Below are 144,179 nucleotides of genomic sequence, written 5' to 3' on the forward strand. Positions count from 1 at the left end.
TTTTTGTCAAAGTTTTATTTATAAATAAAAGTGCTAGATTAGGTATTAGGCAATTACGAGTTTATTTATGATCTTTGATTAGAACATATCGCGAGATTAAAACTTTCATGTACTTAATCTCTCATATTGACAACGAGCTGTGCCCGCGACCTTGTACGAGTTTGTATTTAACAAAAAAAATATTATTGTAGCCAAGTTACTCCTTATTATATCAGCTATCCCCCTGTGAAAGTCTCGTCAAAATCGGTCAGCCATTCCGGAGATACCCTGAACAAACAGACAGAAACAAAAATTGTAAAATATGTTTTTTATGTACCGTGTATACATACATATGCATTGAGTAAAAAAAAATCATTACGTGTATAGTTAAAAGTAAGCAATTGAAATATGACATCAAAAAGTTACAGTTACAAATGAAGTCACAATCAATAATTAGAAGTGATGCTTCAATAGCCAATAATTATTTCAATTTACAGAAATAAATTTACTTTGATTTTAAATTATTTTTACGAAGCACACTTATGTCGCAAGCATACTACACAGACTCGACACTGACATTCGTTTCATTTGCTTTGAATAATTATAATTGATCTAAACTCGAAACGTATTCCAGTAGATTTTAAACATATTTTATGCGATAATACTTCTTTAATTTTTTTAGGATTTCAATGTGCTATTTACCTTTTCTTATGGTTTAAGTGGCAATCTGTACGTAAACCATAGCTCTTTTTAAATAATCCTGGTATATGGAACAAAAAAGAAGGTACTGTATAGAAACGTATTATTACCTGATTAATTCCTATTAATCGAGAGAGATAGAGAAGATTTAAAGAGAATGATATATTCAAACATTACATTATCCTCTGGGGGATAATAATCTGTGTAAAACGAAATTTCAGCGCATCTATTCAGGACCTAAACTTTTCAAGTCGCGAGGTAGAGGTTATCGATAACGATTCTCCAACGACTATTACCTTCCTCTAAGAATCTTCTTATTTTTGCAACTTATGTGTCTGGGTATACGAGCATCTAATGACATTTATTAAAAAAAACCCTTTGTCGCCAAATTATAAATTAAATAATACAATTGTAAACGCTTCATGTACTTAGACGATTTTAATATTCCCTTCACACAATTGGCTGTAAATAGACCTATCACAAATAAAAAGGGAAATAGGGATTAAACTACATCGATACTAGAGCTTGTTTTCGTACTATATTCATTAAAAATTATCTCATAACATATTTTTGTAATGAGATATCCTCTACACTATGTACTTTAACATGGGAGGATAATTATGATCCACTTCTGTTAATTAATGTACCTTCCTTCCTTCTTAATCGTTATCTAATGAACCTCGTATAAAACTGAAATTTCATTAACTCAATTTTGATAAAATAAACGATTTTTTAATTTTGATTCAAATGCTTTCTGGATGAACTCTTGAACAACGCAAATATCTTAATGAAAGCATTTTGAAAATCGTAAATTTAACGTTACTAAATAAGTACATGATTTTTGTCACAATTGGTACAGCAAACCTTGTACAAAAATCTAGAAAAGGTTGCCTAAGGTTGCCAGATGGAATAATATTCTCTCGCTCACTCAAGAAACATCCTAATACAGTTTTCATGAAGCAAAGAAATCCATACTCTTTCTTTGTAGTCTTCTTTTTGTAATGATTTATAATTGATTGCTATAATTGATTGATTGATTTTTGCAATATTTGATTTATAAATAAATAAATATAAATTTGTATTATTTATATATAACGTGTGATAATAAGACAGACGGAGATACTGATCTCTAATACAAGTATAGATTGTAAACATTATTGGATTGTATGTAGATGATAACTATTATTTAAAATATACAAATTAAGAGTCGCATTCAGATTTATTGTTCAGAAAATTACACTACCTGAGCTTAATCAATAATTCTTCGAGCACCGTGCTACATGTGTGTTTTTCCTTGAAGTGTGTTGTAATTAAACCCATTCTTCAATAGAGAATTAACGGACACTTATTATTATATTTATATACTTGCCTCTTTATGACATGACTTCCTTCCTATATTGTAAGTGACAACAGAGATCTAAGCATATTACATTCAACGTTCTTTGTTTACTTAAACGACAAACCAAGTGGCAAAGGAGTTGATTCAACGTTGAATTGCAAACAAATTTATATCTTCGGCGACGGAGGCGAGGTCCCAAATTCATTATGCCCCGATTCAATAATGTTCTGCCTCCTAACGACATCCTAAGCTGAGGCCGGTCCCACAGGATCCGAGAACGGGCGTATAGTCTAAACCCCTTATTGAGCTACTATTTTCCAACTGAGTCTCAGTACTCCCATTCAATATTTATTGGCACTAACGCTGACAAGTCACATACTCATAATCACACTATTAATTGTATCGTTAGTCTATTGGCTAATATTAAAGACAGTAGACCCAAAGGTAATTTAAATGAGCCAGTAATTTAAAAAATATATAGTATAATTAATTTCTGTAATAATAGTTACGCCTTTGGTTGTGTAACTTATTTTTATAATTGAGGTTGAAAATAATTATGTGTTTAAATTTGGAACGGTAGATTAATTTTTTTGTGGCTTTATGGTCATATATGTTCGTGGAATAAATCAAAGTGTTATTATGCAATAAATAGTTTTATACGTATTTATAAAAATGTATCTGAACCTGGTACATAATTTAAGTACACGTTATCTTAATTCGGAACCATACGAGCTGCTTTTTGTTGACCATTATCCATTAGCAGCACACGTGTTGCTGTTTGGCGAAACTTCGTTATCGTCCGATTCGCACTCGTTCGTTTGAAAGGAAAGAAAAAGTGATCCATTTACGACGTGCTCCGTGTGTCTTTTGTTCCTTTTTTGTTTTTGTCCGATCTAATACTTTCAATGATTATCGTTTTTGTATTCTGCGAAAAGTTATTGCGTTCTTTCTTTGTATGCTTTATCTAATATAAATTGATTTGATTAATCGTAAATAAACATTGTTGTAGGTAAAAATAGAACTGCCGAGTAATTGTTGTTTTTTGTATGGTGTATGTTGGCGGAGCATATGGCATCTGATGGTTAGTGATCACTACCGCTCATAGACAATGATGCTATAAGAAATATAAACCATTCCTTACATCACTAATGTGCCGATAACCTTAGGAACTAAGAAGTTAGGTCCCTTGCACTTACAGTTATACTGGCTTACTTACCCTTCAAACTGGAATCCAATACTATTGTTTGGTGGTAAATATCTGATGAGTAGGTGGTACGTATACGTACGGGCTTTCTCAAAGCCCTACCACCAATTATAATACTGTAATTTTATCATCGTAAAAAAGCCATTAATTTTTACTTTTATTCTTTATGTTCATCAAAACGCAACATAGCAATTTTATTTTAATACGTTATTATAAGGTTAAAGCAAACAGATATTACGTTTTTCGTATTGTTCCCCATTCTTCAAATATTAATTTTTCAGTAAAATAAACCTATAAATTTATGTAACTCCAACATTCAACTGTTTTAATGATATAATTCTATTTAAAAATATTCTATTTATCTTAATAAATTTTTTATCGATCGATCTAAGTCAAATGCAAGTCAGACAGGTTATAGAAAATAAAGGTCTAGATTTTTTGCATTGCAACTACATACAGTATTAGTTATTAGTACTGCAAGTTAATTTTTAATATAGCGTCCGAGAGAATATTAAATGGAAGTGCTTTAAGGTTTTAATATTCTTTATTTTATAGAAATTGATGCTAATATTATAAAGGTATAAGATTTGTTTCTTTGTATATTCTTTATTTGTTTTAAAACACTAATGATAATATACTAAAAAAACAATTGACTAATAGGTAAATTACAAACAAAAAATAAAAGCTTACAATATCATCTAGTCTTAGAGGTAGTATACTACTATATATCTCTTATATAGTAGTATACTACATGTTACTTGTATAATAGTCACTTATGTTATTAATATTAGATAGATATATATTTTTTGTGTGATGTCATACTTTTAACAGTCATTACGTAATATAGTGATAATATATATCAAACAAAACGTTCAGTTTAACAAAAAGTACATTTATAAACAATTTCGCGGTGCCTTTCAAATAAATCCAACATAAATCTTACAAACAACGGGGTGTTTCATGTGATTGGAAACCAGGTGCATATGGGAAAAGTTCAAAGGAGGGCCTTCAAACGTAACGACTACTTCACGACTACTGTTCTATTGTATCATATAATCATTTTATATTTTTATATATTTTTAGCTGCTTGGAATAACTCGTATTCTAACTAAATTCATGTATAATAATTGACATTAAAATTTAACTTAAATAAGGCTTCATAATTTTGGCACCAAATTTAGATTCAGAATTGCAGTTTACAAGAAAATTAAAACTGTCATTGATTTCGAAATTTCTAAAAAACCTTTTTAATAAACTTGCACTTTTGTGGTAAACCCAATCGTATCCATTGAGTAATCATCAAAAGATAGATTTAAGAATTAATTTTTTTAGAATTAATAATTAATTGAATAAAAATGATATCTTAAATTATGTTTAAAATAGTGACCTATAAAAGTCCCTCCCGAACATCTGCTACTCTAGGTCTCGGGATATGTTCCAGATCAGCGAAACCTTTTCGTGCTTAGATAAAATTTACCGATGCTTAAAATATTTTATATCATAAAAAACGAAATATTATTACTTTGACATTTAAATTGGTATTATATATCGTTTATATCATCAACATTTTGATAACAAATAGATATTTATAATTACATTTTATTAAATAACTTTATTAAATACAATACCTTATAATCAACTTACATACATGCTTATTTATTTATAGTTTCACCAATTAAATCAGATTACGCAAATAGTGAAGAATGTTCATGAATAAGATTACAGGTATTTAATTTCTAGAACAGATACAGCAGTTACAGCCGCACCAAATATCACACAATATCAGATAAGAATATGAAACTAACACAATTGGGTGATCACTGACATTTTAAACCAGTTCAATAGTGTTGTAAGAGAATTTAATATAAAAGTGCCTTCCTATCGACACAGATGCTGTATTTTAAGAGATCGTTTTCAACTATTTTTAAAATACAGCCAAGTTTGAGAGATAAGACTATATTTTCAATAGCCGTGTTATCGTCACCGACAACGAATATTGTCAAGCTTAAACTTTGTTAGGCTATAAACGTTGTGTAACTAAATTAAATTTTTAAAAATTTAGTTTAATATAAAAATAGGGAAAATTCTAGAGAAATCTCGGAGAAGTCAACAGCATATAATTGAATAAATGATTCTATAGATTTAAAGTAAGCTAAATTGGTCAGGGCTCCAGAGAGAGGAACTTCCTCACAATACGAGCCGTGCCGAGGAGTACTGCCTTCTGCATCAGGCCCTTGACCCAGCTACCTAACGAGAGCCTCTTAAGGTGTTGGTCGAGGCTCTTGGCCATTAGGCCATTCGCTGAAACAACTATCGGCACAATAACTGCTGTATCCACATCCCACATGTCGACAACCTCGTGATCTAAGTCAAGATATTTTATTTGTTTATCTTTCTCAGCCTTCACGAGATTCTCGTCATGAGGGATGGTGACGTCAACAATTATCGTGCGGCGCTCTGACCGATCTATCACCACTATATCAGGCTTGTTGGCGACAACAGTCCTGTCAGTGATTATAGATCGGTCCCAGTAAAGTGTGATATGACCATTCTCGAGAACTGGGTCGGGCACATACCTATAGTATAGTACCTCTGTTACCACAAGACCGTATCGAAGTGCAAGTTGTTGATGGATAATCTTGGCCACTTGATTATGTCTGTACAAATACTCTCCGTTAGCAAGACGAGAACAACCGGAAATAATATGTCTAAGGGATTCGCCCGGAGTGTGACACGCCCGACATATGTCCACCGTGCCATCCCTCACAATATACTTCCGGTAATTGTTCGTCATGATAACTTCGTCCATAATCGCACAGACAAAACCTTCGGTTTCACCAAATAGGTTACCGAACCGTAGCCAAGATACGGACGCCATAAAGTCCACATCGGGTCCATGAAGGGCCCGATAGAAGCGTCCGTGTAACTCCTTGCTCTTCCATACCTCCTTGCGGTTCTCAGTACTTAGTACTACAGGCTTGCGCCAGTTCTCTTTGCCTAAGGAGAGCGGAGTTAGCCCCTTGTCCATTATAACTACATCTCGGTGCATATCCAAGTCAGTGTGGAGGAAATACTCCCTGAGTTTGTATACCTCACGGTTATGTAGGGTCTTGGCATTTAAAAAGCCACGGCCACCATATCTCCGTGGGATATACAATCTCATCACCGAAGACCGAGGATGATGCATTCGATATGCAGTCAGCAGGACACGGACTCTCCTATCCAAGGCGTCTAGTTCTTTTTGACTCCACTTGAGTATGCCGAAAGAGTACATCAAGACCGGCATGACCCAACCATTGAAGGCGCGAACCTTATTGCCACCTGATAAAAGACTTTTGAGTACTTTTTTCAGGCGACCAAAGAAACGCTCCTGCAATGATTGTTTCATGTCGGTCACATTGATGCCTAACGCTTCCGACATACCCAAGTATTTGTATGATTCGTTTGCGGACAGTGATTTAAAGTTTATGGAATCTGAAAGTTGTAATCCGTCAGATTCCATAATCTCTCCTCGCTTTACATGCATTTGTCAACTCCAAATTCCATTCTTATAGAATTACTAAAAGTTTCTGTTACCTTTAGTAACTCCACCAGTTGTGAATCTGAAGGTGCAAAGAGCTTTAAGTCATCCATGTAAAGTAGGTGGGATATTACTTTACCTCCTCTCCGCAAACGATAGCCTAGCCTTGAACCCTCCAACAGAGTACTTAGAGGGTTCAAGGCTAAACAAAACCACAGTGGACTCAAACTATCGCCCTGGAATATTCCCCGCTCAATCCTTATTGGTTCGTCATCACCATAATCGTTCGGCATCCTGGATAGCGAAGAACTGTCCGCCATTGCCTCATACATGATCTCAAGAAAGTGCATAGAGTTGTATCCAATTTATACAACTCCAGCACCCTTAAGAGCCATGTATGCGACACGGAATCATAGGCCTTCTTGTAATCTATCCAGCATGTCGACAGACTCTTTCGAAAACGACGAACCTGTTGGCTAATGGTCATATCAATGAGGAGTAGCTCCTTAGTGCCTCGTGATCCACCCCCACATTCATTCTGAGAGACAGACAAAATACTATTATTCTGTATGTGACTATTAATCTTATCTCTCAGAATGGAGGTAAGGAGCTTATAGACCGTCGGTAAACAAGTAATCGGTCTATATTTTTTAGGATCCGTTGCACTACCTGACTTATGGAGCAGGTGGGTGACTCCGGTGGTAAGGAACTGTGGAAGCGACCCAGACTCTAGAGCTGACTGGAACTGAAATGCCAAGCATTCATGCGAGCTGCGCAGCCATTTTAGCCAGAAGCTATGCAGTCCGTCCGGTCCCGGAGACTTCCAGTTGGGAACAGAGCGAACTGCGGCGGCTACATCTTCAAAAGCGATGGAAATTTTTCCCATCACTTCCAAAGGCTCGCACGCTTGCCTGACCTCCAGCATCCAATCACCTTCAATATGGTCGACGGGCACCGACCAGATGTTGCGCCAAAATGTATTCGTGGCATCATCATCTGGGCGACACCCATCGCTCACACCCTTGTCGAGTCGCTCCCATGTTCTGTTCACCCACCTTTGATCGCTCTGGAATTTGCGATTCAAGTAATAACGGTCCACTCGCCGCCTGTACCGACGAATGCGGCTTGCCCATGCATAAACTTTTTGTTTAAGGAAGTCAATACGCTCCACCACATGGGATGGATACTCTTGCGGACCGATACCAGTCCCCAAGAATGCCCGCCCCACGAAACGCATTACACGTGGACGCGTATTCCCTTCCTTAAAACAATATAGTTTTCCAATGAGCACTCTGGTTTCACTAATTCGCTTCTCAATCCTGCTCTGCCAGGCCGGTGCAGCAGCCTTTGGTCGTGTAGCTCGTTCGGTGTCTTCAAATGTAACACCGGCTACACGACATGCTGCAACAGCCGCACAAAACAGAATTGAGTGCGTATCCTCGAGATTTTCACTGCTCTCAAAATAATCTGCGAGCAGTGAATCCAAAGTGCACACTAGGTCCCTATTCCGTTTAGTCATGGGCAAACGTGGCAACCGTGGCCTAAGCTCGGCGGGAGTGTTACGATACTCCCGAATCGCATCCCCCAGTGCGCTCCTCAATTGATCACTGTACTTACTTGTTGTAATAGCCATGTCACCACCGTCCTCATCATCATGTTCTGGGCCCTGTGGTATTGCAGGAAGTGGTTCCTCAACCTCGGGCGTTGACGCCCCGGAAGTTACACCGCTATTACACGTTTCTGAGCGAATCCGATCAAGCACGGTGTCACTCAGCCTGTTGTTACGCAGAATGACCCGCACCTGATCCGACAGTCGTTGAGCCGAGACGTTGATAGCCGGTTCAAGCGCCTGAAACAGAGAGAGCATCCTAACACGGTACGCTGTGAGGTTAGTTCCCCTCTCTGTAGCCCCATAGTATGCGCGCATGACATTTTCATTAATGGATTGTGTCCATCGCATGCGCTGCACACCACCACCGGAAGCGGGGACCCTGTTCGAGACCGGTTGGCCTCTGGCTCCCAAGCCCGTCGGTGGCCGGCATCTCTCCGCTCCACGTACAGGCGTTGGCGACGTCGGCGGGGAGAAGTACTCGTCGCTCGAGCTCGACGCAGCTGCAGACACCAGACTACTTCCTTGTGCGGAATCCTGTGCCTGCGAAGCGGAGCTGAGCGGCGGGTCCGGGGATGGATAATTGTGCGCTCGTTTTCTGGCTCTTGTCAACATTTTTCTGGGGTTTTATACATTATTTATTTTAGTTTGACAGTGTCACTTTCATTTTCGGTGGAATTGTTATTATATGTATATTTGTTCATTTTTGTAGGATTTTGTTGTTGTATTTTATTATTAATGGTCTAAAAATATATGTTTACACTCTTTTAGATTATTATAGATATTTTTAAATTAATTTATTTATATAATTTTATGACAGCCCATTTTTTTTCATGTTGACGTATTAGTTGGTTGCCAGTTTATAATAATTATTATTATTACTAAAATCAAATATTCGTTTATCACAATGATATTAAATATAAAACACCACCACTTACCACTATATGGAAATGTTAATTAAACCAAGAATAATCGGCAAGAAGGTCAATGGTTACTTTTATCCACCAACTCATTTTCAAACTAATTAAATACAATGAAATTTTTATGTATCTTAAAATACAATTCATATATTTTAATAATTTTTTAAAAATTATGAATTGGCAATGTGGCTCTAACTCCAATCGAATCTGAAGTAAAAGTGCGAATTTAGGTGACGCTCTACTGTTTCAGTTTAAGTTCAATCAAGCAAATGTCTGGTTAAAAAAATAAAAATATCAAATCCGAAAAGATTTCAACTTTTATGAACCGATCAATAAATATGTTTTATGACAATTGTTTTTGATTTTCTTCACACATCTAATGGGGCGCTTTAACATCTTTATAATTAAGAAATATGCAATACAGTTTTACTAGGAAATTAACGCGTACCGTAATATTTAATCACCAAATCGAATATTCAGCACATTGTAACGCCCCGCCATATGCCAAGCCAAACCAAGCCAAAGCTATACCATAACAGTTAGAGCTGGAACTGCCTGTGACTATTAGTAACGTTCCATCTGACTATTGAATGGGAGGAATTGAATGAACGGATCGGCCGTTCATTTCGTAACGTCATTCGCTAGTTTATTCAAGAGATACCGTTGCCCATGGCAACAAGAATACCGGAGACAAAAAAAGGAGTGTCGCCCATGGCAACAGCGTTTGGATATTACTGAGTTAGAGAAAATATAAGATATATAACGTATTAGTTCTATTCATTTCAATTTAATGATTTGCTAGTCGATAATTTCATACCCTTTAGATTGGCGCTTGCTAGTGACGGTCGTTTATTAAAGTTTTAAAAGTACATAATCAATATTTTAAAAACATTCCTAATAAATCATATTAAGGAGCAGCCTAATAGATTATACTTTTGTTACAAATTTATTAAATATTTAAGTAATTTTTATCATGATTTGTCTTAAATTTTCGCGATTATTACACATTTAAATAAAACTAATTATAACGGATTTTAATCGCGTATATTAATTATTCGTGTAGACAGTGTTCGTGGTCACGGGTAGTCTACCCGTGACCACGAACACTGTAAAGTGCTCGAAACGTCGGGATGTTTAAAAAATAATTAATATACGCGATTAAAATCCGTTATAATTAGTTTTATTTAAATTTAACAATGATTGTTGTGTACACAGATTTATAACACCATATACATGAATATTATATTTATAGTTTGTATAGAAATATATTATCTGTGTAGTTATGCATCTGTCATCTCGAGTGACACGCGACGCAAAAGCGCGGGAAAATAAGATATATAAAAATGACGAAGACTGAGAAGACAGCGTGTGTGCACAGCGAACTGATATTTTAATAAAATATTTGTATGTATATTTAGTATAATTGGTAAATTACCTTACATGTGGACATTACAATGCTAATTGATAAATAATAAGTATGATTTAATAAAAGAGAATGTTATGTTGAATTAAATAACTCTAAATTATTTCAACCCTTGATATGTTATTCAATTTGACAAATCTCACGAGTATTTAAACATACCGCTAAACTCTAAGCTAATTAAATTTTCTCCAGAGGTTTCACGTTAGAAAGAGATTTTACGCGCTAATTAGGCAAATCTAACAAAAGTTATTAATATGTATATTATATTTAATATTCTTTAAATATTAAATTATTCATGCATATCTTTACTATTGGTAGCACATGCAGGCCACTGAACAATTATGAAAAAAAACAATAACATCAAATATAATTGTAAACGAATCTCGAGGATGATTTTTAGTTTTATTTGAGAAGCTTAAGTAAATAACTATTTATTAGAATTTTTCAAATATAGTTATTTTTTGTATAAATATACAAGAGAATATAATTTATAATAAGAATATAATATCTAGGGTAAAAAAGTGGAATTTATTTTGCCGGTTTTTTTTAGGTCTTAGATTTCCATACGGTAATAATGTACATTTTTTACTAATGTAGTTTCGCAAATAAATAAAAATGAAGGATTGTATGTTTGTCCTTTATGGGTACCTAATTATTATTTATTATATTATTAACCTTGTACGCGTTTGAATTTAACAAAAAATATATATTACTGTAGCCTAAGTTACTACTTTTTACATCAGTTATCTGCCGGCAAAAAGTGAAGGTCCCGTCAAAATCGGTCCAGCCTTTCCAGAGATTATCCGGAACAAACAGACAGACAGACAAAAATTGTAAAAATGTTATTTTGATATATGTACCGCGTATACATACATATGCATTGAATAAAAAAGGAGTATTTTAATATTAAAAACAGACACTCCAATTTTATTATATAGATAAGAGAATTTAGTAAATCGAGAGAATCGAATTTTAAGGTTGAATACTGCTGAGACGAGCAAAGCTATATAACGACCGTAAAGAAGATAATGATTGTATACGGTCCACGGTACACATAAGCCCCAGCAGCCTATTTTTATTTCGTCGAAGCGGTGGATAATGGACGCTTTTATGCAAATGCAGCATCCGCACTGCATCATAACTCCCGAGTGCGGGAGGAGCAAAGAAACCAAATAAATACCAATCAATATTTTACAAAGGTGCACCATAAAATAGTTTATGTTGCTCGGTGGTAGGGCTTTGTGGAAAAACCATAGAGGTACCATCCACCCATTACTTATCTGTCGCAAAACATACTTCATTGTACTGGTACATGGAACATGACATTTTAGTTGCCAAAGTTGGTGGCAATTTTAGGATTCTTATAGTTTCATACAACACCAATGTCTATGAACACTGACGGCCACATATTCACATATCCCATTTATTCCATCCCATCCCATTCCATCCTAATCTACTTATATTAAAATAAATAAAACTATTAAAATAATGACGACGTCTATAGTATTTCAAATAATATTGAAGAATTGTTCACATTGGTTGATAAGGTAAAAAAGAATACACATGAAGTGAAACTTACGTCAGCCCTACCCACCTGAATAACATTTCATGGCCTTATTTATTATTCCGGTTGTCATACCAGCCTTGAAAGTTTACAAAGTGAAAAAACCCATATTCATACATAATATCTTTATTTCGCTTTACTCGATTACGGTAATTTTATATTCGTTGTCAATAATAAAGTTTTGTTCTCGAGTCTTCAATTGGATCAAAATAAGTCTAAATAAAAAAGTAATATAACAATTCATATTCGTAAAAAACACGAACAAACACAGAAAGGAACACGTGAACTTCGCGCTCGCAATCTCCGATTAAAGTCACATTTACTATCTATTAGGCCGTCCCCGTCAAAATTTATTGAAAGTTAATTTTGTTCACTAAGTTGAAAATAAATTAATGATTATGACGTCTCGTGTTGGAAACGGCAGTATATAAAGTGACAGTGTCTTTGATTGTAACTTTCGTTTAAGAGTCAACTTTAATTGGCACTTAAACAAATTCATTAATTACTGATTAAAATCTATTTATCGCTTTTTACTGTTCCTTTAAAGGAATAAATTTCAACTTTAATTAAGAAAGAGTAAGTATTGTTGTAACAATGTACGAATAGGTAGAGGAGACAAACAACCTATTTTTCAGGTTGTTAGCATAAGTCATGTCAATACTGGTTAATATTTGACAATGTCTATGGACACTGGTAATCACTTATTAAAGTGATTACTAATGTCCTGATATTTGAATCAATTTCGAGTCAACAGAAAAGTATACATACACTTTAAAGAAACATTCCTCGTTTATAATTCTTTTGTTAGGGAAAACCGTGCCATAATTCTTTAAGCTAAAAAACGACTCGGCTTTATACTATGTACAGATTAAACCTTAAATATGGGTCCCAAATTTTGTCCAAGGACCAAAGTTATCGACATAGTTCAAAGGATTAGTAAGTTGAAATGACAGGGTGCTGGCATAAATGTCGCAGAACTACCTTTGAAGTAAATCTGTTCTATAGATCACGCCTATAGTTGCGTATTGTAGGTGGAGTGTCGAGGTAGGAAAAGTTGCCAGCAGCGGCTGAAAATTGAAAGCTGTAGATTGAGCCATTCGAGAAGCCTATGTCCAGCTGTGGATGACTACATAAATGTAAGTTGATGATGAAATTTTCAAATGATTTTTATGGCAATCATATCTTATATCAGGGCATCAATTGCAAAGCTACGAAATTACTTCCTGATTTGTCGTTGCTAGTGATAAAACAGCTGAATATACAAATATGCTTACTTAAAGTAATTTATTAATTATACAATACAATATTCTCTAACCGAAAAGGCACCGAAATGATCATTTGTGCTCAGCGAGCGGAGTTCACGACTGCGGCAGACAATAGATCAACTGCCAAAACCAACGGTACGAACCGCGGATATTACCGTGAGACATTTAATTTTCTACGTGAAAGGATAAGGCAAGTACAATTTCCCGAGCATCCTGGAGCGGGGCGCCTCAAATTGTGTTACAGCTCAACTAAAACAGGAGCGCACCGACGAAGGTCGTGACTGCGCAGCGGCGACTATAACTGAATTACCCGCCGATTGTACGTAATATTCAAGGATATTTTCAATCGAATGTATAGAAAAATTTAATATTAATAATGGCTATTACATACTTGCATTATTTCCAACATTCCATACGATTACGATTTGTCATTCTAATTTTAATCTGAATGTATTAATTTAAACACTCAATATAAATAATTCTGATGGAAATAAAGTTTAATTAAGTTTACTTTACAAATATGTTACACATTTTATAAAAATGAGAATATAAGTATAATACATAATTTAAAACTGTATTTCACAGTATTAAATAATAAAATATTACTAAATTATGTCAGTGGCGCATCTTGTAATACAATAATCTGCAGCAAGCTTGACTTGCGTGGAACTAGATATCTCAGACCGGATGCATCCGGATTCCCGGAATAAGCCCGCTACGTTTCCGCATTTAAATTGCTGGAATCTATTATAAAGTGAGACTTTTGTGTATTAAGTTTATCTCAACTAAATTAAAAATAGGCAAGTGGCAGGCTTTTGTAGTAATCAATGATGTTTTTAATATAATAAGTAATGTATTTAGTGGTAAGATGTTAACCACGTGTACAGTTAAAAATGTATGAGTCATATTGCTAGAACTTATAAATTGGAAGCCTTATAATTCTAAGCCAGGAGCTTGTGTGAAACGTGATTATCCTGTTTACTATGGTATTTTATTTTTAAAAGCAAATCAAATTAAAATTATAGTTTAAAAAAATCTATTTTTTTATGATGTTCTTTATAAATAAAAACATATTTATTGATAAGATGACGTATAATGTATATTTCTCTTCTACGCGTTGCCTGTACCTTTCATCCGATGGCAAAAAGGCTTGCTGAGTTATTCAGCGTATGTCGGTTAACTTTCCTGGCTCAAAAAAAAGTTGTTTTTGTTCTTCAGCCGAAGCCGAAAAGCACGAATTCATTATATAAATAAAATTTAGTATAAAATATACTTCTGAGTATTTATATCTAATCTTACCACCGAGAAAATCAAAAACACTAAACAAATCACATTTCAAATGATTCGATTGAATGTTTTATGACAAGTATAATGCCGTATTCTGTCTTAAAGCACTTATCCCTTTGAGTAGTGGTGCAAAAACTTCATTAAAAGTATAACGCCTCCCCTTATTGCCTCCATTTGTGATAGTAGGGCTGTTTCATTTTTAGCTCAGAAAATCGGAATTGCGATTGAACGGGAAAATGCTGCCAGCATTCTTGCCAACATTCCACGCGGTTATGATTTATACAGTACTTATTTTTAATTCATATTCGTCTATATTGAAGCACTTAAGGTTATTAAGTCATAAGACTATGAAAAATAAAGGTTGACAATTTTTTTTGAAAAGAATATAATAAAGTCGAAAATTAAATATAAAATTTAATGTAATGGTTTTGAAATACGAATAAGTATATAGTTATTTCATAACATATAATAATTAGCTACGTCCTTCAATGAAACGAGTTATTCCCTTAAAAACAAACCATTGAGTAGTATTTAGTTGCGCTTGATTTTTTTCAAAACATTTAATGTTTGTTTATGCTGATGAAGCTAAATGCCAATCCAAATTAAACCGTGAAGTTTTGACGTAAAGTGAACAGAACACACCTATTTTCACAATAAACTTGTTACGTTGTTTTAAACCTTCTCGCTGTCCTATTTCAAAGACTTGTTCTTTTTGTTGCCCGAACAAAGAATGTTCTTCGTAACTTCGCCATAACATCGGCATCTCATTATAATTTCTAGTCTACTACATCCACAAAAACATTTTCGCGATCAAGGATTAATTTTTATTTTGTATTCCTTTGTTTTATATAATTATTTTGTTTCTTAAAAGTAGTGAAAAAATTAAAGATTAAAGCTCAAAAGGGTCAAAGCTCTTCTTTTGAGAAGATAGTTTGGCACCTTGATCGCTTGCACCGATGCTGATTGGCCAATACACATTTCGGAGTTTTATACGACATGTGCAGGTTTCCTCACAAAGTTTTCCCAGATAATTGAGTAAGAGATGAATTATGCAAAAAAATTGTAAGTAAGGTTTTAGTTATATTAGTGTTGTAACCAATGGGCCAACCCGATTTTATTCTCGATGTACATTTGTATTTTCTTATTGAAAAAGTACAATGAAAAACCTGTAAACTTAAAATCAATGATAGGCGAACGTAGCTGGATTTAATCGAAGTAATCCGAACGATCATTACATGCTCATAACAGATATTAAGAGCCTCATACGGTCATTTATAGTAGGTTTATTGGAGTAACTCGAAGTTCGGATTTCGAATCTTGACTCAGAAAAATGAAAAGGTTTTATGGTTTTTTTTTTAAAAAATTAACAACAGTTTATCAAGTTTTGGAATTTGGCAGTAAGCAGTAAGTCTCGGAAACCAAGTAAAGCCGTAAATACTCTCCAGATTTGTCGTAATCCGACAGTAAGTCGAATTTTAGTCAAACTCACATTTTTTTAAAATGTCATTGATTGCTTGAACGACAGCATTTTTGTAATTTAGTCAAAGTCACAAGGACACACAGCCCGATGCTTACACCAAAATACATGAAATTTTATCAAGAGATAAACAAGATACATAAAAACATTTAAGAACTTTACAATGTAACAAAAATAACTTCAAATACTTTGTTCTCTTTGTGGGAAAATTGTAAAAAACTTATTGATATTGTAATGTATTTAAAAATATTAAGAAAATGTCGCCGCGAATAAATAACACGATACGTCATAGCACTATAGTATGGCTACAATGCAATGGTTCCGGTAATCAAGGAATGTGTATATATATGAAAACCGATGCTTTGGTTGAGCGTAGTCTAAATTTTTTTAAATAATGGCCCGCATCACTCTGTTCTTGTTTATTTTCGCTATAATTGTAGTTAGTGTATTGTGTGATGATGGTAATAAAACAACGGCCAGTCCTGTATCAACGACTTTGCCACCAACTACTACAGAAAAACCTAATGTAAGTGCTACGTTGAATCAAAATCAAAAGCAAACTATTCTTTAATCAAGTAAGCTTATAAAACACTTTTGAATTGTCGTGTTACTATGTTGAATTAAATGTAAAGTTACTACTGGTTCGGAAATAAGATTCTACCGAGAAGAACCGACAAGACACTCAGTAGTTAATTCTTTCCAGTATTTTAATTATACAGTATGTCAGTAAAGTAAAAGTAATATTTTGCTTATCTTGCCTATCAACCAATAAATACTATATCTACGCTTACGACCTCCGTGGTCGAGTGGCGTGTACACCGGTTTTCATGGGTACGCTACTCTGAGGTCCCGGGTTCAAATCCCGGCCGAGTCGATGTAGATTACCATTAGTTTTCTATGTTGTCTTGGGTCTGGGTGCTTGTGGTACCGTTGTTACTTCTGATTTCCATAACACAAGTGCTTCATGTATGTAGCATACATTGGGATCAGAATAATGTATGTGATGTTGTCTCATATTTATTTATTTATTTATTATTATGCTTTTTATCTTTAAAATAATCTTGTGTTGAATAATATGCCTTATTTATCAATGTTTTGTTGTTTATTTAGTTATTCACGTAACAATAAAATCGTTTATGTGATTTTGTTTCGAATAGATTTATTTATATAATGTGCATTTTTATTGTTGTTTAGCACTGTTTAAAAGATGCACGATAAATAAACAAATGTTCGTCTGATCGAGATGAAACTTTGTACCATCGTTATAAGAATTATTGAAATTAAGACCTTTAATACAAATATTAATTAAAATTAGTATCAATACTTAGATAAAACTTTGTGACTACTAGTTTAACACACACATTGTGATGCCGTGTCTTATAAAATTATAAAATATATAAGCAATAATATAATTTGACTAAATAATTTAATTTTTCTAATATACTTTCTTAAAAAAAAATTTCTTACAGGTTTTGAAAGAGCTATGGGAAGCAGCAACTGATATACCGAAGGGAATTATGGAAACGTGTTTTGACGTAAGTGAAAACATTTTATATGTACTATATTACAAAATACATTTGTATATTAGAAAAAAAAACAATAGCAAAGTTGCCAATGAGTTATTAAACGGATTATTAAAATCTAGGATACGGTAAATATACATTAATAATTTACTTTGTAGATTGATAATTTTTTTGCAATATATATGTAGGTATATACTCTAGTGCCAATGCATTGCCACTTTATAACGTATGTTACTGACATATATAATACTATATCTACCACACACTACGGTGCTCCAGTGGCAATAAAATAAATAATTAAATTTCTAATTCGAGGAAGTTTCTCTAATAATAGTAAAATTTACTCGCCATTTGTAAGCACGTTAAACTGTCAGCCTGGTCTACATTGATAGTTAAATCTTGATGGGACAATTATAATTTCGTATAAAATAATTTAAAATACATTAATCTGCATTTATAAATTAGTTACGTAATCTTAACTTCACTAATTGTCTTGATAAGATCGTTGCTCTGTATATTTGACAAGTTTCTCAAGAAATTCTCAGTACGAGATAAAATATTGACAATAATGGGCACTTATCTTTCAACTATCATAGTAAGAGAATAGATTGATTGTGATGGATTTGAGATTTTCAAGCAGGCTTATAATTTTATCAGAGCGACTTTATTCGATCTTTGCAAACACATATATTTTTATATACAATTATATTAAATATCTTTATAAGCACAAAAAAAAATCTCATCGTATAATCTTATTATTTTAAAACGTTTTTTTTTTCTTTCTTATAACAATATGATTACATTACACTCCTGTAAATTTTTGTTATGTTGAATATATTTTAATAATCTTTTTTTATTTCAGACGTCTAAAGCAATTTTGAGCTTATTTTCATAACAACGGACGGACGGAAAAGTAACAACATGTGAAATGAAGAAATGCATCCAATTAATCAATTTAATTCTAAAGAGTTTATATAACCATTGTTATATAATATGTCACTGTAATGTAATTGATGTTTAATTCATGAAATAAATATAATGATGTACTAAATTTGTTCAAAATCATTTAGTGTTATTAATTTATAATAGATTAACAAACATTATATACCTACAAATGATTTTAATACATAGCGATCGCTATGTAGCGAATAAGGTCGCTAAAATTGTACGCCTCTTCTATTTAGGCTGGATTTATTTATTTTCACTGTGTTGTGTACTATAAAGTAATCAAAGTAGTGAGACTGATTTGTTATATATTTATGTAAAGGTAAAGTCCAAAGGTAGACGAATATATGGCTTGACAGACAGCATTCACTGCCGCTCGTAAATATTGCTATACGAAATATGTACGAAATATTCAACCATTTGTTATACCGTTAATACGTCACTAACAATGGAAACAAAAATGTCACGTGACTATAATTACACTGCCTTATTAAATCGGCGCTACCCAGATTGTCTTAAAGAGTAGTAAAATATTACAAAGGAAATAATAACCAACAAAAGCTAAGCTAACGTTTACATGCTCAAAAACATTTTTGAAACACCAATACATTTATTTGATATTTATTATAATGAATATTTATAATGATGAAATATAATGAATATGAATATATTGATATTTACCTTCTATTTGCATTAAGCTTTTAATAAAAAATGCTACGATATGCAGGCTTAGCTTTAATTTAATGGATACAAAGTCCTTTATTGTGAGTTGGGTTGCCTAACCAGTTAGCCATTAACGAGTTTAAGACTATTAATAATATCAATGTTAACATAACAATTCAAAGACGCCAAAGTTATAAAAAAATACCTATGAAAATGCTCCAGAGCTGACTATAAGACAATGCTATTATAACAATGCCATGGCGAAAGACTTTAGCGAGTTGTTAGTTTAAAAGAGCAAACTAGATGTTAGTAGTGCATAGTAAATATGGCTAGCATCAACTCGACTCTGCTGGTAGTGACATTGTTTGCTGTGACTGTAATTTGTTTAGACAACGATACCGCTGGTGCTTCAGATGCTGCACCGAAGGAACCGAAACCAAGTGGCGTAAGTAACTCGTTAATATGACATTTAGTCTGAAGTAAACTTCCTTTAAGAATATCTAAATATATATTTAAGTATATTTGAGAGGTGAATTTTCACATAATATTTCATAAACAGTCACGATTGTCTAATATTTTGTGCATTTAATTATACGATATTCAATTTCAAATAATGTAATAGTACGATTTGATAAAGTTTAAAGAATATTTTCAGGCATTGGCCAGTCTCGGGAGAATGATCGTTGATGTTCCCCTGGGTATCGTTGAAGCGTTTAAAGACGTGAGCATTTTATTCTTTTTAATAAACCTACTTGTTTAGACGAAAATAATTATGTATTCAAAACAAAAATCATTCATGTAGCTTAAGCAAAAAATAGTAACATATTACTATATGAAGTTATGTACATACCTTCGCAAGGAGAAACATGAACTTTTTTTTGAAATCCGATGATTTGCGCTTATCTACCTTCGTTAATATTATAAATGTGAAAGTAACTCTGTCTGTCTATCTGTCTGTCGCTCTTTCACGATCAAACCGCAGAACCTAATTTCATGACAATGAAATTAAAAAATGAAAATTTCACAACAACAACAACAGCCTGTAAATTCCCACTACTGGGAAGCTCTTCTCTCCCTTTGAGGAGAATGTTTGGAACATATTCCACCAGGCTGTTCCAATGCCCCGCATTCGTCGTGGAATACATATGTGGCAGAATTTCTATGAAATTTGGCACATGCTGGTTTCCTCACGATGTTTTCCTTCACCGCTGAGCACGAGATGAATTATAAATAGAAATTAAGTACATGAATCAGCGGTTCTTGCCTGGGTTTGAACCCGCAATTATCGGTTAAGATGCACGCGTTCTAACCACTGGGCCATCTCGACTCCAATACCTTAAAACTCAAGCGAAGCGGCGAGCGACTACTAATCAGTTATAAGTTGGTTTAATAATCTTACAAACAATATTTACCATTAAACTTTCAACTTTAATTCCATTTTAGTATTAAGTAGTTAAATATACAAATTAATTATTTTCAGGGCGCCGAAGTAATCGAGAGTGTTGTTCTCGCGATAGTGCGTGGTATTTTCACCTAAATATCCAATCTAACTTTGGCGGAAGTTCAAAATGCAGCAGGCTCGACAGTACTCAATATAAAGTTTAATAACATAAATCAAGCAATGAGTTCATAACTTATACAACGATTTTAGTGTATTTCTGTTAAATACATTTTAATTAATTATATGTATTTTCATTTTATTATTTAAAATGACTCGTTTGTTTCAATTTGTCCACTAAATAAAGTAAGACTCAATTGCTCAAACTTTAAACGAAATAACTCTTCACGAGACCTCATTGGGAAAATATTTTTCGATTCATTTGCTCTATCATTTGATATTTTTCGACTAAATGCTCCATTTGCTAGAAGTAAATGTCATAAGTTCTTCCGACACATACGGAGCAGCTTTCCTTACGATATTTTATTTGCCATTGAATGCGATAAATTATAAATAGTAAAGTATAATATTTAAAAAAAAATCTTTCATTATCATTTGCGAGTTAGATATGATTTACGTCTGGATTTTTTTTACAAGTTTATTTGAGTTTTCAATATAAAAAGTATAGTCACTCATTATATTAGAATGTGTGAAAGTGTAAAAAATTAAACGTTTGTTAATATCCCATTTATTTATTATAATCGAGTTTATGGCATCTATATTTTAAAAATATTTTTATCAATAAATCAACAAAAATATATTATTATATCAACACGAAGCACATTACGAATAATGTAACATTAAAACATAGACGTATTACAGAACACACGTACAAAAACCTGCAGATATATGTCCCACAATTACATAAAATTTTGAGAATTCTAACTTTTATTAAAAAATCATTTCATATGTATAACGAGGCAATTCATTTTTAATAAATAATGAAACATTCATAGTAATAAACAAACTTGTCTGTCAAGTTAAAAAATATTAAAATATTATAATATACATATAATATCTTATTTTAACGATTTTACGATAAGATTTCCTTTATCTCGTAGAAAATCACAGTCACGAAAATTGTTAAGGGAATGATGGAGATAAAAACATATTTAGCTTATACAATAAGTAATCTATTTACAAAATGTTTCAATGGTGGGCTCAACAAAGAAAATACTGGCTCTACATAAGCTTAATAAATTAAATCTATATAATATTATACACTAAGAGTACCAACATTTCATTATCATATTTTATCCAGCGTCTCTCTATATCAAAATATCACACAACTTACGTTCACTTACGACCTTACCTTAATTGTTAACAACGATTGACTTAAAATAACGCATGAAATGAGATGAAATGAAAACCGAATCAAAAAGTATCATAATGCAAATGTAATTACTGAGATTTCTAACGCTACTAAACTAACACATATTTAATCAAAATTAGCAGGAGATCAAGATTTTTTTCCAGTTATCTAACGAGAGTAACGGGTAGCGTCGGAGGTCATCATGCGTTACAGGATCATCTACTTGACTAGACCGTTGACATTGATGTAATTATTGGAGACGTTCGTCGGCTTCTTCTCATCGACGTCGAACGTGATGTACGTGGGGTTGGTGACGGCGCGGTCGGGCTGCGAGTTCCTGAAGTTGTACCGCTTGGTCTCGAACACGTCGTCGGCCTCCTCGTCGATGCGGCACATGTTGAGGTACGGGGCCGCGCCGTCGCCGTCCGACTCGGAGCGGCCGAGCGCCAGCATCGGCGTCAGCTCGGAGCGCTGCGGCGCCTCCCCCCCGCGCGCGTTCAGCTTGCGAGCGTCGAACTCGAAGCGCGCGCCCGCCCCCCGCGCGCCCGCGCCCCCCGCGCCCCGCGACGCCGGGCTCATCTGCAGGTAGCCCTCGTCGTCTGCGAGCGCGTTGCAATACAATGCGGGATCACACGCGTTACAATACAATGCGGAGTATGATCACATTTATAACACGATGAAAATAAACTTAAAACATCATGCAACACAATGATGTTGTAGTAAACAGATATGTTATTAACGCGCAAAAAGTGAAGAATAGAAAACGTCCCAATTGGGACGTTTGCCTTTAGTCGTTTTACGTTGTAAAACGTAGTAGTATAATTACGTGGTAATACGTTTTGTGTAATTAAAATATCTAGTTATTCCTTTTACTTATTGTTTTTATCAAGCTATCCTTTTTACTTTTAACGAAATATAAAAATTAACTAAAATAAACGGTCCCCGGCGCGGCACACTTTTTTCTGTTGTTTAGTATGGATATAACATATCTGTTTATTAGAATATCATTGATGCAACATAAATACATGTAGACTGGTGCACACAACTGGAAGACAACAATCAAAATGTTTATTTACCGATTATAACCAATACTCATGTTAGCTAACTAATTTAGAGTGTTAATGTTATGTGCACATCTCGTTAGTAAGGCGACGGGAAGTCTCATGCTGTTTTATAACACATATTCATTACCGTACAGGATTCAGTTGTGTGATCAAAATGGTGTATTTTCTATTCCGTCTGACAAAAGGAAAATACGCTTATATGACAAAATATTAAGAAAAATATATTCATATATTCTATATTTCCAACACATAAATATATTCTATCGTTGATGGGATATAGGTTATTTTTTACATACAATATTTTAACGTTAATAGATAAGTGTGAATAAATACTTTACAATATCATACTTTATTAACTAACGGTATGTTATGATTTATTTAGTTATGAGGCACCTTTTTTTTACTATACTTTTAGTTTATGGTTATGATAAGAGAATAAAAAAATATATTTTCATACTTTTCTAACATTAGGTGTAAAGCAATTAAATCGTTTTCAAATTAATAAACTTAACGATCACTATATTTTAATACTTCACAGAGCTATTATATTGTTATATTATTTATCGCAGTTCACACAGTGCCGAGTGATACAACTCGCGTGCCTCGTAAAGCACGTAAAGCTCTTGTTCCACCGAGTTGGATTACTATCTCATTGTAATATGAGAGCAGGGGAAGAAGTAATTCATCTCTATTGAATACTGCCTAGTTGAAAATGCATGGGCGTGTTGACGGACATCGATCAGAGAACATAACCAACCATGGACCAATAAATGGGATCAGGAAGCGCTTGCGTACCGTGCTGCAGGAATAAGTAATTCATCTCTATTGACTACTACCTAAGTTGATATTATATTGTATGGCCGCGTTGAGGGACATCGGTCAGAGAACATAAGGGAGCAATAAATGTTAATAATATGGATGTCGTCAGCGGGATGTGATGTGGTGCGCGTACCGAAGGTAGCAATAAATGTTAATAATATGGATGTTGTTAACGGGATGTGATGTGGTGCGCGTACCGAAGGTAGCAATAAATGTTAATAATATGGATGTCGTCAGCGGGATGTGATGTGGTGCGCGTACCGAAGGTAGCAATAAATGTTAATAATATGGATGTCGTCAGCGGGATGTGACGTGGGAGCGCTTACGTACCGTGCTGCAGCGTGGGCGTGGGCGGGAAGAAGCTGTGCGCGTGGTTGACGTAGTGGTGCGGGCTCGGCGTCACCATGTTGTTGTAGTCGGGCGCGCACACCATCGCCAGGTAGTCCTCCTGCCCCTCCGCCTTCACGTTCAAATCCATGTACGCCGAGTTCAGATCCACGTAGTGCTACGACAAAACAATTAAACTAACATTCCCTATATATGTATCGGCGGCCATTTTTATGTGGATCTAAGATGTTTACAGTCCTAACAATTTATGTTAAATAAAACTAATTATAACGGATGAATCGCGTATATTAAATTATTTTTATTTTTAAACATCCCTACGTTTCGAGCACTTTGCAGTGTTCGTGGTCACGGGTAGACGGGTAGACGTGGTCTAAAATAATTTAATATACGCGATTCATCCGTTATAATTAGTTTTATTTAAATGTGTAATAATCGCGAAAATTTAAGACAACATTAATTTATGTTAAATAATTGCGTTTCGCTTTTGCTAATAAACTGTAACTACAAGATAACATTTTCTGAAGAAATCACTGAAATTGAATTTAATTTCATAAATATTTTCTCGATGGACATTAGTCTTACATTCCGCACGTTATCCTCGAGGAACGATCCGAGGATCTCCTGCAGCTGGCTGAAGTTGGGCCGCGCGGTTGGCTTCTGTTGCCAGCAGCGCAGCATCACGTCGTACAGCTTGCTGTCCGCGTACTGCGGCTTGTCGAGGCGGTGCCTGCGCACAGACCAGTGCACATTCATTGACTACTTTTTTATTTCATCATCATCATCATCATCATCATCATCATGCGTACGGACCAGTGCACTACGTCATTGACAAGTTTTTTTATTGGAAACACTTTTTTATTTCATCATCATCATCATCATCAGCCCGTTTTTTGTCCACTGCTGGACATAGGCCTCTCCAAGTGGACGCCACTGTGGTCTTTGTGGTCGGAGAAAGAGATGCCAGTAGCTTTTTTATTTATTACAATTAATAGTGGAAGTCTGACTTCCACTATTGATAACTGTGCTTCCGAAATTAATTCCCCACCAATAAAAGTTTTTACAATAAATTCTTAAGATTATTTTATTTACTTTAAATTAATCCAAGTCGGGATTGCTGAAGTGTGTTGTTATCCGTATGTATATGTAAGTATCCGTGTATGTGTGCGTGTAAGTTTGAACAACAATTATGATATGGATTGAGTATGTATCTTACATATCTATTTGAAAGTTTTATTTACTAAAGATTATTTCAAGATTGTTAATATGTTATGTATTCTTACCTATAGTTTAACTGTTTTAACCATATTTTGATTTTATCATTTTATATAATATAAGCATGTTATTAAACAAGAAAATAATAATAATACAAGTTATCCCATTACAAAACACGATCGAAAAGAGAAAGTATCTCTTAGAAAAAAATACACGAGTTCTAAATTAGTTGATACTTATTTCAAAACGGATAATAACCGGTTTATTTAGAATCCGTCGCGTCCACCAACTGGGTCACTCCGCTTTAAAAGTATTAAGCGAGTTAGTGAAGTTACAAGTTCTTATAATGATGTACACATTGAGCATATTTTATGTTCAATGTCGCAAACGGCTATGATTCAATAGCAAGATTGATTACAATGCTTTGGCGTAAGTGTTTTTAATGCTTATATAATAAAAGTTTTTAGTTTACACATTATATTTAACACATTATTAGTTTTATTAAAACTTTTATCATAATTCACGTTTCGTTTCCGAAGAATATGTATAATAGACAAAATTATAACAGTTGTAAGATGAGAATACATTTGTGGATTTTTTATTTACAATTAATAAAACCTCAATAAATTGACACTTCAAATTAATTAATTTGTAGTTTAAAAAATAACAATCGACCTGATCTGGAAAGTTATGAAAATCGAATCCAAACAAGATATACCTACTAAGACCTTCTGTGGAAGATTTGAAAGTATCAAGGACATAAAAATCGTTTGGTGCAATAGTTTCTTTTTTTTATAAGCTTCATACAAAATTATAAAGAAACGCATTTAAATTCGAGACTAGTCGCTAAACTTGTATGGAAATATATTAGTTACTTTAGTTTGTATTTTATTTTCAGATATCGTATCATTCGTTAGTAATACAGTGAAATCTGGTTAAGTGGGATAAGGGAGGAACCTCTATTATTGAGAACTCCAACGAGGTACCGGCACGTTTTCATTAAATCACCTCTATTCATGGGACTTTTTGAATTCAGTTAAATGAGATGTGAATTGTAAGACTTTATCGATGTTTACCTCTATAATTGAGACTCTTTAACTCAATGACCTGTATAAATGAGACAAACTTTACACAAGTATTTCGAAATGTCAAATATTGATAATTCTAGCAATCACGTGCAAACAAACATCACCGATTATTTTAAATCATAAACTTTACCGTATTGTTTCTTTTTGACGCAACACATTTAGTATGTACATTCATACCTAAATTAAATTCATAAGACCAGAAATACACATTTTTATTAACATTTCGACCTCTGTAAGTGAGACAACTATAATTTTAAACCTGCTTAATTGGAAACCCTTAATAATTGGTACATATGTCTCGGTCCCTTGAGATCCCAATTAACCAGGTTTCACTGTATATCGTAAATAGTTAATAAATGACGTTTCGTATATTTTTTGCTAAAATTATTATAAGTAAACTGAGAATTACCCAGTCGAGGTGGCCCAGTGGTTAGATCGCGTGCATCTTAACCGATGATTGCGGGTTCAAACCCAGGCAAGCACCGCTGATTCATGTGCTTAATTTGTCTTTATAATTCATCTCGTGCTCAACGGTGAAGGAAAACATCGTGAGGAAACCTGCATGTGACAAATTTCACAGAAATTCTGCCACATGTGTATTCCACCAACCCGCATTGGAACAGCGTGGTGGAATATGTTCCAAACCTTCTCCTCAAAAAGGAGAGGAGGCCTTTAGCCCAGCAGTGGGAATTTACAGGCTGTTGTTGAGAATTACCCATCCGACAGCCACTGGACAAGGCTCGTCGGGCTGACATTCGGGTAAGGAGTTTTGGCGAGAGAGAAGAGCTCCCACAGCACGATGCCGAACGACCACACGTCGGACTGCGTGGAGAATATCCGGTCGGTCATGCACTCGATGGCCAACCACTTCACCGGCAGCGGACTCTGAGAAACAAACGAACGTCGCCTTCAATAACAATCCCTCATGAAATCTACTCTATTTAGAGTATGTTATGTAAGATCATATTACTCTAGTAAGTATTAACATGTACGCTTATGCGAGTAGCGTTTAAACTTTGATAAATCATAACTAGTATTAATTATAGATAAAAACCGAGATATATTAGATAAATAGATAGATAAAGTCTTTATTTGGATCACACCACATGAGTAAAAATAAGAAGAGAAAAAAGAAATGACAAAAGTAACACAGAATTTAAGTTAATTTATGACGTAGAAAGAAAAATAAATAACATAAACAAAAAAAAAATAACCAACTTACAAAAATATTTACAGAAATATTTTGCATCTAATTTTATTTAATCTATATCTATTAAATATAATTAGACGTAATTTAAGAATTGCATTATTATGGTAACACAAAGAAAAAAAAAATAACAAAAATGAACTGTAAGGTGTGGCATCCAAAATGGACAATCTCTCAGTTGAAGCTGGCATAATATTAACCCAGCACTGATTTTCAAAGGCCTCCATGTGACGGTGACGGACGGCCATGTAAACGTGACAAAGAGTAATATTAAATATTAAAGTGGTAGATTGATTAACAACTTATTATAGCTTAAAACTAAAGTCGTTATCTGAAATACATATACGTTATAAAAAATAGGAGATTAAATCCGATATACAAATTAAAAAGTTGACATTAGGCGATATTTTTGATAACTAATATGACTCCGATTCACGAGTATTATTAAAACTTAAATTATTATATTACTCAAACTCAAATAACTTAATTCGATATAGAAGTATTACACTTTCTTATTGATGGTCAATTGATGGACCACCGGTTCGGAAAAGAAAATACCCTGACCTGAGAAGAACCGGCGATAGAAACTCAGCGGGTTTGAACACAAAAACCTTCATCATGAATTACTGTATCTATTTAAAAAAAAGTAAGCTAGTTTTAAAGATCTAAGCATACATAGGGACAGACAAGACTACAGAAAAATGCTTTGATTTATACTACATAGTAATAATACCACAATGTGTTAGCAAGAGAGCTCTTGACAACTTTTACGTAAACTAAAATCGTTCTCTTATAAAACATCATCCTCATCCTCATCCTCCTGCCCTTATCCCAATTTTATTCGGGGTCGGCGCAGCATGTCTTCTCCTTCCATACTTCTCTGTCAGACGTCATCTCACAAGTAACATTCTTTCTAGCCATATCGTCTTTCACACAGTCCATCCATCGTTTCCTTGGTCGTCCTCTACTTCTATATCCGTCTACATCCATGCTCAAAGCCTTCCTCACAATGTGTTCCTCATTCCTCCGCATTACATGCCCATACCATGATAGCCGCGCTCTCTTGTAAAACGTGGTTAAAATATATGAACTACTCAGCTGACTAATGATTAAAAGTCTCTCTAAAATGAATGAAGAACGCAGTTCGTTTTAAAAACGAGATTAATGGCTGAGTCGCTCTATAATACGAGCTTTAGTGCGCACACGGAAGAGCAGTGTTACCTGCGGCCGGCAGCGATAAAGCCGAGAAATAAAACGGTGGGAGATCATTTACAAACTAAATCCTCTATTCCGAATGAACGATTTAAATAAGACAGTTTCACTAAAGATACTGATCTTTGGAAATTAGGTTAAGGAACTTTAAAAGTTATCGTGACTTTGTGATTTGGATAACTAGTTTCTTTAACCGGTTCTTCTCGATAGAATCTAATTTCCGAACCGGTAGAACACTTAATTGTTATATGACGATTCAAAAGTGCTTGTAAAAACCTACTTGAATAAAGCTTATTTTGATTTTGATTTTAGCGAAAATATGAGAAACCAATTCGAACGCTTCTGAAAAGTCAACGACTAATGCATGAATTTTAAATTTTTAGCTAACATGCCTTAAAAATATACAGTAATATGGTATATATTTACATTCTCTTGCTTCTTGTATTCGTCGTTTTTATAAATGCTTCTCGCTAGACCGAAGTCGCATATTTTAACTATATTGTCTTCAGCTAACAAAATGTTTCTTGCTGCCAAGTCTCCATGCAATACCTGAAAAGTTTAAATAAATATAACTGTTAATGTTATTGATGTAAATAAAACCCACAATACTTTATCCCTAAATATTTGATTAAAATCTATACTTTCGAATGAAAATTACGAAGCTAAAGTTACAATAAATATTAAATGTATACTATCATTTAGAATCAAGTTTTTTGTAATTAATAAAAATATTTAACAAATTGACCGTTACATAATATTATTATAATCATAAAATGTAATGTAATATTATAAAATGATAAACAACAGTACGCAGTATTGTTGTGTTCCGGTTGGAAGGGTGAGTGAGCCAGTGTAACTACAGGCATAAGGGAGATAACATCGTAGTTCCTAAGATTGGTGGCGCATTGACGATGTAAGGAATAGTTAATATTTCTTACAGCGTCATTGTCTATGGGTGATGGTGACCACTTACCATCAAGTGGCCCATATGCTCGTCCGCCAACCTATTCCATAAAAAAAAAATTTAAAAATCTGTAACATATAACTCCATAAATCCTTTAATTCTATATCTTAAAAGTATATTATATTTTCTTTGACAAGACACATCAATTAATATATGTAAATATTACAAAAGGGTCAAGCAAATAATATCGACAGTACTTTCATTACTCAATGCGATTATCGTGTTAGCCAGAAAGTCAATACAAATTCCTTAATTCGATGTAAAAACAAACTAACTAACTGATAGTCAAATTAAACACAAACAGCAAGAAAAACAATTTATAATGTGAATAATATCTGGAAATAGCTGAGACATATACTTATCTTTGAAGCGTTAATACAATAAAAAGCGTTAATATATAAATACGCGTAAATATAATAATAAGCGTTATATAAGAATTTTTTCCACAGGATAATATAACATATATTTCTATTACCTTTCTGTTGGCCAAATATTCCATGCCTCTTGCGATCTGGAAGGCCCACGCTAGCAGATCTCTCGAAGTCAGCGGTCGCGGGTTCCGTCCTTCAAAGCTGTAGTCGCTCTCGTAATTCGATCTCCATTCCGGTTGAACATAACCCGTCTCTGATACTGGAAATTATACAGACAAGACATACATATTAATAATTACAAACTAAAATTAATCATTTTTGTAACCTTTAAATCTATTTTTGAAGCATAATCAGACAACAATACTAGACGTCAATGTCAGGGCTCTAATATTACTCATAGATGACAAGTCAACATACTGGTCAATGAATCGGCCTTTGACCAAAATACCGCAACAAAAAATTAGGTAAAGCTTAGCGCTAAAAAACAATTAGTAGTTTAATTAGATTAAGAACAGGCTTGAACGTTTAAGGTATGTATGTTTGTAATTCATACATTACTAGATTATAATTATCGAGCAATTTTCCTATAAAAAATAGCATATGAATCCATAACAAACTATAACAATGACCATACTAAAAATAATAAATTCTATGCGATAATTTTGAATTGAATGATTGAATGATCAAAGAATAAACGAAGCACGACACACAACAATTAATTGATTGTAAACGTAATTGGTGCAAATATATACATTAATACTCGTTTATGTAATACATATGTATAAGTACTTGTTTAACGTAAAAGAACTGTCGAAAAAAGGTATCAGGATATCAAATTTAATATTATTGTTTGTATTTACGAACATATGACAACTAGCCAAGGCAGACCTTAGGCTATACACTCTCTTGAGTTATAAGAAGAAATTATATTTTATGTAAGTAGTTACAAATACATTTTAGTTTTGACCATTGAACTTGGCACCCATTCTCACTCCTTTTGTCTTTTAAGTCAACAACCAAGGCTTTTATCATAATATTGGACTTAGCTCTCATTTCACATTCATGTTTTAATGGGATATAAAATCTCAAAAATAATGTATTTTACGCCTACTAAGTTACGAATGATATGCATTTTTATGTTATTTTTTGTGTATGAAATGCCACATTAATAAGTATCAATGAACTTGCCAACAAATAATGCAACAATTAGTGGAACTCATCTGATGACGTAAACGAACGCATTTAATGCCAACAGTAACATTTTACAAACGTATGAATACAGCTGTGTGGGTAAAGTAAAAGGCAGAATTCGATATTTAAAATTCGAATATTAAGCGCACCAATTACGAATACATTATTTACCTCGAACAAACTCCACGTGATGGTTAGTGTTATCTGTGTACAAATTTAGAAAGTATCGATAAATACGTTCCGAAGTATAGTACGACACAAAGTAGATGTAACATCGGAAAATGCAATGGAATGAAAATAAAACCGATTACTGCCGATTTACACAACCAATAGAAATAGCTCCGTATCGCGCCATTCGTCGCTATTCGTCGCTATATAATCACACGTCAGAGAAAGCAAGAGCAAGCAATCGACGCGTCAAATTGACGAATATATTAGGTTATATGATATTACAAGTTATTACGTTTGTGCAAAGATCATATTGGCATGAGAAATAAATATTGATAATTTGGGATAGCGTACTCAATTCGGATGTGATCGGTTTTACGAATTTGGCCGATGCGACATCTAAGTTGTGTCGTACTATAACTACTTAGTGATTATTAGAATACAGGCCATATCTGTGTGAGCCCAGCCTAAATATTGAATCCGTATTACTCAGAATAATTAATCATTATAAACAATTCGTTAAGGAAAATATATAAGAGAGTATTGAACGTTCTATTTTAATTTATATTATAATTTTATTTATTTATACGTTCGTTCATTCAAATAGGTCACGTGGCTTTTAGTAAATTATTGAAGTAATTACCTTTTCTGCCGGACCTATTTGTATTGGCGGTGTTTACAAACGTGTGATCCGTTTCTTGAGTGTGATTGGAACCGAAATAGTCCGACTGCATACTGAAATGATAAAATATATAAACTCAGTAACGTATAGAATTCATTCTTTGAAAAGTATCTAAATTAATAAACTTTACAATCTTTAATTATGCTGTTTGCCCACGCAATGTAATTATACGTTTTAAAGTTTAAAGTTGAGCAAAGATGGCCCAGTGGTTAGAACGCTTGCATCTTAACCGATGATTGCGGGTTCAAACCCAGGCAAGCACCGCTGATTCATGTGCTTAATTTGTCTTTATAATTCATCTCATGCTCGGCGGTGAAGGAAAACATCGTGAGGAAACCTGCATGTGACAAATTTCATAGAAATTCTGCCACATGTGTATTCCACCAACCCGCATTGGAACAGCGTGGTGGAATATGTTCCAAACCTTCTCCTTAAAGGGAGAGGAGACCTTTAGCCCAGCAGTGGGAATTTACAGGCTGTTGTTGTTGTTGTTTTAAAGTTTACCCGCTGCTTCCTGTACTGTACGAAAACGCTCTGTTTTCTCTACCGAGATTCTTCTCCTTATTGTCCGTGAGCTGGTCTATGAATACTTCTCGATGCTTCTGCATATAATTGTGTATGTTGCCAAACTTACAGTATTCCACGATTACAATCAATTCCCCTGTAACACAAACAAACACGTCACTCAGCTATTAACGCGCCGCTATAAAAATAGAACGGCCGGTAAAGGCGTGTGCACACTCAATCACGCTTTAAATAAATATTATGCAAAACGAAAAATGTTATCTGACGATTACACCATTAACATTCGTTTCATTGTCAAGGCGCTTCCAACCGGAACGATAGTTATTTTGTGTGGGTACTGTGCACTCGAAATAACAGTAAAATAAAAGTTACTCAGCCCTGACGTACAATCTATCTAAAACCAAAAAATAATATAAACTAAATAAATCTAAATAATATTATTTTGATCGTCTTAACATAATGAAAACCAATACAAAGAATGGCTCCTAAATTCTCACTTCTTAGTATTTAGATGCTTTTTTTTTTCATAAATTGAAGAATAAAAGAAACATTGCAAACTTAACGATGACAATGATATTTATAATTTGTTAATAATAAAAATAATTATTCACATACTCTAAAAAAAAACAATTGATTTCGGTTCCATGAGAATGGTTTATATCGACGGCCGTTTTGATAGTCTCGTCGTTTAACTAAATTAATGACAATAACTGTTGCGAACAAAAGTTTGTTTTTGATTTATCTGTTCCAGCTGTCGCGGCCCGTCGCGTCGTAATGTTTTACGATATAAAACATGTACAAGAAACTAATTTATAAAGCCAAAATATATTTTGCAATAATTACATTGGTATCTCAACATATGTATGTTGATATTCGCGACGGTTGAACTGTAAGTAAATTCAATATTATAATACTGTAAGAGTTGTTTAAGCTTACACGATTTTTTTAAATTCAGACATGGGTGGACACGGGTTGTCATATTTACATCTTAAAGGAAAAATCTTTGTACATATTATAAATATTGTTCCGTTTCAATTGTAACCTATAGAATACCTGTAATTTATAGATATATGCTACGTAATTACATAAAAAAAATCTCGCCATCAGTACCGCAAACTTTTTTTGCTTTTTTCGCTTTTTTTCGCTTTTTCGCTCGCTACAAATGTATATGACAACACTTACTTTTCCCAACATTTTTCGTGCAGGCGCCAAGCAAATTCACGATGTTGACGTGTTTACCAAGATGTACCATGATCTTCAATTCCGAAGCCAGAGCCTTAATGTACATGTTGTCAGCGGTCTTCTTGACCATCTTGACGGCGACCGGCGTGGTCTCCTCTGCATTGATGATGCCCCGCGCCTCAGCCTTGTACACGACGCCAAACGCACCGGCGCCTAATTGCTTGCCTGAATTAAAACCAAATATGTTTTTTTGGTAGTTTATCAGTTAAATAAAACTAGTTATACCGGATTTGAATCGCGTATATTAATTATTTTTGGCATCCCGACGTTTCGAGCACTTTACAGCGTTCGTGGTCACTGGTAGACTGTCTACCTCTTTTGCACGTCGGGATGCCAAAAATAATTAATATACGCGATTCAAATCCGGTATAACTAGTTTTATTTAAATGTGTAATAATCGCGAAAATTTAAGACAGTTTATCAGTTACTTTTTCATATATTATCGCTCGTCTTCTATTTATTGAGGATCTTCCAAATGTAACGAAATGACTGAAAATCTGTATATGAATACGAGACCATCTTATAAAATACTTTAAATGTATACTAGCTCAACAATTTTAACAGGTGTTTAAAAAAAAAATTGAAATTTGAAATTATAGGTATAAACAAAAAAAAATTGCAAATGTATGTAAACCGTAATTATAAGTGAGTGAAGTATATAAGTGATTAAACTGGACTTAACATTAAACTGACGTTTCTAAATTTAATCGATAAAGAAGCCGTTTTAAAATTTTCATCATCATAAATTATTATTAATAACTTATAGTCATGTATGCAAACCATGTATAATGCAATGTTATTAAAATAATTGAGCTGAGATGGCCCAGTGGTTAGAACGCGTGCATCTTAACCGATGATTGCGGGTTCAAACCCAGGCAAGCACCACTATATATATGTGCTTAATTGTGTTTATAATTCATCTCGTGCTCGGCGGTGAAGGAAAACATCGTGAGGAAACCTGCATGTGTCTAATTTCATCGAAATTCTGTCACATGTGCATTCCACCAACCCGCATTGGAACAGCGTGGTGGAATATGTTCCAATCTCTCTCCTTAATGGAAGAAGAGGGCCTTATCACAGCAGTGGGAAATTTACAGGCTGTTACTTTACTTTACTTTACTTTACTATAATAATTATCATCAATCGACATCTTAATCAGACGATTATAGTTTCATAGATTTTAGATAGTACAAAAATATTACCCAATATAAGCTTATCAGCTGGATATTCAAATCTCTCATCATACGGTAGCAGTTCCGCTTGTTCGTCAATACCGAGATCTGGATTAAGCGATCTCGTCACCCCCTCTTTGAAATACAGCAATCCAGCCGCAGCTAACTCTTTCCTAAACTGTTTCTCTTTACGGATCTTCCACACGAGATATATAATTAACAAAACTAGACAGAATAATATCACTCCAATTATACTGAGATATACGGCAGATTTAAACGGTGATTTCTCTGAAAATGTTACAAGAATTAAACATAAATAATACATAATTCAAGTAGTATGTGAGTAGACAACAAATATTTTACCTTTTATAATCAGATTGTAAGACCTTTGCTTCGTAATGTCAGCGCTTTTAGCCTCGCATTCGTATTTGTTATAATCGTCAATCGTTTGTTTTATATAAATAGTCGAGTTAACAGTTGTGTAATTTAAATAGTCCACGAATATATCTATGTTACTATCATTCTGCAATACATCGCCGTTCTATGGAAAAGTAACATATTTATCAATTATTTTATTTGTTCACAGTTATCATTCAATGTTTAAATATAAGTCGAGATGGTCCAGTGGTTAGAACGCGTGCATCTTAACCGATGATTGCGGGTTCAAACCCAGGCAAGCACCGCTGATTCATGGGCTTAATTTTTCTTTGTAATTCATCTCGTACTCAGCGGTGAAGGAAAACATTGTGAGGAAACCTGCATGTGACAAATTTCATAGAAATTCTGCCACATGTGTATTCCACCAACCCGCATTGGAACAGCGTGGTGGAATATGTTCCAAACCTCCTCCTCAAAAGGGAGAGGAGGCCTTTAGCCCAGCAGTGGAAATTTACAGGCTGTTGTTGTTGTTGTTTAAATATTAAACGTGAATAAAACAGTTTTGATGTTTAACTTATTGTACACCGAATAAATGAGTGAGTTTATTATATACAATAAAATTAAAAATTAAATTATTTATTTCTTACTCGACGCCATGTTATAACGGGTGGTGGAACAGCATCAGCTTGGCAAGACAGCATTACGGGCAGGTATGGATTTACTTCTTGATCTACATCCTTCTCTGGCGCTGTTATTACTGGCAGACGAGTTGCTGAAAGTAATATGCTTTAATGTTGTCTTAAATTTTCGCGATTATTACACATTTAAATAAAACTAGTTATAACGGATTTTAATCGCGTATATTAATTATTTTGGATATCCCGATAGACATAGACATACTATTACTATTAGGTAGTCTACCCGTGACCACGAACGCTGTAAAGTGCTCGAAACGTCGGGATGTCCAAAATAATTAATATACGCGATTAAAATCCGTTATAACTAGTTTTATTTAATATGCTTTATGTTGCAACAAAAGGCTTATTCCATTAAATCTTATTTCGACTTGTACTTGATTTGGTAATTTTATGGAAGACGGAGGAGACACAAATTTCACGATGTATTTGATTTCATGATGTCTTTGGGTATTATAGCATTCATATCAAGATTGACTTAATAGTATCTAAGATTTTCTGTTTTTGCACTTATTAGGACAATCTCCATTTTTTTTTTATAGACAACATCACATACATTACTCTGATCCCAATGTAAGTAGCTGAAGCACTTGTGTTATGGAAATCAGAAGTAACGACGGCACAAACACCCAGACCCAGGATAACATAGAAAACTAATGGTAATCTAAATCGACTCGGTCGGGAATCGAACCCGGGACCTCAGAGTGGCGTACCCATGAAAACCGGTGTACACACAACTCGACCACGGAGGTCGCCATCAATAAAATTTAAATTTAAATAATTTTTGACCAATACTAACATTACATATAAAACAAAATCAATAAAGGGCAATATATTTAACAAACCTGCAACCGTGAAGAAAACCGTTTGACTTTCACTAGAACTGTCATTTTTTTCTCCAATACAAGTGTAGTTGCCTTCATCTTCAATCGATATATTTTGTATTTCCAATATCGCAATCAATGAGAAAGGAGACGTTCTTACTGTCACTACAATGTATGTAACATTTTTATTTTGTAAATAGTTAACCGTATTAAATCAATTTTAATATATTAAATTATTAATCTAATTAGTATAAAGCATATTTGATTCCATCGTAGTATTTGCAGCAACAAAATCATGGAGTTTTGCAGACCAATATTATTTAATTTGATTGAACCTACCGGTATCTACCCTCGACCTGTTATCATCTCGTATCCATCTGACGTTGATAAAGTTATACTTTGAAGCGTAACACGCCATCCTCACTCGCTGCCCCTCGGGAAACCACGCCTTGTCGGCATTCTTCACTCCGAATCCGCCGGATACCTCATACACTAGAAGATTCCTGACAGCAGAATCATTCCCTATCGCATTGTATGCATGACATATTATGCTTCCTGACGTCTGTACTGGTATTTTGACGAGAGAGGACACCCTAATTATTGACTCTACGTCAGTATCGGTAGCCTGCAAAAGAATTTAAAAATTATGTACCTTATTTTTACACTTTGTTCAAAGCTAGAGTCGAGATGACCCAGTGGTTAGAACGCGTTCATTTTGACCGATGATTGCGGGTTCAAGTCAAGACAAGCACCATTAAATTTTAAATGTTGTATTTATAATACATCTCGTGCTCGGCGATGACGGAAAACATCGCGAGGAAAGCTGCATGTGTCTAATTTCACAGAAATTCTGCCACATGTGTTTTCCCACAACCCGCATTGGAATTAAATATAAGTCGAGATGGCCCAGTGGTTAGAATGCGTACATCTTAACCGATAATTGCGGGTTCAAACCCAGGCAAGCACCGCTGATTCATGTGCTTAATTTATCTTTATAATTCATCTCGTGCTCTGCGGTGAAGGAAAACATCGTGAGGAAACCTGCATGTGACAAATTTCATAGAAATTCTGCCACATGTGTATTCCACCAACCCGCATTGGAACAGCTTGGTGGAATATGTTCCAAACCTTCACCTTTTCCTCAAAAGGGAGAGGAGGCCTTTAGCCCAGCAGTGGGAATTTTCAGGCTGTTGTTGTTTTGTTGTTGTTTGTTGCATTGGAACAGCGTGGTTGAATATGTTCCAAACCTACTCCTCAAAGGGAGAGGACAACTTAGCAAACAACAACAATATCCTGTAAGTACAGGCTGTTGTTGTATATTATAAATACACTTTGTTCAAAGCTAACATGCGCGACGTGATAAGATACCTCGTAAGAATTTTCCTCGCCGGTCTCGTTGATGAACACCCACTTTATTCTTGGCAAGGGATACCCCATAGCCTCACACTTAAGCGTTGCTATTGAACCTAACAAATACTTTTTGTCGACTTCTGGTCCGAATTCAACAACAGGAGAAGCTAAAAATAAAACTCTTGAGATTAATTGAATATCTGTGTTTAACCTTTCATTTCAAACCTGACCCTAACCTCATAGTGATACGGTACCTTTTACTCTGATGTCATATGTTAAATTAGACGTTTCGTATTCATTGCTGGCGACCATTGTATAGTTTCCAGTATCTTCAATAGTCAAGGGATCTATATTGAGATAAACAGAATCATATCTCTTGGCAATTTTATATTTTTCTTCGTCTTCCGGCAAGTCTTTACCGTCTCGCAAACTAAGAATAATAACATAACAATTTAGTTTTCATTTGCTTATATAAATTCAATAATCTTATAATAAAAATATCATCTTCAATGTTACGAGTACATTATTTCCTGGTTACTTACAAGGCAAAACTAGCTGGAGGATATGCGTCCACGATAAATTGCAAGCGAATTGTTTCTTGCATAGTTTCGATTAAATCAAGATTTCTTAGAGCTGATTTCAATTTAACATAACCTTTTTTACCTATAAAATAATTTATAGAATTAATAATCGTAACAAAATAAATGAATTATAGGTAAGTACGCTATGGATATATATATATACTTTTAATTACATACAGATTGTTGTAGTTACAATATGTTTTGTATACTATTACATGTCGTCCTTGATCCTTAACAAAAATATCGGTACAAGTCTGCAATGTAATGTCTGTATAGTATAAACTCCTTTCACACCTCTACTCAAACACCTCTACTCAACAGGAATTCTTAGTCTTATGAGTGATTCATAGTAAAAATTAAATTCACGTCCGTGTTCGTCATTTATCGAGAAACACTCGACATATTTGTAGTTCACTTTCAAATCATCGAGCGGGATGGCTCAGTGACTAAAACTGGGGCATTTTAAGCAGTGATTGCGGTTACAATCGCAGGTAATCACCACTGAATTACCATGTGCTTATTAATTTGTTTATAATTCATCTCGTGCTTGGCGGTCAAGGAAAACACCGTAAAGAAATATGCATGCGTCTCTTTTCAATTCTACACCAAATGTATACCGCAGTAGAGCGGCTTGGTAAGAGTACCAAAAATCTAATGCTCAAAGGAGAAGCTTAACCCCGCAGTGGGATATGTACAAGCTATTCTTTACTTTTCCATCATCATAAAGTGCGCGCACCGTTCAATAATAATAATTACAATATCGATAGCGGCTCTACATCTTTTAGCATGTTTTACTCACCTTTATATATTTTTACAACTCTCGCTACACGATTATCGATAGGATTTGTACATTTGCATGTATAGTTCCCGGCGTCGTTTATCGTTGCATTCATTATGGTAATACTATTGTATAAAATTTCGCCTGTTATATTATGTTCATTTGACTCAATTCCAATACTCTCCTTTAAAAATATAAATAAAGAAATTATTAATTAGTAATGAAACAAACTATAAATCCATATCCTTTAATATTTTCTAAATTAACTTATACTTATTTTCATGCCTGATTCTTTACTTAAATAAAACTTAAATACATACGATAAATATGTATGTTACATAATGAGTAAGTTCATGACTAACCTCTGATGGTTCTGGCCGTGGAATATTCCATGTTAATTTGACAGCCGAATTAGTTGTGTATAATACTGTGCAGTTGAGGGTAAAAGTTTCACCCTCCAAGAAATACCTTGAATTCATTATAATCTTTGGCGTCGGAGGTACCACGTTTTTATCTTGAAAAAAAGGCAGAAAAATTAATGTCAGTCTAATTTACAATTTTTTTTTTTATTTTAATAAATACTTTAAATATTTTAGGGTTATTAATTTATTGGAAAACAAAACAAATTACTTCGAAAATATCTAAAAAGTCATTGAAGTGCTATTAAAAAATACTGCACGTATTACGTTTTTAATTTTAGAATAATATTAGAGACATTAATATTTTAATTGATTTTATTTGAATGAAATTAATATTATCATAATTCTTAACAGTGTCAATACTTTTCATAATAACAGAATACAAAAACAAGCGCGATATTCCACAAAACTAAAAAATAAGCAGAGTGCTCAAGAGAAAATAAATATAACGTAAGTAAGACATGTATCCTGTAACTGTAAGTTCAAAGCAACAATCGATTATCAAACTGAAAAAATAATTGTAAAATAAAAAGAATATCATTATACTTTTTAATCTACCGCTTTATAGAAGTCGAACTTTTAAAATAAATATAAATTTAAAAAAATAAAAATTTCGAATCGAAAATCAAACTACCCATTCATTTATCTCTATCTGTATCTTTCTCGTATCTTCTTCATTACAAGATATATATATTTATAGCCCAACATACACTTTATCATATTATGTTTGATCTTTAATCACGAACTTAATAATACTGATTAGAATATGCAGTTTGTTTCGAATATATAATAAGAGCTGAATCGGTCTTCAATTTAACATTTATCAGTAATAATTAAAGTTATTTGTTAATTGGTTGCACGTATTCTACAGTTTACCGCTTATTTGACAACCATTCAAACAAGCTGCAAATATTTTCCCTCTCCCATAGAGTGAAGTAATGGCTCCCAGTTATTTCATTTTACAGATATATATTTTATAGAGTAATAGAAAAATATTTTCATTATTGATACCAAACAAAAAATAAATTAATTAAATCGTGCAGTATTTGATGAAATAGCATCCGAAAATAACGCGTTCCATACTTTTTACTTTTTCTAAAATAAATGTGCAGCACTTACACAAAACTATATAAGTGCCTACTTTCTAAATGAAAACGGTCACATTATAATATTAAAAAAATTGTCGTTAGTTACTTGTAATACATAAAAGGTCTATGTATTTATTTATAATAATCGTTGATTTATTTTCTTCTAAAAATAAGTTAGTATACTACTACATGCTTAATTTTTATTGTACCAATTTTTAAAATTTTATTTATTTAAAATTCATAATGGCTGTTATTGTTTATACTATAAATTAATACTGATTTGCGATTGGAATTAAGAAAAAATGTTTAATGCCGTTTCTTAGTTTTGCGTATTTTTCTACTTACATTTGCATTTAGAAACAACAAAGCACTGTTTACTCGTATACTCAAAACGTGCCAAGATAAACAATGTTGCTATGAATGGCATATCTTAAATAAACTAAAATTTATCCTCCTACACTGTTCGTTCGCCATTGTTCGATCTTAAATCTATATTAATATACTAGTGCAAAACGGGTCAATAAAAATACAAAACGTGTTATTAATGAAACAAAATTAATACAATAACAAAAAATGTTAAATTATTATAAGTTAGTAAATTAGTCTTAATTATATTAAGTGAGTGCACAAAGATCATACAGAGCACCACACCAAGTAAGAAAAGAAAAAAAAAGTACAAGCAGCAAGCCGATATACGCAAAGGATTAACTTTGGTTTAACACTGAATGTAATAACCATCACACCACGCTACCTCGTTACGTGACATCAAGATATCAGCACTATCTACTTACAAATTGTATATTTCGTTTCATTTGCTTTTCCTTGGTGTCCTTCGCATAAGTATTTACGCGACTTACGCGATTTCACTAAAAATCCAATCTTTGGAGAGTATTTTGAAATTTCTGGTGTCTTGTTACTCTGCTGCTATTGTCAATATTACCAAATAAATAATGTGTTGTTAGTAGGAACATAATTACCTCAAAATTATGTTTTTCAATTTTTTTATTTAACTCCATATTTTTAATAAGGTTCATAATACTATTGTTTCGTTTTTTTTTTAATAAATTAACGTTAAGAAAATTGAAAAACATTATTTTACTACGTTCATTGCAAAAAAAAATGTAAACGTATGCGTCATAAAAATAATTGTTATTTAAAAATAATTAAATATTTTTTTCCAGTGAACGCAGCATATATACGTTAAGATAAAATCACACATCATCTAATCACCTACATTTATTTACAAAAACGTAGCTTCGATCCGTTAAGCCTCGTCTCTCAAAGACACAAGTGAAAATAGATAATGTAACATCCAAGAGATTGTTATCGAAGGTGAACCCGATTTTGGGGCTAAAATTGTACACTCTGTATTCATTGTCTGCAAATTCCTGAATATTAAGAATGTTGTTATGAAATTATCTCAAGCAATCAATTATTCGAAGTTACATGCCTTAGTTACTTTAGGTCTCGCAGCATCAAGCGTTAGTTTTATTCGAAAGCCTTTAATGAGACAACGTCAGTTTTAACATGCATTTTTTATCGTTTTATCTTTTCCGTTATAATAATCATCGATTTTCGTATTCGAATCAAAACAGTGATCATTGCCCCATTTCACATTTATGTTATGACTTGTTAAGTACATAAATTAGATTTTACGAACCATGCATGTGTAATTTGTAAGCTATTTGTTTTGTAGGTTTTATAAGTCAGACATAATATCTGTCTAAAGCAATTAATGTATTGTTTTGTTAAAGTTGTTTATATATTTTAGTAGTTATTATATACATACCCCTAACAACGTAACGTTAACGTCGGGTGTTGTAGGTCTACATTCGACTAAAATAGTGGTGTCATTTCTCGTTATTACGACCTCCCTCATAGGCGCTAGTAAGCTATTCGTTTCTAAAAGTACCACAAGTCAGCGTTTATTATTAATGAACATGATTTCATATATAACTAATTGTTAAAAGGCAAAAAAATAGATCTCACCATCAACGTAGATGTAAATATATGAAATGTTGTTCGTATTTATAGGTTCCTCCATTATATTTTTTAAAAAATCAGTTTCGTTCAGTGATTTATTGAAACAAGCGTAATAACCGACGGTAAATTTATCAACGTTGTATAAATCGAGCGCGGACTCAAATGCGTTCAGATCATCGGGACTCGATACGTCTCTTAATACCATTTCAAAAGACCCTGTTTTCTCTTCCCCAATTTCTTGTTGCTTTATTTGTACCGGATGATTCCATTTACAATATATTGTGAAGTTTTGGCCCTCTTTTAAAATTATTTCATTTTTATTGGGTATTATTTTCGGACCACTCATTTCGTTATCTGAAACCACAATTAAGACTTTTCTTATTTCTATTTATTCATCATAGATCGCTAGACAAAATCTACTACTTATAAATTTGGAAATAGTTTTATAGACTACTTAAAAGTAACACACTGTAACTTATTTTCATAAAATCTTAATAAAAAACTGATGGCTGATTAATGTACAAACACATACATAGATACATAACCAGTAATGCCCTGCTAAATGTCACTCAATAATGCAACCGCACCTACGCTTCTAAAATGAAAAGAAAATGAGCGCTTCATGGAAAAATTCTCACAGCCAATTTGTCAACGTAACATGTAACATCATCCATCGGTAATGTTAACCAAGTAGTTAATCATGTAGGGAAGACAAACATTAACAACCTTGGCGAGAGTTAGTTTAGTGTTACAACGTACCGATGGCGGGGAATATAAGTAACGAATTGAAGTATGACGGAGGAACATTGGAACAAATAAGCCTATCATGCTAATGGTACATGTAACATAAGACGAGGTACCGCAATGTATTGAAAACTCTATTAATTAGCTCGTGTTCGGGGTGTGACAAACAAAGGTGCGGTCAGCATTCGGTAAATTAATCCTACCAACAAGATGGCGAGTGAACCACTCTGTCGCTAGCTGATAACAATTGATTATATCAAACTTTGGAAAAGGAATTACTCAATTAATTGATTAGGATCCCGCGGACTAACTTGTTAATGTTTTAGGTATTGCAGAGAAATAACGTGACCTATTCATCAAACTTAATATTTTTAATACGGTTTTACCTACAATATATAAATAAGATAATATAAATATATAAAAACGACTGCAATTAACAGGACAAATATATCTTAAATTAAATTTGTTTGCATCTTATATCCTAATTAAACTTTTAGGTAACAAAAAATACTAACTATACATAATAGATAAATAAAAGTGATTCGATATTTTTGTCCCTCTTACGTTATTACTTAATCATTTTTTTAAATATCAATTGATAATTATATCCGAACGTACTAGATCAAATTCTAAAGCGTAAAAGATAATAATGTTTATTTACATAACGCATTTAAAATTATGTATAATTGATATTGAAAAGGTTTAATACTGAGTCAATTTACCGGGAAGTGAGTAAGTAGTAACTGAATGCTATTGTACAGCTTATATCGTATATCACCATGAAACTATCGAAACCGATTTCGAAATCATATGTCACATTATTTGGAAACAAAGGCCACGATAAGCATTCATTGTTGACGAGAAAATGGGAATTTCCGTTTTTGTTTTTTTTTTAATTAGTATGCTATACGCCATTGAAAAATATAAAAAAGCCGATTAAAGACGTAAGTACTACTTCTAAACCAAATTTAGCTAACACATATAGATGTAATCACTGCGCGCTCACTTTAAATTGTCCTTAAATTTTAATAATAGTATAATCTATTGTCTATATATATTTTGCGGTCTTTATTCTTACACTAATTATCTCACACACATTATGAAAACTTGTAAGCACGAGAGTCACTCATACTAATGCACGCCGATAAAATCTAACGTAGTGGGGCGCGCCTTCGTTACTGAATAGATCTCTAACAAAATGCCTCCGATTGCACCTCAAATTTCTAAATTAAGATTCAGAAGTTTGTTTATCTCTGTACCGTGTGGTTCGCGGACAGATTATTTGTTTCTTTATAATAATTTATTTTAAACCTACAAGTTGCGTCAAGAAGCAAAGTGTTTTTCAAACTTTAATTTTTACAATAAGCTTAAAAACAACTGGCGCTTCATTTTGTAAGAGTTATCTATCATTGAAATTCAAAAATAAATTTCATATTGATACTTTACTCGTTAGGTATTATATTTTTAGACATTTTTGTAATGATAACTAAGTAATACTTAGGTGTTACTTAGTTATCATTACAAAAATGTAGTTTATGTAATAAATGTTGAAAATATTTATGTATGTATAATTCTTTATCTTTTTACTAATAAAAAGATAAAGAATTATACATACATAAATATTTTCGAAAAACATCCCACCCAGGTAGTACTTATTTAGGGAAATTCGCGTAATAAAATATTCGAAAACATAACTATCTGCAAAAGAGATCTTTGCGTAACACGCTATGTTTGTAAAGTCGTGTTGCTATTCTAAAAATATATGAAGCATATATTTTGGCAGTTTATCTTTGACTTTATCACCCATCAAAAGACATCAAGTAGAAACGATTATTTCTTGTTGCTAACAAGACTCTCGCCGAGTTAGCAAAAATATAACCACTTCATAATTCTGTCTTTTTAATAGGAAGTTAATATAGTAATATAAATCCATTGTATATAAAAGATATATATTATGTGTATATATGTGCGAAATATTATTGAAAAATCTGAATGAATTGAACTAGAAAATGAAATACCTAAGTTATTTATTTAAAAATCTGCAAATTTATACGTTCGTTTTAGACTTGTCTCAGTATAATAAAACTATTGTATACAACTGTCGCCGGATGTCCCCTTTAAGATATCAGAATATACATCCTGTAACTAAAATAATTGTGGAATGAGGCATTTCCTTCTATTACAAGCAATGAAGCAAAAACGTACACAAATTTTCGTTTTAGAAACCTATCCAATGGTCAACGTAAATCGTGATATTTATTACATTACATGTTTTAGAAGTCCAAAATTCTAGACATTGTCTATAACAGAAGCGCAAACACAATCTTAATATGTCTTTTTGTCTATATACACAATGCACGGATACCTAGTGTGAATGAAACAACGTTGAAACTAAATTTTAAATTATCACAATATGACAAGTTATTTACCCTCATAGACTACGAGTTAAGGTAAACAAACAACTTTGACCTAGAACACGACATCATTGGTCAAGGTCTAGAATAATCTATCATTTGCCTTTTTGAACTGTTCGAAACTAAAATAAGTCAATATTTTTTTTTTATGTTATAGGTTGGCGCCTGGCGGACGAGCATATGGGCCACCTGATGGTAAGTGGTCACCATCACCCATAGACAATGACGCTGTAAGAAATATAAACTATTCCTTACATCGTCAATGCGCCACCAACCTTGGGAACTAAGATGTTATGTCCCTTGTGCCTGTAGTTACACTGGCTCACTCACCCTTCAAACCGGAACACAACAATACTGCGTACTGTTGTTTGGCGGTAGAATAATTGATGAGTGGGTGGTACCTACCCAGACGGACTTGCACAAAGCCCTACCACCAAGTAAAATTTGGTGTTTTATGATAATAAATATATTATATGTGTTGTGTTTTATATAGTAGTTACTGCCCAATCTCGTGGAACATCTAAGATTTAACATTATTATTTAGGTTTGACAGTCACACAGTCAACATCTAGAATTTTTTGTAAATTTCAATTTAAAAGATACAATTAAAGATGTATAAGTAATAAAATATTTTTAATTATGATATATAAATGTGTACGAATATATATCATTTTTAAACAAGTAATTTATTATTTGACATAATACAAACACTATGTGTATGTACAAAATATTCGCTCATAATTCAAGTCATTCAGTCAAGGTTTTGTTTCTGTGTTCATTTCGCAATTTATCTTAATAATGTGAATAAATACTACCAGGAATTTTTGCAAGAAGCGATCGTGCATCTTTAACCAGCTCTACGTACTGCATACACCTCACCACTTTTTTTATTTTATGCTAATTTAGTAATGTCGTAAATACTAAGCTATTAAAACTTAAATATTGTGTTATGAAAATAAACGTATACTACTTGTAATTATAATGTATAGATAGTATATATTTATGAACGTGCATGTATTCTTATCTCATTGGACGTATAATATATTTAATCATATTATAATTATTCAATATTTTCTTAGTATTGTCGTAGTGCTTACTTTGAGTCCTATTCGCGAAAATTAGTAGAGATCGCTATTTAGCGATAAGACCTTGATACATCTTAACCTAGCCATAGTAATAATTTTTTTATTTTTTAATATGGTGTACAATAAAGTATATTTATATTTGTTTTGTCTGGGATATCTAAATCATATGACTTTTTCTCGTATAAAATTTTAGTAGTTCTTATTTAAGAAATAACTCAAAACTTAGTAATTAATCTAGATTTACTACATCATTTAAGTTACATATATTAATTTTTGCAATTCAATATACTATAATATATAATAACTACGAGAAAATTATTCAAATATTATAAAAATACTTACAATGTTGGTCTCTTGATTTTATTGTACAACTTAAGTCTGTCTTGAAATGATAAGGTTAATTACAATTCAAATATGATATACTGCATACTAACAAATAAAATTATATATAATAGGAATTACTATATCATAATAAACCAAAAGGTCTTATCGCTAAAACAGTGGTAGAATACAGGATATGTAATAAAATCATTAAGAATACATGCGTATTTAAATGAACACGTTAATATACATACAATAATAACCAAAGACAAATAATAAAATTCAAACCTAAATATGAAACCAAAAAATTCAATACCCCTTGAACAATTGAGCAACCGCAGTTACACAAAAAACTAAATAACAGACTTTTATATTGTATGGGCTGAAAATGGTTGTGTATAAAACGAAGAAAAATGGGAAGTTGTTATAAATGGGTTTATATCAAATTAATTAATCTTAATAAAAGCCTCATATATTAAAGCAATTGTTGAAACTTGACTCTAACGATAGTGTTTAAATAAACAGTATAAAAACAAACGATTAGAGAAACATGAGCATCCTACGGGTTTCCCAATCGAGCTTTATTAAGATGAGAGAGTCATGTGGTTATATCTTTTGTGAGGTCGAAGTCACAGTTATCAAATGTAAGCAGAACTGAGGAGGTAAACGCAATCATACTACATATGTAACTGCATAATACTAGTAATAAAATTTTGTAGCAATTAGTAACAATTTACGTTTCATTTAAATTAAATAAAACAAGTTTGCTTACTTTATATTTTCGCGACTTCCAAAACAATTCCATATCATAAAAAATCATAAGTTCCTCACTTTGGCACAATGTACTGAATACCAGTATAATTTAAATAACGGATAGCTAAATAAACTATAGATAGTCTACACGATAAATTTATTTGCAACTGTCAATGATACAATAACCTGGCTAAAGCTGAGAGAATCATTTCAATTTCAAATTATAATAGAGATTCAATTGTTTATTGAATGTTTAGTTTGTCTCAAAAAAAAAGTCCACTATATCAAACTTTCACATATCTGATGACTGATAAAGCCAAATGTTGTATATTGTATACAAATTTACTCGTATAGTTATATAAAGATATCATGTTTATAACTGAAGATTATTTTATAAAAATATAATACGATTATTCGTGTCTGAGCTGCAGACATTATGTATCAAGTTCCATGTTTTATTTCTTAAACAATACATTGTGTGACACATTCTGGTACAGGCAGTCATTTTTCATATTTTTATTACAAAATTATTCAATGTATTCCTGAAAACGTCCGCACAGACTCTATTACGTAGTTGATAGTGGATCATAAGATCAAACTATTTAAGCTATAACTAAGTGCAATAATAAAAACAAAACTACAATATGTTTTTCACTCCTTTGATATTTGTATGCAAACAAAGTACTTTTGGCCTTCACTACTATTTATGTCCTAAGTAACAATTTCAACTAAGATTTATTTTAATATATTATTTAAGTACAAGATAAGAACCCATTTTGCCTTTTTATTACATGTAACGATAAAATTTACCTTACTATTGAAAAACTTTTTTTTATTACAAGATTTTAATTAACGTTTTGTTAGTATGCAGGGCTCAATAATTACTACTGAATATTAAACCAAGTCCAACCAAGCAATACTGTTAAATTTTGCACAAACTGTTGGAGCCGCTGACGGTTACATAATAAAATGGTCTGCTTAGTTTTGTCTGTTTAGATTCGTAAACATTATTTTTATGAAGGGTTTATTTTTTTTTTAAGCTAAGTTCTTTACTGCTCTCTATACCATTTGGCGAAAATCTTTTATCATTATTGTGTATAATATGTGCAAATGTAAACTCGTGTATGTTTATATATAGACATACTAGTTTCCAACGGCAGCTTAGGATCACTGTCACAGAATAACTGCAGTAGAAACGTGGGGCTTTCAAGTCACGCCATGATTATTATAACCCTACCTACATTTTTAAAATTTTTATTTTATGTGAATATTTGTGTCAAACGGTGTAAATTTCATTATTAGTGTCTGTTATATAATAATATGCCACACAACATTTTCAATTTTTTTTATTTACGTTATATTCGTAACCGTAAAGTGTATACTTTATGTACTTCGAGTTTCTGATATGTTAAATAATATAAAATATTTCAATATGTAGCTACATAATATATCATATAATAATTACATTTATTTATACGTACATACATACATACATAATTTCATAATCGGAATGTTCCAGACTCAACTTTATATTGTGTTTCCTTTAACTCTCTATAACTACAACGAGGTAAAAAAATAAAAATATTTTTACTCATAAATATCCTTGTCATTTAATTATATATACTTATATTTTTAATTCAAGTAATAAGTTTTATACAATAGGTACTTCAAGTAGTAACTTCAAATGACTTATATTATATGTTGCACTAAATTTAATTATGTTTTTGAGGTACTTAGCTAACGACAGCTAATCATTTATCTATTTTTTTGTTTTAAATTTAATTTGTAGGAAACATATTGGATAATATTTTGGAATAAAAGTTGCCCTTGCAGATTTTTGACCTAGGCTCAAAAAGCGTGTTATATCGATGGTTTAGCTTATCAAAAAAATCTGATAATCATCGTTACATTATTTCGAATGAATTATATAATAAATTAGAACGTAAATATTAACCCTTCGAATGCCAAAGGTTTATTGTACGACCTTGTTGTACTTGACACGATAGAAAAAAAAATACATTTCGATTACAACAATAAAACACGAGGATATTAACCGTATATGACAAGTTCAAATCTGGACAAGCGTTAGTGACCTTTTAATTGCTTTAGTCGTGTTACAATTAATGTCGTACTTAGAGGCTAAGAAAAACATGTTCCGCCAATATCCTCTAGTGATGTAATCTGGAATAAAGGATAAACCATTGTCTCAAATGTAAAAAAACCTTTTGTTGATTACTTATCTATAATTTACTTTTAAATCACTCTTTACGACTTTTACTGTTATAAAATTATAAATATATCATGTCTGACGTCACATCGTCTTCTATTTATGTTTAGAAAAAATATAAAAACATTTTCAATAAAATCATTCTTTTCGGTTCAGAGTATTGTTGAATACAGAATCTCAATACCTTTTTACAGTATCAAATAAAAAAGGGAATGATTAATGATATCATATTTTGTGATTAAATACCTAAATTATATGTCCTATAACAATTTAGCTGGTATAGTTAAGAATTTTTATTTAAGATGTTTTCCGATTTATCAATAAATGCTAATTGATATGCTATAATGCTTAATTATTTATAAAAGATAAAATATAAAGGGAACTAAAAAAAATCGTTTTCAAAATTATATTAAAATACTTTATTCTAAATTTATTAAAACCAACATATAGAATTCGATCTTGACAATTTTTGCCTTGTTTAATGATAATATTTAATTTGAACATTGACTTGGATACGACCTTGAAACGGTCACCGCTTTTAATAGCAAAAACAGAGACAAAATCGTTGATACAATTGCGTACTAAAGACTTGATGAAAATAATCATGTATTGTTATAAAATAAGTCTGCGGCTATTTATATAAGTAGGAAGGTATAGCAGCTTTAATTTAAAGACTGCAGACAACGTTAAATATATAAATATCTTGGGTATAAAGCCTGTTTATCGCAGTTTGTTCTGTATATTTGTTCTAAGAATACTTAACTAATAAGTAGACACAAAAGCATAACTTTTCTTAATTGCAGTGCATAATCTTTTTTGATCTAAGTAACTATGACTCATTGTGTTTTGACTAATTCGCCTTTACACAAGATGCTGTGATTTTATGAGTCACGGATACAAAGCCCTTACTGTAAAACGAAGAGACAAATCAGTTCCGACTCAGACGAATACGATTCCTATGAGTCAACTTCATTCAATATTGTATATAGGTAGTACGATAGTAGTATTAATCCAGTCGTATTTATCAATAACAATATATTTATTATGCTCTGCTGATACAATATCCAATACTACAATACCATCTACTTTTTGAGGGACTTTTATACAATTTGAGGTTTTAAAAAATATTGTGTTAAACAATTATATTTAGAAACCTATAAAAAAAATAATTTTAAATTTCTGTATTTGATATGCTTGTATAAACAACATTAACTATAAAGTAACAAAAAACACTGACCATGTTTACTAATTTTTCGATAAAATAGTCGATTTAAAATGCTATTAGCTGTCTAATTTTATTATATTTACATAAATTAGATGACAATAAAAATAATTTAAACTTTCGACTAAGTGGCGTCGCATCAAAACAAACAAAATTAAGTTGGTAGCGCTCTCCGAGATGTGATTGGCTTCGATTAGGATGTATTAGTATTTTTTTTATCAGAATTTCTTATCTGTGCACAATTTGTTAACACAATTGCATAGCATCATTACATACTTACAAGCTCTCCATAATTCCATATGTTTTCTGTAAAGCAAAGCGGCGCTGACCGCTTACATTCCTTACTAAGTAATATATTACATTGTTATTGTTGTAACGTTAAATCTACTACTAAGCATTAATTTTGAAATTAGTCAAAAAATTATATGCAAGATGTTGCCGAAAGTATAGTGACAAGTTATTATTGGCATTGCTCATACATTATTCAAGACATTTTATATTAAAAGAGTCCAAGCCGCTTCAATGTTCGTTCAATCTATTAGCAATATCTTTATCTCGCATTAAAGAACAATCTATTGTAATAATAGCTTTGTGATGGATTCTAAAAATGCTATTATTATATAAATTTCAATGCTTTATACATTACCCCCACAGACGATACTAATGGCCTTTCGTCATTATTATTTTTTTCACCGCTAAGTGAATTATACGCTTGTGCCTTATAGACACAACTAAAGACCATAAAAAATAAACGCAAAAAGTCATCACAAAACAAAAACGCAAGTTCATATCAACGGAACACGATAATGTAAGATTAATAAGTTGTATTACAAGTCAAGGAAAATTTATTTATATTAAAGGTCCACGTGAAACATATTGGAACAATTTCCTATATCCCGTCATACTTTAACAAGCTTACTTTAAAATTAAGTCACGTTTATGCAAACATTATTCAATAACAATTGAAACGGCTTTGGATTTTATACTAATAACAGAAGTGCAGCAAGAACTTATACAAATCCTTAGTTAGAGTAGTGACATGTTTCCATGAATAGTTAGAATTATTTCATACAGTTAATCCAAAAGGTTAAGATAAGTGCTCAAACCTGGTCCTGTGGAGTTGCTAAATGACTTAACATTCGGGCATGTTACTATTATTCCAACAGCAACTGTTAATAACTGCCAGCTCCGGATAAATATCATTTTGTCAATTTTCTTATAAATACCAAAGTAAAATTTTAAACGTATGCATTGGCTCCCATGCGTATGTTATTATAAAAACCGTATTCCAATCGTACGGAACCGATTCGACGGGCTTATTTTAGTTAAGTATCCAATCTATCGCAGTTCGAAAACAGACATCCTCATCTCATTCACAGCCGATGAAAACACTTAAAAACTTTAGAATCACTGAGTCACTTCTCGTTAAACTGCGCTGTAAATATTAAAAATATAAATTCACATTTTGAAACTTATGCTGACACTTTTCGAATTTGTTTGCAGTATGGTAACATATTAAAGCTTGATATAATTAGGTCACAGTAAAAGTATAAACTATTGTTGAACGCGGCACGTGGCGAGTGAATCGGCAACGCGGGCAACTCGCGGCGTCTACTCCGACGGAATGTACGAACTACAATCGTCCAAACACACACGACCATGCCCCGGCCACGGCGCGCCCGCGTCCGTCACGACTCCTAGCCAGTCGCCATCAGACGAAGATAAAACCATATCGGTCACCACACAACGAAACGAGACAAAACTACCAATATTTGAATATTTATCAAACACATTTTCACACTATACCGTATATCGGCGTCAGTTGTATGCATATACCAACTACTACACTAAAACAAAATGCCTAATTTGATGGTTAATGGCGACTACTCTTGCTTAATTCAGTTTTGTGCATACGAAAAATTAAAGCGATTATTCTGCGTTGATAAACGTAATTTAGAAAATACATTTCTCCAGGTTCATAGCATAAAAAGTGGCATAAAATATATTTATTACTTTTTTATTTTGTAAATAAACGTATCACGTACAAAAAATGGGAAAATCTTATATTTTTAACTTTCAAATTGGAACCTTTTGAAATTCCTATATCATCAAATTGAAACTACATTGATTTAATGTACAATAATAAGATCGCCTTCGAAGATTAATCGCTTTAGGAAAACTACCTACGAAACATCTTAATCAAAGTTTAATCATCGTTCCTCTCCAATAATCACCGATTATGATGTCGAGTGTCATTCTAAAATTAAATTATTTTTGGATAAACATCAGCTTACTAGAAAGTATTGTAAATTTTGAGCATATCTTTCCTTTTCTTATCTTCTATCTTTTATTTAGGGAAGATGTTTTCATAGAATTATTTTTAACAATCTATTATAATAAATAATTATATCTAAAATGCAAAGATATTCGACTTATATTATTAAAATTATACAAATTTAGTTTCATTCAAATACTTTTACGATAATCACAAACGTACATAAGTCTGATTTCCTCTATTAGGTACATAAAATTTTTTTCATGCAGATTATTTATCTTCGTTACTAACTAAAACTTACTTTCAAAGAAAAATCTGGCGTTTAATTTCTTTAAATAATTGTTTACTTGATGTAATTGTTTCCTAACTAAAAACGAACTCATGACTCAAAAAACTATATCAGTAATAATTACTACTTCTCTTATTTTTTATATTTTGCTTTCATAAATTTACTTTTAACCTATACAAAATAGGTATTAAAGCCTGTTGTTTCTTTTGTGTTTTTATCAATTACAAATTGCAATTTGTAACTTATGCATAAACCGCTGCTCATGTTTTTGCCAAAAATATCTAAATTTTGAAAAGTATACAAGGGGCAGGAATCTTTAATCAAAATGAGTCTTAGTCACTTGAAATAAAAAGTTATTATTATTATTTAATTTTAAATGCAACAAAAAATGTAGTAAAACAAAAACAAAATACACGTCGAAATAAATATAATGTAATAATAATCATGGTCCTATACTATATATTTTTTCATTGCACTAAAATTGAAAATGATGATATCTTGGAGAGCATTCTACTATATTAAATGTATAAAAATATAATAGCATAAACTATATTAAATGTCACAAATTAACTTAAATTTTTATCCGAATTAACTTTTAAAAATAGCTTATACAAATATCTAATAGTCAACCGACTTCAAAAAGGAGGAGATTATCAATTCGTCTGTACTTTTTTTTATGTTTGTTACCTCATAACTTTTCACTGGGTGGACCGATTTTGATATTTTTTTTTGTTTGAAAGGTAGTGCTTCCCGTGAGTTCCCATTTTAATTTTATCCTGATCCGAGGATGATATCCCTATGAAAACGATATAAGTCTTAAATTTGCATTATGTATGTGCGCGATAAATAGGTGAATAGGTATCTCAAAATTGTGCCAACCAATTTAATGATTCTTTTTTTATTATAAACGATATACTTCAAGGGTAGTTTGATGTCGAGATGGCCCAGTGGTTAGAACGCGTGCTTCTTAACCGATGATTGCGGGTTCAAACCCAGGCAAGCACCGCTGATTCATGTGCTTAATTTGTCTTTATAATTCATCTCGTGCTCAGCGGTGAAGGAAAACATCGTGAGGAAACCTGCATGTGACAAATTTCATAGAAATTCTGCCACATGTGTATTCCACCAACCCGCGTTGGAACAGCGAGGTGGGATATGTTCCAAACCTTCTTCTCTGAGGGAGAGGAGGCCTTTAGCCCAGCAGTGGGAATTTACAGGTTGTTGTTGTTGTTGTTGTAGTTTGGTGAAAGTTTGGTAAGGTTCTGATCATAGGATCCATGACAAAGACAAAAAAAACGGAAGGGAACGGAACAATTCTGAGGAGCACGTGAGCGATCCTTGGCCGAATCTTTTATTTATATGTTATTTGGATATTTGAGTCACCTTCCGTAACGTGGTTATGTTCATGTAATTGTCATAGTCGAATATTATAATCAACTAGCGACCCGCCCCGACATCGCACAGGTGAAATACTGATACTAAATATACTACAGAATTTGTTTATTAACGATATAATATTGCAAACTTCTAAAATTACCAGTGTTTCTTTACTATATTGTTCATGTATTATATACACAAACTTGAACCACACTATTTATTAAAAGCAACTGCATCAAAATCCGTTGCGCAGATTTAAAGATATAGAGAAAGAGAAAGCGACTTTGTTTTATACTATGTAGTGATGGAACTCCTAAACGGCTTACAGTTAGGGTGCGATTTGGGGCAGAAATTCTTACTGTCTTTCATCAAATTTTGTGTATATGATGTTATGCCATATGATGTAAGACATATATTAGCTATTTTGCAAAGTTTTTTTACTGAGGTCGAGTACAGCTCTTTCGAGGGTGGTACCTTGTAGTTTATGCCGAATGACGTATTAAAGCCGCATTTTCGAAGGCCTATTTTTGCTTTATTCGAAAGTTTCTTTTGAAATGGTCCCAAAGTAGTTTCTAATAATAATAAACGACACGCTTAATCTATCCATATTATGAAAAATAGTTAGTTTAAATCAGCTTCACTTGAAATAAAAAAAAAAAATTAAACAAAACGAAAAACCGACTTCAAACAAAACACTATTTTAAACAAATGCACTAAAAGTAAATAAAATAATTGCATATTTAACAGTTTTTTTAGAGTCCTCTAGTCCTTTTTTTAGTCTAGGTAAAACGAAATGAAAAATATTAGACTACTTAATTTACGATTATATAATATACTTATAATTATTGCTATAGCAATAATTATAAGTATATTAATTAATTATTGCTATAGCAATAATTATAAGTATATTATATAATCGTAATCGGCTGACACCGACTCCAAATATATTTGGAGTCGGTGTCAGCCAGCGTCAGGTTAGTGTATAAAATCATTTATTGGATACACCTTCACTAAAAAGTTGAGTAGTCTATATGAAATAAGCGCATAAAAATAATAGTAAAAAAGTCATGGATATCCAATTATTTGCTAAATAAAACAGGTTATCTTTAGCGAATCGCATAATAATTTCAAATACATTATTTGATATCTGGTTTTCGATATGAATACGCTAGTTTACTATTGAAATGCTAAAAGTAGAGAGTTCTTTAAATAACATCTCATAAAAAGATACACCGGTACTTGAAGCTTGATCACAGGTCAACCTAACTGGTCTATACTCTGATGACCCAGAAACTATCACTTACTTAGCTCAGAGACTGTCGCGCCGTCCATAAGACAAAATACCACCGTATATTCCAGGTACTTCCGATATCGCGTGATGTACACATAAGAAATGTAAGTGCAAATTTGTTATGATATTTGTTGTGAAAAGTTTTCTAACTTATACCTATAATCCATATTATTGACATAAAAATTAAGAAAGTGTATTGATATATATGGCAGAAGTAAGGCTATGAATTTTATACGTTTTACTGCCGTATTATAACCAAAGTAATAAAACTTAACAAGGACTAACGCTACGTTACACAACGCTCGATATAATTTAAAATTACAATACAAGGACAAAGCCGTCGTTAAATTTCAAGGTCAAAAACCCTAAATGTGCGTAAATAAAAAAATATTTCAGTAAAAATCTTAATCAAATATAAAATCATTGTTATTGTTATTTTATTACCAGTAAGTAAATAACGCATTTTGATAATACAATAATTATCAACACATGCATATTTTAAAAAATATATACAAATATTACGTTCCACTGTTTGTGGACATGCAAATTGGTCGTTAGTTGTAATAGAATTGAGTCCAATATCATTAATATTCGTTTTAATACAACTCCGACGATTATAACATCAAATAATAAATTAATTGAATGAATCAGTAAGATATGATATCGATGGTGATTGCATTTATAAGAACCGTGATGATTACATTTCTATTATTTCTTATTATTTTGGGAAAATCAAACAATCGCAAAATATTTCAAATAACTTATTACTTCACTTGCCAATAAGTTCCTAATGAAACCGTATTAATGTCGCTCGGTCGTAAACAACCAAAAATAACTCTGAATCGTTGAATCGTTATTTTCAGTTTAAGAGATCATAATCAATCAAACTATAATTTCTAGACTCAACAGTTTAAGAACTTCATTGAAATCTCTCTTGATTAAAACGCTCTTATCTACTAATAGATACTGTAATGCCTCTTAAGATGACATTAGTCGTAATAATTTATAAATTGAGATAAGATGCCTTATTTAATATCAAACGTGCGTAGCAATTTCATTTTAAATTTACACTAATATATTTTCCGTGCTCAAATGAATGCAAGATATCATAGTGATCGGCTGAACCTAGTTTGACAGTATGTACGAGTATATCCTCTGCGAAAGCAAATATGTATCATGTTGATTGGTCAGCATCAAAACAGTATCGAAGTCTATTATTGTCAAACAGATATATCAATATCTATTTATTACATATGATAAAACGTCACAGCTATTGGAATATTATTATGATAATTTTGTACATATTTATAACGTTTTAAGAAAAAAACCATGGATATGTGATAATTAATCATATATATCTGTTCTGTAGATAAAATAATATGGATATTTCTATGAAAATAAATCAGAGATAAAGCTTTTAGACATTCATGAAATTCGATTATAAGGCAAGATTCTTAATTGTCTATGCGAATTCAGCGAATTGCTGTCTTTATACCAAAATAAAGAAACACAATTATATTTTCGTTTTGACTAATAAAAGTAATGTTACCTTTTTAAAAAAAAAAGTTATAATAAATATTTAGATCGGTAAATCAATGTTATAGGTCAAGACTACGTAAGAGTGTAATCAATGTAAATACCAAGTTCCTTACCTCATCTACAAACGATTTCTCAGACACTTTACTAATTGCAAATAATGAGTTGACTGTATACAAGAAATGTATTTTTAAAAAATGTACGAATATATCCATATATACACTTTTATAACTAGTAACGAAATATAATATATCAAAAAAACTGTCGCAACAAAAATAAATCCCAATTTAAATAAATCCAAATTCTGAATATTTTGAAGTCAATCGAATCGGAGATACAAGGGTTATTAATAAAAAAAATATTAATAATTGTAAGCGTAGCTTACAAAACGCTCATTATTTTAACGGCACGTAAAACATTTTGCACCATAATTAAATTGCAAGGGTAATGAATTTACGTTCCCCGAGAGAATATTATAAACAGCCGAGCTCATGGCGAGTGAAATGTGGAGCAAATGAATTAAAATTTACTTATGAGTATTAGTTTTGCCATAACAACAATTCAAGGAAAACAGAAACAAATGTTTATGTAAAAATAAAAGGTAGAGAGTAAGTAGCCTTTATACATCTTCGTAAACAATAACATTGTTTCAGGTGCTACACAATCGATATAATAGATATTACAGCTGTTCGTCTATTCGTGATATTCTATAGTTTTAAATAATTGGTTGTCTCCCATAAATAGCTCTTTTCACAACGACAGTAGAGCTTGAAAAATAGCGCGTCCAACAGACAGAAATATTTGATATATGTATTTGATTATTTAAGATAGACTTTGTTTCGGTTTTGTTCATTAAAATGAGTTAAAATATATAAATATTGTCTCGTAAGGATAACAATTTTTTTTTTAAATACCACATCCCCATTATTAACTCTACATATTGCAGAAAAATTATTTTATTGATTTCTATGTAAAAAGGACTATAGATATAACCGCACGTTTTTTTATCGTTAGATAGTGCAATCAGAAATAAATACACTACGTAGACAACTTGATACCACATCTCACAAATTGTCCTATCACGGGATCTCTGTTTGAATTGCGATAATGATAACGATAAGTGATAATGGTTGGGATTTATAATTATTTTTTAGTCTAAAAATACTGTTTAAATATTAAAATATTTAACTAAAATTACCCATTTACCTTACAAGATTTTTATTATCTTATAAAAAACTAACATTTATTCATAAACATCATTAAATATTCAAAATAGTTTTCTTTTTAAATAATATTACAAAGAATTAATAATCGGAATTCAAAAATCATCATACAAAATAGATGCATTGCACTCACTAACCAATAAAGTATCACGATTCACGATCATGCTGTTATCCATTGAAAAACCCCCATGGTATCTCATAACACCAGCTCGATTACCAAATTCTCGTAATATCACCAGTTAGCATGAGTGTGCAAAGTTTGGAAATGATTTATGTTGTCAGTAAGACTTATCATAAAAAAATTATTAAAATTAGTTACTCAGTTACAGGCTAACCTTGTAACGTAAGCTTTTACGAAAAATAACAACAATAAATTGTTGTTGCAATGTCAACATCGCAGTGATAAAAATCTAAAATAACAAAGAGGGCATACAAAGATACGCAAACCAACAACGACTTCAAAATAAATAAAAAAGTATATTTAGTCTTGAAATATCATTGGCATTGTTTGCGCGCACGTGCCTTTGGTGTTTTGTACGACGGCGGTGCCGTGACGCGTCTTGCAGGTTAGCGTAACGTTTGTATCCAAACGTGACACGAGTTAAAGACCCTAATTGCGTATATACCTTTTTATTAAAAAAAGGCAAATCTATCCAGTGCTACCAACGTCATCTTCCAAAATATTAAATAAAAAAGTTGCGACCCCCGTACCAATAATTTTAATTCTATCGCATTTAGCATTGAAACAGGAGAAACACTGATGAATGATTAATGTGAGGGCAGTAAGCAAACCTGATGTTAAATGGTCACCACTGCCTATTAGCGGCGTTAGAAATATTTGCAACACAACAGCCTGTAAATTTTCTACAGCTCGGCTAAGACCTTGTCCCTCTTTGAGGAAAAAGTTTGGAACATATTCCACCACGCTATTCTAATGCGGGTTAGTGGAATTCACATGTGACAAAATATCTATAAAATTAGATACATGTCGGTTTCCTCACGATGTTTTCCTATGAATGATTAAGCCAGCAATCTTGGGAACTAAGATTTATATCTCACTAGTGTCTGGTATGGTTCACATGCTCACTCTCATTTCAAATCTCACGCAAATTTTGAAAACAGACTTAGTGGTACTATACTTTTTAATTCGCGATTACTTTATATATTACTATACCTACCTCAAATCGATGGTGCAAATAACTTTCTGACATTTTGTGCTCGTGTTATGCAAGGAGTGAAAAGTTCGTTCTTAAAGAATGACTCAATTCAATTATCGTCATTTTTGATTTAACCTTCATCGGTTTACTTTTAATAAAATAAGCTAAACATAATTTTACTAAGTATTTATATAATATGCACTCAACTGATAATAGAGTTACATAAACTAAGCATGGAAATCACTCTTGTACTTTATAATGCAATTGTTGCGTCTTGTTATGTTTTAATTAGGTCCATCCGGATTTAAAGCTATTACGACTAACTGAGACAGATGATGTGTACTGGCTTTATCTTGTAGGAGGCAGTTAAGCTTAACTAAAATTTTGTTACACGATAAATGGCAGCTCTTGTTAAAAATGTCCTTTATAATTTGTCCGTCTTTCGCAAATATCAAAATAATGAATTATATGTAGAATCTTCTGCATCAAATTTTGACTACGGTTGGTTATCTCAAAACTGTGGCCGACAACTAGTCAACTACGATGGAAATATTGAAACCCACACTATCAATTGGAACCCGACGGCGCAAGATCGAATGCAGAACTGATCCTGCAACAACAATATTCGACAACTATACATGTGCCCCGAGGTTTGTTTTTGACCATCTAGACAATTACATTAATGAACTATGCTATTATGGTTATAATTTGAATGAATTGAAATACTTTAACTAAGAATATCAATTCAAAAGATCTTCTTTGTAGCGGGTGAAATTTTATAGTGACTTTTCGAGAGTTTTAATTACACCTATTGCAATATTTCAAACCGTTTATTACTTAAATGGATGGACACAGGACTCCATAAACTACTTGCACAAACTAAAATTTATATAAACAACTCTGCAAATCATGCAAATCATGCTAGAAGCATTTTACCGTTAATTCTTGTTTCTCTCTAAAACACTGCAAAGACTATATATTTATTGGTATGTTGCGTACACATTCTGTTTGAAATATATTTATGTAAATATTGATAATACTTGTTAACATTCCTATACCTATGCTCGATTCTCGTTACTTTAATCTACTTAGACTAACACAACATTACCGCAATTAAATCAGGTATGTATATGTGTGGCACATTGAACATTAATTCCACAAATTGGTCTAAATGACAATTGCTACGCTGGGGTATTGTAGACGTTTGACAACCTTGACCTGTCGCGTGTTTCTGTTTAAATGTCACAAGCTCTAGTATTTTATTGAATTTTCCGTGTGAAAAATGTTTTACTTACAAAACGATAGAGTTGAATAACTTTATGTTATATAAATTACGTTCCGTAACAAAGACGATTTCAAATTTCTTTGTGTTTTGTGATAATAGAAGTCTTGAATAACGAAGTTAAAAATGTTTTAACCACCTCAGTGGCCGAGTAGTACGTACATCGGTTTCAATGGGTATGCCACTCCCTCCCTTTTTTTTATAATGACTAGAATATAAAAGGTGAAATCAAAATTAATAACGCAATATTTTAAATTATCAAAAAAACACGAGTTATAAAAATAAATCGCGAGAAATTATATTGGCAATACGCACGTAATGCAACGATTTAATGTATCTTGCAATAATATGCGCAGAGGTGATGTCATCAGGTGGCCCATATTATAATTACCACGTCATTGCCAATGTTGGCTATAACAACCTATATAAAAATAATATTAAGTCTCTGATTGCTCTAAGCTATACCTTATTTCTTACAGAGGAAAAAACACATTTGTTTCTTAAATGATCTGTGATTAATTGTTTTAGTTTTTACTATAGATATAAAGTGCAAAGTTTATATATTTTATGTCTTTATCATAGTCATTTAACGACCTTGTTCCGACTTACAGTGTGCGATTTATGGCTGATGGTAAAATCAATCTAAACTAGACGCCACACACGCAGATTACAGATACATAAATATTTACTGTTTTCTCAATTTATAGCGACGTGATTCCATTCATATAATGGAAATGTACAAGTTACGATAATGTATACATTTGATCTATAACATTTTTAAATATTAGGTATATTGTCTGCTTGTTAGTGATATTGAATACTTTTTAAATTAAAAAAAAAACTTTGATAATGTATCTTATTTGTAGTTTTTTCATTAGGGAGCTAATGAATATACTAAGTATATATAATTAAATATATATTACGATAAAATTAAATACAGTTAGATTATATCTACCTTGCCAAATATTAAACTGTTCAAAGATTGTGAACGTTTGTTCAATGTAGAATAAAATAGGTTTTATTCAATATACAGTTAGGCTAGATTAGCGATTTTATAATTTCACTTCAAATTTACCTCGGTAGAATATAAAGTACCGAATAATAATGCGTTAAATTGTAAGCATTAACAATTTTACGGTTACATAATACATCGCAAAATTTTTGCTACATTGATTGATTAAAAATAAGGGAAATAATAAAAATGTTTGTTATCTAGAGCTGTTACAAATCTTACATTGTACATTTATACTCGTATCACTACAAATATTAAGAGCCATGAAAAGTATCGAACCGATACGAAAGTATATTCTGTCTTCGGTAAATATTAGAGACACAACTTATAATCAAATAATGAAGAACTATTCTCTTAATAAAATAATGTATGATATTCATTCATTTATTTATAGATATATTTTCGAAATATTATCGGTATATTAACAAAATATTGAGTAAAAGTAGGAAATAATTGTTGTATGGTGGTAAAATTACAGGCGTTTACAATATAAATTTAAGATAAGAAAAAAATGAACACTACATTCCTACAAAAAATATATCTTTGAAATAAAAACAAAAATATGAACGACAATATGAAAGAACATCAACAATCACATGAAATAAAAATACTACAAAACTCAATATACAAATTTCGCTTATTTTGATATATTCATATAAATTGCTATATTTAATATAAATTGCTTGGTTTAAATAATTTATTAATTAATCAAAAATAGTTCTAACTTCGAATTTATATCAATATAAATTAATCACCAAATCGTACATATTGAAGTAATTTACTTGTTGTATATACTTACTCAGTTTAGCTTACAAATCCAATTAAAACACAAATATCACTTATAACAAATTACAAGTTGCACCAGTATCGACATTATAGTCCGCGCCCGAAAAGAAAAATTAATGGCGGTTTAATTCAGTTTCGCGCGCTTTTGTTTTTTTTTTAATTTTATTATTTAATCTGTTCTAGCCAGTTGTACGGATAAAGGAATCTCCTAAAAGTTTTATATGTGTATGGCAATATATTTTAATAGATCGAAAAACTTTTTTTTTTTAATATTCTAATGTCTACGTCCGTCGGTTTTTATCGTAATTAAATGAGAACCGCATATCAATTAAAAAACAGAAAGGATATAGTAAACATAAACAAAGTTTTTTTATAATATGCATTGCCCTAAGCAACCTCCTTTCAGAAATACTTAATATGGCAAAGATTTTAAAATTAGAAGATTTTTTACACGCAAGACGACATTTTTTTACTATCATACTGTACAATATCATACCTGTATATTTTTATTCATTTTAAATATAACTTTTGCTATACTGTACTGTAGATGACTTTAAAATGAGAGAACCTTTTATGATTCCGCAATATCGGTGAATAAATTTATTAGCAATATAATATTGATCTAAAGTTCGAGCAAGTAAATGTTGAGCCATGTTGAATGTCGTCACAACATATTCTTGTAGGGGACCAACCTTCATTTTATGGGGTGGTGTGCGCCACAAGGTATTACGTCAATGAGTTAACCAGGGTGTCGCCGTCAGCAAATTAAACTACAAATTCGAAGTATTACAATGTTAGCTTCAAACAATCACAATAAGTAAATTCAACCTTATACCGCCATAAAATTAGATGTTGAATGCTTTAACAAATTATATAATTTATCGGCCATTTGTTATAAGTGTTAGTTCAAGAATTAACTTTAGGAACAATCACTTTTAGGAAATTGATCGCACGGTCAACAACTCGTGTTTCAATGTACGTCATATAGAGGCCATTTATGAAAATAGTCTATCGACAAGGTACATCCAAACTTCCCTGGTATTCAGGTACTCATTTTTTTGAAACATATAATTATTTATATTTATAAATTTGTGCGTACCTATATGTGAACAAATACGTTAATATATTTATGAGCGTTTGCTAAATTACGCGTAACTTGATTACAAGTGATCTTTGCCTCTTAAACTAATTTCATGCGATGCTAAATTGTATAATGAACAATAAAATAATCTTCAGATGTGAAATATTTATTAGTGAGCCATGAGGGATTTGTGAAAGATCTTCTTACTCTTTATAATTGGTAAGGTTACGGAATCATGTCGATAAGCGCATCCCCCAATTATTTTGGTTTGTCAAATAATATAAAACTATATAATACACAGTGACATTAGGATATTTCACAAATTTTAGTAATTACAAATTATATTCTTAAGATATATATTTTTATTAAAGATAAAAATACAATTCTAATTACAAAATACTATTTAGGCAAAAGTTACTATGTCAATAAAAACCTAATGAAATAATATTGCCAAAATTACTGGCAATTTAGATTGTATGTTCACGCGATTCTCGTTATTTGTCAGACGCGCTGTAGTATCGAGACAACTTCATCAGGCGTCCCATTCTACTTTGTCTTCTAGTCTACTCAAGTAAGAGTGTTAATACGTTCTCGGATGTAATATCTTAGTGCAAACACAATTCATCAAGACGTATCGCTTACTTCGGTGTTTCAAATATCAATTTACACAATAATTTAATATTGACCTTTTATATTTATAGTAAAGCAAGTAAAGTAGTCCTCTTCTCTAGCAGTGAAAGTTTAGAATTAGTTAGAGTTCCACCATGCTTATTCATTTTGTTGTAAAGTAAAGTAAAAGTAAAGTAACGGTCTGGTAAATTTACCACTGCTGTCCAAGGCCTCCTCTCTCATTAAGGAGAGGGTTTGGAACATATTCCACCACGCTGTTTCAATGCGGGTTGGTGGAATGCACATGTGGCTGAATTTCGATGAAATTTCCTCTTCGATGAGGTTTCCTCACGATGTTTTCCTTCACCGCCGAGCACGAGACGAATTATAAACACAAATTAAGCACATATATGTATAGTGGTGCTTGCTTGGGTTTGAACACGAAATCATCGGTTAAGATGCACGCGTTCTAACCACTGGGCCATCTCATCTCATATCTCATCTTCATTTTGTTGGCGGATACATGATATAAATATGTCAGATTTAGGTACGTCGAACTCGTAAAGATTTCCTTAGACAAAAATTAATCATATGTAGTTCAGTGGCTGGGTTTGAACACTAATAATAAATAACGGTACGAATTAGTTGTTCTAGCCCACGGGAGATCTCAATTTTAAATTAAATAATCAGAATATAATATCATAAACAAAGAAGAAGTATGAAATTAATTTAATTTTAATTAGATTATTATTAACATGTAGTAGCATGAAGAATTATTTGATTAATAATAATAATACAATAATATTATTTGCCGTATAAAATTATAGTAATTGGAGGGAAGTTCACAACTTTGGATTACAAATGACGTCTCAACTGTCTTTCGTATTCAACGTATTCAGTTGTTTTAGTACTTTCTTCTAATTCTAAAAAGGCAAAGGAGTTCTCTACTCCACCTCTTTTTTATTATGTTTATATATGGCTGATTTATTAAATATTATGTCGCTTACAAAATCAATAATAATAATGACACTATATGATATTATTTTGGTGATGAATTAATACACGTGTAAATTATTTTAATACCACTTTCAAAGGTCAAAGGTCAACTCGATTGTTGTATTATTTTTTAATCTGTCGTGGTAGCAATATCATTTAATATGAAAACGAATATAATATATTTAATAAACAATTATGTATTTTTTTCTTTATTGTTTGTGTACCGGATTTCCGATCAAAATTCTAGGTGAATGAACTAAATGATAGATAAAAATTAAATAATGTAATAAACATACAGGTTTATATTTTATATAGTTTTATTCTAGCGTTGTTTTAAAACACTGTTTTTATTAAATAGAATGATCGCTGTCTTTAGGTCATTGTTACTTTTTGTGTTAACTTTTTTTCTTCCTATAACCTTTGAACTCTATATCACTTCTTCTGTTTTAAATAACATACTCGCATCAATACAAATCATTATAATTTTATGTAATATATAATAATCCTTTAAATATATTCATGTAGCGAGAAGGATTTCCTTTTATTAGAAATAAAATTGATTACAGATTAAACGTTGTAGTAATTTAATACTTCTAAGTGTTACGCTCAATATCTCTTACTTATAGTTCTAAAATCAAATTATTACTATATACCTGGACATGATTTTGAAATTTAAACTCAGCTGATGCTGCTTCACCTACAAAAATTAAGTCAAAAGACTTCGGTTTTAAGAATTTACTCGACTACATTTTTCTCCTGAATTTCCATAAAAAAGAGTGATAAATGGCAAAAGTTCTGACACAAAAATTGCCGAAAACTTCCATTAATTTGGTTCATTTCATTTTAAAAAAATGATTTAACCTGAACGATAATTTGATACATATTAACATAATATCATATCACCATACTTGGGGAAAAGATTTAAATTAAATTAAATCTAAAGCATTATAAAGACACGAATCTAAAACAAGTGATAGTTTGTATACAATTCATACACGGTAGAAGTGAAACTTAAAATATATGTCGTCGATTACGAATAATTATTAACTCAAATGATTTTGTTGTATCTGTGAAGTGTGAACGCCGTGACATAAAGAGTCACGTGATCGGAATCGTTTGAAGGTACAACTGCCACATTCTATTAATTTTTTTTGAGAGCGACGAGTTGGAAGCTAAATATTATTAAAAGGAGAGATACAGTTCGGGCCTTCCAAACGGGACCGTTGGTTCACGCAACTGTGATAATTTCTGCTAAAATGATATACCTACTTTATAATTTGTTGCTGTATATGTTACAATAATTATCATAATTGTCATAATGTATCTTTATAATAAATTGCCTGAGAACTACGCCTGAACCCTGTACCAGAATATCCTACTGATGACGAGCCTGCCACTAATCTATCGCAGCCGCCGTCATATATATTTTTTCGTATATATTTGTAGTGACGCAATTTCGTTTCGTCTACTTTAAAATCGCAACAATTCTTTAGAAGCTTCACTGCAGGAAGAACTTTTACGTTTCTAAGATTAATTTTTCATATTATTCTATTCTTATCCAGTCATGTTCGCTAAACAATTGAAGTCATATAAAAAGTCTTTGCATTATTTTCTTTATCATCTCTCTGATAGTCCCGTGACAATGCTCTCCAACTGCGTGGGCGCAACAATGTGGTTCACTGCCCACTTATCCAATGGCCATGCTATTAAATATCCGTTTCAAACAAAACTCGGGCTCAATTTATCGCACAAAAACATCCGCCTGTCCCATTATGGAAAAATACAAAGATAAAAACAATAGAGGTCTACCTAAATTTAATATATTTAATATTAATATTTTAACTTTTACTTTGTTCTTTTTTTTTGCAACCTAGTTACTGAAATTCCTTATTTAGCAGATAATTATACATCAACAGCACATGTCATTTCGTCGAGAATTTACAGACTAATAAATTATATCTGTTACAATTTTTATAGTATGTATTAAAGTATGGCTTTCTATTTTATTATTATATACTTTAATATTGCTTAAATATAATTTGACGATAGGAATCGCCATTTTATTTATAAAGTTTACTTTGTAACTGTTAGCGCTGAACCATAATAAAACTTAGATAATATAAAATCTTAGTGTTATGAATAAATAGTTACCAAAGTAGTTAAAACTTCGAAAAAATATTCTGTATTAAAAGTTAACCTGTTTTTTTTATTCTTAGGAAGAAAAATTTAGGTCATGTTTCAATTATAAATCGAATATTATTTAAAAAAAATAAAAGACAAAGAGCAAAAATAGAGAGTTTAATGTATAAGTTAAAGTATACATTAGTATAATTAATATCGTTAATTTAGAGATTCGAATTAAACAACGTACAATAAAAACGTTTGAGGCTTAATAAATAACAAGGATTTAGTCAACATGCATTATTTAAATGTTTTAACTAGTACATTTATCTTAACGGCAAACTGTGAAATTGATAATTCACTCTAACAAGCTCGCTTGATATCGCATAAAGCTATGACTCATTTAATACGATGAAGCGATCTAAGCGTAACAAGTAGGTAAGCTTATTTAAATATATTATTTATATTATATTTATTTGTTACAAACTACGAAGCAAATCATTTAACTCCAACATCGCGCGACGTGACGGCGGTTTTCGTGCGCGTGACAGTCGTCGTAGCGTTAGCACTTTTGGCAGCCGTTCCGACCTTTTTGATTGTGGTCGTCGTCGTTCTAGTGGAAGTTCCGCCATTGGCTAACTGCTGGACATCAACTCCAACGCGAACTTCTTCCGTCGCTTTCTGGCTTTTCTCGTGCGCTTTCGAACTGTTGACACTTCTGTCGATGTTCTGAACGTAACCCTCATCTCTTATTACTTCGCTACTCCGTTCTTCAGTGCAGGAAGCGCCTCTCTCTCCTCTGCTCGAGACTCGGACAGCTCCGTTATGGACGGGTATGACTTCGTTATTCTCATATCGTTCGATAAATCCGTTGCCGTCGTTTTTTTCGATAGTATATGATCCTCGGCGCGCTGGCTTCTCGGGTATCCATACGATTTCCTGGCTGAGCGTTTCTTGTATGGGCTCAGGTGTAGCCGTCGTGCTCCGCACTTCGTCGTGCGTTCTAACTTGAGTCACGTTCGTTCGTGTATTGCTGAGGTTGATATTAGAATCTGACGACTCGTTGACGAACCGTACGTCCGTGTCGTTATAGTTTTGAACGATCTCGTCTCTTCCTACTTGCGGAGTTACGACTTTTTCTGTTCTTTCAGTTGTTACTTTTGTGACTTTTTGTTCAACGTGATTTGATTGCTGAATCGGCTTCAACTGTCCTAAGAGTGGTGAATGTTTTATTCCAAATGTTATCTGTGGAGTTCTATTAAGCACCTGAAAACGTTAAATTATAATTTTAACAAATGATATATAACAAACGAACCAAAATATTCTTGATACTAAAAATTAATTTATTTTCTTTATGGTAACATTAACAATATTAATTACCTTTTCAGGCGAGTAGGTACCGGGGGCAGGTACTTTGGCGCGATCATCAACCGGCAACTTGTGGCGACCAGACATTGTGTATACGGGGGCATCGAGAACTGATGTAATGCGATAAGTGTTCGGAGCTGAAATAATTTAATAACATTTTAAATAAGCTGATAAGTATAAAAACTATAGAACTGTTTTACTTGTCTGTGTTGTTAGTTCAGAAACTCTACTACTATTTTTATGATTATCTCACTACAGCAATCAATATTTATGCGAGAACATTTAATATATGTATAAACTAACTAACACCTAACATTCTAATAGTCATAAGGATAAAAAGCTAATCACCATAGCATAAATACCATAACTATCTATTAAAATAAAATATATAGGTATATCCATTAATAAATTGTTCTTTGGTCTAGTTGAATCTTGCACTCCGTTTTGCATAAAAACATTTTTGTTTGAATGTAGCGTAATTGAAGTTTATTTAATTAGAATAACAAGTCACAGCCTTTTATTTGACAGGTTAACTATAACTGTGTAAATATAAAATAATTTACCTGGTGTTTCGGCATATTTTTCTGTATGTATTTTTACACCGAATGTATACTGAGGTGAGTAAGTTAAAACAAAGTTGTATCCTTTCTCCGGGTTATATGTTCCCGGAGCTGGTACTTTCAGACGCTCGTCGATTGGTTCCTTATGTCTCCCCGAAATCGTATACAGTGGTGTTCTGTTTAGATTCGGAATTGTATAACAATTTGGAGCTGCAACAAATTAGATATTATTAAATAAAAATATATGTACGTATAAATAATAATTACTTCAAAAAGTGTTAATATATATTACCAGGAGTGTCCACCACTTTTAGGGCATCGGGTTTAATCCTAAACGTGTATTGAGGTGAACTGCGCAGTAGTACTTTATCGGCTTTATCTGGGTTGTAATTGTTCGGAGCTGGAACATTATCCGGTTTGAAAGGATTTGTCTTTATTCTAAACGAATATCGAGGAGCGTTATCTAGTAGTATCTTATCGGCCTTCTCCGGGCTGTAGACATTAGGGGCGGGCGTGTCATTTATTTTGGCATCCTTTCCTTTCGGTGATAAAGTATAAGCAGGAGTTGTTTCTAAAATAACTTTATCAGCCTTTTCTGGGTTATATGCGTTGGGCCCCGGCGTGTCCGGAATCTTATCGCTGCCAAGTTTAGGCCGGAATGTGTAGGCTGGCGATATTTCGTGGAGAATTTTGTCCGATGGATTGTAGGCATTAGGAGCGGGATTGTTTGAAGGTTTTTCAGATGGTCCCTTTATACCGAAACTATATTTAGGCACTCCATTTAACAAATATTTACCCGGTTCATAGGCGTTGGGTGCCGGAGTGTCAGATATTTTTCCGGGTTGACCTTTACCTGATATTGTAAACTTGGGTGCATCATCTATTAATCGAGGATCATAGGCATTAGGAGCCGGAACATCAGGTAATTTAGGATCATAGCCTTTTCCACCAATTGTGTATTTGGGACTGTCTTGAGGTAAATGAGGATCATAAGCGCATGGACCCGGAGTGTTTTCTAATTTTGGAGTATAACCTTTACCGGCAATTGTATATTTAGGATTTCCACTAGGCAAACAAGGATCGTAAGCATTTGGAGCTGGGACATCAGGAATTTTCCCGTCATGACCTTTACCTGAGAAAGTATATTTAGGGGAATCATTAGGTAAATGAGGATCATAACTGGTAGGACCTGGAGTTTCCCGTATCTTTTCGTCTCTTCCTTTACCACCTAGTGAATATTTAGGAGCATCATCGGGTAAATGAGGATTGTAAGCATTAGGAGCGGGTACATCGGATGGTTTTTCTGGTTGAGCTTTACCTTTTATTGAAAATTTAGGTGTTCCATCAAGTAAGTGCGGATCGTATGCATTTGGAGCAGGAACATCAGGAATTTTCTCATCATGACCTTTACCTGAGATAGTATATTTTGGGGAATAATTAGGCAAAAGAGGATCATAACTTGTAGGCCCTGGAGTATCGAACAGCTTCTCTACTCTTCCCTTACCAGCTAGTGAATATTTAGGAGCATCATCTGGTAAATGAGGATCATAGGCATTAGGAGCGGGTACATCCGAGGGTTTATCTGTATGAGGTTTACCCGTCATTGTGTATCTAGGTGATCCATCTAATAAGCGAGGATCATACGCATTTGGAGCAGGGGTATTAAACGATTTCGTATCTGGACCTTTTCCATACATACTAAATTTTGGAGTGCCATCTAATAATCTAGGGTCATAAACGTTTGGACCTGGTGTATCAAACGGTTTTTCATCACCTAATTTAGGTCGAAACGTGTATGATGGCGAAGATTCATGAAGTAATTTATCAGCTTTATCGAGAGAGTAAGCGTTTGGTGCAGGTAAATTTTCAATTTTCGGTGATGCTCCCTTTCCGGCAATTGTAAATTTTGGAGCACTATCCAACATGTGCATAGACTTCTCAGGTGAATATACGTTTGGCGCAGGTACGTAATCTGTTTTGATTACCTGATCTTTTGTACGAAAGGTATATGCCGGTGATGATTCACGTAACAGTTTATCTGCTTTATCTGGGCAGTAGGCATTTGGACCAGGGGTGTTAATAATCTTTTCGGTTGGTCCTTTTCCACTCATCGTAAATTTAGGTGCACTATCTAATGAATGAATGGATTTCTCGGGAGAATAAACATTAGGTCCTGGAGACTCGCTTCTTATGGAATGTTCCTCTTTTATTCTAAAAGTGTAAGCTGGTGTACTTTCGTGTAAAATTTTGTCAGCTTTTTCTGGACTATAACTGTTAGGGGCAGGTGTTTCTTCTTTTTTAACGTGATGGCCTTTACCTGACATAGTATACTTGGGCCCTCCATTTAACATTCGCAATGATTTCTCTGGAGCGTATACATTTGGAGCTGGAGTCTCCTCGAATTTAACATGAATGTCTTTAGATTTGAGCGAATACGCAGGTGAGCTCTCGTGCAATAATTTATCAGCTTTTTGTGGATTATAAGAGTTGGGAGCTGGCGTTATTTCATGTTTTTCAGAGGAGCCTTTGCCAGCAAGTGTATATTTAGGTCCATTTTTAAGGGCATGCAGAGATTTTTCTGGAGAATATACATTGGGTGCAGGTGCGTCGTGAACTTTTATAATTTCAGATTTTGTTCTAAATGTATAAGCTGGTGATTTTTCTCGTAACAGTCTATCTGCTTTTTGCGGATTGTATGCATTGGGAGCAGGTACATGCTCAAACTTTTCCGATTTTGTTTTAGAAGATAGGCTATATTTTGGCGATTTTGCACGCAGAATGGCGTCAGCCTGGAATTTACAAAAAAAATATGTCATGTTAAATAATATCGAGTATCGATGTATCCAAAATTCAAGAATAAAACTCTTATATTTATTAGGTAATCTATTTTACTACATAAACCTAAAATTCTAACTAAGAAATATTTCAATAAATAAAACAATGTACTACAAATATGTAAAAAAAAAACATCTATTACAGTATTAAACATTCTACGTCGAGTTCTTATGATGATGAATTAAATGTACAAATAAAATGTGAACACATTTAAGCAATTATAAATTTAGCATTTAGCAAAGCAGCAATGAATGAAAAGAAGTATTGAGTAAATTTTAAAGAATTAAGTACAGACAGATGGTTAGGCAGCAGTTATTTCTTCTGGCGCTGGATAGGGAACTGATTGGCCGATGAACGGTGAATGACGTATCCCAAATGTATGTGCAGGCGCCCAAGGAAGATTCACGCATACCTATATTATAACATGTTGTTATACACCCTCCCATGATGTTAGTTATGTTACCATAATAGCTATGACATTGCAGAGATTAAAGTTCGGAGTATGACATATATAAATAATTCTAATATCTGTAAAGTACCTACTGTCAGGACGATAAACCAAAGGAAAAGGTTTATAAACAACCTTCCGTAGTTTATTTTACCAAATGTATTGACATCTGATCACAAATCCTTAATCTACGGGTACTTAGACAGTATTATCAGAATTTTATTATTACACCTTATATTATTAAGTAACATTTGATCATATGTTACAAAATTGTTGATAATTATATATAATGAAAATTTAGCCTAGTCGTATTTGTTTCTTATTGTTTTCTTTCGAGTCGCACCCAACACATGTCAAAACAATATTTGTGACGACAGGCTAAACCTTCATTGTATATTTTCATATGCTATACAACTTTTAATTATTGTTATATAGTGATAAGCAAAACAACTTTGTGTTGTTGTTGTTCTTAAGATTTCATTATCAATGGTTACTTCGTTTTTATTTGTAAATCCTGTTTATATGCTTTTAGTTCATTTTTTTTATTAAAAAAAAATAGATTTTCGTATAAAGATACTTTAATTTCATATTAGATAAAAATGTAATAACTTCAAATAAATATTTGGTTCATTATTAACTATACTTTTTTCATTACTTGGTTCATTATGAACTATTTTCTTAATCGGTAAAAGTTGTGCAACTTCTCATCTGTGTATATTAAAAATAATACGGAGGTGAAAATTTGCATTTTATTGTTATATTTACATTATACGATTCATTTTCAAAATACCCTACATATAAGTTATAATGATGTGTTAGCAAATTCTTGTTTATGTTAATTGTGTTGAAGACTGTAATTTTAATAACATTGAGGGAAGCTTAAGTTTTTGACGTGAGTTATATACTATTGAAATTATTTGTATCAAGATAATTAAATTAAAAATATTTACTTTTTCAGGACAATAGACTCCCGGGCCAGGAACAGTCGAAGTTGGATGTTTCATTTCTCGTCTCGGAGCCATTGTATACGCTGGTGGACGCTTCGTGATCACAGAAGCTGCTTTGTCCGTAGTATAGGTTCCAGGGCCTGGCATCGGCGTCTTCGATTCGATTGTCTTACCACGACCCGTGATACTAAAGGCTGGTGCCGCTCGCTTGCTTCCCTCTCGTGCCTCGCCGAGAACCGGGGGCATTGAATAAACATTCGGCGCTGGAAAAATAAGATGTTTATCTTAAATACTACTAAACGAACAATAAAAATATATAAAACTGATTTCCAAGCTATGTCATACAATTACGCTACGAAATAAACTGAAAATGATCGAAAATAAATAAATAGTAATAAACTGAAATGATCACAAAAAGTCGTATTTAGCTACAATTATATTTAATACGATGAAACTGTTGATGAAATCGTGCGCTATGTATAACCCTAGAATTCGTGAAACGCATTCAGAATTAATTATAAAATACTAAAAAGACGTCGCCGTGAATGTGTATGAAGAAGGCATATACTTACGAAAAATGAAAAATGAAAGCATAAAGAAATAGAACACAAGACCAAAACAAATGCTACACAACAACTAACAACACAAATACAAGAAGACAACAGAGTTGAAGGTGCTCGATTGCGTGTGATCTATTCCACCTGGTGTTTTGCTTCCTGCTTGAGGCATGCTGACGCGAAGACCTATAGAGAAAGCTGGAGCATGATCTAAGACAGCTCGGGCAGCTTTGCTCGGTTCATAGTCACAAGGAGCTGGAGTGGGAGTCACGCGAGGTGGAGGCCACCGTCCATGTAATGACGCCGCCGGACCCATAGCTCGGCCTGTGTTACGACCTCAATTATGTTATCATCACTATATTAATCTGACATAAGATATCATTTGGAATTTTACAAAGGATTTCATTTTATTACAATTAAGTCAATCTGTATAACATATAAAGACATTAAAAACTTGTTATATTAAATAAATACATTGGTTGCGTCGTATAGCTTATGCATTTATAATTGCATGTACGTCAAATCCCAAGTAAATTATTTATAAAGGTTACAGACTTCTTATTTATTTTATATTACAATAATTGTTTTTAATTCATTAATATTCAATTATAAACAAACAAATATAAAGTGTTAATTATATTATCTATATATAATATTTAAGATAGTGATCTATCAAATGTACCAATAACTTAAACTTATATCTTGCACATATAGAAAGACTGTGTATACCACCAATTAAATTAAAACTACGTACTTGTGACCAGTTGGGTAACACGCAACTGGCAAATACGTCAAATATGTTTTAATGATTTCTAAATTAGTTATATTACAAAATATAACACAAATAATACCAAACGCCTATTTAACACGTCCAGAATATTTTATTTATAAAAACGAAATTAATAATGCAATATGAATTATATCAATAATCCAGAACATACCCACGTATGTGCATCTGTGTACGTGTACTTTCTAAACTAGAACATTTGTTTTGAACCAGTAGTCAAATCAAAATGTAACGAAAATACCGCTCTAAATTGAATTTAATTCTGTATAATAACTAAATAAATAAAGCTTTAACTATTTTTTTTTTTGAAGATTATTATTAATTCAAAGTAATTTATAATAAAAAAATATAATTAACAGTATATACCTTAGCACTCCACTAGATATCCTATTATTTTAATATGGGGATTACACTGCACTAAACTCATAACACAGTAATTTAACGAAATAAAAATATTTCGCGCCAGCAGTGGTACTAGACGTTGTAGATGTAAGACTGAGCTGCAATCGACCGAACCAGATCAAACAATCCATTCATGGTCCCCTGGCACCCACACGATCGCTGAGTCACTGCCTCGATCACCTTCATTTATACGTACTTATTTGGAAACAACGAACAAATGCATTCAGTTAATATTGCAAATATTCAATGCCAGTGCCACAATAATCTCAGAATATATACTTTTGAATGAAAGGTCACTACCATATATAGGTCAATTAAAAGTTGAATGAGTTTATTCGAAAGGATATTTTTAAATTAAATGTATTCACCAATCCGATATGGTTAGAACGTCATCTTAGAGTTTTGCATTTAAAAAGTATTCATTTATTAATTTGAAAAATAAGTTTAATTGTATGGTACAATTTTTTACCTACTATTTTATACTCCAATATCATCGAGGCACGGTTTTACAATATAAAGTGTCATTATTTTCTGCATCTGGTGCATAAACTATCATTAGCAATTTATGTGCCACTGCTGGGAAAAGAAGGCTTATCGTACGATACTTTATTACACAACCGGGTATCAAATTTACAATAAACATCAACTTGGTACATCAGAATTGTGATAAACGATTAAGATTCACGTGTACTAAAGTTAGGGATGTTTTAGTTATAATTTATACCGTATATATTTAATTTTATTTATTTTATCAGTATACACATATATACTTACATATGAATAATCTTTTCGAAAAGAGGTTGGTACAAAAGACTATTAAAATATTATTATATTAAATAAATAAATGTTTATTCAAGAAAATTACTTGGATCGAAATAGTAATAACCATAATATTATTTTGTTCGTGTCAAGGACACTGAATCATAATACCGCAACAATAATCGTTATAACTAGAGTTTAATTGAGTTTAAAACACACCCCCGGAGCAGGAACAAAATGAGCAATGCAGACGACATCGTTTATGTTAATCATACTGCAGCCATAAAGTCTTGACCTACTTTAAGTTACCTATTCGAGTAAAAATGTCGTCAACTACTTCAGTAGAAATCCTTTAAATGTTGTAACGAAAACTATTATTCACCTAATTCTTAATTAATCTAGGAATACAATTAATTCAATTAGAATGCCTTTCTTCAAATCTTATAATCCCTGAAAATGTATTACACTGTAAATGTATTTCTTTATAATTGAACTTACAATTGGTGTCACACTTGTATTTAGTTAAACGGAAAATGAGGATAAAACGTTGACAAATATTATCATTGTCATCTTTTGGCGAAATATAAGTGTTACTTTTTATGTTGGTCACATGGCTTTGTTACTAATACGTCGATAGGATGTTATTTACTCAGGTATTAGTATTTGACGTCATTAAAGATAATCCAAAACAAATCAACTTAAATCGATTACTCAATAAATTTGCCGAAGTCAATTGAAGTTGCATTTTAGCAATTTGTTTTATCGTGGGCAGGACTATTAGATCAAATGAAGATCGATTGCCAATCCTAGCAATTGTAGTCAGGTAATTGATTACCATTAAGATACGATACTTCTATTGTTAGCTTCTATTTATTTTTAATTTACAACTCGTGAGTCGATTATTTATAACAAATTAATTTAATACTTTCCAATGTACTTCTCATACTTAGCTATTATCTTAAACGATCGCTTGCACAGTAAGACAAGGATTATATGTAAAATGAATAAATAATGTTGACCACAAATAAGGTAATAATACCTTATACTAGATATAAAAATAAATGATCTAACCTTTAGATGTCATGCCTTCAGTGTTGTATGAAGCGGGGCCAGGACCAGCTTTGTCTTTGCCAGAAGTATCTAATTTATGACCGAACGTAAAGGCTGGGGCGCGTGCTTTCCGAGATTCCGGAGGAGGTTTACCTTAAGACAAAAAAATATATTTATTAAAGAATACAAACACAATATAAATACCTGAATTATAATAAACAATTCTGAAGGGCGAAAATCGAAAACAATATCAAGGACAAATCATTTGAATTTTTCACCTGTGTCTTATAATATTTTCTGCGTAATTTTCATTGAAATTAGTAGTCATAATGTATAAAATTAAATGAAATCACGTTTAAATTTCTTGATGTTTCAATGTCGTTGTATTTTTACTTATTTCCTTATAAAATAAATAATAAACTATTTATTGATGTTCGTGATATATTGATGATATATGATGATATTCGTCAATCAAATAATTAATAAAAATAGTCTTAAAATAATTTAAATTTTTCGTGGAATTTTATAGAATTTTTATACTAACGCAAACTTTATTATATTAAGTAAACATTTTAACAAAAAAAATATAAATCTATAAATACAGTCCCAAGCCCATGCAATTACATCAAAACAAATAGAAGCAAGACGCCTCGCCGCAACAATTGGGTATAACTACGGGCCCTCAATTTTTAAGTGCCCCGACTCGGATTGTTCAAATAATTTCAATAATGCTGTCATCACAGATTTTAGTATAAATTCTATAAAATTTAATTTCGACGAACTATCAATTATTCCTTTTTGTTTTGCTTTGTTTGTCTTTAATATTTCATACAAATCTTAATGATATTTTAATAGAAATAAATGTGACGAATGTAACAATGAACGAAAGATATAAGCTATTATATCGTAACCCATTTATTGTTTAAAATATGTATTGTAATAATTGCTAAAAACATTTGTGTAAATACTGCAAATATAAAACAAGATTCCTAAATATGCAAATACTAAGTAATATATAAAAACAAAGTAGGATAAGGGACGTTATTAAAAGTAATAAACAGTCTGTTTTATATTTTTGATAAACGCGTTAATATCGCAAACAAGACTCACCTTGATCACGGTCAGCGTTAATTGCCTACAATCATTACTGACATTCACCAAATAAACTTTCATTAAAAGCAATTTTCAAGTAACCAATGTGATAACAATTTCTTAGTTTTATTTCAGAATCACTCCAATCATAAATGACCTAAACAATCCAAATGTAAGGAAGCGGAGACACTGATTTAAAAGTTAAATAAAAACTCGTTCTTGTTATGATCTATACGGTGTTATTGGTGAACATCAACTAAATGATGTCACGTTGTGTACGAACACGGGCAAGGTCGGTGTTTGCGGAGCACGCGATAATCTCACACAACCTCCGGATGATGTCAGCTCTCCGAACAATACTGTTAGTGCCGAAACTGATGGCCACGAACCGTGCATGGAAGAAATCAGCGACCATAACCAAATTTTATTTTTTACTTATGTATGTGCTAAACACATTTAAAACTATCTAAAATGTGTTTTTATCTTTACAAATATTCGAATTTTAATACATTAAACTATAGGCATGATATTTTTGGACATTACGCAATTGTTTATTTTAAACATAAATACATTTCTGCGATATAACAGTGAAACAAAGTAACTTATGTATACTTGAACACGTAACTACTATTCTGAATAATATATGATCCATTTTAAACAAATTTTCATCGACATTAAAATGCCAAAAAAAGTAAACGTGGGCATTAATTAGGCAAAACGAATTAAGCCGATGACGGCATCCAAACCAGTTCTCTTACTGGGGTCATCGTCTATTTATCTTAGCTTACTTGTGTCATTATGTAAATGAGTGTATTCTTAAATAAAATATGATAGTGTCCATTTTCAATTTCAAATGCAGGCGTTTGACTAAAAATCAATTTATTAGATATTTCCAAACAGATTTTAGTACAGTAGCGAAAATGAAAATAAAAATCAAAATAAACCTTTGTTCATGTAGGCTTTTACAAGCATTTTTAAATCGTCACTTAACAAACTTTATTAAGTGAAGCCAACACCGGTTCAGCATACAGATTCAAGTAGAAATAGATTCAAGGAGAAGAACCGGCAAGAAACTCAGTAGATAGTTAACTTTTAAAAATACAGGCATGTTAGTTAAGTTAACGTCATATAGGTGCTGATGTAAACAAAACTAATGAGTAGCTTCATCCCTTTACTTTTAGTTAAAATGATCTATAGTCAAGCATCATAATATATACAATAATGTGGGTAGTCTTATATTATACACTATAACAAAAACATCGCACATGTGACATACATTCTTTTTATGTTACATGTAGGTAGACAATCAAATGAACCACTTGATGGTAAGTGGACATCACCGCCCATAGACAACAGCGCTGTAAGAAATATTAACCATTTCTTACATCGCCAATGCGCCACCAACCTTGGGAACTAAGATGTTATCACCCTTGTGCCTATAGTTACACTAGCTCACTCACCCTTCAAACCGGAACACAACAATACTGCGTACTGTTGTTTAGCGGTATAATATCTAATGAGTGAGTGGTAACCTATCCGGGCGGGCTTGCACAAAATCCTGCCACCAAGTATTAAGTATTAAATCTGCATCACGGTGTTGACAAATAACAATATTTTACCGTCGAAAAACCAGGTAAACTATATAAGTATGCAGATAGGTATTTACCTATCAAAGTTGGCAGAGACACAACAGCAGGTCCTGGGCTAGCAGCTTCTGCAGCGATGGGTCCACGTCTCTTAGTCGGTGTCCAGGGATTCTGGCGGACGCCCATCGAAGTATCACAAGAATAAGATCTTTTCGTCACCGATGACTCTGTTCCGCGTAATCTGACGCCTGACTTTCGAATGCTTTGTGTTAAAGCCTACAAAATAATTGATAACCATTACAAGTTTTTGAAAACACTATTATTTTATTCATTTACTGAATACAGTTTATTGTTTTGGTTACCATGTAACCAATGAAAAGTGTGAAAAGTTTTATAAATTGAATGGTAAGGAACTTAAGATAAGCAAATATTTAGTATCACGCCAACACTTATATATGTTTACGTGTTAATTTATCTAAAACATATCTGATCTTAATATATTGTTCTGCTCAAAAAGATCATTTGCTATCATAAGACGACTAAGATGTGTCTAAGTTCTTACGGAATTATAAAAAAATGTATCTCATTAGAGGTGGTAGCGTAATACCTAAATAAGTACCTGATTAATAACGATCAAAACAATGTACGTTAAATCTATAAAGCGACTTTGCATACTGTACAATATAAATGTTCACCTTTATAAGCTGTGTAAATGGTGTACAGTAAGTGCTAAATAAATAAATAAAATTAATTAAAATTTTTGAACCAACGGCGAGAATGACTGGTCGACGCGGTATCAACCATAGATGGTTACCTATCAGCTACTATATTTTTAAATACCGTGACTCTTCCCACGTTGACGGGCAGATTGTCTTATCACCAGTAGGAAGTGTGTGAGACCAATATCGTTTCTAATGTATAGGAAGTTATTTAATAGACAATCGCAAGACTTGACCGACACATTCTGACAAGTCAAGTTACATAAAATCTTGTTATGAGGATGATCATATAACTAATGTAAAATCTTTTTACCGATCTGACGCTATGCGTTGTGGACTTCATGGATTTTGATGCGTGCATTTTTAATTTAAATATCTTATACTATTTAATCAGAGTAATAATTGTTATATGCAACTATAAAATTAAAAAGTCATCACAATATTAAAGTAAATAATAGAATCGTTTAAATATTCCTAAATTTAATACAAAATCGTAAAACACAAAATGACAAGTAACAATAATTGACAATGCCATTTGACAAATGTTTGCAACATTGCAATACAAAGAAATTCATTGGTATATCTGATATATACACATAGTGTATATATCAGATTATATCAGACATACTATGTAAAAAAAAAATATTATAAAAGCATCATGTGTAGTTAGAAAGCATATGGTATATATATTGAAGTATACATCAAAAAATACTTTTATAATTAATAGTCCGACTGTTTATATATAACAGTTCTTTTCCTGTAATCCTTATAAAGACCTTCGCTATTTCTATTAAGAAATAAAATCTGACGAAATACTCAACGATAAAAGTTCTCTCCTACATATGGTTTCGTAGAATGTTATCCTCTCAAGACTGCCAAATATAGACATACCTCTGCAATACCTAAGCCGTTTCGCTTATTCGCATACGACCTCTTTAGTTAAATATATGAATAACGTAACGTCATGATTCTATTTTGGTCACATCAGCGGTTCTTTAAGTCATAATAATTATTGACTGGTAACAATTAAAAAAAACATTTTCATACAACAGTAGTTATCGGATAGTTAAAATTACAAAAATGTATTTCTAATGAAACCGACGAACTAAAAATAATGCAGACATAAATTGACAAACATGAATATAATTAAATAAATTTTTCCACTTTTTTCCAGTACATTTTACTATAGTGACGTGTGTGTCCAATTGAAAACAGTTTATATCATTTTTATGTAGTAAGAATGAGACATTTCTATTGATAGATAGATAACTTAAAGAACATAGATTCCATGTTTTATTATAAAATATGTCAAAAACAAAAATATTACTACCTAATTGTCGTGTCGACCCCTTTTAACATGTACCCATAGTATAAACCACTTCAAATCAATAAATTTACGTTTTTTCTTAATAATATGTAGGCCTATTATTGTATCTGCCTAAAGCTGCTTACAAATCTATTTGTTAGTGCTTTTTTATATTACCATGAATAATATAAATAAAAAACTAGCAAATACATATATCAATCAATTTCTATCCTTATACGACAAGGGACAAACCGGTTTCAACCCACTCGATGTATGATCGCCTTCGTATGTCGCCCACAGTTAGTATGACGGAAATGATTTATACTACCTATCAGATCGTAGGTAAAATGTCTTAGTATTTTCAATATTTTTCCATACACTAATCATATTAATACAGAATTTAATATGCTTGCTTATTTATACCACTATTTTACAGCTGTGCTCAGCACGTAAACAGACTTCATTTATCAAAATATTAAAGATATTTCATAAATTGTATCATCGGTACCGGGCCATTACTGTCTTATTATATAAATTTTACCAACAATTCTAAAGTTTGATAGAAATATAATATTCTCTTTTTGGTTCGAACCGATCTAAACTTAAATACTTTGGGTTTATTTCTAAAACGATTTGTAGTATCCCTTTTCACTCAGTTTAAATGTGTCATTATATTGATAGATACGACGGCAGCTTGTGGTCTGATTTTAAAATTTTCTTTTATAAAAAACATGACAACATTAAAGAATTTTCGTCAATAATATACAGAAAGAAAAGCTAATTCAGTACCAGTTCGTGCGAGTCGCTGTCATCGTGAAAAATGAATAAAATCCTATTTGGGCCATTCGTTTATTCATTTCGGTACATTCGCGAATAAACGACTACGCTATTATTACTTTTTCATAGGATCAGTCACACATGTACCTGTATTAAAGACGTGTAAAGTCTGAGAAAGCAAACCGAAAAGCAAATACCTCATTACAATTACAATGGAATAAGTATTTATTTTTGTAATAATGATATTATTATTTTGATAAATTCAAAAAAATATTTATGGTTTTAAATCGTATTATTTATTCATATTAGATCAATTCCTATGATTCCTCGATAAAATTAGGGATATTATTTTTATTTTTATAATAGGTAATTCAGTTCGCTACATTATATTTTGCTGACGATTTTTAATTTATTCTCTCCGTCTTTATTATTTCCAATTAAGTATATGGTAGAATCTTTATCCAAGCTTCAGTTTATATGTTATTAAAACGAAAAGTAATTAGTGTGAGAGCTAGTAGCAACCCCATTTTATTCCATAACCTAGCTCTACCCATTAATAATTTCGCAAATAAAAATAGGCGTGCCAATTAATAATGTGAGATAGATAACTCCTAAATAACCTTAATAAAATAGAATCAATTGCATAAATTCGTATTATTGATAGTGTATTCATATTTGAGGCCTAAGAGAGATCGATATATTTTATCAATTTAAAGTAAAATAAAATAAATATAAGGACAATTGCGCCTGCCATATAATTTATCCTTATATAAATGAATTATTATTTATTAATATTTTGTTACTGTAAATTTAAATAAATGTTAAACTTATGTTTATATACCATATATCTACGTTTACACTTTTGTTGCAACTTGTATTTGGAATATTGCATATTTAAATATGCTTGTTACGACGATGTTTTAATAATAAATTATCACACCTGTATAATTATGAATTTCGTAGGTTGACGCGTTTTTTAATTACAGTAGAATAATATTTTGTTTAAAAAAATATACACATCTTCATAATAAATAATGCTAAATAAATTATTCTGTATTATTTTGTTTATTTTGTATATACAAGTCAATTGAAGATTTTCGTTCGCTGTGAGATACGAGTTTAATGTTTGCAAAATTCGTACATTAAAAAAAATATTGTCTATCCGATAACCCGCTGCGTAGCCAATTGATGTTATGGCGTCATCCACTGATCGACCTTCCAAAGTCAATTTCATTGAATCAAGTTATCTTTTCATATAAACGCAGTGTGCAATCTATCAATAGATGATTGTTACATAGTTAGCAAAGCTATTGGCATTTATTAAATCAAAAGCTATGAATACAGATTACCACGATTTAACTCAAGGTAGTGAAAAAAAACCATATTAATTGATTAAAACTCAATAAATAATTCTTCTGAAATATTTATTTATTGCAAAAAAATAAGGAAACGTAGACGTAAGGCCGAAGGCCTTCTTTTCCAGTCAACACAAAAAACTATTATAAATAGAAAGGATCACAGATAATCCGCAAACTAAAAGTAAACACATATCAATAAAAATGTTTTATAAAAATAAAACAGACTAAACTAAAATTAACCATGGAAATAAATTAGATGTTTATATTTTTAATACAGTTATGATTTCATCTTTTGTATATATCTTTTCTTTCCAAAGGTTTTCTATTATAAGTTACTATATATACAAATTAAATAGATACAGGCCTGAGCTCTTGGTGCTTTCGGCAAACAAGAGAAATGACACTCCTTGAAACAAAATTTCAAACAAAATACAAATGTAATTTGTATGAAATAACTGGAATTGGAAAAAACTTAAACCTATGTATATCTAAATTATGATTTTTACATTTCTTCTACATAGTGATTTACCAAATTAATTAAAATGAGTTCAAAAAGGCAAAGATAAGAGCAAATAAATTCAGAAACGGAAAGGATATATTGAATTTCTGTTTAAAAACAGTTGGTTGCTCACCCAAAATACGAAAACCCTATTTAGACGCCTGTCTAAAGTAGTTAATTAAAACGAGTTCTTTTTTTAGTCTCTTCATAGACCTCAAAATATAAGCAATATATTTATTAGTGAAAAGGGTATGCATTTATTAGACCAACATAGTTTAGAAATAGATTTAATTTCCGTTAAGCATCACTGAGGTACTATTTATTATGATATACAACTTAAACTCGGCGTTGAATTAAAACATCTTAAGATAACCTGCATGTGGGTTGAAATTTTGCCACATATATTGTATCTATAAACAGCATATATAAACAGCATATATATACAGCATAGTTGAACGAACAGAAAGCCGTTAGAAGAGAGAAGGCCCTTGTTTAGCAAGGGAACATTAGCAGGCTGTACTTTTACCATCATGTGCCAACTTCATTAAAAAACATACTTATTATAACTACATAACGTGATTAAAATAAAAGAAACTCAATATTTTTTAATAAATAATGATAATAGGATGAATTACCGCAAGGTTTATATACCAGATTCGACCTTGGATCCATTTAATACATTACGTATAAGTTTTAGGTATTATTTATCTTAGAATATTAAAAAATAACCGTGTATTGTATTCTGGAAAAATGATTCACCAAGATAACGTTTTATATTGTTTCAGATGCGGAAACATTCATAAATAATTATGTTTATTTTATTTTCAAGTAAAGGCTTCAAATGTTCAGCGACGAATAGTTACACCTTGGTCATAAATTTGCCAGTCGATAAATAAAAAAAAAGTTTATTTGTATTATTGTACTATTTAAAAAGTGAATATATCATCATTAAAGCGGATTTCTCCTATTTAAATATTCGCATCAATGTTTTCTAATATCCGAAAGCTGAATAAATAAAACATATAAAATTATATTTTAATAGCATTAGCAGTCATCGTGTTAATAAGATAAATGCACTGACCCGTGCTAATTTACAAATGTATGTAAATATTATTGAGCACCGTGGCCTACGTTGTCGCAAATCGTGATGTTAATAAAGAAAATTGCACCATAAATCACAGTTGCTCGTTCAAAAAGACGGCTATAAGTGATCTTGTATGATTGTACATCGACAATACCGATGTGACACTGTCATTATGTCTCCATTGCAGCCCACTAGGAATTTATTAATAAACCACAAGAGCTCTACTTGGAGATGTTATTGGTCAGCGCCTAGAAGTTTTGCGAGTTAGTTTTATCATGAAGTTACTTCGATGCATGCAGTACAGTATGAATTGCATACATTCAACGTGAGATGTTAAAAGTGACATCATTAACGTAATTATTCGTTTTATATTTATACTCAGGGTTGTAGGCGGTTTTGCACTCACGGACTTTAGATTATGTCGCTTCATGTTATTTTGCACATTCTAGAACTAAGTTATACACGTATCTAAAGAACTCAACTCTTGTTAAATGCACGAATTTTGTAAGAAAAATAAATTTTATAGGTATATTAATATCGTCCTTACCACATCAAAATCCATAATATCCATAAAGTCACAAGCGCTCGGATTGTGTGAAGTGTGATCATTCGTGAATGTATATTATACATAAAATAAAGACTGAATGATTCAATTCACATTTACTTCTATTTTATTTTTAAAAAAAGCCGCATTATGACAGTAATTTTATGTTTTAATTAAAAAGCACTTACCTTATATTACGTGTCGTACGATCAAAGTTACGGTCAGTAACTTAATACACACTTGTAACTCGTTACTCGTTATTAGAGAAAATTAAAATGTTGTTATATATATTATAATTTTATATCAGTATATAGTTATTAAAATATTCGATCAGCATAGGCTGTCGTCGGAATACGTATCGCGCTCGGTTCGTCGCGGTGCACTGCGGTCGAATGCTTGGTAATTTACCGCTTTGCTCCTCAGGCTGAATAGTAGAGCCGAAGTACCGTGGGCGCTTCCCGCCAAAACCGGTCACCTTGGTTACGCGACGCGCCATAATGTCATCATCGCGTGTTTTCATTACTCTTCCTACCAGCCAGTATTTTTCTGCGCACTTTCTATATATACTTTTTTTAATAGATAGTTGTCTTTGATTTTATTTCATATAATATAAATAACAATTAAAAAACTAAAAAAATATTTATAACTTTTAAAAAGTAATACTAAAGTTAATGTGTGATATTAATTACAAGAAAAACAATACAACCTTGATTACAATTTGCAAACTGGTGAGTTGCCGAGGTCTCCGCCCCCGCTTATTATTTGTTGAAATATAGGAAGTAAATAACTGTTAAGACTTTCATGAATCACAGCGACATAAAAGGTATACCAATGTTGATATTCTTATGATAGATTAAAACAAAATTTTAGGACAAATAAAGCAACGAATCAATATAAGACCTAGTAGGCAGGTAGGTAGGTTTACCTATATTCTAATAACTCTCCCATAAATATATTACTCATTTGTTATAATATATAATAATAACTAGATATTTTCCTGGTGTTTTATATTATGAGCTATTTTAAAATTTGGGCTTAGAAATTGAAAAATAAAAAAAAATGTTACATATAATTAGAAATAGAATATATGAGGACGTAACGACAAATTATTATACTATTTTCCCAAGATAATTGCCAACAAAAACAAAAAATTAATAACGAATTCCTTTATTAACCATATAACAATGTAAATTTAAATATCAAGCATTTCTTCCATACGTATGGAGTACGGAACGTCATGCACAGAGGTCCAGTTCACAGTGTTGGAGCGAGAAACGACATCTTCTACGAGCTGATCTCGAAATTCTTGCCATCTCCTTGCAGATACAAATTCTTTAAACAGTTGTTTTTTTGTTGGTATCTGTTTTAAATTATACGTCAAATATGTATTAAAACAGAACTCATTATTAAAACATTATGTCGTAGATATTTATCACAACAAATATTTCATCTCATATAATAGGGAAGATGGATGGGAACTCCATATAGTATAGACCACAAGTGTATTAAAAATCCATAACACTCTAATTTACTGCAAAAAATGAGGTTTCAAAATGTCAATTTAAATTTTCGCGTGAAAACGGATCTTTATTTCGTATGACGTCACTCCTGTCTGTCAGTGGCGCATTGATCGTACTCGTCCTCACTGGCTTTCATATTTATGCATTTTTTCTCGACTTTCGAGATATTTAAAACGGACTACTCAATACTCTGAAAAAAAGCCATTTTGACGTATGTTTTGTTCCAATGTGTTCATCTACTTCAACAATATTTTCAAATAAGTAGTTTTTGAGTGAACCTTCTGCCACAAAACTGAGAAAAAAGTGGTTTCAAGCTAAAAAGAGGAATCTGGAGTCTGTTTTGACAAACCCAACTTCCATGTTTATACTATAAACTCAAATAAGTAGCCATAACAGGAGTGACGTCATTGAACGCTAATTAGCGTTTTGAAATACGTTCCATTTCAAGTTACTTTATTTCGTAATTATTGTTAAAAAACAACATTATATTAAAAAATAAACCTTGCAGTGGCCCTTCTTTTATTTTTTTTTATAAAATTTTAATATCAAAATTTTCATAAATTTTATATTTGCATTTTCCGTATTATAATTAAAACATCCCTTTTTACTTCAAATATATATGGTTAAATAGACAATCAGATAAAAGTCAACACTGCTAATAGATACTTTAAAGCGCCGCTAACCATAGGATCTCTCTTAAAACCCAAACATAATCCAGTTTCTGCTGAGAAGAACACGAAAAAACACACGACTCGGTTTGAAATATTACTTAAATGCAATTAAATTGGTATTAATCCTGCATGAAAATCATCGAATACCTGAAAAAGTTGCTGTATATTGTCAATAGACGTTGGCTTTGTTCCTTACTTTGACAACTAACCACAAACTATGGGTATAGTGTATCATAAATCTTCTTCTTATTGTTAGTGTTACTCTTAAACCGAAACCCAAGCAAGAGAAAGAAGACTTTTATGTATAATTAACCATTAATGTTGGTAGTCTTGGGTTGAGTAAGTTTATCACACAAGACACTGAGTTGTGTTGCAATAGGCTATTTGACAATGCGAAAAATAAATTGTGAATTATTGTAATCAGTGTATTATGAGTTTAAAAATGGTTATTTACTGACGAAACTGGAAAATAATACTTAATTTATTTAAAAAATCAATAAATAAAAATGCATTTTTCAAACGTTTGCCACGTGACACAAAACGCTTCTGATTGGCCGGGCTTATGATGAAGTCACTTTCTTGTAAACCTTGCTTTTCTACTATATGTACCACAGATTAAAATACAGCAAAGTAACATCACCGATCCCATTGCAGCGCCATATTGTCCAAGTAGCGTTTTCGCGCGTTATTTAAATATGGAATTTTTAATATGATATTTTCGGCAAATATGTACTAGAAATAAAAAAAAAAAAACAACTTTTACTGGGTTCCTTAAACTCTATTAAATAATATAAAATGGATTTTAAAAACCAGTCAAATAGCCTATTCAAGATATTTACGTAAACATTCTGTACCATCAGTTTGTTTTTCAGATGGTACATAGCTACTATCGATAAACGAAATGCGCTCTCGAAATTTCTAGTCTTTTTAATAGCAAAGTCTATTTACAAAATATGTATGTAATGAATGCATTGAAATCTTTATAGTTTAATAGTTACCTTTTTCTCCAAATAGTGTTGTATTCTCGACCAAATATTGGCAGTATTTCGTTGAAGAAGCCATATCTTCGGTAGCAGCATACAACTGACCGGAGTTAAGGCAACTATACGTCGATCGCGCATGTTCTCGCCAAAGCCAAAACTAGAACCTGGATTTAGTTGGCAAACCTGTATTCAATGAAAACATGTTTTTAAATTATCTTTATTCAACCAGTACTTGAATCTACATTAAAATACATGAAGGCGTAGAAATACTATTGTATCCATAGCTTGCCTGGCCTCAGCGTTACGTGACATCATTGCAGATAGGAACTTAAAAGGGATATAGATTCAATGCTGTAACGTGTTATATTACAATTGAACCTTTCTCCATTTTAGTTTTAAAAGTAAGTCAGGCTGTGACTAAGAGTCTGTTTGTAATACTAAAATAACCATTTTTACTAAATGCCTATGTATGTATACATGGTACATATAACAAAATAAGGATTTTTACAACTTTTGTATGTCTGTCTGTTTGTTCCGGCTAATCACTAGAACAGCTGGACCGATGTTGAAGCGTCTTTTACTGGCAGATAGCTGTTGTAATAAGGAGTAACATAGGCTACAACAACAACTTTTTTGTTAAATTCTAACGCGCACGAAATCACGGGCATAGTTCTTTTATATAAATAAAAATAAATATTGTCATTTTAGTTTTCTCTGAGTTTCTAAATCATTCATTTGACTGTTTGCGTAAAGTTATCGGCGTAATCCAGCAATAGCTAGCCCACATACCAGTATGTTTTTCTTATTTTATATGTGCGAATCTGGAACGGCTTTCTCGGTTTTTTATATATTTGATGGTAAATTGGTAACTATTACATTATTGATTAGTGTCAGAACGCACCTGCATGAAGTATGTTTTAAGGTTTTGCAACGGCACCGGTTTACCAGCTTGCCCTCCAATCACTTCAGGTACGATACTTAGTCTATAAAAAAGTTATATAGTTATTTTTATGACACGTACCTTTTTTGACTAATATTTGCCTAGAAAAGGATAATATATTCCTAATGATTTGATCACCTCTTGGTTCTTACACATCTATTTGGTACATACGGCATATTAAGTTTAAGACTTACAATATACACTATTAGAATTTTACTTTTTTTATGGTATAGGTTGACGGATGAGCATATGGGCCACCTGACGGAAAGTGGTCACCATCACCCATAGACAATGACAATATATTAACTATTCCTTACATCGTCAATGTGCCACTAACCTTGGGAACTAAGATGTTATGTCCATGTGCCTGTAGTTACACTGGCTCACTCACCCTTCCAATCGGAACATAACAATACTGAGTACTGTTATTTGGCGGTAGAAGAACTGATGAGTGGGTGGTATCTACCCAGACGGGCTTGCACAAAGCCTTACTACCAAGTAGACTTCACGTCAATATTAAAAATGTGATTATTACCTGACTGATTCCCGCTGTTCCTTGTGGAAGGATGGACGCAATAGTTCTTGAGATGTCGAAGGTTCTGGAATTTCGAAATCAACGCTCCCTCTACTGGATCGTTCGGGTTCTCTTTCACCTTTGTTTTTAATGGTTGACAGTTTCATAGCACTCGATGAATTTTCTCTTTTCAAGGAACTCGGTAACTTTATACTTTTCCCGGAATCTCTTTTGGCCTCACTTTGACTTCGTTCCTTGCCATCGGCCGTGCTCTCCGATTCTGCTTCCCCTTTATTCAAATTCTTATATGCCCCAAAGTATTTAGTGTCAAAGTCTTGCTCACTTTCCGGTTTCGGTACCTACAATTTCACTGGCAATAGAACTACTTATTTTACGCTACACTAAAGTGTGGAGAGCTGAGATGGCCCAGGTTAGAACGCGTGCATCTTAACCGATGATTGCGGGTCCAAACCCAGGCAAGCACCGCTATATATATGTACTTAATTTATATTTATAATTCATCTCGTGCTCAGCGGTGAAAGAAAACATCGTGAGGAAACCTGCATGTGACAAATTTCATAGAAATTCTGTCACATGTGTATTCCACCAACCCGCATTGGAACAGCGTAGTGGAATATGTTCCAAACCTTCTCCTTAAAGGGAGAGGAGGCCTTAAGTCCAGCAGTGGGAATTTACAGGCTGTTGTTATACAAACTGTCATGATATTTACTAAATGTCGACATTATAATAAATAGGATTGTTTGCCTAATTTTGTATTATACGATTAATGAAAGTAATCGTACTTACCTTTTAACCCTTATAACATGTAATCGTAGTTTTATTAAAATCTATGTGATTTAAAATTTATTAGATAAATTTTTTCGTTGTAATTCTTATTAATAACAGTTCATGTTGTGGTTTGACGTTTATTTAGAAAATACTACGATTCTAAACATCTTATGTGAAACCTAAAACGACGATATGTACAATGTATATAATATAAAACCGTAACAGTTAATCCTTCCTAATTTAAATACGTAAGCAATTTTGTTTATTCGTACCGCTTCCAATCTTAATTACTCAACCAATCACGAAATTTTGTATACACGATGTCATGGACATATATCATATATTTTCAACTTCTAATATACCTGACAACTGATCATTAACCTATAACTCAGGCTAAATCTATTGATGAGTTACATGAACATTTACATCTAAATCTAAGTATATTTTATACAAATATAAATTCATATGCACTTTCAAATAGTCATTTTACAAACTATATTAAGTGAAGATACTATGGATAAATAAGTTTCATAGCTAATGTATACTTACGTAAGGATCATATAAGGCATAGTAATGTTTGCCAAGTCTCGTAGTTACGATCACTTGTAAGGACTCGATCATTTGACATCGTCCTGATAGTATGAAGTATACGAAATTCGCGACACCCACTCCGTCCCCGAGGAGTGTTTCGTTCGGTTCATATGATTTCATCTTTGCAACAATACAACCTTCACGACGAGCCACCTATTAAAATTAATTTTTTTTTGTTTATGTTATAGGTTGGCGGACGAGCATATGGGCATATGGAAAGTGGTCACCATCACCCATAGACAATGACACTGTAAGATATATAACCTTACATCGTTAATGTGCCACCAACCTTGGGAACTAAGATGTTATGTCCCTTGTGCCTGTAGTTACACTGGCTCACTCACCCTTCAAACCGGAACACAACAATACTGAGTACTGTTATTTGGCGGTAGAATAACTGATGAGTGGGTGGTACCTACCCAGACGGGCTTGCACAAAGCCCTACCACCAAGTAATTTAAGAGTAATGTTATATTATTTAATATAAGAAGGTTTCATATTATTTATTTTAACCACCTCATCCAATGCATCAAAATACGTAAAGGCTGACATAGCGCGCCTGACTTCGTCCCATTGCTTCTGTATGGACGCTTGTAGAACATTCTTAAAGTCTTCCTTCATGAGAACCAACACTTCACAATGCTCTGACGATCAGAACAGATTTATGATAAATATACTTATGTTATTATCTTATAATCTATCTTATAATCCATGGACTAAGGACAAACAAAGCTCTTAACATTTTACGAGCTCCCGTTACTATGATACGATTGTGTTTGATCGACACAAAGTCACTGATTACAAATTGTACTATTGTTTATAGCAAATGCTTAAGTTTAATTGTAGTTTTCATTTTACGATGAAGATTGTGACCTTGTTACGTATTCCTCCGAATAGATTTCTAAAATCTTATTAAGTTTATTTACAATTAATCAAAAAGTATTATGTGTGTGTTTGATAAAAAAATCTACCAAGTTAAACGCCAACACAAAAAATATTAAAATTATACTTACAGTAAATAATGATTGATAATATACTATGTAAAATATTATTTCCAACTAACTCTTTCTATTATTGAAACAACATCAACAATTTTGAACAATTGTATATATTAATTTATAATAAATATATACACGTATTATTATAAATATATTTCAGTTATGTAACGAAGGGATAAAAGGGTTCAACATATAATCACCTAGTATTCAAGTCAACGAGAGATTATTGTTAATGTATTCTTAATAGTTCTAACCATTTACAAGTCTGATAACGTCTAACCGTTTGTTGTACATGTAGCGGTTCTCGGTATGTTGTGTAGCAATGAAACTTCCCCGAACATATCGCCGGGGTGCATCACCCCTACATCCACCGACACGTATTGCTGTATCAGCTCATCATAAACCAGCTGACTCACAGTCACGTCACCGTTTATTATGAAATATAGAGCATGAGCCTCGTGGTGTTGACGGACTATTGTACGCCCTGGACCATAGTACTTGAAATATGTTACAGCGGCCAGTTTCTTTTTGACGTGCTAATAAAATTGTAAGATATACGTAAATATTGTTTTTCATTACGATTTCGATATTCTTATTAATATTCAACTTACGTTGGGATAACGCTTAAAACATTTAAGTCCGCCAATAATACGGAATATGTATTTCTTCTCTTGGTCCGTTCTTTCTTCAGCCGGTTTATTCAATAGTGCTTTATCCTAAAATTACGAAATCTATATGTGGTTGTTTGAACGTGCTTATTAACCGATGACTATAAGTTCAAACCCTGCTGCTGAATTTTCATGTGGCGAAAACATCGTGATCTATAATATTATGTGTCTAATTTTATAAACGAAATCCTACCACATAAGTTCCACCTCATGGTGGTAGGATTTCGTTTGGAGAAGCGTGGTGTTATTAGCTCCAAACCCGCTTCTAGAAGGAGAAGAGACCTTAACCCAGAAGTGGATCCTTTACAGATTTTTACTATTATCGTTATTATAATCGCGGGTGAAGATATAAAATAAGTATAAGCGTCGTTATCATTTATAAAAAGGTACTCATTACCTAATGCTTTAAAAATTGTCTTAAATGTTTGTTCTATTTTTGGATGTCATGTTTATACCCTTATCAATAAATGAAAATCTAAAAATTAATTGAACGTTTTATTGTTAGGGTTAAGGATTATTCGTAAAATGAAAGAGTATTTTTTACTAACGTTTATATTCAGTAATTGCTTTTTCTTAGTCTTTCCTCGAACTGCCTGTTCGACTCTCCGTCTCACATCATCTAAGCCTTCATAATGATCTACCCCTTCAATCAACCAATACGCATTGGCCATCACTAAACGACCTAGTGCTCGAAACAAACATTTAGCACGAAATTTTCTTTTCATTTGCTCTTCAGGATCCTGACACAAACAAATGAATTAAATACAAATACATAATTTTTCGTGAAGTTCATAATTATTAAAACTACAAATTTTAAAATTATAAAATTGTACCAATTCTTTCTTGGCACCACCTCGCGAAGCCATGTTTATTTAATAATATCCGTAACACACAACACGTTATCGGAAATGCCTTTTTCTATCAAGATTATTCAAAATATTTCGAAAATCTAATACATATAAAAAACAACTTTGATGGTTAGCTCTGGTTGTTTTTCTTGCTTTGACTTTTTATTGTAATTAAAAAAACGGTGCATAAAACACATATAATAACAATGAATCCTATTTTTAATAATTAGAGTTTATTATGTATAAAATCTTATAAGAATAACGTTCTTTTTATTATATTCAAAATACGCGCGGAATGACATTGTTAGTTTTTATTTATTTGATGTACTGCCATTGATTCTTAACATTTTGCGAATATTTTCAAAATATAACCATACTTTTTATTTTATTCAAAAATGGAGATGAAATTATAATATAACTATTAATCATATATTGCTTACTTGTTGTCTCATATATTTCTTGTAGTTTGTGTTATCTGTAAAACAGAACATGATTTGACAAATATTGACACTTAAGTTTGACAGTATTGCCTTGCATTATTCAAGAAACTATTACACTCAATTTTTAAATACATCGACATATAAACTAAGAATTTTCATCAAATAACTCCTAAAAGTGTAATAATAAAAAATGGTAAGGATTACCAATAAAATTCATCATTTAAGCTTTAAATGTTTTAGTTATAATAAATATTACATGACCGGTATTTTGATGAATAGTACAATATAAAGCTTTCGGTTTAGTCACTGTTGTTGATATCATCCTGAACTAAAATTAAATTGTATTAATTAAATGTTGTCAAATTTCAGAGTTTTGGACTACCGTCTCTTAAAGTTAAACCAGAAAATGCTGGTAATGTCAACATCCAGGAAGGCCCCTTTGGGGTACCTAGCCCTATGGTTGCTGGACTCGGATCTACAAAAAATAAGTTAGGCATGTCGCATCCATTGCAGGTGTCAGAAAGAAATGTAAGTATATGTGAACTTAATTGTTGCGAAATACCATTCTTATTATATCAGTTAAAATACAGTAAAATTATTTTAAAAATTGGTTTTTGATTGCACAATCAGTGATCTTCGACTAACCTACCTACATACTGAGTTTTGTCAACTTATGCCCATTAGTAAAATCAAAATATGCTTCATTTGAATCAGTTTTTCATCAACTATATTAGTTTGTCATCAACTATATAAAGCAAAGCAGCAGCTTCTTCCAGTCTGGCATACATCAGTATTCCTGACCGGTGGTAGCTTACTACTCTTTATCATAAAAATACAAAATTATATTAGTTAAATACAATTATATGTGTTAGGTCTATAATGTTTTATCATCTATGTAATCTTGTTTTGTATAGAATGCCTCCTTTACTGATGTGTTTTTACATGTAATTTCAATTTATGAATCAGGAAAGTTAAAAATATCAGCAAAATTTTATTACAGAAACAGATGACTTGTCCCAATAAGCATTTACTGATTTTAGCATTAACTCTATATCTCACACATTTATAATGATTATCACATATTCTATCGAAGTGATTAAAGTTACTATGAAAATATATTGTATTGATATTTCTCCAACTGTAGCTGTTTATTAAAAAGATAATTGTTTATTAATTTTAAACACAAAGAATTGACAATCATTGCAATCATAAGGCATGACTCTTAAACCAATAATTCCTAATTAATTCTTTAGTCATGTTACTGATATTTTAATCAAGAGGTTTGAACTATCTTGGAATCGCATAAAATCCCAAAAAGCTGAAAATTAACATGACAATTAGGGTTACCATTATAATTATAAAGTAAAGAGGTTTCTGGTCCCAAGTATGCAAAAAATATTGTATCCATATATAAATATGTTTACTTTAAGTAATTTTGTTTATGCATTGATGATAAAAATAATCTTTCATTTTTTAGTATCATTTAAATGAAGAAAAGATGAATATGGCCATGCTCCGCAACATCCAAGGTCTTCATGCTCCTATGAAGCTTTCAATGGAGAGAAAGTTCGCTAGCAAGGTTAGTATTAGTATAGAAAAGGCATACTACAATAACTGGGTAAATCATGCATAAAATTTAATCTTTATGCACTTTGACATTTTTTACTAAGGAATCCAACAACTACTGGCATTATTTAAAATACAATGTATGCATAATACTTTTTAAATGTAACATTCTTAGTCAATTTGTGATGTAATAAGTTTTAACACAAAATCAGGAACTTTATTAGAATATATGATGGCATTGAAAATGTTAATATAAATAAATTTAATTTAAATTTGAGTATACAGTACCCAATGTTAAGGCAGAGCTGCATAAAGGATCTGTTATGGTTGAACTTAGCTCATATAGTTGAGAAAGTTTAAAGTGAACAATAATTCCATATTTTTAATAATTATTGTTAATATTTTTTGCAAATTAAATGTGAATAGTTTCTTCAAGTGTAATAGTTTTTGTATTAAGAACCTCATGATACCATCACATTAAAATAAATTAATGAAACCTGAGAGTTAAAATATAATATTCTTTTTACTTCTATCACAGTTTCATGTCAAGGTTCTCATGCAACTCTGAACTACGAGTGAACCAGACTTACAGTTCTCAAAATATTGCTTTAAAGACAGGATGTTTAAGTCACCAGCTGAGAACCAGGAGTATTGAAGAGGTTTATATAACTAAGCTATTCACTCTCAAATAATTTTTCTTACCAAGAAAAAATGGGCAATTTTTTCAGTATAACCAAAGAAGATGAAATTGGTACAAACTTAAAAAATATATATATATATAACTCAAGACACATAGCCACTTGAATTGGAATGTGATGTATTCTTTTGTATATAAAACTGCTATTATGTCAAAGTGTATATTTTACTAAGAAGAACCGGGAAGAAACTGAAAGTATTATTATTTTTTGTAAAATTAATTACATTGTCAAATTAAATAATGGGCAAACATAAAAATATCTGTAGAATGTTATTGTTCAAATGGGTCCTTTAGGAGTCTGAAATTTGGTTGTTATAAGTTTACTATTATGTGCTAAATCAATGAAAATGATCTATGTTATTATCAATTTATATACTAATTTTCCAAATGAATTGTGAAGTAAATGTAAATATTCCTACTGTTCATTAAAAAAATTGACTGCTTTGTTTTGAAAAATTTGATCAACACTAATTCTAGAAAAATAATTAAAAAATATATAAATATTCAAAAGAAGAAAACAATAAGAAAGTAGGTAAATATTAGTCTGATATTTAAACACTACATGCAGCCAAGTTGAGACTTGTATGTAGCTGAATTTGTAAGGTACACTTATCAATTCCCCGGAAATTTCATAATTAATTACCAAATTACCAAAAAATAGAGATAATGTGTTAACAGATGTTTTATTTATAAATATTGCAGGTTGGCCATCTTCCCTTCCTACCCAGTTCAAACCTTCAGCATGATGTATTCACGGGCAGATATTTAGACATAGGTTTTGAAGACATTCTCAACACCCCAGAATTTTGTGAAGTCAGCGGACAACCCCATGCTGTTATTGAAAAATCTTTAGGCATACTCTAAATGCTACGATGCTATCTTATAACATCTTATTCACTTAAGTTTATAAATAAATATTAATAAAACGCAAATATGTTTCCTTAATTTTCATGTTTCTTATTCATTCTTTACAATATCATGTATTCGCAGTTTACATATTTTCTTCACTTCATTTATACCAATATTGATTTCTTCATCTCTGGTATTTCCATATCGTAAATTCAAACCATCAATTATTGATTGTACTTTGTTTTCCCTTGCACATATTATAAAAGGGAAACCAAATTTTTCTTTATATCTGTAATTAAAAAGAAATATTTAAAATAAAAAAGCAATAATCATATAAAGTAATCGTTTTAAGTTTGTATATTTGTTACCAGGCTTAGAGTAGCAATAAAATATAATTATTATACAAAATAGTAATTAGGTTCATTCTAGACGATATTTTTTTTATTGCTGCCATCTAGCGGTGACTGCCGTAAACCATGACAACAAAACATTGTATATTGTAAATCGCTGGTTTACACATAGATGTCGCTAGTATTCTCATTTAAGAATTTATTCGAATATCAAAAACATTTGAACTGTTCTCATGGCGTGCAAAGTATTGGCAAAAGGGAACGAGAAGTAGAAAATTATACCGGCTGAGTATTGAAATAATTCATGCTATAAATAGGTGGGTAAGTTGTATAATAATTATTAAAAAAGACAATATATTATTGAAGTAACTATGTGGGTACGATAACAAATATTTATGATATCTATTAGAATATCATAAAATCGAAATACCTTTTGTTACTTGAATCGATAATTGCTTTCTGGGCATTATTAAGATCAGTCAGTCCAGCGCTATGTTGCTCAGACGCAGATTCTTGGGTCAACTCTCCTTGAGCTGCCAAGCGCCCCGCCAAATCAGGATGAGACGTTAGTACTTTTAATTTTTCTAAAAATAAAATCATTTATAAAGCTTCAATCCAAATTTTACGATATCAGATTCCGTGCATTTTAAATGTGTTGTAAATTTGTACTACCTTCTACCTATAGGATAAGAAAATAATATCTAACTATTGTTCTTCATTAAATAGCATAAATTACAGCATGTATAATTTGGGAAAAGGCATAAAATATTAAGTACAATTTTGATAAGACCAGAAGAGTCACACTCACAGATGATGAAGTAAACACGTACTTGTATATTGTTATACCTATCTATAAACTTAGTACTACCTCTTAGTACGAGGACTTATTAGTAGTGACTCTTATTACTAGGTAGTTTGACACTTACGGCTCAGATTTATTACAATATGCTGAGCTCAAAGGTCATCGAGACTAATTTGGCTTGCTTCTACTACATTTCTAAACTTAATATCAAAATTAAAATAAACAATAAATCTCACACCATAAACAATCCTAATGACAGCAAAGAATTGATGTTTTAAACATTCCAACTTGTCAACCAGACAACTTAAATCAAAAGCTGTGCTGTAAACTCTGATCTTCAAACAATTGTACTATAGATACAAATATTTACTTACCTTCATAACTCACTTCGTTCAAATATTTAAAGAACGCAGCACATAGGTCAGTAACGTCTTTAAACGGACGCATGTGCTTTACGTGCGCCGCCGCCTCGCTGCATAGTTCTATCACATTCCTGAACACCCACTCAAATCTCTCATCATTCATAGAATTCACTTCAGAAATGCTAATTAAACCCGCCATGTTATAAAATTATGGTATGCGTTAATGTTACAATACAAAAGAACAGACGAAACTGAGGCCAATAGCTCTTATCGAATGAAAATGCTATCGCACAAGGTCATTAGTTCAAATAACAATGACACACTGATGTAACATCAACTAATGACAATAATACTTAAATATTTAACTTTTAAGTGGGTACCGTATCTTTCATCTTTTCAAATTTACTCAAATCTACAACTTTCCTTTAATAGCAGTGCCTGCTAGATTTTCATTCAAACAATTATTATTATCCTATTTAATATATAATAATAATGTTATAAGAAATAATTTTGCAAAACCGACTATTTACATTAATTTTACGTTTGTATGTAGGTAGGTAACATTCGCTCACAAAATAAAGTAATATGTCTCATATAGAGAGTCGAGATGGCCCAGTGGTTAGAACGCGAGCAACTTAACCGATGATTGCGGGTTCAAACCAGGCAAGCACCACTGTTTCATGTGCTTTTTTTGTGTTTGTAATTCATCTCGTGCTCAGCGGTGAAGGAAAACATCGTGAGGAAACCTGCATGTGACAAATTTCATAGAGATTCTGCCACATGTGCATTCCACCAACCCGCATTGGAACAGCGTGGTGGAATGTATTCCAAACCTTCTCCTCAAAGGGAAAGGAGGCCTTTAGCCCAGAAGTGGAAATTTACAGGCTGTTGATGTTGATGATGTTGATGTCTCATATAAATTGGGTGGTAAATAATAAGTAGCTCTTTACCTTATATTCGAATCAGTTGAAAAATGTTACAGTAAAATACTTACTTATATGTACATTATTCTGAATGCGTTGATGTTAGTTACCTACGTAGATAATTTAATATATGCAGTAAATTAAAATTAGATACTAAGTAGTTACAATTATCTGTTATTTATATTCTTGATATCCGACACGTATAACGCATATTTACATTCTCGTCGATTTTTAGATATTATTACCTATATTTCATAAAGGTTTTATTATTATATTTTCTACCCAACCATACCTGTAGTCGATTTACTTCGATTTAACTTATTAATATACGATATGAACGAAAATACACTACAATGCATATAGGTAATTTATACATATCTTGAAACTGAGCAAAACCTATATAAATAAGTTTAGTGAGCGTAGTATGAAGGCTACCCGCGTTATAATATCAATACTTTACAAAGGTAATACTTAAATATATAATTGATTTTAAATATACCATTAAATTACAAGCTATATTTTAAAGGAGTTTTTCTTATAGACTACCTACTATTTTATCCCATAATGTACAAACAATAAAGCCATTGAATCATATAAAAAACTAAACCGATAAATAGAAGTAAGTAGTATCAGATTCGATCTTAGACAAGTGAATTGTTCTGCTTATCATACAAAAAAGAGAATTAATACTTTAGCTATGCGATAGTAGAAGATGCGGACGCATTATATTAGACTGTAACAAATGTAGGTCCCGACACTAACTAATCAATAGTTGTTTCAGTGCGATTATATAACTGGAGGTCAAGACTCGAATAGAAAACCTATTAAGCTCATTGTATCACCTACTATAACTGCTCAAACAGGTATGCGATATGGATATAGTTCAGGCTACTGCTATCAAAATTAAGCTTGTAAAATGTCATTTTTGAAATAATGTATTCATTATATTATAAGAAATAAATGAAGATAAAATGCCGCCTTGACTACTCTATATAAATCAGAGTCGTCATCATCAGGCGATAATCGAAGAGAACTTGACAGTAGAACCGACATAATGTATAACTAATATACCATTCGGAACACTATAATGCCTGCCTAATCTTAAAAATCCTTGCTAAAATAAATCAATAATTAAGCAAAGGAAAACAAACGTGTCATTATAGGTTTGTTTTAGATGGAGATGTCTTCGGTAATTAAAACTTCAAAATTCAATACGATTAATATTATATTGATCGTTTCTTATTGAGAGGCTTGATCACTTAGCTAAAATTGCAATTCGTTTCTTCAATATTGAAGCAATACACGAATTAAAGTCAAAGTAAAAATTATCACCGGTTCAGAAACAATTACCCTGACCTGAGTAGAACCATTTTTAGACACTTGTATAATGGGATTACTTTCTTATTATAAAGGAATATCCAGGAGATTGTTAAATAAAACCCAAAGTACACTCACTCGTTGTATAAGAACCTCATGCATTCAAACACAGCCGTAATTCGAAATAAAGACAGCTTACGAGAATATCTTAAGAAATAAACCAAATATATTTTTATTGGTCTCATCTGAAGTCTTGTATTTTAATTATATATTATGTTATTAATTCTTTCATTCTTATATAAATAATATAAATTTGGTGGTATCATATTTCAATGCTTAGATATGAGATAGAGTTAATGAGATAAAGGAGCAGAGATAAAAACAATATTCTACGCGATTCACTATATATTATATACCTACTAATAACAGTTCTTGATTATTAAACTCAACTCAAACTCAAATTCCTTTATTCAATATAGAAGCATTACACTTACTTATTGATTGTCAAATAAACACTACCACCGGTTCGGAAAAAGGAACTGACCTGAGAAGAACCGGCGAAAGAAACTCAGCGGGTCTTTTTTTTATTTTTTTATAAACTAGCAATGCTAGTCTAGCATACAACACTATTTTATTTAACTAGGTACTACTATTCAATTAATTATTTCATTATTTATAAATTTTACTACCACAGATCCTCTTACAATTTCGCCGAGATTCAAAACACAATTTTCAAAAATCCTGTAATGGTGTGAAACCATAATACATTACTGATCTCAACCAATAATGTAAAGTCAATTCAAGGTCAAAATTGTTTATTTATCTTTTCTGCTCCTGTTATTTGAATAGATTGTTATTGAATAGTCTATGAAAACGTTAATTAGGTACCTAATTCTAAATAGAATTTTACGAGTTCGCCAATGTACGTATGTAATTTGTATTTATTAATAGTCGATTGGTTGAAATAAAGAGCAAAATTAAAAAATAATAATTAAAGATTCCTATATATAAAAGCTGATGATATCCTTTTAATAAAATAAAATCAAATACAAAGATCTAAGCTCATCCATTTAATTTATGAAAATTTTTACTATATAGGTATTTGCATTATTTTTAGTTATACATTCACAAACACGTTCTTCATACCTTTGGTGTATATTTTTTGTATGTTCTCAGGTTTTCCGTAGATTATGTCTGGTACATATCGGATAAGTTTAGATTTTTTTTCTATAACCATCTTAAAATATTATTAAAAGCGGCCAGAAATAGCTTAGCCTTCTGATAGCTTTGATATCATGGAAACTCTACATTAATGATCTGACCAAATTCGGATTATCACTGACAACATTAAATATCCCGTTTTATATAAGTTGATTTTTGGATTTGGATCTCGGAAAAATGGATGATTTGCGTAATATTTTTTTTTTACTTCAGTTGACATTTTTAAGATATTACAAAGTGGATACCAATACGGATATATTATTATTATACGCTCTTTCGAAACTATATTTTACTATTTTAGTACTAGATAGGTATAGAGGCCATTGGTAGAGCCGTCTCAAGTTATGCTGGGACTGTTTGTCACACATTTGGGGCGCTTTTAAGATATTTACTAAAATTAAATATAAAACAAAATAAAAAGAAAGTGTTTATTTTTAATTTTTAAAAATACCATACCATGTAGAAATAATTTGCGTATAGCCAGGTTAGTTTCAAATAAACGGTGTGGTAATTTTCGTAAATTCTTAGGAATCTGATTGGTAGTACAATCTTATGGTAATAGCATATCTATTTCTATTAACTTATCTACTGTACTCGTATTTTAGTTGTTCTTCAAAATTTGTCAATTTTGAAAATATACATAGGTAGCAGTCAACATGTGAGAGTAATTATTGCTTCTTCGGGGCCCTCTCTCTCAGGTAATGACAGTTATCAACCAATTTTATTTAAATTGTCTGATTTATATGTAGCGGTTTACTGTTGGGAGGTATAATATCGTGTTAGGAGTTTTGTTTACAACCTAAAGTAAATTTATATACATAAATATTCTCAATTCCTAAATCACCCAGTAAAGAGAAACAAAAGCGACATTTATGTGTCAGTTGTGTCGCGGGATATGCACGGGGATAAATCAAGTTAACGTGAGATGTCGCTAACGGCACCTCCGGGACTCGCGACAAATGGCCGCGGGGGATAACTGCGACCGCAATATGAATGCAAAACCAATTTGAAAGTTAGAAATTTAATACTCATGTTTTATTCGAAACAAATTTTATTTAAGAGTTAAATGTGTATATTTTTCATTATCTTAAATTACATTGGTGACTTTAATTAAGAAATTCGTTGGCAAAAGTTAATTTACCTACATTATCTGTGATTGCGTCAAATATTCAGTAACAAAATCAACTTTGAATCGTCATTTAACCATTAAGTGAAGCTACCACCGGTTCGGAAAGTAGATTCTACCGAAAAGAACCGGCAAGAAAATCAGTAGTTACTCTTTTTCAACATTTAAAAAATAGTCATATTAGTTAAATACTTTGTTTAATGTTAGTTTGTAACGTATCTTGCCTGGACGCTTTTCAATCATCTATAAAATCTTGTATCGAGTAATATGCCTTTTTACCATTGTATTTTTTACAAACGATTTAAATTTAAGAAACATTTAAGTTAAAAATGTCTTCGGAATTTTAGTATAGAAACGGATACCTTGCCCCAAGAAGGATTTATTAACTTTGCGGAGTCGGAAACTTGGCATTATAAGCTTATCGTTACTTCTTATGCATATACAATGATTATCACTGATTTTATCAAAGTGATCAATGTTACTGTGAATATACATAATATTGTTGTAAATATATTGCGACGCAACTGTGAGTAGTCCTACTGTATTAAAAACATCCCGATGTGAGTCTTTAACTAATCAGTTAGTTGTCTAACTTTTCTAACCGCGTATGCTGCGGAGCTGAGTCTTCCTGTTAGGGATGATAAATGGGGACCCCACTGAAGTCTGGAAACCAAATGTAGCAGCTACATCTACTAACATTGGGTAGGGTAAAAACTACAAATTTTGTTTTTTGAGTATTCAAAACCATATTATTTACTTTAAACCAATCGTGTATCTATGATAATGCACCGTTCACTTCGGCATAGTCAGTTTTTTCCTGTCGACCTTGAAAATCAGTGAATTTATAACTCACTGATTTTCAAGGTATCCTATAGTTATCGTAAGCAAACAATACTATATCACAAAAACCTTTAACATTGAAAGGAAGATCATTTATATATACTAGAAATAGAAAGGGACCCAAAATTGAACCTTGTGGAACAACCATTGTTAACGTATACCCAAAAGACTTTATTCAATTAATTAAAACTTTCTGGATTCTTTGACTTAAGTATGAAGCAAAACATTAACATTGACACAAATAAAACGAGAGTTTCCTTACATATAAAAAACTTATTTAATAATTATCTTCTATTTGCACCCATTCTATATTACCTATAAAACAAAATTGTTATTAAAATCCAGATATAAAAAAAAATATTGCAGTTTAGCTTTACCTGTATCCACTCGTCTGTGCATACCTATTTACGCAAGAGCCGATTTTACTACTACATATTAGATAATTTGTAACATCCTTAATTTATTTGTGCTTTCAGTGCTTTATATCCAAAAAAACGTCAAGCCTCGCGTCACAGATTATATCGATAACCAAACAAGTTGACATTTATGTGTCACCTTTTTTCTTTTTATTTATTTAAGAAAGACAGAGAGCAAATAAACCGTCATAGATTTAGTAGTTAGAAGTATAATGTGTAACTAAATCTAAAATCTGTGTCTAATAATATAATTCTTGGTGATAGGTCTTTGTGCAAGCCCGTCTGGGTAGATATCACCCACTCATCAGTTATTATACCGCCAAACAACAGTACTCAGTATTGTTGTTATCCGCTTTGAAAGGTGAGTGAGCCAGTGTAACTAAAGGGGACTAACATCTTAGTTCCCAAGGTTGGTGGCACATTGACGAGGTAAGGAATAGTTAATATTTCTTACAGCGTCATTGTCTATGGTATGGGTGATGGTGACCACTTACCATCAGGTGGCCCATATGCTCGTCCGCCAACCTATACCATAAAAAAATGATTCGTAATGTATGCTACATGTCTGTAATTACACTCTTGAACCGAGGTAGCTCAGTGATTGCATCGAAAACACTTTTGTAATGTAGTTGGAATAGAGTAGCACCACTGAAATTTCATGTACCGATTTGAGGATATAATTCATACAATGATAAAGAAATATCGTAAGGAAAACTGGATGTATTCGATGAAAATTTTCGTTTGGCACATTCACGTGACACATATGCCACTGATGCGAGAGCAAGTCTTGGAGCAAGTCTTGGAGGTGGAATAAGCCTTAAGCCATCAGTGGAACATCTACTTACCCTTACTGCAACATACCAACGTAAAAGTATTCAATTTTATCGAAATTGCAAACCCTATCCACTTTTAAAACTATCCTTCCCCAGCCAAATGCTGCTGTGAAATAAATATAATAATCATTACATAGTATAAACCAAACCAAAGTCGATTATCGCTGCCCTTAAGTATTAGATCTTTAAAATTACGCAACGGATTTTGGTGCGGTTTTTTAATAGATAGAGTGATTAGAAGGAAAGGTTTTTGCATATAAAACATGGACAATATAGCAAATAATTTTAAAAGTTTCTAATATAATATCGTAAATAAATAAATTCTGTAGTATATTTAGGATCAGTCTTGCACCAGTGCGAAGCCGAGACAGGTTGCTAGTTCTTTATAAATGTGGTTTATACCTACTACCTTTACAATGTAATAGTTCTTATCTATGATTTGCCAACTAAAGTCGGCATAGTAACAGGAAGGACAACGAATAGAAACTACATCGTTCGGTTGAACGTACAATGCAGTACTTAAAGTGCATTTATAATTATTTTATTCACGCAGTTTTAGTAATTACCTTGTACTAGGTACTTAATAGTAGCAATAATTACGTAGGTTTTGTTAGTCGCAAGCAACTAAAACAGAGTACGATTAATGTGATGGTTTAATAATATGGTATAGTGTTGGACGGAAACTGCAATGTAAGTCGCGTAGATTTAAAATAACCAAGAAATGAGGTATGTATAATAATTACTAATATTTCCAAAAGCTGTCAGCACTTAATTAACACCACACATACTAACTAAGGCCCGTCGATCTCTCCGATATCTTTTAAAAATCCGCGAAAGTAAATATTTTGGTAGCGCTGATAGATAAAAATTCACCAAATATCGATAGTAATTAAAATAAATTTACTCGATGGTAAGCCGTCTGGGTAAGTACCGTCTTGTATTCGGCCACCAAGCAGCAATTCCTTGTATTGTTGTGCTCCGATTTGATAGGTTAGTGAACCAGTGTAACTACAGGCACAAGGGATATAACAACTTAGTTCCCAAAGTTGATAGCGCATGTTGGTAAGAAATGGTTAATTTTTTTTTAGTCTGACATAGGTTCTATGGATGACCTTGCAAATGATGGTAACATGATCAATGATGGTGACTTATAGTCACATTCACCATAATTAGCAAGAGTGCCTAACCACTTCTTAAAAAAAATTGAAATACAGGCGTTATTGTCATTACAGACTAGATATTCACAACAAGCCATTGTCAAAGCCGAAATTGGTGTTTTTAAATATTCTTAAATTTTTAAATTCATATTTTATTATATACCTACATATATTTATAAGTATTTTTATAATATATTTTAATTTAAAATTAGAACTTGTATATTCATGCAATTATAAGTGATCTTCTCAAAAGGAAATACAAAAAATAATAGAATGAACAAAAACTTTTCTGAACGGCTATTTCTTTAATTCTTTATATATAATAACTTTTTATACACATTGTACGAGTTTCTACTGTAATTTTATATAATAATGAGACAATATATGGCAACACAAGTGTAACTGACTATGTAATCGTGGAACAGACGTATAAGTTTGTGTTTATAGATTATAATATTACCATTATGTTTCTTGCTGAATAATCAAAATAAAATTTATATTTCTCTACAATTTTTACTCAAAATACTTATGTGACGACGGTAGATTCTAACACATCAAAATATTTTTTTATTTTATACATTGCCAATGCAGTTCTCTGTAAAACCTTAATTTGTTCGACTGCTTTATTAACTTAAATGACTGTTTGATTTTCATATTTTACGTACTAAAATACATTTTGGTCTATAATGAATAGTACCATTCTAGATATTACCTATTTAATGTAAGCAATTTCATTGCTATTAATAAATAAATCCTACATAAAGTCGGTATTATCAACATACAGTTATTCTTATTTTAAAAAACACCCAAAATTAGTCAGTGCCACCATATTGTTTGTTGTATGAGTATTTCACGCAAATACGAGTATTAATTAAATGTTTTAGGAATAGTAGTAAAATAAAAATATAAGAATAGAGCATTCACATAACATCGTATTAGTACAATACTGCAATCACATTAATTGAGAAGGCGCGTTATGACTTCATAATGACAAAACAACGTAGGTACGTCCTATTTATTACCAAAATTTACCAAACAAAACATCACGACAGTGACACTCTAGAGAAATCAAATGTGAAGCTTTAAAATGATATGGAAACAATAAACATAAAAGCAGCGGCGTGCGCGACGCATGTGATTGCTGTGAATTAATTAAAAGTGGTTTTCATTAGGTCTATATACGTCGGCGCGCCGGTCGTGCCGCCATGTTGAATGTGAGCGCGGTAGAGTCGCCGCCAGGGCGGGGCCACAGATAACAAAGGCTCGAAGCTCGCTATGTTGCTCCCTGCAACACCGGCCACCGCCTTCTACCTGCCTCTTATCCGTCAATGTTTTTACCTAATATATCCTTTGGAGATATTGAAAGGCGCTGCACGATTTGACGGCTCTTTGATGCATGACCTTTCTGGGATTTTACACATTGATAATTCATTCCTTCTTTTCTTGTATCTTTTTAATGAGGTGCTAAAATAAAATACCAAAGATAAATTATTAGCCTTAATTACCTGCTCATTTTACCATTCAAAATATTTTATATAATTATTATGTTATTTTAACTTCTAACAGGCTTAATTGTGGGTATTCTTACCGTCTTAAAAATGTTATTTCAGGTTAATTTTTTTATATAATTTTTAATTAATATATTTCTAAAAATATATAGAGATATGATAAACTACTTTAATTACATTATAACCTGAGTACATATAATACTTAAGTACTTGAAATTTATACATACCCTATCTATTTATTTACTTTACACTTTTCCATTTAATTTTTTTCTTTTCCTTTTCCATCAAGTCTATTTAAGCGTTCTCAATCTTTAAAATATTTAAAACAAAACTACAAAACTTGAGTCGCTTTTATACTTAATATTTTTGATTGTGAAGTTAGTCGCGGTAGTATGTAATAAAAATCATAAATTGAATAATCAAAATTAATAAGGAAGTTCCTGAACTAAGTATTCAGACGTAAATATACTCTATTTATACGCTATACGGGTACATAATTATACCTAATTATATACAATGTTATTATCTAGATATAAAAAAGGGAAATGTCACATCCCAAATTAGTAGCTAATAAGTAACTAAATTAGCAACGATTTTCATTTCCTCATCCCAAAGATTACCCCTAAGGTACACACAAATCCAACCCCATGGTGCCGTAACGCGGTCGTTCCGTTTTACGATTTCGCCCATAAAGAAACACATTATCTATTTTATCTAACCTAAAACCCAACAAAGAGATAAAGGGTTCCTAGTTTACGTGTGTAAATAAATTATTCAAAGTATTGTGTATCGTCCCTCGGATTGTCTAAAGTAAACCTAAGATATATTATGTCCCGAACGCGTAGTAAATCACTCAGCATCACGTGTTAGAAGGATTTTATAACCCTACATCTATATAAAGAGATAACTGATTCCAAATGTCCCTCAAGTCAGTTTTATTGTTCGAAATATTCTAGATATTTTTTACATTTGAAATGTAATTAGGAATACATATCGAGATTGTTTCGGGAACACTTTTATATCATTAGAATAGTATATTAATGCCTTTAAACCTTAATATTAGGAGTATTCTTTAATATCTACTAATATAACTTGTAGGTAAATGTCTCGATACTTTTCTACATCAACTTACATTTTACTCAATTTACATTAAAACCTATTGTCCCGCCAGAAAGGATAATGAAATATATAAGATTATTTACCTTCCTATAAATAATATTCTTCTATTTTTATATATTAAAAATTTTATACAATGTAACAATAATTCCCGACAACAGGCCATTATTTTTAAAACTACGATGGCGACATTTTCGTGCATCATATCTACTAGTCGCCATCGAGTCGCGTCGCATAAAAACATTTCAGAGCATATTTAATATATAAAAATTAGTTTTTCTAATAAACCAAATTATATAAAACTCTTTTATAAACGAAACTGATCGGTACGAAATTTACCGAGTAAATTATTGACATCTACAGATACATACCTACGTTAGTAATAATTCAAATAGCAAATTTAGCAAGGATTTTGCAAAAGAAATATAAGTAGTATAATTTCGCCGTGAATATATGATCTTATAATTAATAGGACACATATCAGAGACATGTTCAGTAGAATAATAAATAAAATATTAATATATAAAAGGCAGGTTATGCAGTGGGTTCTTAGGACGCGGCAGTCGGTTGATTTATACGCGATGGCGTGACGCAGCGGCGGCGGCGCGGCGCGGGCGCGGCAGGTACGCGGCCGGGCCACGTTTATAGCGGAACTTTAATTTACGACCGCTCTAAATTACGTAGATTTACTGCGCGCCTTTATTGGCCCGCTACGTACGTACCCCACTCTCCGCCCTTCGTCCCCCACTTTCAGCCTTTCCCTCCTTTTATTTGGGAAAATAAATAGAAAATGCATCACTAATAAACTTTAATAAAGTTCTATGCAAAAGTGAGTGCCTCGTAATTGTAACGAATTTATTTTACCACTATGAATAAGCTATAAAGAAAAACTAAAATAATAATTGTTGAAACATAATTATTTTATTAATTTGGTACAAAATTCATATTTATTAAGTTATCAAACTGTTTAAACATTTATATTTACGAGTACCTAAGTATAAGTTTAAAAATAATGAAATGTTTTTTTCATAAATTCTGAAAAGAACAAAAAGCCGACGGCCTGCCTCTATAATAATAGTTACTTAATATTATTCATGAGATAACTAAAATATTATAACTCTTTATAATTTTATTCTTCTTGATTGTTAATGTAAATATTTAATTTTTTTTATCTATATCATTCGAGTGACTTCGCTGAGGATAGCTTGAACTTGAACGGAGAACTAAATTAATCATAATTATATTGTTTCTCATCTATTATTTGCTTTAAGCAACTACCATTAATTGTCTGAATCACAGAGCTGGGTCGTTACGCAACCAGTTGAAGCTTTTTATCCGAAAACTGGAATTTATCACGTAATCGTGAAAAGCTCTCTCAGCAAGGCCACGTCATATCCGGTATTATCTATGGAGAGAAAGCGGATGCTGACATCGGCGTCTTCAAAGCATTCGAGCCCTTTGTCGGCATCCCAGCTTAATTGCGCTTGCAAAACTAATTGTTTATTATCCCATTACGAACCTGAGATACCTATCAGCAAAAAGGACCCAAAGTTCTAAAACAATTAAATCACCGTTGAATTGAAAACCTTTCGCACATTTGTGTACAGCATTTTAAAGAAATAACTGTTTAAGTTTGGAAGTAACTGTATCTATATATAAGTAAGCAGAAATTTTGCTTTGATAATAATTGTTCCTATCCTTATGCACAATCTAAAATTAACCTATATTGTTTCATATATATATAATGTAAAATGCTTTATATTCCATTAACTCAACATAGACCTTATATTATCTATTATAACATTACATAGACAGTCCTGAGAACACTTTAATGGTTCCTTGATGCCGTCCCACGGCCCGGCTTTTAACTTCTAATCTAAGCCTATTAAACATCACCGAACCGTCCTCGATTTCTTTGAATGCATTTCCAAGTAACCGATCCGATATAATTGTAAAAAATAAAACTCAAGACGGACAACAAACACGTTTTACCTAAGTATAATTTGCATCTGCTACGATATCGAGACGTATTTACATAATTCGTTCCATTGAAAAAGGATTCCTAATACCAGTGAAATAAGATAAAAATTGAATTGAATATAAATATATTTATGGCATATCTCGATAGAATCTTATTTTATAGCGTTGGCGGCTGGGTAGTAATTGGAAGTGAGGATGCGCGGGCGCAGTAAAGCGGCAATTGACCAGAAAATAACGAGCCCTCGCTCGCAGTTCGATATATACTACACACATGTCTTCTTTTTACAGCTGCCGGGTGTTGAGAAGTTATATTATTCAAAAATATTTACTTTTTAATTATAACTGGCCATATTTACTACAATTTGAGCATAAAATTATTTTTACATAGAAACGCATTAGTACGACAAATTTTTAATATATATCTATACAATTATACAATATAAATATTAAATGAGAGAAGTACTAATATAAACTTGATATAAGATTTCATGAGTATCTCAACTCGAAAAAAACAATAATTAAATATATTATGGATTACATACAGTCGTATTAATACGTAATTTATATTTTATATTTACATCCATAAAGAGTAACGTCAAAAGTTATATAAGGAATAAAAGTTGAAGCTGTTAATGTACCCCACTGCATTAAATTCCTAGAAAGTAATATCATAACGAATGATCATGACCTTAAAAATGACCGTGCAAACGAGGTTTTATAAACTTTTATCTAAATACAATCCGTAATGGTTATGGACCCGCTGCGAACGGATAGAGGAGTCCATACAACTCGATGATGATTCCATAAATTTATATAGTGCACAATAAAAATGGTGCTCGGAAACAAAACGGCGTCGCCTCGTTTTATGAACTTCCTTACGCACCACGCGCCTCCACATTGTTCTTTGGACACATAATCGCCTAGCCATCATATTCTGTCGACGACTCAGCGATGATTACCGTGAAATTTCTCAATAAGAGACTATTAGGTTTAGCGACTCGAGCTGTGCCCGATTGCCTAGTTGGTAAACAAAGATTCACCTTGGCATTAATGACGCTTTCCGTTTAATATCTGAAGCCAGTTAATAGACTTATGCTAATTAAATACGTATAAAATTTTAATTGAATGCGACCACGAATTAATTGACGCCAAAATACCTACTCCATAAAATTGTATACGTAAATAAATTGTTTGATGAAATGTTCAGTAAATCAAAGCGGTATTAAAACTTGTGGGTAATAAAATAATTAACACTAGGTGAATTTATATGAATACATCATTTTTATTTGACGTTTAGACCTTAATTAATATTGCTTTTTTCGGTCCTCTTTAAAATTATATCGTAGAAATTAAATCTACACATACATTAGCTTAAGCATGGGTGTTGCTACTACCGAGGGGCCCGGGAAAGCGACACCTCCAACGCCCCTACAATCTTAATGTAAAATCACAAGAAAAAAGTAATTCATATTCAACGCACGATCGTTTCAAGTTGTAAGTTTGTAGATTTAAAGTTGATTCGGCCTCAATTTACGTTCCTTAAACCTTGACTTATAATAGGTAAGTACGACTAGTTACCTACACATGCCAAAAAACTAGCTTAATTTTGGAATATTGCACTTCGAAAAAAAAATGTCGGATTGTATAACCATACAAAACTCGATAGGTATGTAACTTTTGTCTATATAGTTATGTCCTAGCTACCCACCTGAGCTAGCGTAGATACGTCCTAATTTATATATGTATATACGTTCAATACTATGTCGTAAGAACTCTTTGTATTGGTAAAGGTAATAAGCTTAAGTCTGTTTAGACAGTGCTAATATATTTATCGCACTACCCACGAATAGTTCTGTTATTACTTTTTTTCAGAATTGTTTTATAATATAGATAGGTATATTACACACAACAAGTAAAAATTTAAAAATCAAAGAGCCTTATGAACTTGAATTTGGTTCTTCCAAAAATTCAATAATGATTGCTTTGCCACAAATTATGACAGGTGAAATTAATATTTATGATATTTTATTATAAAATAAATAATGTCTATTATAATCTATGTGTATATCTACATAATATAAAACAAAGTCGCTTCCCGCCGTCTGTACGGTATCAATAAATAGAGTGTTTTAAGAATAAGCTTTACGTGTAACACATTCGTGATACGAGAGCAAAACCAAGATTATTATTATAATATAATGTTTATCCTTCAATGTAAATATTTTATATAGATCATTATTGTATTCATGTGTCTCCGGAAGTAAAGTTAGTATGAATATGAAAAAAGCTTTTTGAAATAAACACCAGTCGCAATACTTATCTCCTTGATCAAGTTAATAAAGTTTGCACTTCTATATATAATAATAAATATAACCAAATAAACAACTTACTTAATTAACATACCATAATCATAGGTCCTGTGTTCCTTTTTAATTAATTTCAAAGAATGAAATTATGTAAAATGTCAATTCTTATTGCACATAAAGTGGGCTTAAATAAGATTTAATTCAGTTTCAGATAACATAGGCGGAGTCAATGGTGCCACGTTTAGAAGGCCCGGGCGGCGGATTACAATGGACAAAGGCGGACATGAAACGCGCCGACAAATCCGCTATCACTACGTTTGATTGTCCCGAGCCCGCTAATAATGCCCTCTATATATTATCCTCGTGGACATGTGTGCTGATGATAACTATAACGAAAACGAATAAATTAAATTAGCCAAGTTTGTTTTTTTAATAAAAAAATAACTTATGAAATCATAGAGCGCTAAACATGTTATAGTTATATAAAAATATGTCTATATAAATAAACAAACTTAAATGTGTTACCCTTACGTATCAACACAAACGTAACAATTGAAACTAGGAATCAATTAATTATATTATGCCATTTAACATGAAAATGTCACTTTTTTTCACCGACTTTAATAAAACATAACCTAAGAATTAATCGTGTGATATGTTATAATTTGTGCTACTCTATAAAGATTTTTTGAATATGTAAAACGCCATTTTTTCGCAATTTTTTTATGAATATCATAGATTAATCAAGCTATCGATCAATAGTATCATGACAATTTGCTGTCAAATGTTTATATGGCTTTTCTCCTCTACTTATCTACTACTTACTTGTAGTAAAACTATTATGTAAAATTAAAGCTCGCCGCTCGACCTGTTCAGCAAATACTGAAAACCATATCACGATGGTACTATTTTCGTGTATCTATCTTGGAAATATTATAATTTAATATAGAATCTTTATTGGCTACAAATTTGTTCGTACCATCCGCTCCTGAGGATTATTTATTGTTTACGCATAGTTACGGTAAAAGTTTAACTAACATAGTCGAGTAAAACTGGTAATTAATATACATTATTGTTTCAAAAGAGATTTCAAAAACTTATGCATGAACAGGTTTGCTATATATTTATGTATTTAAGTTGAACAAATTACAATTGATGTACTTAAATATACTATAAGCTATGCAGAAAACGCGATCCTTGCAAATTACCCGCCGCGCCGTAAGGGAGCCCCACTAACTACACATTTATAACATTTTATGATACATAATCGCTGTTCTTATTAAAATTTAAATCATTTCCTTTTCTTGGTTAGTCGATAACGAAACCTTACGTGCATTTACAGTATTCAGTTATGTAATTATGTGCCTGCGAACGGTAGGCGTTTTCATATTATATAATACCAATTAAAAGTTTCCTGTGGACTTTATATAGACAAGAAGTACTAATTTATACAATTATTTATTTTTTGTGCGTCAATCACGCGTAAATAACTGAATATATGAGACTAAGGACCATTTCGTGATGTTTGAATCACCGAATTTAATATCCAGCGATGCGGGCAGGTAACAGCTAATTTAATAGATACACATCAATAAAACAAGAGCTGACATGTCTTAGTGGTAGGAAAACGTGAATTTTAATACTTTTATCGTTTATCCACCAAAATATATCTGCTTTATATAGTGAAGAGCTAATTTGTTAGTTGGTCGATGATATTTTAAGAAGCTCAGCGACTGTCACTTGTTACGACTTGCATATCTATTTATTCATTTAAAGTAAGTGGAATCCGCGGTTACCATCTCAATCATCCACCAATTCAATTTTGGCAGTACTTACTCTATGAAAAAAGTTTAGGAACGTCCAAAGCAATAAATGATAGATGTTTTAGTTGACTGTCATCCATGCGGCTGTCATTCGTCCCTGCCATCGACAACGGCGTCCTTAGCCGAAGCCGAGCCTCACAGCACTTAAGTGGCTTCCTACTCAAGCCTTTTAGCCGTTTACCCCGATGACGATGTATAGACCATTAGGGCCAACAGTAATACTCATTTTGAAAAAAAAATCCTTGTTGAACGGCGGCGACAAGCAAATTACCTAGACTGATAATGAAGGGGTTAGTTAGCTATGATGTCACTGCTAGCAAGCTCTGTTACAGCCAATTCTTCTTTCGAGTATATATAAGATACCAGTAATGTACATTAATTAAATACCGTGAATAATATTAACTTCTTAATCGTAAATAATATTTGAAATTGTTCTCGTAAGTGAAAATATCGGTTTCACTTGATATCCAGCACTGCTTCAAATTATGTCGATTATATGATTATATGACGATTTGCAACGGAAATTAAAATAAATTTCCCTAGAGCCACTCTTGTCACGGGATTCTAAATTGATATTGATAGGGTTTTAATAACAATTAATTACGGTTTTTTTTTAAACAATTAAAGGGTCCGTTATTCGTTGATCACGCGACTGTGTGGTCATTGAAATTGAAAGTTATGTATATGATATAGGTAGTGGTAAGTCGTTCCCACCACCCAAAGACACTGACATTGTAGGAAATGTAAAACATTCCTTACTATAACCTTAATTGCGATATTCGAATCGGAACTCAATAATACAAATAAACATACCTACAATTGTTGTTTATCTTCGGAATATCTGAGAATTGAGTTGTACTCAGCCTAGATACATAATAATACCATCAAGTTAAAGAGATCCTAAATATCTAAGAAAGTTATTACTCAATAGCTGTAATTATGAATCAAAAACCACCATTCAAATATTCATTCCATGTGTTACTGTTTTAATTTTTTAATGTACGTATTAGTTATTTATTGTTACAGTTCAGATCACCAGTTTCGCTGCGTGCAATGGTCCTATGCACATTTTTTGCAAATGCAATACTTAAATTTGGACTAATTTAAGCATTTCGACTATGGCAGAACGAAGTTTGCCAGGTCAGATAGTTCTTTATAGATAAATAACTAAAGTTGTATGTCCAACTATAACGAACAAGAATAATATTTTTGTGCTTTCTGGTGATATGCATAATGTATGGTAACGTACCTAATAGTTGAGTTAAATACTCGTCTTCTAATGAAATTATCAAAGCTAAACACAAATATCCATTGTTATTTAAAATATTTTCATGTAATACAATTATATATTATAATAGGGCTTAGCAATAACGGACTTCTTAAAGATAACGTCGGTGTCTTTTGAACCCATTGACAATATTGTTTTGTTTATTATGAGAAGCTACAGTTTTTCTACCAGCGGGGAATACCTTCTGGAATTCAACACAGCTTGGACTGCACTATTAAGTTAAAAATTTGTATAATGAGTAGTTAATCATTATTATAATATATTTGTGCAGTATAAAATGATAACAGATGATTATATATCCACGTATGATTACTTACGTAATTTTAAAACAGATTTTTTTAAATATGTGGGAATAGTAAATAGCTTAAATATAAATCTCAATAAATTTTAATTGGGTTATAAGGACCCTCGACTCGAATCGTATCGAGAACATTTTAGGCGATCAGTTTGCATTTCGGTGAGAGGGTAACTTCGAGGCACGTTTATTGACCGAGTCGTGGACAAAGACGCTGGCTTTTATGGCACCATAAAAGTAACTATTGTACGAGGCAGCCCCGCACGAAATGCACCGCGCTTATTGTTAAGACTTAAATAAGATCTCCATTTTTTTATTGTTTAGGCCATTACGGTCAGCGTTTGTATATATTTTGACTTGAACGCCTTTTCAGAATCATGCCTTTGAGTTGCACCGACTTTTTTTCTGCTTTTTCGCAAAATGATCACGTGCTAACGTTGCGCTTACCTCAATGGCCCCGCCTAGTGCCGCCCCCTGGGTCTCTATTGTTCTAACCATCAAGTAACATAAAGCTAAAACAATACGAAGAATAAAAACGAAAACGAGCTCGGTTTACATTTTATTATTTAAATATATCTTACGTTGCCGACCGTAGACTAAACATTTTGGAAACACAAGAATATTCTTGTATATATTATTTATTCATGAGTATTTTACAAAAGCATAAGAAATAACAACATTAATTATTAATGTATGTAAGAAGTACCGAATAAAAATTATATTATAATAAAAAAATATATACAAAAATAAATTCGTAAGATCTGAAAGGACCGACGCTTTTAGCCATTCAAATATTTGAAAGTTTTCCATGTATATTATAAAAGTGAGTGAGTAAAGTATAACATTGTCGCTGAAGTAAATTAATAATAAAATGGGGATAATGAGCTTACATGTTTATTATATTTTTGAAATTGCGATATTTGGAATATACATTATCTACACTATCTCTATTAAGCCGTTTTTTCTGTAACAAACGTACTCATAACAAATACTATATATTAACACGACGTTCAATAATTCAATCTAATAGTAATTAAATACATACTAAAGCTGTTTATGTGTCAATGTAACAAGACCAAGGACCAACACAAGTCTACATGAAAGACTTATATCTTTAAAGTTACTATTGAAAATTCAGTGACACTATTCTTAGTGTACATAATAGTGCAGTGATATTTTTCTCACACACTACTAAACCCATTAGAATGTATACCAAAATTAATTTACACATTAGGTATCTCTTTATAAAAAAAGTTGATACAGAGTAAAGGCATGGCATGTATGCATGGCAAAGTACTAATGATTTACTCATATGCGGTTTTAGGGCGGAAAATAAGTTTATAATTAAATTTATATAGATACATACCTGTAGTAAGAAAAAACCTTACACGTTAATTTGCTTCCAGCGTCAGATTGAATACAGATTGAGTTTAATATTTTACAAAGAAAACAACTTCTTTTATTTTTCATATATTGTTTTAATTAAGCTATTGATTTTTATAAAAAGAATAAATAAATTCAAAATAACAATAATAACCCCACCGTACTCCTATATATCGACAGCTTGAGACATATTTTATAGCACACTATAAATTAGAAGTGCCGTAAACATAAATCTCGACTCACGTCAAATCACATCACAAAACATGCTTTAGCTTTAATATTAAAAAATCAACCTGCCAATGCCTCGGAACGGTAATTAAAAAATATATTATATTTTTGTATTTATTCAAATTGCCTTAAACGCGTAAAGTACCCTCGGGTACGTTACACGTTTAAAAGGTTTAAAGCTTTAAGGTTTGAATTGGTATATAATTTTTTAACAATATTATAAAATTTTAAACCGTTTATAGTATCTGTATGAATAACACTTTACCTGTATGTGTAATGAAGAATAGTTTAGTTTACCTACAGCTACTCGGCTCGATTTGAAGGGTAAGTGAGTGTAACTACAAGCACAACGCACATAACAACTTGATTCCTAAGGGCCGCCTAAGGAAGGTGGCGACCACTTACTCGTGGCTCATTTGCCCATAAGACCGTTGCTAATCGCCCATCCTACTTAAAAAATAAAAGCCAATTTTTTTTCCGAACTGTGTACACCTATTGCATCCACGACAAAATAAAAATAAAAGCATAGTAATATATTTATATCAGTATGTATGTAATTTATCGGTATAGGGATATAATTAAAATCAGTAAATAAATGTAACAATAACACTTAAAACAATTTGATACAAACATAAACACAAGAATTCTGTCCAGTCATCGTTAAAACGCCAAATCTGATGAGCTGACGTGTTCACTATTATATGTATGTGTTTGTTCAAAAAGAGTTTAATTATGTTTCATCTAATCCTATTTTAAAGCATTTGTTTTATTATTTAGAAATAAAACGATTTTCCTTAGAATTATTTGTTCACATACTATGTTCTTCTACTTAAGTAGTTCTACAAGTCGACAGCCACTGTAAATCAAAAACGAATGGATGCTATCTTTTTCCATTACGTTATCTGTCAAAGCGATGCAATAATTTGCATTTAATTAACGTTTATGCACGACGGGAAAAGAAAAAACGGCATGCATTGTTAGTTTGTGTAATGATGACACACATTGTATCATGTTTACTATATAATAAATGTATAGTAATTTGGAAGAGTAAATTAGGGAATTCCCATATAATCTTATCAAAATTTAATATTACAATCAAATATAATCATTTAAGATAACAACGTCTTAGAATAGTATATAGTATCATTGCTTATTTACAAAACAGGAAAATAGTTGTAATATACTATCTTTTTTACTTCTCATAGTTTTCGTTTATTTTACATGGCAGGTAAATTTCACGGATACAGTATTTCTTTCTATATTAGAGAAACAAAATTATAGATATATGACTGCGGCTCTCGTGTTATATATCTCGTTTACACGTATTATAAAGAGTGGCAGTCAATTGTTAGAAATATAGAGTCGTTCCAAGCTATACTGGGGTAAATATCTACCAAAAAGGATCCAAATTCTTGGGTGTATGGTGGTGGATATTTACTAGCATGTACGAAACATTCGCTTATAGCCAGGCTTTAAGTATACTTTCAAATAAACTGTGTGTTTTCGTTAAACGTTGGAATCTGTTTAGTTGTATTATGTTATAGCTATAGTATATCTATCTGGCATGAAGAGTACCTATACAGCTTTCATCCTTTAATATCGACTATCTTCATTAGTCTTTTGTTAAATATGTTAGTTGTTCCTTAGAGATATGGCAATTTAGAAAATAATTTGGTGGTAGGCCTTTGTGCTAGTCTAGTCCGTCTAGGTAAGTACCACCCACTCATCAGATATTCTACCGCTAAACAACAATACGCAGTATTGTTGTGTTCCGGTTTGAAAGGTGAGTGAGCCAGTGTAACTACAGGCACAAGGGACATAACATCTTAGTTCCCAAGTTTGGTGGCACATTGACGATGTAAAGAATAGTTAATATTTCTTACAGCATCATTGTCTATCGATGATGGTAAACACTTACCATCAGGTGGCCCATACGCTCGTCCGCCAACCTATACCATAAAAAATAGCATAGCAGTCAACGTGAGTAACAACGTGTAAAAGAGATTGTTAGTTTTCGGGGCCCTCTCAGCATGGGGTTTTCCCTGGGCCCGTTCCCCGTGTGCCCTTTGGCAAAGACGGTAACGTAGGTATAAAAAAAGGTAGGATACGTCCTTTCTTGGCGTTCAAATCTATTTCATGCCAAAATTTCAGTAAAAGCTGTTCCGTAGTTAGGCTTGAAAGGATAACAAACGGTGTTACTTTTACTTTAACAACATAGATAAAAATAGAAATATACTTAATATGTATCAAGAATTGTTCATTCCCCTAGAATAATATAGTGAAATTAAGTAGCAAGAGTTTGTAAATGTCACAACTCCATGTTCTGAAGCTTCATTCTCGTCGGTACCCAATAGTAGGTGCATTAGACAAAATTACACGAAACTATGTTTCCCTGTAAAGATAATTTATAAAAGGTATGTAATTATAAGTCAGGTGCCGATAGCGCCCGTTATCACTGTTTTTAGTTCATAGGGTTAGAGTGCTGGTTTCGTGATAATATGCCATTAGTGTTTAAGCTTGTTTTCACTTTACAATACATAATTCATACCCACGCCTTTTATTCGTGTAATTGTGATTTTACTCAATTTTTTTATTATATATAAAATTATTAACATAGGTATAAGATAACCTGAATGTGATGAATATAAATCAGGTCTTAAATTTATGATTACCTAAAAATACATAAGAAAATGACATATTTAGATCATCATCTTTTAGACTTTGCTGGAATGGTGATGTTAGGTCTTTAAATTAGTATCTATTAATGAAGGTCTATAGGTCACAATCTATTATAAAATTAACGCGTAGAAAACATACGTTTGGTAAATGAAGTATTTTAAATAACGACATTATATTTAATGTATGCAAATTGAAAATAGCATATAATAAAAGAAAATAAAATAAAAATGGAAAGTTCTATATTCTTGCATGACTAGTAGGGGAAGTCCGGGAGATATCTCGGTTCCGGTCAGAATATTGACAAAGTTTAAAAAAAATTCCGCTAGAAAAACATCATGCTTGTCACAAATAAAACCATTATGCATCAGTATAGTTCGTTTACGAAAAGTTATGAAAAATATCTGTATCGCATTGGAGGAACTCTTTGACTTTTTGTGATTTAGAGATTACTAGCTTATTTTTAGAGGAACTTAATATATTTCTTTTAATTCCTATTTTAATTTGCGCTTAGTATATTATTCCCAAAGTTTAATCTCAAAGTAGTGTACACAGAGTGTTTGTAGACTCACAAGCATGCGGTAGGTGTGGCCGTGGTTGATGTTTCTATATGTTGGTATGTTTATAAAAACAATTTTCTGATATATCCTGTGACATTATTCCATTTATTCAAATAGCAGAAGACATGCCATTCGTATATAACTTCTTGATAAAAAAAATCACGTAAAAGGAAGAAATATCAAAAAAAGGCTTCCGTAAATGAGTCCAATTTTAATCGATAACAATCGACAAGAGCTCTAACAATAACACATTCGATAATGATATAAAATAGAAATAAAAATTTCAGGAAACAGATTCTGCAACCTATATTAAACTGAACTGCATTTGGGAACTTAAGAAAACAAAACATGAGTATGATAGAAAAGAGTTACTGCATTAGAAAATGCATATCCATAAAAAAAAAAAACTAAGAATGTACAGCGAAAAGGAAAAATGATAAAAAATGAAAGCCGAACAAGATTCAAAACAAAACGACGAAAAAAAGAAATACACTAAAGGAAAAAATAAGGGGAAGAAAACATAAAAGCCAAACAAGATTCAAATCAAAATAATCAAAGAAAACAAGCTAACATTTGAATTATGACAGTGAAACCACTTATGAGGATGAAGATGTTATGCACGCTGATAAGCTGATTGATTTGATTTAATTATATAAATTCTAACCAAATTTATAGAAATACTGTTAATTATTGAAAAATATTTGCATTTACCTTATGAACTTTACATTAATTCTCAAAACTCTCCTCAGACTCTAGTTAAAATGGCAGGGAGGGAACTGAATCATGCAACAATTTTAGTTTATCATCATCAATCTCTAATACATATATCAATAATATAGAAAAATATTTTAATAAAACCTTATAAATTAGTGTATCTGAACTAAGACTAACTGTCACCTAAAGTCTCAACATCGTTATTCATTTGTCCAAGAAATTACGATATTTTTAATAAAAAGCGGTTCAAGTCACCCAGACCCTCTTAATATTAATATTATCTCAACCAATAAAATAGATCAATCATAAAATTATATACAATACAATGTAGTAAAAAATTACCCTTTGATTGACTTATATTTTTATATATAACTAAGTTAATCACACTTAATTTACATTTCGAATATTTACCGAAAAACATGGATACGTAAAAGGTACAAACTTTGTTCTGTATATTATTATAATTTACGCCTTTTTAGTATTTTTATTTCTAACATTGCACTTCGAATGATTTGTATTCAGCTTTCAGGACAATAATATAGTGAAACACAACTTAGATGTAGGCTGTAGCATCACACTACTCTATCCCAAATTATCAAAATTTATTTCTTATTTGAATATGATCTTTAGTCAAAGGTAATAACTTGTAATACCATATGCCCTAATATATTCGTCAATTTGACACGTCGATTTACATGCACTTGTATTCTATAATATCTCTATTATACTTTAATACATATTTAAGATAATAAAAGGAAAATAATTGTAGTCGTCTAAATGTTAGGCACTTCGATAATAGGTTTTTATCGGCTTTTTTAAAAGCTGAAATTAATTGACCTTTTTTAATGGTTACCGGAAGGGCATTCCATAACTTGGCATGCCATAGTATGGCCTGTACAGTAAATGAGTTGCTTAGAAATTTCAAAAAAAATATCTTAAAATTTTAAAAATTGGAAAATCATAAGATTAGAAGTATAAAAATAGGTTTTTATTCGGTGTTTGGGAAATATTAGGATATTTCCCAAAAATTTCGAAAAGTTTCATTGTATTTGATATAGGTATACGTACGGATAGAGTAAACAAAATGAAATTCATTAATAGTTAGATCCGATCAAAATATGTTTTACATTAAATGTATTAGATAATATTCAGTCATACACTTTGTTATAATACACATACTAATACATTGTAACTGGTAGTACTTGTACTTTGTAGGTGGTAACTATCCCTCTAGGTAGTTCACAACATATTCCACTACCAAACAACAATACTTGTGTAATTGTGTTATTTAACATCTTAGTTCCCCAGGTTGGTGGCGCATCCGCGGAACTGGAAAGTGAGATCAGTGCTTCTGACCCGCTTCGCCGAAGAAGACCGGGGAGAAGGCTTCTTCGATATGGACATATTCTTTTCCCGCCATAATTATCCCCTGGGTGGGGGGGTCTCAATACCACGAAATCTCCCTAAGAAAGGGAGGCCCGTAGAGGTGGGCATACGGTCAGGACGCCACGGTAGTATGCGTAAGCTATCCCATGACGTCCGTGAGTCCGGGAGTGGATACCGGTTTTTAGTGTGCCCCATATCATCATGTGGGTAAAACGCGTGATGCGTTCCACCAGCGAAAAAGAAAAGGTTGGTTGCGAATAGCCATTATAAGGGATGGATAATATATATTTCAGTAACTATATCCATGGACGGCGTTATTCGTCAGGACATTTGCCCGTACAACTTTCTATTTCATATAAAAGAGAACATTTAACAACCAACATGTCAACAGAAATACGAATATCTACAGAGCCACACAGCAAAATAAAAAATTGTATAGAATTAAGAGCGTTTTAAGCTTTATAAATTTATGTTGACACAATATTTTAAGATTTTCTTGATTTTACGACAGGCGGCAGGCGGTTAGTTCCCATATCGCGACTGATATCTCCGCCTTGTTTCTACGTAACAAAGATATGGCTGTGACGAAGGGAAAGAAGGATTAAAAATTCATTTAGCCGCTTTTATGTTCGCCGATAATCCAGACTTTATCAAGATATCAATTCAAGAGGATTAAACTCGCCTAGTTAAATTGAATCCACGTGATAACAGCTAATTATCAAGTGTTGATAATATGTATTTGACAAAAAATTACGTTTAAATTTTATGAATGCTAAAGAAAGACAAATACCTCTAGGTATTTACACGTTATCCGATATGGCGCGATATGCACTATAAGCATTTAAGTGATAAGGCGACTGTAATAATTAAAAAAAAAAAACAAAGCAGAAATTAATTGTAAACATATATTTCCATTTTTAAACATTTTTGTATCTGCGATTGGTGAATAATAATATGTTCTTTGTTAGAATAAAAATGAGACATATCTGCAAATATTACCTACACATTATCGACCAATGGAAATATTTTGCATAATAAATATCTACTTAATAAAACATTCAACTGCATGATGTTATTTGTTTATATCTGACCTTCCTTGTTTTTATTGAAGTAACTACATGTTTTAACACATATAAAATTATAATATGACGTGTGCAACTACAGCCACTACAAACTTACCATCTTAGTTCCCCAAATTGGGCATTGGCGATGTGGGGGGATTGGTTAATACTTATTATCATGTGGCCAACATTTGATAGGTACCTCTTCTATAAAATTTATTTATAATAAAATTACTTCTCTTCTTTTGAAACTGACAAACCGGTGTTACAATTCACGGTCAATCTTTGAACATTATAAAATCGAAGGTTTATTTTTGAACCAATTTGAACCGGTTTATATTGATATATTATAATATTTTTAAAGCCAGTATAAGTCAACCAGAAAAGTCGAAAGATTAATATAGCTCATTGAAAATACATATGTGTTTTTAATTCGTCTTGTCTAAAAATGTAACGTCTAGTAAGACAAATAAACCCATCAAATGATATTATATCGATATAGGGTCTCCGTTTCGTGGGAAGGCAGATATACGCCAAGCGTTACTCCGCGTGTCCTGTTCACCATCCCATATTTTTCTCTCGGCTGTTATAAAACACGAGTAACACGTGAAATAACGATATATAAAACTACTGTTTCATTGAGAACCAGTCACGACTTCTAGCAATTGTGTATTCTGGTGAATCATCCTCATCCTTTAATCATACAAGTGTGAATACATCGTAGTATAAATATCCGGTGCATTTTTCTAATGTAATGCCTACCGCGGCCAGTAATGACTAAGTCTGATGATTTAATTAAAAGGTCACAACGTCTGGTGTTGATATTGTCCACCAGTTAGGCGTGACGTGTTAACGACCTGCAAGACTGCTGTCAAAGAGTAAATAGAGTGAGGGCAAACACGTGGGTTGTGTTTGCGGAGAGTCGGGCCGCCGTGTGATCGTCAGTGAACTCAGCGGTGGTCGTGTCTGCGCCAACGCGTTTGTAATCCTACGCCTTTTTGGTATTCTTTGCTAGAACTTTGAACTTCGGATGATTTATATTCAGTTTTCAGGTCATAAATCTATATCTCTACTTCTATACTAATATTATAAATATGAAAGTATCTCTGTGTATCGGTCGCTCTTTCACTACTAAACCAACGGACCAAATTTGATAAAATTTGGTATGCAGCAAACTTGAGCTCCAAGAAAGGACACAGTCTACTTTTTTGACTAAAACATGACAACCAGCCTAAAACGTGAGATAAGACGCGGGCGACAACTGTAGTAGTACCTAATATATTAAATTTACCTTTAAATTGACTTTTTCGAGTTTAAAAAAGAGATCTAATATATCTCATATAAGCAAGTAAAGGTATTTTATAATATAATTATAATAAGTTTATACTAGAAACTAACTCGTTAATAGTAAAGCACTAACTATCAATGATATAAGCCCATGCGTACCACTAAAATGCTACACACAGTTATATCGATAATAGTACCTGAGTTTATTCATAATAAAACTATGAAATACCCCTACACCACAATATCGCTATTTAATATTAGACTTAAGCAGAATTATAAAGAATGTTATTTGGCAAAATAAAAAACATTTGTGTCAGGCACCGCGGAAAAAGCTGAAGCAAAAAACTGGTGCAAACATTTTATGCCAATTAATGTCTATTTTCTCTTTGCAATTAAAACACTTGTATAAATTTACACTGTTGGTATTCTTAGTAATAGTAATAGGGCTTTGTTTGCACAAAGCCCTACTACCAAGAATCCCAACAGTGGGTAGGTTACCTACTAGGCTACCCACCCATCAGATTATTAATCACCAAATAGTGGTATTGAGTGCTTTTGTTTTCTAGTTTAAAGGGTAGATGAGGCAGTGTACCTACACCATAAGAGCTTTACAGTTTACATCTTAGGTGGCACATGTAAAAATGGTTAAGAATTTTTAAATATTATTTCTTAATTACTTAAAAACGTTCCTTAAAAATACATAAAAATATTGCTGGCTTTTAGTTATTAGTATATTATATATTTACATTCGCATTTTCAGGTTCAAACATTCTTCGTTTATTTTAAATTTGAAATCTCACTAACAAAATACAATATAATGCCAATTTAGATAATGTTGAATCATATTATTCAAGCATAATTTTAGATTTAAAGTTTAAATAATGTTAATCCATTCAGATAACTGATTAAAATTCTTTCGTCATATTTTTGACGTTTAATATGATGAAATAAGAAGACCAAGTTGCAATTACTAGGTACATAGATTTTGTCTTCTACGCATAAAGATAATACTTTAATCATTTAAACATGGAAGAGGAAATATTGTCGAACTTACGTATTGAACTTTCTGTTAGATATTATTTTTCATTGTGGTTTTCAGTCATAAAACATGTGAAGTTACAATTTTATGTCGTCGACATAATTACCACGTATCGGTAGGTACGTAAATAGATATGAATATCAAACTGTAAACTGAAAATTGTAGTCAACAATCGTGCATACGTTTGAATAAATGTTTTCTACTATAGGTAGGTATATGTTAACGTTCTTTACTTACCTTTGCGAATATACATATATAAACATAATATAAGTCAAACGAAAAAGGTCACATATCTAGTGAAGGAGGATATTAATTCAGCTTTTTTTTTTAAATTATAATAAGTACTCCTTGCTTCCAATTTTAACTAAATCGCAATTTTTTATTATTAATAAATTAAAAAGTACATGTATACAGAGAGTAATAAACCTATAAGCGTACAACATGGCCTCCTCTCCTTTTTAGTAGGTTTGTAACTTCCTTCAATAAACAACTGCAATTTACCGCCGACCTTTAAATTGATTATACGTATATATAACCTGAAAATCGGTGTTTGTTTGCTGTTTTTAAACTCATACTTTTCGCTTAAAATTCCCATATAACCACTTCGTCACCATCATCAATAATACCATCACCATCTTATCATCTAAACTCAACGACAGTGTATCTTACTTACATTATTTGTATCATAAATGCGCATGGTGGATGCATTTTTCTCAATCGCGCCATAAGTCATAACAGCTAATAAAATCAGAATGAAATTTGGTACACATTTAGCTTATCCTCTAGCATAGCAAAATACACATGGAGCTATATTCTAACATATGCACCCCAAATTACGAAAGCATTATTATTAATTATCTTAAAAAATATTGTAATTATCTCGCACACACCTACACATACCTAATTAAACCGTTTTAAGTGATGTATTTTATATTTGTTTATTTTATAAATACTTTATATTTATATAATACTAAATAAGTATAGATATATACATTTTGGCTTAAACTCATTACTCGTTTAATTATTAGAGTTAATTAGAAACCTTCTAAGTTCAGCGGCAGTGAAAAGCTTAATTCTATGATTAAAAATCATCTAATTCGAACCTCATACCTACTTATAATATTTGAAACAATTAGTAGCGTACTCCGTATAAGTAAGGAAAATTAACAAAACTAAAATATAGAATTTACCTGCATTTATATGAGAGTATAATTTAGGTAGCGGCTTAATACCACAGAATAGATTTATTATAAAAATATGTACCTAAAATGTACCAAAATATGCAAAAACATAGGTAAGTAATCATAAATCTAACATACAAATAATATTACTTAAGTAATTTGAATAACGTCTATAAAATATGTTTTTTATCAAGTAGGTATAATTATACCTACTTACTTACCTACTCTTATATATATAAGTCCGTAGTTGCAGTTTCTAACCGGTTCTTCTCGGTACGGTAACCAATTGATTAAAAAATGAAATGAACATCGAAAAGTAAAGATTTAAAATAAATAGCTCCCGTGCATCTTCTTGCATAAAGAACCTATTTAGGTACATATATTATAATAATTATTTTAAAGAACCTTATTTTAAATTATAAGAATACATTAAGATTAATAACAATTTTGCGACGTATTTCATTGAATAATCCTACGCGCAAGTCGACGCGGCGGCACTTTTGAAGCTGCGTTTAAAATGCCCTCAATAAGCATCGGTTTACATATCAATTAACAACATTCCTACGCGCTTTACTTCCTACTATTTAAGGGCTAGTACAAACCAACGAAAGAAATAAACAATTGAAGACATACGACTTTTTATTTATAAAAGGAGTTTTTAAGACAATTAAGTCACTAAATATCGTAATTTCTTCTTTAAATATTTTGCGGATTTAGTGTCTTATTCAATATTTTGTAATGCAGTTTTCTTATTTGAAATTGAGTTAGTTAGTGTAGTTTATTTATAGGCTTATGACTCCAAAAATAAAACACAATAGAAAGGTGCCATCTTTAGTTGGTAGAATATTGACAGTACATACCTACTAGGGTAGGTTTTGTAGTGCTAGTGACTACGCGCGTAGATATTAAGGTGATAAATTTCATGAGGAAATATCCCTTAAAAATGAAGTATAAAAACAAATCATAAACTTTTCACCATATAAGTATAAATAGATTTTAAATATAAATATAATAAAATGATCTTATAAAACTATAAATATATAAAACATTCTTTGAAAAACTCAACGCTTACTAGACAGCGTACAAATCTTAACTGTCTTAAAGATTCTACCCATTTGACCTTAATTCACTGAAACAAAAAGTATTTTAACCTTATAGGTAATAACTAAAAATTAAAAAAAAAAGATTGAACTTACTGGCATGGTTAATAAAATAGTTTTTATAGAATAACACATGCAAAAAGAGAAAAGAATCATATTAAAGTAACTTTGAGACATTACCTCCAAGACCTAAGCCTATCCGATCACAAACTTATTAAACTATTATTTATTATAATGAATTATGTATTTATTACAAGACAATTTAACGTGATATAATGGTTTAAGATCTTGAATAATCATTAAATCTCAATAGAATCATAAATAAGTGAAACAGCGGTGATCTTATTATAATTAAACTAGCTACTCTACCCTGCTTTCCATGGGTACAGTAAGGTTCTATGTTCTCATGAGATGAGACTATTTTCTCTTGAATCACTGACCTACTTTTGACAACATTAATAAGAGTATATGACCTTATTAACTACCTTAAGAAGCAAAGATCTATAAATTTCAAATTTGTATAACTAAAATAGCCAATCAGGACTGATCAATGTTTACTATACTATTATTGCAGATAAAATAAATCAATGACAGAAATGTTTAATACAAATGAAAAATAAGAATTTAATCTGAATTGTCTAACCATGAAAGGTTTTTTATTTTACTTTTTTAAACACGGTAATGTCTACGACCAGACAGAGTTTTCATTTCTTAATTAGAAGTTAAGTCGCTGGTGAGAAAAGGGAAAACTAGTGACAAAATCCTGTTTGTGGAACGTGTCATTTTTGATATTACAATTTAAATTTGATTATAATACATATATCACAAAATATTAAATTATATTTTAATTGAAGAAAATGTAAACGCTTTTACATCATAAAACTTGAATGCATTAAAAACAGAATTGCAAATTACAAAAACGTATCATATATTATAACGATACTAAAATTAATATTACAGAATAAATGAATTATTAAATAAAACCACCATGAAAAAGAAATGATCACTTCCTGTCTGGAAGTGAACAAATCTATAAATTAATAATTGTTGGGACTGTAAATAAGAATTGTCGTAAAAAAATTGGTTCATTTATCCGTACTTCTCGTGTTTCTACCATTACCTGCGGAGACTTTTGAACATGTATAAATGAATTTAATTACTTCTTTATTGATAAATATTTTAACTATTATCGAATCCTAACTTTATCTAGAATATACCTATTATTTAGTATTTCTAGTAATAGTTCAAAAACTATGATGACTAACCATGCTTTTATTATGTAAATCGTACTATAGTTATACTCTTAGAGGTATAGTAATAGCCACTTAGGTCACGATTTTTGCAATGTTTTTTTCCTCTTTTTAATATCTTGATATTTTTAAATTATAATCAAAAATATTGATAATTTATTTATAAAAAAAAGTATTAATCTTTTTTACTAATGAAATGCTTACTATGGCATAAAACAGTAGGAAGTCAATAAATAAAGAATGACGTATTGCATTTATATTTCTACTGGTCCGATATTGTTCTAAGTGATTAAGTTGAATGTTTTACACTAAATAGTGACATTTACTCAGAAATATTCCTTTCATATATACCTATAGGTAAGTATTATTAGTACCTTTTACACAAATGTCTATAAAACCATAAAATAATGCGTTTCTTTTTTATGAAAGTTGAAATATTGATTGATTTTTTTATTAATAATGTAAACGTAATTAGTCATAAAAAGTACTTATTTGAAAGCTCATTTTTATATCATTTTAATTGACACTACTTAAAATATTAAACAAATATAAAATAGTGTAGGTACTTACGGTATGTTATTTATTACTCTGGTTCCAAAGTATAATAGTGATTTCATGGAGTTATAATTAAAATACTACCTACAGCTTTTTAATTATTAATTTAATTAACTCATATTGTTAAATAAAAAATAATTTTAGGGGTGAAAATAAAAATAATAAAAAATCGATTAACATGAATTTATTTAGTTTATCAAATGTGTTTCGTGGTGGTGCGTACAATCCTTATAACACAGTGTACAAAAACAATTTACAATATTTCCAACACAACATACGTCTATTACAACACGCCCAATATTACAATGCCCTGTGAATACTTTATAACAGATTTATTCTACAATATTTGTTTACATGAAAAGGCAAAATTAAAACAAAATAGCACCACAATAACTTCGTCACAAAACAAAACGATAAACATAATAATAATACTTCCATTATCGTGAATATTTGTCAATAAATAATACATCGTTACATTATTTTAACAACATAATGAAAGGATAAATCGTAATTAAATCAAATCTCATAAAACATACATCACAACAACGCGTTCATTGAGAAACGTAGTTATTAAGTATTTCGTCTTCAATTAATTTAATCAGAGATTAAATTATATCTATTTTTAAGCAATTATTATCTAATTTATATTTACAGAAACTCTTAACACTAGAAATAATCTCATTCAAAGTAAAAAAAATATATTTATCTATTTCTCAACGCTACCGTGCAATAAATATATACCATAAAGTATGGTACATGATTTTATAAAGTTTAATGAGATTCTTAAAGACGTTTATAAATATAACGAACATTCATTAACTATGTTGATTTGCCGATCATTCGAACAGACCTATATTTAAGCAAACAACTAGGCAATTATATTCAAACTGTTAGTTACAGTTGCGCATTGAAAGGCTAGATGTATTAATCTCATCAACGGCATACATAACGTTGAGAAATATTAATAAATTTCTTAAAACAATCAAATTTTAATAATACTTAAGTATTATAATATTATAAAAAATATAGTAATCTATATTTACAGTGACAGAAATCTATATTAAATTAAAATAATTCTTATTCTATATAGAAATAACAGGCCGGGAAAGCCTTAAGGCGTGACCACGTAAGAGGCGCCTACCCACTAAGTAATAGCACTAAAAAGGCAATCATGAACTTTCACGACTCTTGGGTCGAGACTTCTCCCATTAAGACACAACGTAAGGCTACCACATGTCGGAGGAAAGAATAGTCATTAATGGAAAAGCCTAGAGCCCAAGGCGGTCTCCTATAGGAGTATTAGGTGTAACGACTATTACCCGATATAATAAAGATACCTAAACGATACTAGAATAAACTTACTAAGTCTATTCGCACGAAATATTCTCGGAAGAACATTGCACTATTTATCACAAGTCCAATAAACGAGTAGGTAGAATTTAATGCAAAAGCACATAAGTTAACCCGACGGGGTAATCATCTATATTTTAATCACTGGGTTTGGTCACTATGCAAACGTGTCACTGTGAGCACAGAAGTCTTGTTGCGGTCACAGGAGAGGAACAGGCGCTACGCCCGGCACTAGAGGTTCGGGCACCCCTTGGAGGACGCCTTGGTGATAGTGATGATGGTGCATCATGCCGTTCATCATCTGCTGATGATGCAACATAGTCGCATGGTGCAACTGTGCGTGTTGAAGGGATGCGTGGTCGCCCTTCTCCTTCATCACGACTTCCTCACGTTTCTTTACCTGTTTTCGCTCCTTCGCGCGGCGGTTTTGGAACCAAATTTTTACCTAGAAGTAATTAAATGATTTAGAACTTCAAATTTTGTACACACACACACACACATTGAAGTAATTAATTTATATGTATATCTTCAAAAATATTCTAAATATATAAAAAAAAATACTTAAATGTAAAGAGTATTTCATAAAACATATTCATGTACCTACATGTATCGTTTCATATTAATCGATTCGTTATATATATAGTTATTTAAAAACTCACTTGTCTTTCAGAGAGTCCAAGGCTAACAGCGAGCTCTGCCTTCCGTCGTATAGTGATGTATCGGCTGTAGTGGAACTCCTTTTCTAACTCCAGCCGCTGGTGGTCGCTGTACACCACCCGATATTTATCTTTCGTGCGTGTTTTCCCTGCAGTAATATACATATTTCAATAAGTATAAAGTTCTCAATAGGTATATATCATTATTACGACAAATATTTTCTTATGAATAAATATAATTATAAGCCATGGATAATTCCTATCATTTCGATTCATTTAATAATTTGTATGTTTAAGCGTCAGTTGGAGGCTGACCTTACAAAAGATGGGTTGAGGAAACATTGGAGACGGCCAACGGTCAAAGCTAGCTTATCACAGCCAGAGACAGAAAATTGGTATACCTTGAAGGAGGCTTTCACCCATAAGGCAGCCGTATAAAATGCCTAATCTAATATTATATTCCAACCAAATAACATAACGATTAACAATATTTTATTTAACAGATAATTTTGTTTACAAAAACTTATTTATCTTTTTCTCTTTAAAATTTTATACATTTTTAAATATTTATATACACTAAAGTATAAAATACCTACTTCTCAATGTACGAAAAAAATAAAGCTTTTTATGACTATTAAATGTCGGTTGTTTAAAATCGTGTTTGTCCGTTGTGATTGTACACATTAAAGCATACATCTAAAGCCAATCAAGCCCAAATGAAATTCAAAGAGTCTCATAAGGTGTAACCGTTTACATAAGAGAGGAAAGTGTCTTCTCCTGGGCTCGATAACATTAATCCAGACGGTAAGGCACAGAGAAGCCGCATACGTCGGCTTAGCATCATCAAGGGACCACACGGCGCGATTTACTTTACTATACATTTTTGTATCTGTTATTTTATTTACATTTATATTACCTACGTAAAGTGTTATATTTAATGTTTCTTTTTCTTTCAAACTTTTTATAATTAAGTTTCTGATTTTGTTTCAACGATACTGTTAGTTTTTTTTTTTTATTTTATTGACTTAAGTTTAATGTCAATATAACAATAATTAAAATATAATATAAACAAAAATATAAAATGATTACATTATTCAAATTCCAAAGAGAAATATTCTCTCACAAAGTAAGATTAAATTCGTTTTTGGAAAACATCAAAAACAACTTGACTTATGGTAGTTTTAACAGGTCATGTTATTTATTTTCATTTTCATAAAATTAAAAAGCGTTTTTTTTTTGTTCCCTAACTGAAAAAACTATTAAACTAATATACACAAACCTTAAACTCAAACATGTACCGCGTTTCGGAGAAGGTTTGTACAGATACAGACAATGTCTGCCGAGGGCTTTACTTGTTATCTATAAAACTGTGACTTTCTAACATGTATAGATATCTGAATTGTTCCTATAACCCTGCTGAGCTATTAATGTTATGTTACGAATATTTTCTATCCTACTAGACCGATATAATTGCATTTATTTAATAAGGTATGTATTATTAAGCAATGTTACGTACCTCTCTTTTTTAAAGTACTTTACATCTTATTCTCCCTTATGTCCATGCTACTAGGTATAAAGGTTTTATTTGACACCTAACGTATCGTCCAAAGATTAAGTTTAATTTAAAACATCCTTCGAAAGAGTTAATCAAGTATAGAAACGAATAATATAAAAAATAAAAGTAATTTCTCGTTCCAGCCTTAATTAACTAGTTTTCTTTGTATACTATTCTTTCAAATAAAAATCACGGCCAATGGAATACAATATTATGTGGGTATTTAGGGTCCGAAAAAATAAGGCTTAACTATTCTGAACAAAATGAAAAGCAATTTACATACATTGTGATTGGTAAATAATATCTAATACAGATATTGCGCCGTTTTTCATCACTAAATATCACAATGTTTTTAAAATTAATTAAATTATAATATTTTTTAACTTCGTAATAGAACCAAAGCCGAAAATTTAAATATAAAAAAGTCTTCAATTACACATTAAACAATTCAAATTTATGATAGAATGAAGAAAGTTAATTATTTATTAATAAAAGTCTATTCTAGCAGAATTATCAAGTTATTTCGAGTCGACGCTTAAATGCCTGAAAATCTAAAATGATGTCACCCGCAGATTAGACAAAACGACAATCATAATTGTAATCCATTCGTAATCTAACGGAACGAGCCGAGCTATATACATAAATGATCCTAATAATGAGGGAAATACATAGGATATTTTTACTATTACGTCGAAAATTGTAATTTTTATTTACACTTTTTATCTTTACCTTAGATGTCTCAACAGTAAAATTACCAAGATACGTAGATCTGTTGACACGGCACTAAGACAGAGCTGAGGTGTCTGCTTGTATACTCAGAGTGTGTAAATATCCCTTATCTCGGTATTAGGGACTTCATAAATTATGTTTGTCACATACAAGAATGACACTTGAATTAGGTATAAATGTTACGCAATTCTTTCTTACAATTTATCTATTTTATTACTTCAAATAATAAAAGTTTTATTTGTTTGTTAATATTTGAATAAAACATCTCTAGGTTTAAATGTTTAAAATCAACAAAACCAATAACAATCCTTTTTTATCACCATATGTATCACAAGTAATGCTACATAAAATAGGTATGTATCAGCCTCGTTCCAAGTTTATGGATAGGTAACTTATACTTTGTTTTGTAACCCTTGTATCTTTCCGATATAAAAGGTCAAAAGTCAACATCGTGACATGTTTTCGTACGCGAGTTCGAAAAACTATAACAATATTGTTCATATAGATGTAAGGAGATAAACTCTTTAGATTTCCCGAATGACAGAAAATTATAACTTAAATAAATTTCCTGTTAGAAAAGCAAACAAAAGACGAACTAGTAAGTTAAACAAATATGCCCTATCTATAGGCGATGCAGTGTTTGATAGGAGTCGTTAATTTTCGTGGTAAACAGTGGCCGGCCGGGCACCTTGTATCGTCTGCCCTCACACATTGCGGTGTGCTTTTGTAATCTCAACAGATAACAGTTATAATATTTATATTGTTTTGTTAGTTCATACAGGTCTTGTAACTAGATCGTTCCGATTTTGAATCCATTTTTATACTATAATTTTATTTGATCAACTTTTCTCAATAGGTATATGAAAAGATAATTAACTTTTGAGGACGCTACTTCTCATAAAAATATGTGAACAGACATTTAATTACATGCAAGAAGGAAAAACAATAGCGAAACTTAGACTGGCGTAACCAGCTTCTAGTAAGGTTTTTCTATCACTAGAAGATTTATAACAGATTATTCCGTGCGGTGACGAACCACATCGAGCATTTTGACCTATTGACGTTATACTGAGGTGATAACTATTAAACTAAATAGGAAAGGATCGTAAGAACGACTGTTATCACGGTGGATTTAAAAAAAATGATTGTTTGTGGTGAGCAAACAGCGCGGGCGGGCGCGGCGTTCGAGGGCGGATAGCACTTTTAGTCAGCTGCTATCATAGACAAATACACTGCCAGATAAACCAGCTCGGGACGGGGTGCATTGTAACCGCCATTATATAAGCCTCGATTTCATGTAGATGAATACCTAGATGATTTAATTTATATAATATAATCATCTGTAAGCAAAAAAAGCCAAAAACTATATGTAGTTATGTGTGGATTCAGATAGCTATTGACAAATATTTGTATTGATTGATATATCATATTAATTACTACAGTCAAATATAAAAAATGAAATAATTATACAAGAAGTTATAGAAACTTATATAAGTGATAGATAATGTAAAAAATATTTTTGACAAACGCGCTCTGTAAGCTTTCAAATGATGAAGTTGAGTATTGGTAAATAATGAACGGCGCTGATACACATATCTGTTGATGGGATTACATGTGTTCATAGTTCATATCAAAATCAAGCGGCTGCTTGTCGAACACGATGTTGAACACGATTTGTAAAAGGGAAACAATTACTAATCGACAAGTTATCGGTTACGCTCAACGCTTTGTCGGTCTGCCGAAATCCACGCTTACATTAATACGCGATAATCGCGACTAGCTAGTGATAGCGGCGCCTTTGAACATGTTGATTCAACAGCGCATATCGCCCGGTTACCTTCTTGTAAGCGCTTGTAATGCGTTTTTGATGGACGAGGGCGCGGCCGCTATCAACTATCACGGCGATAAACTCGATGGAGACGACTATTGTGATATGTTTTAAAGTGACGCTGATCCTATTTTGACAGAATCTGTAATGATCTGATTGCAGGTACTAGAGAATAATTTCGTCGGTTCGATATCAGACAAAAAGAGGTGGCTGTCGAATTAATCCATAAAATTCCCAAGGGACAAGCCCTGTTTAAAGGGCTCTGTAGGAGGGCGGGTCGTAAAGCGGCAGTTCGGCAACTTTATGTGCTGCGTTACGTCCATTTAGGGCTCGAAATCGACCCGACGGCTTCGGCACCACCGTAACCGCCTACCTAGGCAGAGTTCTAATAGCCAAATAGCTATCGTCATAGATTATGACAAGTTATCACAAGATAAGCTGCAAATCCTATCCATTTTTTAGAATGTGATGTCATATTACTTTTTAAACAATGCGATCTAACATAATATGTTTACCAAATAAAAGGCAGGAGATTAGAAACATTAATCAATCATCGTTCCTACGACAGACGTCACGCAGTTTTACGCAAATCGGCAAACCAAATAACTCGAAAGAAAAGATTGATGACAGTTGATGGCTATTAATTACCTAAGTTTGCAAGCTGGAGATAGTTGTCAGTGTGATGTCACAACACAAAAGAAGCGTTAAAACATCGATTAGTTACGAGCTCAATTTATCCAAACAATCGCCTCCTACTGTTCGCTTCTGAATTTTTTGCTAGCGAGTAGACTCCCCGCGGCGGTAACACCACGAAATGAAAGAAAGATTTCAACACTCTCTAATTTTTTTACTGCCCATAATTTCCATGTCCGACCTATTGAAGGATATATTACAAAAGGGCGTATTCGTCATATCTGGGTGGACATAATGTTGATATAGTCTCCTGCTGAGCGAATCCTCTACTTGTATTTGTAAATGATCGTAGACAAAATATAGAGAATTATTACCAAGAATGTTCCCGCGTTTGTGCAAACAGAACAAAATAAATAGAGACAGAAAGGTTATTGTATACATTAGTCTAGGTATGCTTTGTACATGTGGTTACATATTATAAATGAAAGGCAAATATGACAGTACTATTGATATAACATAATGCCTTGTTTAGATGTTATATTGAAAAGTGGAGTTATGTATATTGATGAGATAGATAATGACGAAGATAAAAGCTTTGTCTGGAACCACATGTAGCTCACGTGCAAGTCTACGATGTTACAATAACTAAACCATTTCCAAAAAATACGATTCGATTTACTTTACGACTTACAAGTCAGTTAATAATACTACATATTGTCTTACAACTGTTGTAAGAATATTTTGCAGAAGCGAGGCAGCGCACTAAGTAAAGACAATAGCTAAGTGCGATTACAATAGAGTGCGCCAGGCGAAGTTGGCAAAGATTTAACTTTTCGGTCCCGGGGGCGCCATTGGCAGTGATTGTCGCCGGGAGCAGCCCCGCTATTCCGGACCCCGGGATTCCGGGATTAATTGCTCTCACAGTGCACTCGCTCCCTTGGCTCGCGTTAAAACAGAACGTTACAGTAAGCGCAAAATAACATCTAAGTAACGTTATGCCCAATGATAATTGCTGCGCATAACAATCACTCCAGCGGGAAATTTTAAGCAGGGAAAAATTTATTTTTGCGATAAATTGCTTTAGTATTTATTTCAAATGTAATTTGTGGCTATTGCAATTGTTCTTTTATAAAGGTTTCTAAATAATAAATATATCTTGCTTATAATTATTATTAGCCTATCCATTTATAATTAACCATGATTTCTATTTAGTACCTACTGACACAAGATTTCAATGAGTAACCCTATGCATAAAAGTAACATATTGAAGACTAGCTACTAGACAAAATATATAACGTTGTGATACTCAAGAATAAGCTCAATTTATCGCAATTGCTAGACAACAAATATGTATGTAGGTACGAACCTAATTAAAACCAACGCTTCTATGCTTTAAATTGGAAATAAATAATTCCTAACCATGCAATTTCTACTTACTACAGTGGCATTCAAGCGTATAAAGATTTAAAGCTCATGGCCATTTCCGTCTCTCGAGCAATTCTTTTATTATAACAAAATCACCCTTTGAGCTTGAATATTAATTTCAGAAAATAATAATAAAATACTGATTAACAAAAAGTATTCTAATAAATAGTTAGTGGTAAATAGGTTCGCTTCAGAAAACAAGATACCCCCAACAATAAAATAGTAAAAAAAAAACACGAAGCGATACCTATCATTGGTCAAGAGCTTTTTAATCCTATTGTTGATTCGCACCAACATTACATTTTAAATGTTGAAGAATATTTGTTTTATTGTAAATAAATCTTATTAATCGAGAACTATTGGAAATAAAATCAGTGTTGTATATTTTGCTCAGCCTTCTCTTTTTTCGAATATTTATTACATATTTTACATTGGGATTGCACGCTTTAAGAATCTCATTTTATAATTGCTTTTCTTTTACTGCAATTAACGTTGCGTGAAATAACAGCCTACTGCCTACTATTATAACAAAACTGATATAATCTTTTGCGGTATATAAGAGTTTATATATTATGATAATAATCTTGATAAATTAACCTAATCAAATAGTGATGTTTTGAATTATTTTTATAATTAATGCATAGTTAATTTTAATATATGTATTTTTATGTATTGACTGCACGGTTCCTTGCACGTAGCACCTAAGAAAAAACAATTTGATGAAAAGATGGGCCGCTTTATTTATATTAGCCGTCTAAGCAAACAATGGTTTTTGGATTATTTAAGCCTAAAACTCTCAGTAGCGGACCGCAGTTATGAAGAAAGCAGTATTAAACTTCAACGCCTCTTTGATCTCTGTAAGAATCTCGAATTCACCGCAGAACACGATAAATATCAGAATATGTTATGCGAGTTGCGGCATTGACTATATAATTATGAAATTTCTAGGATACATGTATTAAGTTTCGTTTCATTAGTCGGTGTTTAATATTTCACAAGTGAGACAAGAAGTGATCTTCTATAGAATCGCTGCTACTGCAGTGCCGGTGAAAGTTAATACCGATATAAGTATATAATAAGCATTTTATTTTTTTTGTTAATTGATATTAAAAACTCAATTTATATTACATATAAGTTATATAGATATTACGAGACAATATTTACTTACTTATTTTATTATCCACATTAGAAACAGATATATGAAGGTTTTTTAGAAAATTCATCACATATGAAGGTTAAAATTAAGATGTTTAAGTCTTTGGACTTTCGTCATTTTGTAATGATAGATTTTTTTATTTCAAATCGAAGTTTCGGGTTTAGCCCATAAGAACTAAAGATGTTGTTGCAGCTTTATTATTATTCCAATGCTTAAGAAATTTCGTTTCTAGGTTCTAGCATATTTGTTTCGACCATATATCTCATCAAGTACGGTATTAAATAAAATTAGATTTAAATAGCTGACTATCTACGTTTGTGTATCTCACGAAGCAAGAAGTCTCTAGTCTAATATAAATTTTTAAAAGTTTCTAATATTAAATTATTCTTCACAAAATAAATACAACTACGATACAATAAATTACGCATTCTTCATGATATTGCCGTTCCTACTAATGTTATAACAAATTATTTTTTCAATTTATTTTTTTGTATGTAGGTAATTCATAGAACAAATGATCCAATTCTAAAAAAACACATTATCTACTTTATTCCTTAATTCTATATGATAATGCTACAATTATATTTATATCACACATATATTTTTTTAAATGTGAGTAAAACGAAAGGGAAGCCTCGAATCGCTTATAATCGCTTACATACCTAAAATCTAGGTAAATTTCGA

At 31.9% G+C, this 144,179-nt stretch overlaps 6 protein-coding genes across 20 annotated transcripts in view; 1 reads left to right on the top strand and 5 right to left on the bottom strand.

Annotated features, from left to right (window-relative positions):
* Positions 1-22,289: 22,289 nt before the first annotated feature.
* Positions 22,290-53,991, bottom strand: LOC124544434 (vascular endothelial growth factor receptor 1). 10 transcript variants are annotated; one of them, XM_047122974.1, is made up of 23 exons: positions 53,401-53,991; positions 43,535-43,882; positions 43,335-43,447; positions 42,780-42,933; positions 40,401-40,552; positions 40,060-40,222; positions 39,222-39,342; positions 38,934-39,109; positions 38,698-38,846; positions 37,669-37,954; positions 37,351-37,494; positions 36,458-36,582; positions 35,796-35,973; positions 35,463-35,720; positions 34,201-34,425; positions 32,998-33,154; positions 32,455-32,546; positions 30,557-30,711; positions 29,544-29,666; positions 27,414-27,583; positions 24,981-25,125; positions 24,381-24,555; positions 22,290-22,766 (listed from the first exon to the last, which is right to left on the bottom strand). In XM_047122974.1, the coding sequence occupies exons 1-23, from the start codon at positions 53,495-53,497 to the stop codon at positions 22,387-22,389; spliced, it is 4,086 nt and encodes a 1,361-aa protein (XP_046978930.1). In that variant the 5' UTR covers positions 53,498-53,991; the 3' UTR covers positions 22,290-22,386. The 10 variants fall into 10 exon arrangements, with proteins under 10 accessions (XP_046978930.1, XP_046978932.1, XP_046978931.1 ...); XM_047122976.1 differs by lacking the exon at positions 42,780-42,933 and adding an exon at positions 42,337-42,466 and having other exon boundaries at positions 53,401-53,990; XM_047122975.1 differs by lacking the exon at positions 42,780-42,933 and adding an exon at positions 42,337-42,469 and having other exon boundaries at positions 53,401-53,990.
* A 15,500-nt stretch (positions 53,992-69,491) lies between these two features.
* On the bottom strand, positions 69,492-88,445 carry LOC124544441 (extensin-2). Of its 5 annotated transcripts, none has more exons than XM_047122997.1 (8): positions 88,196-88,438; positions 81,801-81,996; positions 79,064-79,195; positions 75,491-75,750; positions 71,550-74,046; positions 71,261-71,467; positions 70,710-70,834; positions 69,492-70,595 (listed from the first exon to the last, which is right to left on the bottom strand). In XM_047122997.1, the coding sequence occupies exons 2-8, from the start codon at positions 81,904-81,906 to the stop codon at positions 69,828-69,830; spliced, it is 4,095 nt and encodes a 1,364-aa protein (XP_046978953.1). In that variant the 5' UTR covers positions 81,907-81,996; positions 88,196-88,438; the 3' UTR covers positions 69,492-69,827. The 5 variants fall into 5 exon arrangements, with proteins under 5 accessions (XP_046978953.1, XP_046978954.1, XP_046978955.1 ...); XM_047123001.1 differs by having other exon boundaries at positions 70,428-70,630; positions 70,666-70,834; positions 88,196-88,439; XM_047122998.1 differs by lacking the exon at positions 81,801-81,996 and having other exon boundaries at positions 88,196-88,445.
* Positions 88,446-89,158: 713 nt separating this feature from the next.
* LOC124544361 lies at positions 89,159-96,647 on the bottom strand. Its single transcript, XM_047122878.1, has 10 exons — positions 96,514-96,647; positions 96,229-96,420; positions 95,624-95,728; positions 95,293-95,548; positions 94,531-94,658; positions 93,974-94,168; positions 92,657-92,994; positions 92,083-92,164; positions 91,197-91,364; positions 89,159-89,367 (listed from the first exon to the last, which is right to left on the bottom strand). The coding sequence occupies exons 1-10, from the start codon at positions 96,544-96,546 to the stop codon at positions 89,200-89,202; spliced, it is 1,665 nt and encodes a 554-aa protein (XP_046978834.1). The 5' UTR covers positions 96,547-96,647; the 3' UTR covers positions 89,159-89,199.
* A 374-nt stretch (positions 96,648-97,021) lies between these two features.
* LOC124544456 (proteasome maturation protein) lies at positions 97,022-100,163 on the top strand. Its single transcript, XM_047123021.1, has 4 exons — positions 97,022-97,161; positions 97,338-97,496; positions 98,446-98,547; positions 99,934-100,163. The coding sequence occupies exons 1-4, from the start codon at positions 97,159-97,161 to the stop codon at positions 100,093-100,095; spliced, it is 426 nt and encodes a 141-aa protein (XP_046978977.1). The 5' UTR covers positions 97,022-97,158; the 3' UTR covers positions 100,096-100,163.
* Positions 100,164-100,165: 2 nt separating this feature from the next.
* Positions 100,166-101,865, bottom strand: LOC124544455 (2-oxo-4-hydroxy-4-carboxy-5-ureidoimidazoline decarboxylase-like). The gene is made up of 3 exons (XM_047123020.1): positions 101,607-101,865; positions 100,861-101,014; positions 100,166-100,369 (listed from the first exon to the last, which is right to left on the bottom strand). The coding sequence occupies exons 1-3, from the start codon at positions 101,791-101,793 to the stop codon at positions 100,189-100,191; spliced, it is 522 nt and encodes a 173-aa protein (XP_046978976.1). The 5' UTR covers positions 101,794-101,865; the 3' UTR covers positions 100,166-100,188.
* Positions 101,866-134,331: 32,466 nt separating this feature from the next.
* Positions 134,332-144,179, bottom strand: part of LOC124544213 (homeobox protein CDX-1) — a 13,654-nt gene continuing 3,806 nt past the window's right edge. The window contains exons 2-3 of one of the 2 annotated variants that reach the window (XM_047122678.1): positions 136,173-136,318; positions 134,332-135,958 (exon numbers count right to left, since the gene is read on the bottom strand). In XM_047122678.1, coding sequence (XP_046978634.1) covers positions 135,713-135,958; positions 136,173-136,318 — 392 coding nt within the window. In that variant the 3' untranslated portion in view covers positions 134,332-135,712. Of the gene's footprint in view, positions 135,959-136,172; positions 136,322-144,179 lie in introns of both variants that reach the window. The other variant, XM_047122676.1, reaches the window with a different exon arrangement.

This window comes from Vanessa cardui, chromosome 4 (assembly GCF_905220365.1).
Source record: "Vanessa cardui chromosome 4, ilVanCard2.1, whole genome shotgun sequence".
NCBI lineage: Eukaryota > Metazoa > Arthropoda > Insecta > Lepidoptera > Nymphalidae > Vanessa > Vanessa cardui.

Coding starts and splice junctions, on each gene's coding strand:
- LOC124544455 (XM_047123020.1), bottom strand. CDS start 101,793: ATGGCGGGTTTAATTAGCATTTCTGAAGTGAATTCTATGAATGATGAG. Junction 101,015..101,606: donor GAACGAAGTGAGTTATGAAG/GTAAGTAAATAT, acceptor TTTTATTTTTAG/AAAAATTAAAAGTACTAACG. Junction 100,370..100,860: donor ATCGATTCAAGTAACAAAAG/GTATTTCGATTT, acceptor TTTTAATTACAG/ATATAAAGAAAAATTTGGTT.
- LOC124544361 (XM_047122878.1), bottom strand. CDS start 96,546: ATGGCTTCGCGAGGTGGTGCCAAGAAAGAATTG. Junction 94,659..95,292: donor CGCTACATGTACAACAAACG/GTTAGACGTTAT, acceptor TCTGATCGTCAG/AGCATTGTGAAGTGTTGGTT. Junction 89,368..91,196: donor AACACTATTTGGAGAAAAAG/GTAACTATTAAA, acceptor AATTTAAAACAG/ATACCAACAAAAAAACAACT.
- LOC124544456 (XM_047123021.1), top strand. Junction 97,497..98,445: donor TGCAGGTGTCAGAAAGAAAT/GTAAGTATATGT, acceptor TTCATTTTTTAG/TATCATTTAAATGAAGAAAA. Junction 98,548..99,933: donor AGAGAAAGTTCGCTAGCAAG/GTTAGTATTAGT, acceptor TAAATATTGCAG/GTTGGCCATCTTCCCTTCCT.
- LOC124544441 (XM_047122997.1), bottom strand. CDS start 81,906: ATGGGCGTCCGCCAGAATCCCTGGACACCGACTAAGAGACGTGGACCC. Junction 70,835..71,260: donor AAAATATGCCGAAACACCAG/GTAAATTATTTT, acceptor AAATTATTTCAG/CTCCGAACACTTATCGCATT. Junction 70,596..70,709: donor GTACCTACTCGCCTGAAAAG/GTAATTAATATT, acceptor TAACGTTTTCAG/GTGCTTAATAGAACTCCACA.
- LOC124544434 (XM_047122974.1), bottom strand. CDS start 53,497: ATGATATTTATCCGGAGCTGGCAGTTATTAACAGTTGCTGTTGGAATA. Junction 43,448..43,534: donor TATTTACATCTACGTTGATG/GTGAGATCTATT, acceptor TGGTACTTTTAG/AAACGAATAGCTTACTAGCG. Junction 37,495..37,668: donor CAGGTCGAGGGTAGATACCG/GTAGGTTCAATC, acceptor CATACATTGTAG/TGACAGTAAGAACGTCTCCT.